The sequence below is a fragment of the Trichoderma ghanense genome, assembly GCF_004382785.1.
Source record: "Trichoderma ghanense strain CCMA-1212 chromosome Unknown scaffold_0, whole genome shotgun sequence".
Classification (NCBI taxonomy): Eukaryota; Fungi; Ascomycota; class Sordariomycetes; order Hypocreales; family Hypocreaceae; genus Trichoderma; species Trichoderma ghanense.
The window spans coordinates 2,857,012-2,990,207 of record NW_027395663.1 but is presented as its reverse complement, the minus strand read 5'-3'; the positions used below and the strand labels follow the sequence as shown (position 1 = coordinate 2,990,207).

The 133,196-nt window shown below is 55.1% G+C and overlaps 40 protein-coding genes across 40 annotated transcripts in view; 15 read left to right on the top strand and 25 right to left on the bottom strand.

The window, feature by feature from the left end:
• Positions 1 to 534: 534 nt before the first annotated feature.
• CCMA1212_001020 (Meiotic expression up-regulated protein 10) lies at positions 535 to 1,856 on the bottom strand (the record flags this gene model as incomplete). Its single annotated transcript, XM_073698460.1, has 3 exons — positions 535 to 832; positions 903 to 1,740; positions 1,796 to 1,856. The coding sequence occupies 3 exons, from the start codon at positions 1,854 to 1,856 to the stop codon at positions 535 to 537; spliced, it is 1,197 nt and encodes a 398-aa protein (XP_073563638.1).
• A 2,683-nt stretch (positions 1,857 to 4,539) lies between these two features.
• CCMA1212_001019 (uncharacterized protein) lies at positions 4,540 to 5,010 on the bottom strand (the record flags this gene model as incomplete). Its single annotated transcript, XM_073698459.1, has 1 exon — positions 4,540 to 5,010. A coding segment is annotated over one exon (471 nt), but the record flags the coding sequence as incomplete, so codon positions are not given.
• A 1,223-nt stretch (positions 5,011 to 6,233) lies between these two features.
• On the bottom strand, positions 6,234 to 7,478 carry CCMA1212_001018 (DNA-3-methyladenine glycosylase; the record flags this gene model as incomplete). Its single annotated transcript, XM_073698458.1, has 1 exon — positions 6,234 to 7,478. The coding sequence occupies one exon, from the start codon at positions 7,476 to 7,478 to the stop codon at positions 6,234 to 6,236; it is 1,245 nt and encodes a 414-aa protein (XP_073563621.1).
• Positions 7,479 to 8,861: 1,383 nt separating this feature from the next.
• On the top strand, positions 8,862 to 10,369 carry CCMA1212_001017 (Mannan polymerase II complex ANP1 subunit; the record flags this gene model as incomplete). The annotated part of the gene is made up of 6 exons (XM_073698457.1): positions 8,862 to 9,042; positions 9,098 to 9,726; positions 9,781 to 9,828; positions 9,889 to 9,969; positions 10,022 to 10,156; positions 10,221 to 10,369. Exons 1-6 carry the CDS (start codon positions 8,870 to 8,872, stop codon positions 10,367 to 10,369), a joined length of 1,215 nt encoding a protein of 404 aa, XP_073562777.1. The 5' UTR covers positions 8,862 to 8,869.
• Positions 10,370 to 11,667: 1,298 nt separating this feature from the next.
• Positions 11,668 to 12,565, top strand: CCMA1212_001016 (Vacuolar-sorting protein SNF7; the record flags this gene model as incomplete). Its single annotated transcript, XM_073698456.1, has 3 exons — positions 11,668 to 11,845; positions 11,928 to 12,132; positions 12,211 to 12,565. 3 exons carry the CDS (start codon positions 11,668 to 11,670, stop codon positions 12,563 to 12,565), a joined length of 738 nt encoding a protein of 245 aa, XP_073563020.1.
• Positions 12,566 to 14,828: 2,263 nt separating this feature from the next.
• Positions 14,829 to 18,451, top strand: CCMA1212_001015 (uncharacterized protein; the record flags this gene model as incomplete). Its single annotated transcript, XM_073698455.1, has 2 exons — positions 14,829 to 15,132; positions 15,189 to 18,451. The coding sequence occupies 2 exons, from the start codon at positions 14,829 to 14,831 to the stop codon at positions 18,449 to 18,451; spliced, it is 3,567 nt and encodes a 1,188-aa protein (XP_073563018.1).
• A 516-nt stretch (positions 18,452 to 18,967) lies between these two features.
• CCMA1212_001014 (uncharacterized protein) lies at positions 18,968 to 23,422 on the bottom strand (the record flags this gene model as incomplete). Its single annotated transcript, XM_073698454.1, has 2 exons — positions 18,968 to 22,052; positions 22,110 to 23,422. The coding sequence occupies 2 exons, from the start codon at positions 23,420 to 23,422 to the stop codon at positions 18,968 to 18,970; spliced, it is 4,398 nt and encodes a 1,465-aa protein (XP_073563017.1).
• Positions 23,423 to 30,542: 7,120 nt separating this feature from the next.
• CCMA1212_001013 (uncharacterized protein) lies at positions 30,543 to 30,776 on the bottom strand (the record flags this gene model as incomplete). Its single annotated transcript, XM_073698453.1, has 1 exon — positions 30,543 to 30,776. One exon carries the CDS (start codon positions 30,774 to 30,776, stop codon positions 30,543 to 30,545), a length of 234 nt encoding a protein of 77 aa, XP_073563032.1.
• A 454-nt stretch (positions 30,777 to 31,230) lies between these two features.
• CCMA1212_001012 (uncharacterized protein) lies at positions 31,231 to 31,756 on the bottom strand (the record flags this gene model as incomplete). Its single annotated transcript, XM_073698452.1, is given in 2 exon segments — positions 31,231 to 31,518; positions 31,529 to 31,756. The coding sequence occupies 2 exon segments, from the start codon at positions 31,754 to 31,756 to the stop codon at positions 31,231 to 31,233; spliced, it is 516 nt and encodes a 171-aa protein (XP_073563031.1).
• Positions 31,757 to 37,212: 5,456 nt separating this feature from the next.
• Positions 37,213 to 37,410, bottom strand: CCMA1212_001011 (uncharacterized protein; the record flags this gene model as incomplete). Its single annotated transcript, XM_073698451.1, has 1 exon — positions 37,213 to 37,410. The coding sequence occupies one exon, from the start codon at positions 37,408 to 37,410 to the stop codon at positions 37,213 to 37,215; it is 198 nt and encodes a 65-aa protein (XP_073563030.1).
• Positions 37,411 to 38,090: 680 nt separating this feature from the next.
• Positions 38,091 to 38,357, bottom strand: CCMA1212_001010 (uncharacterized protein; the record flags this gene model as incomplete). Its single annotated transcript, XM_073698450.1, has 1 exon — positions 38,091 to 38,357. One exon carries the CDS (start codon positions 38,355 to 38,357, stop codon positions 38,091 to 38,093), a length of 267 nt encoding a protein of 88 aa, XP_073562780.1.
• Positions 38,358 to 41,752: 3,395 nt separating this feature from the next.
• CCMA1212_001009 (Dual specificity protein kinase pom1) lies at positions 41,753 to 46,234 on the bottom strand (the record flags this gene model as incomplete). The annotated part of the gene is made up of 3 exons (XM_073698449.1): positions 41,753 to 42,847; positions 42,916 to 45,976; positions 46,176 to 46,234. 3 exons carry the CDS (start codon positions 46,232 to 46,234, stop codon positions 41,753 to 41,755), a joined length of 4,215 nt encoding a protein of 1,404 aa, XP_073563543.1.
• A 3,729-nt stretch (positions 46,235 to 49,963) lies between these two features.
• CCMA1212_001008 (Peroxisomal membrane protein PEX29) lies at positions 49,964 to 51,499 on the top strand (the record flags this gene model as incomplete). Its single annotated transcript, XM_073698448.1, has 1 exon — positions 49,964 to 51,499. The coding sequence occupies one exon, from the start codon at positions 49,964 to 49,966 to the stop codon at positions 51,497 to 51,499; it is 1,536 nt and encodes a 511-aa protein (XP_073563545.1).
• Positions 51,500 to 51,966: 467 nt separating this feature from the next.
• Positions 51,967 to 53,388, bottom strand: CCMA1212_001007 (Geranylgeranyl pyrophosphate synthase; the record flags this gene model as incomplete). Its single annotated transcript, XM_073698447.1, has 1 exon — positions 51,967 to 53,388. The coding sequence occupies one exon, from the start codon at positions 53,386 to 53,388 to the stop codon at positions 51,967 to 51,969; it is 1,422 nt and encodes a 473-aa protein (XP_073563689.1).
• A 2,234-nt stretch (positions 53,389 to 55,622) lies between these two features.
• CCMA1212_001006 (Cell division control protein 14) lies at positions 55,623 to 56,586 on the top strand (the record flags this gene model as incomplete). Its single annotated transcript, XM_073698446.1, has 2 exons — positions 55,623 to 56,093; positions 56,131 to 56,586. The coding sequence occupies 2 exons, from the start codon at positions 55,623 to 55,625 to the stop codon at positions 56,584 to 56,586; spliced, it is 927 nt and encodes a 308-aa protein (XP_073563690.1).
• Positions 56,587 to 57,051: 465 nt separating this feature from the next.
• Positions 57,052 to 58,485, bottom strand: CCMA1212_001005 (uncharacterized protein; the record flags this gene model as incomplete). The annotated part of the gene is made up of 2 exons (XM_073698445.1): positions 57,052 to 58,169; positions 58,305 to 58,485. The coding sequence occupies 2 exons, from the start codon at positions 58,483 to 58,485 to the stop codon at positions 57,052 to 57,054; spliced, it is 1,299 nt and encodes a 432-aa protein (XP_073562968.1).
• A 1,054-nt stretch (positions 58,486 to 59,539) lies between these two features.
• On the bottom strand, positions 59,540 to 61,394 carry CCMA1212_001004 (Indoleamine 2,3-dioxygenase 1; the record flags this gene model as incomplete). Its single annotated transcript, XM_073698444.1, has 3 exons — positions 59,540 to 60,566; positions 60,631 to 61,163; positions 61,359 to 61,394. Coding segments are annotated over 3 exons (1,596 nt in total), but the record flags the coding sequence as incomplete, so codon positions are not given.
• A 992-nt stretch (positions 61,395 to 62,386) lies between these two features.
• Positions 62,387 to 63,299, bottom strand: CCMA1212_001003 (uncharacterized protein; the record flags this gene model as incomplete). Its single annotated transcript, XM_073698443.1, has 2 exons — positions 62,387 to 62,850; positions 62,918 to 63,299. 2 exons carry the CDS (start codon positions 63,297 to 63,299, stop codon positions 62,387 to 62,389), a joined length of 846 nt encoding a protein of 281 aa, XP_073562970.1.
• Positions 63,300 to 66,006: 2,707 nt separating this feature from the next.
• Positions 66,007 to 66,923, top strand: CCMA1212_001002 (INO80 complex subunit 4; the record flags this gene model as incomplete). The annotated part of the gene is made up of 2 exons (XM_073698442.1): positions 66,007 to 66,422; positions 66,503 to 66,923. 2 exons carry the CDS (start codon positions 66,007 to 66,009, stop codon positions 66,921 to 66,923), a joined length of 837 nt encoding a protein of 278 aa, XP_073562971.1.
• Positions 66,924 to 69,529: 2,606 nt separating this feature from the next.
• On the top strand, positions 69,530 to 71,890 carry CCMA1212_001001 (Ran-binding protein 9; the record flags this gene model as incomplete). Its single annotated transcript, XM_073698441.1, has 6 exons — positions 69,530 to 70,326; positions 70,407 to 70,630; positions 70,701 to 70,828; positions 70,897 to 71,143; positions 71,207 to 71,689; positions 71,748 to 71,890. The coding sequence occupies 6 exons, from the start codon at positions 69,530 to 69,532 to the stop codon at positions 71,888 to 71,890; spliced, it is 2,022 nt and encodes a 673-aa protein (XP_073562972.1).
• Positions 71,891 to 72,475: 585 nt separating this feature from the next.
• Positions 72,476 to 72,859, bottom strand: CCMA1212_001000 (uncharacterized protein; the record flags this gene model as incomplete). Its single annotated transcript, XM_073698440.1, has 1 exon — positions 72,476 to 72,859. The coding sequence occupies one exon, from the start codon at positions 72,857 to 72,859 to the stop codon at positions 72,476 to 72,478; it is 384 nt and encodes a 127-aa protein (XP_073562973.1).
• A 2-nt stretch (positions 72,860 to 72,861) lies between these two features.
• Positions 72,862 to 74,242, bottom strand: CCMA1212_000999 (putative GTP-binding protein EngB; the record flags this gene model as incomplete). The annotated part of the gene is made up of 2 exons (XM_073698439.1): positions 72,862 to 73,661; positions 74,236 to 74,242. 2 exons carry the CDS (start codon positions 74,240 to 74,242, stop codon positions 72,862 to 72,864), a joined length of 807 nt encoding a protein of 268 aa, XP_073563255.1.
• Positions 74,243 to 76,318: 2,076 nt separating this feature from the next.
• CCMA1212_000998 (uncharacterized protein) lies at positions 76,319 to 76,549 on the top strand (the record flags this gene model as incomplete). The annotated part of the gene is made up of 1 exon (XM_073698438.1): positions 76,319 to 76,549. One exon carries the CDS (start codon positions 76,319 to 76,321, stop codon positions 76,547 to 76,549), a length of 231 nt encoding a protein of 76 aa, XP_073563254.1.
• Positions 76,550 to 77,090: 541 nt separating this feature from the next.
• Positions 77,091 to 78,089, bottom strand: CCMA1212_000997 (Rhamnolipids biosynthesis 3-oxoacyl reductase; the record flags this gene model as incomplete). The annotated part of the gene is made up of 3 exons (XM_073698437.1): positions 77,091 to 77,154; positions 77,224 to 77,999; positions 78,060 to 78,089. 3 exons carry the CDS (start codon positions 78,087 to 78,089, stop codon positions 77,091 to 77,093), a joined length of 870 nt encoding a protein of 289 aa, XP_073563500.1.
• An 848-nt stretch (positions 78,090 to 78,937) lies between these two features.
• On the top strand, positions 78,938 to 79,873 carry CCMA1212_000996 (putative thiol methyltransferase 2; the record flags this gene model as incomplete). The annotated part of the gene is made up of 2 exons (XM_073698436.1): positions 78,938 to 79,444; positions 79,523 to 79,873. The coding sequence occupies 2 exons, from the start codon at positions 78,938 to 78,940 to the stop codon at positions 79,871 to 79,873; spliced, it is 858 nt and encodes a 285-aa protein (XP_073563499.1).
• Positions 79,874 to 80,098: 225 nt separating this feature from the next.
• Positions 80,099 to 81,097, bottom strand: CCMA1212_000995 (OTU domain-containing protein 2; the record flags this gene model as incomplete). The annotated part of the gene is made up of 1 exon (XM_073698435.1): positions 80,099 to 81,097. One exon carries the CDS (start codon positions 81,095 to 81,097, stop codon positions 80,099 to 80,101), a length of 999 nt encoding a protein of 332 aa, XP_073563502.1.
• A 923-nt stretch (positions 81,098 to 82,020) lies between these two features.
• On the bottom strand, positions 82,021 to 86,431 carry CCMA1212_000994 (Anucleate primary sterigmata protein A; the record flags this gene model as incomplete). The annotated part of the gene is made up of 2 exons (XM_073698434.1): positions 82,021 to 83,042; positions 83,098 to 86,431. The coding sequence occupies 2 exons, from the start codon at positions 86,429 to 86,431 to the stop codon at positions 82,021 to 82,023; spliced, it is 4,356 nt and encodes a 1,451-aa protein (XP_073563501.1).
• Positions 86,432 to 93,625: 7,194 nt separating this feature from the next.
• Positions 93,626 to 94,450, top strand: CCMA1212_000992 (uncharacterized protein; the record flags this gene model as incomplete). Its single annotated transcript, XM_073698433.1, has 1 exon — positions 93,626 to 94,450. The coding sequence occupies one exon, from the start codon at positions 93,626 to 93,628 to the stop codon at positions 94,448 to 94,450; it is 825 nt and encodes a 274-aa protein (XP_073563496.1).
• A 1,245-nt stretch (positions 94,451 to 95,695) lies between these two features.
• On the bottom strand, positions 95,696 to 96,163 carry CCMA1212_000991 (uncharacterized protein; the record flags this gene model as incomplete). The annotated part of the gene is made up of 1 exon (XM_073698432.1): positions 95,696 to 96,163. The coding sequence occupies one exon, from the start codon at positions 96,161 to 96,163 to the stop codon at positions 95,696 to 95,698; it is 468 nt and encodes a 155-aa protein (XP_073563498.1).
• A 991-nt stretch (positions 96,164 to 97,154) lies between these two features.
• CCMA1212_000990 (uncharacterized protein) lies at positions 97,155 to 98,004 on the bottom strand (the record flags this gene model as incomplete). Its single annotated transcript, XM_073698431.1, has 3 exons — positions 97,155 to 97,478; positions 97,535 to 97,544; positions 97,589 to 98,004. 3 exons carry the CDS (start codon positions 98,002 to 98,004, stop codon positions 97,155 to 97,157), a joined length of 750 nt encoding a protein of 249 aa, XP_073563497.1.
• A 2,343-nt stretch (positions 98,005 to 100,347) lies between these two features.
• On the top strand, positions 100,348 to 102,155 carry CCMA1212_000989 (uncharacterized protein; the record flags this gene model as incomplete). Its single annotated transcript, XM_073698430.1, has 3 exons — positions 100,348 to 100,356; positions 101,123 to 101,278; positions 101,547 to 102,155. 3 exons carry the CDS (start codon positions 100,348 to 100,350, stop codon positions 102,153 to 102,155), a joined length of 774 nt encoding a protein of 257 aa, XP_073563365.1.
• A 4,203-nt stretch (positions 102,156 to 106,358) lies between these two features.
• Positions 106,359 to 107,672, bottom strand: CCMA1212_000988 (uncharacterized protein; the record flags this gene model as incomplete). Its single annotated transcript, XM_073698429.1, has 2 exons — positions 106,359 to 107,563; positions 107,621 to 107,672. 2 exons carry the CDS (start codon positions 107,670 to 107,672, stop codon positions 106,359 to 106,361), a joined length of 1,257 nt encoding a protein of 418 aa, XP_073563366.1.
• Positions 107,673 to 108,757: 1,085 nt separating this feature from the next.
• Positions 108,758 to 109,012, bottom strand: CCMA1212_000987 (uncharacterized protein; the record flags this gene model as incomplete). The annotated part of the gene is made up of 1 exon (XM_073698428.1): positions 108,758 to 109,012. The coding sequence occupies one exon, from the start codon at positions 109,010 to 109,012 to the stop codon at positions 108,758 to 108,760; it is 255 nt and encodes an 84-aa protein (XP_073563906.1).
• A 2,009-nt stretch (positions 109,013 to 111,021) lies between these two features.
• Positions 111,022 to 112,686, bottom strand: CCMA1212_000986 (GDP-mannose transporter; the record flags this gene model as incomplete). Its single annotated transcript, XM_073698427.1, has 5 exons — positions 111,022 to 111,464; positions 111,522 to 111,890; positions 111,944 to 112,034; positions 112,109 to 112,519; positions 112,678 to 112,686. 5 exons carry the CDS (start codon positions 112,684 to 112,686, stop codon positions 111,022 to 111,024), a joined length of 1,323 nt encoding a protein of 440 aa, XP_073563907.1.
• Positions 112,687 to 114,964: 2,278 nt separating this feature from the next.
• CCMA1212_000985 (uncharacterized protein) lies at positions 114,965 to 115,204 on the top strand (the record flags this gene model as incomplete). Its single annotated transcript, XM_073698426.1, has 1 exon — positions 114,965 to 115,204. A coding segment is annotated over one exon (240 nt), but the record flags the coding sequence as incomplete, so codon positions are not given.
• Positions 115,205 to 115,403: 199 nt separating this feature from the next.
• Positions 115,404 to 119,970, top strand: CCMA1212_000984 (uncharacterized protein; the record flags this gene model as incomplete). Its single annotated transcript, XM_073698425.1, has 5 exons — positions 115,404 to 115,475; positions 115,584 to 118,094; positions 118,154 to 118,287; positions 119,338 to 119,692; positions 119,818 to 119,970. 5 exons carry the CDS (start codon positions 115,404 to 115,406, stop codon positions 119,968 to 119,970), a joined length of 3,225 nt encoding a protein of 1,074 aa, XP_073563356.1.
• Positions 119,971 to 122,048: 2,078 nt separating this feature from the next.
• On the top strand, positions 122,049 to 123,613 carry CCMA1212_000983 (uncharacterized protein; the record flags this gene model as incomplete). The annotated part of the gene is made up of 5 exons (XM_073698424.1): positions 122,049 to 122,256; positions 122,315 to 122,346; positions 122,500 to 122,778; positions 122,852 to 123,519; positions 123,586 to 123,613. The coding sequence occupies 5 exons, from the start codon at positions 122,049 to 122,051 to the stop codon at positions 123,611 to 123,613; spliced, it is 1,215 nt and encodes a 404-aa protein (XP_073563910.1).
• Positions 123,614 to 125,987: 2,374 nt separating this feature from the next.
• CCMA1212_000982 (Protease KEX1) lies at positions 125,988 to 128,680 on the top strand (the record flags this gene model as incomplete). The annotated part of the gene is made up of 3 exons (XM_073698423.1): positions 125,988 to 127,133; positions 127,191 to 127,768; positions 127,834 to 128,680. 3 exons carry the CDS (start codon positions 125,988 to 125,990, stop codon positions 128,678 to 128,680), a joined length of 2,571 nt encoding a protein of 856 aa, XP_073563911.1.
• Positions 128,681 to 129,123: 443 nt separating this feature from the next.
• On the bottom strand, positions 129,124 to 130,713 carry CCMA1212_000981 (uncharacterized protein; the record flags this gene model as incomplete). Its single annotated transcript, XM_073698422.1, has 2 exons — positions 129,124 to 130,263; positions 130,465 to 130,713. The coding sequence occupies 2 exons, from the start codon at positions 130,711 to 130,713 to the stop codon at positions 129,124 to 129,126; spliced, it is 1,389 nt and encodes a 462-aa protein (XP_073563908.1).
• An 898-nt stretch (positions 130,714 to 131,611) lies between these two features.
• Positions 131,612 to 133,196, bottom strand: part of CCMA1212_000980 (LETM1 domain-containing protein mdm28) — a gene marked incomplete at both ends in the record, with an annotated part of 1,701 nt that continues 116 nt past the window's right edge. Inside the window, one exon of the mRNA XM_073698421.1 lies at positions 131,612 to 133,191. Within this exon, the coding sequence (XP_073563909.1) occupies positions 131,612 to 133,191 (1,580 nt within the window). The remainder of the gene's footprint in view (positions 133,192 to 133,196) is intronic.

Here is a 133,196-nt window from a genome sequence, read left to right as displayed (position 1 = left end):
TAGGCATGCAGCAGGGTATCACCAGATAGGCACGGTCATTGGTTGAACAAGAGGCAAAAAGTGGTATAAAATACCCCAAGTCTAACATACACCAACACCGATAAAGAAAGTCTAAAAGGTGCAAATCGTGATAGAATGATCACCAATAACCGTACACACGTAAAGTCCTGTTTTCCATCTCCAGCTCGACAGCGCTAGCCAACTCGTCACCGGCATACACCCATGACGCAACACACAGCAGATGGTTGCCTGAATTTATCCACCAGCACTGTTGCGGACGCGAAGCCGTCACTCAGCCGTGCATTATGTCGAGCGTGTCGATAGGAAAAAGGGGGAGCGTGGCGACATTGTGAAGTACATTTCCATTATTAAGTCTAGCGTTAGTGCCGCGAACACACAAAAGGGGGGCGGTCACAGCCAAGGCGTGGGAGAGGTTGACGAAACCACGATGTGTTGGCTAAAAAGAAAACAGAAAACAGCTGGGAGAACAGAGATTGACGCCAAATTCCGACCCATCGTCCCTCCGAAAGGTTTTTACCACAGCTGGGCCATACCAGCGAGAACGGACGCGCCGAGGAGCATGTTGTTGACGCTGAGGGCAGCGACGGCGCTGTCAGTGTTGTTACCGCTGCTGCCGTTTCCGCTAGAAGTGCTGGAGTCACCATCGCTACCTCCCTCATTGGCGGCCTTGACGTTGCTCTTGCAGGACTCCTGACCCTGAATAATCTTCTTAGACTTAGCATTGTTGAAGAAGCCGCAAAAAGCAGAAATGTCGGTGGTAGAGTAGACAGTGACACCGCCCTTGACATCCTTGAGGCTGGGAAGCTCGACGCTGTAAAGAAGATGCATTGTTAGCAATAGGCAAAGAAAAAGCCAAGTCCGAAGGGTGGACAGCTACTCACGAGTCAAAGTTGCCGCGGAGGATAACACCACCGGCAACAGTCTCCAGCTTGGGGAAACCCTCGACGGCATCCAGAGCAGTGTTGTTCTGGATGGTTAGGTCACCAACGGACGTCAGCAGAGGGAAAGAGACGTTGGTGAGTTTGTTGTTGTTGATGAAGGTGACACTGTCGCCGATTGTGGTGACGTTCTTGGCGCTGAAGGTCTTGAGCGACGGGTTGGTATCAAACTTGAGAGACTGGCTGATGGTCTTGAGGCTGGGGACGAGGAAGCTCTTGACGTTAGAAAGCTGGATCTCGGCAGCAGACTGAAGCTTGGTCATGTTGATCTCCATGTTGTTTCCGTTGCTGGAAACACTCAGAAGCTTGGTGATGTTGACCAGGTCGGAGTTGAAGGCCGTCAGCTTGTTGTTGTTGGTAATGGTCAGGGTGTCGACACTGTTAATGTTGAGACCGCTCAGATCACTGAGGAAGGTATCGGTGACCTGGATGGACGAGGCCTTGGTAACACCAGAAGTGCCAAAAACCAGGGAGTTGAGCTGAGGCAGCTTGACCATGTTGAGCTCGTTCAAGGTCTTGAGCGCCTGCATGTTAACGGAGCTCAGGAGCTCCAGGCTGTCAAGCTGGAACTTGCCGGTGATGGCGGTGATTGAAGTACTCTGGATGGAAATGAGCTGGGTGGCGTTGTTGACGATCAAGTCACCCTTGATCTGCTTGGGTCCGTTGAGGATCAGGTCACCGGCAACCGACTCATCGACGACAATGTTGGCATTGACGGTCTCGCAGGAGATGACGGGGTTGGGCGTGGTGACCTTGATGTCCTTGGAGCAGGAATCGGCAGCTGTAGTCGGGTCAGCAGGTTGTCATCGCCTTAGGCATGGTGAGAAGGGCCTTACCAGAGACCAGACCGGCAGCACCAGCGGCCAAGACGGCCGAGAAAAGCTTGGAGGAATGCATTCTGATCTGGACAAGAAACGTCAGCAACAGTATGTCAAAAACGCGTCAAACGTAAGCGAAAATGTGAAGGCGACTGTGTGCTGCGATCCTGGGCTCGGTGCTCTGCTTGCTTCAATAAGGGGGGAATCTGACTGTGGCGTTTAAACTATAGTATGCAGCTGGTCCAAAAGGCACGAGTCGAGGCAAAAAAAAATGTTGACGGATTCAGATCTCGGTCGCTCAAAAGATGGCCCAGGTGTGTCAAGATCCCCCCTCGGGTCTGCGACTGGCGAGTCCGGGAAGGAATGGCGTCGATTGTAGCTCGAGAGTGAGAGCGCGTTTTGAGACTGAAAGAGCAGAGAAGAGGGAGAGCGCAGTGCCAACCAGAGGACCAGCAGCAAGCTTGCTTTAGGCGGGCGCAAATCGAAGCTGGAGGCTGGAGCCGGCGATGCAGATTCGTGCGTGGGAAGCAGCAGAGCAAGAGCAGTTGAAAGTTTGCAGCGTGCCCAGGTGAAGCGGAGGGCGAGGGAGAAGCGGCGAGGCAAGGTGCGCACGCCACAAGCGAAACCAGGAGAACTCACACACCTTGTAGCTGAGTCGATCTTCTTCCTTGACGCGAGAAAAAATATGGAAACGTTCCTTGGGTAACGGGCTAGAGATGTCTCGAAATGATGGTGGTCAAAATAGTGGCTATTGGCTGGCCGCGAGTCTGGAGTTGGACGGAATGGATGAAGGGGGGGGGGGAGAGGAAAATAAAGAAGCTATAGCGCAAACTTGCTTTGGCCTGATAACGAGTGGCAGGAAGTGAAGAAGGAGGACGACGACGACGACGACGAGACGACGGCAACAGTAAACGAGAGGAGGAGGGCAGAATGCGAGGAAGAAGGACGGGAGGAGAGAAAAGGGAAGAAGAATCCTGTTCCTGGGACGAAACCAGGCGGCACCCCCTGCTGCGCGACAGCTGCCGCGTGCACCAATCGCAGGCCGCAGGCAGGGCCGGCCAGGGGGACGCAGGCCCCAAGGCTCCCCTGGGAATGGAGCTCTAGGGGGTGTGGGTGGGACGGGCGACCGCTGCAAAGGGCACGCCGCCCCACCGGGCCTCGACTCGATAATTTGCCCTTTGATGAGGCCTGTGCCGTGACATGCGGCGAGGATAATTATTGCTGTGTCTCTCGGTTTGATGAGGCACGAAAACAACCAAACAATTGACGGAGACGAGGTGGCAGAGCGATGGCTCAACGTGGCGCACGACTTGTCTGGGGAAAGGCGTACGCAAACAGGTAGCTGAGAGGGCCGTGCCTGATATTGCCGTCCTCGTGCTTGTCCGTCTTTCGCTCTGTCTGTCCCTTACGGTAGCTGTACTCCGTGCACGGGCGTGCGCGGCATACGGAGCTTGGAGCAGTGCATCACGATTCCCATTTGTGCTCAGCTTTTAGTAGCCTGACGAGGCGATGCAGATACCTGGTAGTCCAGTAGTATATCCCACGAGAAGAATCCTCTGCTTCGGACTCAATTGCTTCAGGTTCTCTCACAATTGCTCCGTCCGAGTACCTCTACATAGGTAGTATAGCACCCCCGTTGACTCGCAGCGTCGCTCCCCTGCATGCCTCCGAGCTGCGCGCAGCTTCACTAAACAGGTCGGGCAGGTCCAAGTGATTGATGTCAATTACAATCCAAGCACAGAAACGGACTCGTTGCCCTGCCCTTTCCGCCAGGTACTACGGATACCGGTGCCTGTACGGGGAACTCCACGGCCGTGGATGCGATACCAGCTCCGCGTGCTAATGTAGGTACGGCGTTCCCGCATGCGTCCAAGTACTGGCGGCGACTCCCAAAGTACCCGGAACCTCGAACAATGACGCCCCGGCAATAATAAGATTCTCACCTCGGGAGGCCTGGCTGAGCCGTCTTGGCCTTGACCGTGGAATCGAACAATCGTGGGCCAGCTGTACTTGCAATTTGGCGGTACGATACCTAAGGTAAGGTAGGCGTCGGTACCTGTACTTTCTTTTTTTTCTTTTTTTTTCTGTGACCTCGTGTTGCAGCGTCAAACTCACACCATCACAATCCAAACATCCGCTGCACGAACTTTGCATCACAACGGCATCACGCCGGCATTCACACTGTCCAGCGCATCGCTGATCCCGTCCTGCGCGTTGATGCCGTCAATCCCATCACAACGACGTCGCCATGCAGATCGTATCGCGCGCGCCACTCCAACCTCGCGTCCGAGCTAGACAGCTAGAGCAAGCCACTAGCAGAGCTGGGACAAGATTTGCTGCTCCTCGGCACCGTCATGGAAGCCATGCGCAAGCTAACAGCAATTGAATTTGCTTAGCTCCAGGGAATGACTGCTTTCTTCGCTGGAGCCGGTCCGTTCGTTGCAAGTTAAGGTATTACGAAGCGCGCATTTCACGGGGAGCTTCCATGTGCAAGTACCAGTTACAGTACGAAAAAAAATCACGAGAACAAGTCAAGTCGGGGAGAATATCTGGCCCCCTGCCTGGCTGGCCTCAGGTTGTCCTACGTACCTGGCCACTCGTTGCTGCAGCCGGATTCTCGGCCGCGCATTGCCTTGGATAACCCAGGTTTGCCGCCTCCTTTTTTTCTGATGCTATTCCCTTGGACATTAATTAGCAAGATGAGCTGGAGCGCCAGTACGAGGGTTCTCAAACACTGCCGAGGAGTCACGCAGGGAGTCCCGTCAGCCTGGCAGCATTCGCTTCGGGCCCAGTACGATAGTTTCGACCCGTCGGCGGCCAATTTGCTCTCCATAATAATTGAGCCGGATCGCAGACGCCGAGCACTGGACGATAATACTTGAGTGCACCGCCGATGGCATCCAGCCCGACTCCTTTTTCTTCGTTACGGGGCGCATCTGGCCAGTCTGTTTCAGCGTTCCGCGATCCATCTGCCGCCTCTTTGTTTCCCTCGACAGCGGCCCCACGGCAACGCCGGCCGGTTGACGATGCCGACCATGACGAGCACGATTCAATGCTCTCGCATTGACGCATTGGCCCCGTCGGACGTCTCTTGAATCGTCGTGGCCGCTTGGCGCGCTGGGTGTGCCACACCTCTTCTGCCGACGCTCCAATAGTGTCCGATCCGAATCACACAAATGCGATACGAGAAGTTTAAACCTGTCGACGACATGCGCATTGGGCCCATAGTCGACATCAAGAGTGCGATGAAGATCTCGATGGCCAAGTTGACGACGACTTATAATTAGAACATGCCCATCAACGTCAGTTGACCTCGCGTCGAGGTGGGATGCGATCTATCCTGACCATGAGCGAGAGCAATCCTAAGGTATGGACGAAGCAAGAATGGACCTGCCCGTACCCGTAGAACGTACAAAAATGCAGCAGTGACGATACCTAAGTATGACACGGCGAGCCAAGCACACTGCTGCAGGTAACCCTGACGAGCGATTGTGCTACCGAACGATGAAGCCAAGCTTGCATTCAGTGTTATTACCTCCTTGTTACACTGCTGGTCTCAGACGGCAACATTTACAAACGACTCGATAAGGGCAAACAATCTCTTGACTCTGCACCAATCAATCGCATCAGATGCACTGTGCTCCATACTGACGCTCTTCATTCTACCATTTTCGATACGAAGAATGGAAATCCTTTGGTTGAAGAATCAGCCCCTTCACTGACAAGAAGAGAAAGGAGGCAGGCCAACGCGGATGCCCCGTCCGGCCGTACAACGGGAAGAATACGAGTGCGTGCAATTCTCCTTGCAAAGGCTCAAGCAAGAACCATGGCCCGTAATACAGCTCCCGTGTCGGTCACCGCTTGACACGGCTCTATTTGAATCTCAACAGTATCCACGGAGAATTAGATTCTGCCGCTATCCCTCGTTGCCCTCATTCGCCGCCGTTCTTGATGACCCTTTCGGTCAAGATCTTAGACGCCCTCCCTGCCTAATGCCGCGGCGCAACATCACTGACATTATCCAATTTTCCAAACCCTCGTACTTCGTGCAATCACTTGTTCGCGTTTGTTGACCTGCCGTAACATGCACGATTCAACAGTCCCCTGCCTCTGGAGAAGCTGAGATGCGGTCCCCTTAAGCTCTTTGTCTTCATGTGAGACGGCTGCACGTGTCATCCGCGCCGAGCCGTGACGCTCCAGCTTGAAAACAAACTTTTTGGCCTGCGGATAGAAGAATTAGAGTTCCTTTTCTTGTGGCATCCGTAAAGAAGGTCATTTGCACGACGGGTGACGCACGTTACGGGTGAGACGAACATGGACGTACCTGTGTAGTTGTATGTCGGATATGCTGCATGGAGAGAACGAGGTTGCACGTTGAGAACTCAACTCATTCAATGACATTACATGATCATATACACGATAAAGCATCTAGAAATACAAATACACCCAGCACCCACTACTCCAAGGTGCTGATATCCGTCTCCTCCACCCTCCACATGTACCACATAAACAAACTCCGGTACGGGCTGAACTTGTCCGACAGTTCCACCATGTCCTGCTCCGACATGTACTTCCACTTGCCTCCCTTGTTCTTGAGCTTGGCCACGTCCCGGCCGACAAAGGCGGCCATGCCCCTCTGCACGCCCAGGTCGCCCAGCGAAAAGACGTCCATGCGCTTGAGCGCGAAGCAGGCAAACATCTCGACGGACCACTTGCCCAGCCCGCGCACCGCAATGAGCCTCTCCATGAGCTCCTCGTCTGGCGCGTCGTGCAGCATCTGCGCCGTGATCTCCCCGCTGGCGAACTTCTCGGCCAGGCCCTGCACGTACTCGGCCTTGCGCTGCGAAAGACCCGCGGTGCGCAGCCGCTCGATGGAGCATGCGGCGACTTCGGACGGCGTGGGGAAGATGCGCTCGGCGGGAGAGTCGCCGCCGTTGACGGGCGGCACAGCCACGGGCACGGTCTGACCCTCTGGGAAGAAGAGGCCGATAAACTTGTTCTTGATGGACTTGGCCGCCGCCCCGGAGACTTGCTGCGATATGATGCTGCTTACCAGGCTCTCGAACGGGTCAATCTTCTCCGCCAGCCCCTCGGCAGAAAAGACGTGGCAATGGTGCCTCTCGATCAGCGGCCGCATGCGCTCGTCTACTTTGATGAGATAATCGCACGCCTCCTTCAGGATTGTTGCTGTCGTCGTCGTCCTGACGCCAATGGACGGCGCTTTCGAAGGCGACACCGCCTCCACATTGCGCGACGCAATCACCCGCGAGGTCTCGGGCGACAGCAACGTGGCATTGGAGAATTTGGGATCCGCGAGGCGGGTGACGGACTTGTGAGCGGTGCCTTTGATGCCGTTGAGCGGCACGGCGCTGGTGGTGGGCGTCAAGGGGGGAGCAACTGGGCGCTGCTTCTTGGTCGGCGTTCTGGGCGCCGAGGGCTCGGGTTCCGGAACTGCTTTTCTCTTCCGCGCATTCTCCTTGGTTGGGGGAGGAGCTGCGGGGACAGCATCGCCATCTTCGCCGTCTGGGGCAGTGACATTTGCCGTTTTTGTAGAAGTCTTTGTCGTCTTTGTCGCCTCTACAGTTTTCGCGCTTTTTGCAGTGGTCTTCGTAACAGGCTTTGTAGCAGCCTTTGCAGCCTCGACGGCTTCCTGGGTGCTCGCTCTGCTGCTGATACGCGCAGATCGCCGTGTGGCTGCCATGGCTGTGTATGTGCTGAAGTATGGTGTTGAGGCCGGCGAAGATGCCCCCAATATCAGTGGTCTGTATGCGGCAGCCAGGGATCTCGCGTGGCTGGTGAGATGTCGCATGCGCTGCTTCGTCTACCTCGTAGATGCGATTAAGAGGCTGATTGAACACTGACTATCGCAGAAAAGAATAAGTCTAAAATCTTTCTATGCTGTGAATGAATGGATGGAGATGCAGAGGAATCCGGCCAGTTGCGTCTTGTTGGTCTTGCGATCTGCGGTCGGTTTGTCATCACAGGTTAAGCACCAAGTACCGGCATGCAAAGCAACACGGCAATTGCGTGTCGAGAATCACGGAGTGACTTGCAAGGTGAGAGGAGTCGGTCGGTGAAGGCACTGCGACCAAAAATCTTTCTATCGTCAAGAAGGAGAGATGGCACAACGTCCAACTAAAGTTGATAGACTTCTCAACAGGGTAAGATGTTCATGAACAAAGTTGCCATCTGGGTCTTTGACCCCCGTTCTTGATCTGTCGCGAGATCTGATTTGCTCCCCGTCATCTTGCGGAGCGGGATTCCGCAGGCTTATTCATGCTGTGATGGATACTACCTTATCCAGGCTTTATTCTCACCACTGATTCGAACGTCAATCTGATGGTTGAAGTTGAATTACCCAGTCGACTAGCCTGAGGCAACTGATTCAAAACAGCCACAGAGATACCTAGCAAAATCCATCGAGATTTGACTGCGTTTGGTCCGTAATCTCATGTCTCTGCAGGGTAGCATCTAGCATGGTCTGGACTCTGGACTTTGTCTTCACCTCCTGATTAGCGCGTCTCGATTGACACAAGGATCCAGCGCCTCGACTCGGGTGTCGCTAACGCGCAACATCTTGGGTACCAGCGGCAGCCACTTTCATGCCGGCTGCAGCCACCAGATCAAGGTATCGCACATGTATCCGTAGGGTCTGCACTGCCCAATTGGAACGGTTAGACTTTTCATCAGGAACAGCAAATCTGGTCTGGGACGCTAAGATACGGGACGGAGCACCCTATCTCCAGTCTCCAGTCTCCTGCCGACTGGCCCCCCTACTTTGTTCTGTTCTGTGTCCTGTCCTGTCCAGCAGCCTCTCATTGATACAACGCTGGCTCCGTATCGTGCTGGGCTGCTACCGTATTGTTTGGCTAGACCCCAGGTGTCGCCTCCACTCTCTTTTACAGGCCCTCGTCTTCTTTTCTTGGTTTCCTCTTGGCTCAGCCTCCGTCACCCCGTCTACCGTCTCGAATCCTTCCGTGTCATCCCCGAAGACTGCGATCGATCAAACGACATACAAACGACGAATCCCGCCCTTGAGCGCCAATTGCGACGGTAACTCGAGGGAACCGAGGCGCGCGTCAAGACGCCATCATGCTGCTCCCAAAGGGCGGATTGGACTGGAAGTCGGCGAGGGCGCAAATCCCTCCGACGAGAGCACTATGGAACGCCGTGACGCGGACACGATTCCTACTGCTGGTTGGGATTACAGGACTCATCCTGCTGCTGTGGCGTGGCGTGTCCACTTCCGCATCAGAGATGCAGAGGTAAGCGGCCGAATGCTGATATCGCTGGATGCGCGCAGCAACTGATGCCACATAGCTTCTACTGCTGGGGCCCGGCCAAGCCACCCATGGAAATGTCACCGAACGAGCACAACCGATGGAACGGACACCTGCAGACACCAGTCATCTTCAACCACCACGCCCCCGTCGAAGTCAATTCTAGCACAATCGAGCACGTCGACCTCAACCCCATCAACTCGACCAAGCAGGCCGTCACCAAGGAGGAGAGGATACTTATCCTGACGCCGCTGAAGGATGCCGCGCCGTACCTGTCAAAATACTTTGAGCTCCTCGCTGAACTGACGTATCCCCATCGATTGATTGACCTTGCGTTCCTCGTCTCGGATTCCACAGACGACACCCTCGCCGTCCTCGCCTCCGAACTCGATCGCATCCAGAAGCGACCCGACCAGATCCCCTTCCACAGCGCAACGGTCATTGAGAAGGACTTTGGATTCAAGCTCAGCCAGAATGTCGAAGAGAGACACTCATTCGAGGCCCAGGGACCCCGCCGAAAGGCCATGGGCAGAGCCAGGAACTACCTCCTCTACACTGCCCTGAAGCCTGAGCACTCCTGGGTCTACTGGCGCGATGTGGACATTGTGGACAGCGATCCCGGCATTCTCGAGGACTTTATCGCCCACGATCGAGACATTCTGGTTCCGAGTAAGCATTCTCAACTCTGGAAGACGAGAGGCTGCTGCTAACTTCGACGCCAAGACATTTGGTTCCACCGTTACCGTGACGGTGTGGATATTGAGGGCCGATGTAAGTGATGCCAGGCGCATGAGACAACATTTGAAAAGGCGGTCGCTTACATGGATATAGTCGATTATAACTCCTGGGTTGAGTCTGACAAAGGCCGCAAGCTGGCGAACAGTCTGGACAAGGACGTTGTCCTTGCCGAGGGTATGCAGCCTATTTGTGATGTTGATGTGCAGAGCGCTGACCATGACGGCAGGTTACAAGCAGTACGACACTGGCCGAACGTACATGGCGAAAATGGGTGACTGGCGCGAGAACAAGGATGTGGAGCTTGAGCTTGACGGCATCGGCGGCGTCAACATTCTGGTCAAGGCAGACGTGCACCGCTCTGGTATGCCCCTGGAGCCTGCTCTACTGATGACGCAGGTGACGGCTAACGAATACGTTTCCTCCAGGCATCAACTTTCCCTGCTATGCTTTCGAGAACCAAGCCGAAACAGAAGGATTCGCCAAAATGGCCAAGCGTGCCGGCTACGAAGTCTATGGTCTTCCCAATTACGTTGTTTGGCATATCGACACCGAAGAAAAGGGCGGCAATGCGTAAAGCCAACACACGCTTCTTTTGTTCGACGGAACAACTTTTCGCTTCACCTGTCTCATATTTCGCGAACGGATTCGAATAATCGGGGTTGACATATCCGCAACGAGGCAACACTTATACGAAGACTAATGATGTTACACTTTCTTGCGTGTCGGTTCACGCTTTAGACACGGCCGGCCTACGATATAGATATGTCGACAGTGGAAGGATGCCGAGACCATCCTCTTGCAGGCTGTTGGTGCAGATTGCCTGCTTGTTCGCACTCTTGGTCATGATGGAATTTATCTGGGGGCGCCTTGGGCATGTCTGGTCAAGCTAGGGAAAGCCACTGGCCAACATGCCTTTCCTTGTTGTCTTCTTCATCCGCCGTAGTCTTATATTCTGGCTACTTGCGTTGCGTATAGGGAGCATACCAGGACGGAGATTGCTTGTGTAAGGGCGGGAGCGATTGGCAAGGCGGGCTGGGACGGTTTTGTATGTAAAGTTTCGTTTTGTTTCTTGTTTTGGGAGTTGAGAGTACCCAGGCATGGCATCGACATTGTTGACACGGCCGAGCGTCTTTGTATTTGCCCTGCACAGCTATACCCAGTGCCTTAATTATGAACTATCTTAGGCAGATTCTCGAGGAGAACGGCTATAATCAAATGGATTGATAAGAACGTTGGGAGCCCCTGTGATGGTATCGATGGCGTACGTCGCCCTCTTTCATTGGCCCTGTATCATGATCATTTTCAACCAGGGGATCACTCACATGGATCGCTCACTCTCAGCCCAGTCAGCCGACCAACACCAGGCGACGAACTTTGCACTTCGCACTGCTTCCATGCCTTTCCGAGATAAGGAAGAAAGGCATCGCACATGACGCGGCAGAGATTCGGCTAAACTGGCGGCCCCCAGGGTACGGCGAGTTACTAAGGTGCCGTCATAGCAGGATTGGCGGCACACGTACAACCTGGACGAGTGCAATCACATCAGCCGCCTGCGACTGGCTGCGCATCCCCGACGCTTCAGAGCTCATTTCAAGTCCCAACTTTCCGCGAAGGTACGTGAAGCCGGAACAACGCCGAGGCTGGATGACTGCTGCCTAGCTGTTATTTGCGCTTCTTTGGCTAACCTGGATGATGCGGCGACTCTAGACTAACCCCGCCGTTCAAAGAGGCTGCTGCTGCTCTGCCTGCGGCACCAACTCACACCGTCATTCTGAATCCGGATCAACGCTCATCGAACCCATCAAAACCTCCGTCGCTGCCGCATCCCTCACTCTAACCCGGACGTCTTCTGTTCAGCTTCATCCATCCATCATGTGGGGCTGGTTCGGAGGCGGCGCCGCCGCTCAGAAGAAGAAGGACTCGGCCAAGAATGCCATCCTCGGCCTGCGGTCGCAGCTCGACATGCTGCAGAAGCGAGAGCGACACATCCAGAATCAGATAGAGGAGCAGGAGGCAGTCGCCAGGAAGAACGTCAACACAAACAAGACGGGTACGTTGAGTCACGTGGAGGGCATCTGCGAAGAAAAGTGATTGAAAGCAGCAGTTTTGTTGACGCGATGAATCCAAAACAGTGGCCAAAGCTGCCCTGCGGCGCAAGAAGATGGCAGAGGGCACGCTGGATAAGACGATTGCGCAGATTGCGACGCTCGAGCAGCAGATTAACGCGATCGAGTCGGCGAATATCAACCGCGAGACGCTGGCCGTGATGGAGAAGTCATCGCAGGCTATCCAGAGCATCCACCAGGGCCTGACACCGGAGAAGGTGGAGGAGATTATGTACGTGGCTTACCTGTGGCCCTTCATCGTCGAGGCCTTGTTGTTTTCTTAGGGATAAATGAACTGACGGACACGTAGGGATAAAATCAGCGAACAGAATGCGCTCAGCGATGAAATCGTCAACGCGATTACGTCGAACACGATTGGCGAACAGATTGACGATGCGGCACTGGACGCTGAGCTGGCCGATTTGCAGCAGGAGCAGCTTGACGAGCAGATGCTGAGCGCAGGCAACGTCCCGGTAGCGGACGCCGTTCACAAGATGCCGTCACCATCGCGTGCGGAACGTAAGTTTAGCCTGGCAGAGGTTGGAGGCCATGTTGCAATGGATGGTGCTGACGTTATGATAGCCATATCTAGCAAGAAGGTGGCCATTGAGGAGGACGATGAGGAAGCCGAGCTTCGGAAACTGCAAGCCGAGATGGCCATGTGATTGTTCTGCCGTCAGATGGGATGAGTTCGTGCGGTCCGGGCATTTGGCGGACCGCTTGAAGTTGTGATGTGTTGATGAGCTTCGGACATGGCTTCATTCCACACCGATGAGCAGATCAGCCACAACGTCTGCAACCTTTTTTTTTCTGTTTTTCTTTACCCCTTCCCTCTTATTCTAACCTCTCTTTGAAACTGACTGGTGTTTCTTTGGCGTTGGCGTCTTTGAGGGTCTATTTATTCTTGCCTTGTTTTGTGTAGCTGGGAGCCCGAACACAAGAGGAGGGATGCATTTGATGCTGCCTGGCCTGTGCGAGCTTCACTCACGTCAGACAACTATAAGCTCGACTTTTGGCTGTCTTGTGCGTTGGCTTCTTGTGCAACGGAAGTGCTGCTCCCAGGTCAGTTGACGTTTTTTTTTTTTTTTTTTTTTTAGCTAGGGGTTTGGTAGAGAATTAGATGTCGAGCCAAAGATGGAATCTAAAGAGAATAATATCCTGTTTGCGTCAGCGCGTGGGCCCTTTCCTGATGATGCTCAGTGTACACCTGCGTGAGTCGTTCTCTATCAGGGACTCTTTACCCCTATGTCATAGGCATATGGTCCTGTAGGAGAGGCAACCAGCATATTTCAGTTGGCGCCGAGGTACCCCGTATCTGCGATATCACATGGTCGTGGCGGTTAACGCCGTGAGACGGGATGTTAGATTCGTTGAAATAGGAAGATGGACCGATGCCTTCATGCAGGCGTCTGTTAATAAGACAAACGAAGCGGAAATGACGTTGTGGATTCAGCTCAGCTGGTGAGATGCAGCTGAAGTTTGCCTTGCTGTGTCGATGACTCCATCGTAGAGGTGCTGGGATGATTAGAGTGCATTTACATGAAGATAGCAGCTCATCCCATGATGTACCCGACAACATGAAGGAAGGATAGGTACTTGCATCCAGAACCAATTGAAGCTCATCCTTTCTCTCCGAAACACCAGAAGCAGCAACGGCGATAAACTGGACTATTCCCATCTCCAAAGCCATTGCGCCGCATGTCTACACGTGACTTTCCGCCTCGAGACAAATCTCCAAGCGCCAACAGAAGACATGGATGCACCTATCGATTCTTCCCTGTGGCTGCTGCTCCCGCGCTTATGACATTGTACCTTGAATCTGTTCAACCTACCAAGTGCCTTGCGAGGCCGTACCCAGCATTAGCCGCCCAACCATGTAATACAACCTCTTTTTGGCTGGGATCCCTGCTCTCCGGCGCTTCATTGGATGGCGAGGGCTGGAAGCGGGATGCAGTGCAGGTGCAGGCAAGCGCCCGGTCTATCGTGTACTTTTACGGACGGGCTGGAGTCTGTTGCGATTACGTGCAGCGAGATGGTTGAGCTGGAAAGATCTGGTCCGGGGGGGGAGGACAAGCAATCAAGGTTATTTTCTGTTCAATTTTCCTTCTTCTTGGGGGCTGACAAAGGGCGGGAGCATGGGTTTGCGTCTGCATGAAGGAGGGCGGGCGGCTGTGATGGCGGTTTGATTTGCCTTGGGAGATGCGGCTGGTTTGTTTTCTCGACAAGGGCGAGATGATGCATGCATGCATGCAGGCCTTATTGCCAGCGAGCAGTGGCTCGGTCTCTTCGATGGGCGCGTGTTTTGTTTCCTGCGGGTTAGATGTGTATCGACAGTAGTTCAAGGATGGGTTGTCCTCCTGAAAACGTTCCTCTCTCTTGTTTCCCTTCTCTTCTTCTTCTCCTTCTTCTCTTCTCTGGCAGACCGATACCTCTCCCTCGTTTCTACTAACAACCATTTCCCTTTTCATCTTTTCCTTTTTTTCCTTTTCTTCAATTTCCTTTTCATCTTCCCTTTCTGTGTTTTTTTTTTTTTTTTTGTTTCTCTCGTCTATTCATTTGGGTCGTTTCGTCTTCGTTTCCTTCTTGTACGACGTCTCTGTTTCTAGGACGAGAAAACACACCTTCGTTATAGCCTTTGTCTTCTTTGCATCTTGTTTCGAATCATGCTGAGATGCTGGTCGTCTCTTTCATAATACCGGGTCTTTCTTTAGGTCAGTTCACTCCCAACGCAACCGATATCATATGCCACGATGTTGTTGTCGATATACTTGGACTCGATTACACGGACCTGTTTGCTTGTTACCGTGGTGTTGCTCATGACAATCATCTTCTGCGGAGCATACAAATGCTTCACCCAAAATAGCAAGCCCAGTCTATCAGGCAACATATAAATAGACCATATCTCGTTCTGATGCTAATGCTGACTAGATGTTTCTCGATAGAATGTCTAAAAGGCTCTCCTCTTACATGCTGCTCTCATTCTTCATCACGCTCATTTCCACCGCCACAGCAGCGCCTCTCAACTCAGGAGGCATAGACTCATTCGTTCCGAGCTGCGCGATCCAGTGCTTCGATTCGTTTCTCAAAATCAGTTATGCAGACCGGCCCCCGAGGACATTGGCGGCGCTCTGCCCGCGCTTGGGAGCAAATGGGTTTACGATTGGGGAGGCGGCCGTCCAGTGCCTTGTCGCGGAGAGAGCGGCAGGGGCCTGCTCCCAGCAGGTCGCAAGCGGTAGGGTGGATGAATTGCAAAGGCAAGCTTGAGATCTACACTAACATGCTCGTCAGACGCCGTGATTGACAGGGCCTTTTTCATGTGCTTTGGCCAGCCGGGTGCCGTCTCGCCTACTCACTCCGTCATCACGGCCACCCTTGCCGTGCCGGTCTTTGGCACAGGCCCGATTACGTTTCCGCCGGCATCGAAGACGAGGAGTTCTACGATTCCTACGGCCATTCCCAGGCAGACACGGTCATCAGTCTCTCTCCCGTCAACGCTTGTCACGGACCCGACGTCGTTATCCAGCCTCAGGCCCTCTGCAACTAGGTCTACCAGTGTGCCTGCAACCAAGTCCGCGAGTAGAACGAGGCAAACATCGTCAAGCCCATCCAAGTCATCAACAACGTCTTCCCCCGAGGTGCTCACAACCGATCCAGTGGCACCAACCTTCACCGTCACAAGCACCTCCGCTACTGAAAGCAGCACCGGCACAGACGTTCCCGACGGCGTACTGGGCGGACAAGGAAAGAAGGAGACTTCGAAACCCCTCAGCACAGGACAAATCGCCGGAATCGCAATCGGCTGCATAGCAGGCGTCGGGCTCATCGGTTTCGGCATCGCAGTCTTCATCCGATGCCTCCGCAGGAGGAGGTCTCGCTTCGGCAGGAAGTGGAGGAAAGGCGGACGGCCCCTGAGGGACTCGGGCAGCTTTGGCGTGGAAAAGGGCCCTCACGGCGGCGGCGGAGGCACCGACTCTTGGATCACGAACCAGCTCCGGGCGCCGCTCGACCCGGGGCCTGTGCCGGCGCCGACGAGATCGTGGTACAACAGGGCGAGCTGGAGGCCGAGTGCCATCGGGCTTGCGATATCGCCCTCTCATACGCGGGACGTGACTCGGGCGCCGACACCGACGTCTGCGCGGCCCTTGTCGAAGCTGCTTCCGGCCAAGCCCGTCATGGATCGGGGGCCTCCGAAGCTCGAGGTGTCGCTGCCTAGCCGAGACGGAGACTCGCATTTCGGTGCTGCGGCAATCATGGGAGCGGCAGCTGGAGCAGCTTCAGGGGCAGCCATGAGCGGAGCCATCGCCGCGTCTTCGTCAAACATGAAGCCCACACAGCCAAAAGCCGATCCGAAACCCCGGCCATTGCCTCAATCCCAGATCCATCCCGCGTTACGCGAGCCGGCGATGGCTGAGCCATCCATCAGACCGCGAAACCTCACCCCCCAAAGCAAGCCTCAATCACCCCTACCGCTGAAGCTGCTCATCCCCAAGACGGGCAACTTCAAGCCTTTCGTCCCCGTCATCACCAGGCACGACAGCTCCACCACCGAGTTTGAAGAGGACGGCAGGATCTCCGTCTCGCCCGTAGGTCAAGTCTGGCGACCGCCCTCGGCCGATCCGCAATCGTCGGCGGCGGCCCCTTACTACGTCGCGGACCGGAGCGGCAACTGGAGGCTCGGCGACCCGGCACGGGCGCAGGAGATTGCGGAGCTCGAGGCGTCCGTCAGCCCGCTGACCGCAGCTCCCAAGTCGGCGGCCCCCAAGCTGGTCGCCGGACTGGGACTGGCCACGGAGGCGGCTGGCGCTCTGGCGCTGGTCAAGGCCGCGAGCCAGCGAAGAGACAACGCCCGAGCAGCCGAAGCATCCAGGGCCGCTCAGCAAAAGAGACAAAGCGCCCTAGGCATCAACATGGCTCCCGAGAAGACCATCCGTGCCGTCGAGCCATCGCTATCTTCAGACGAGGAGATCCATGAGCAGGACCAGCAGCCACATGCCCCTCGACCCCTTTTCTCCGCCGCCGGCAACAACAACAACAACAACAGCAGCAACTTCCCCCGCCGTTCATCCACTCATCGCCGGTCCTTGACGCGCTCACTGACTCGCCCAAGAATCACCTCGACGGACAGCGGCGTGACAACCATCTCGACGTCCACGGACGACACCGACCTGCGATCCCCTCCCCCGCTGGAGCAGCCGGGCAGTCTCTCCCCCGTGGTGGAATCCCCGCAGGCTCTTTCACGACCGGGAAGAGGCCGCTCGCCGGCGCAGTACCCCAAGATCCCGGCCAGCCTGCAGGTCGCCGCTGTCCCTCCATCAGCAGGCAATGCGACTGCTGCTGCTGCTGCGAGAGGCGACCGTCCCGCGCAAGCAAGCCCCAGCTTTGGCGCGCCGCTCGCCGCCGGCACCATGTCCTCTGCAGACGGTAACATGCCCAGGCAGCAGCAGCAAGGCAAGAAGCTCATGAGCCCCCGTCAAGCTCCCGACGCGATCCGCACCGGCTCCCCCATGATGCGTTCAGAAAGCGCGCCCTCTCGCCCGGAGAAGAACACCAAGCGATACATGCGGCAGCCCCCACGCAGCAATACGCTCCCCCAACAAGAACAGCAACAGCAACAACAACAGCAACAGCAAGTCATTCCATCATCGTCCCAGCCCGGGTCCACCTATCCCCCCCAGCAACAGCAACAGCAACAGCAACAGCAACGATATTATCCCGCGCAGCCTTCGCAGAGGCCCCCCTCAAACAACTACTCCATGCCCTATCGTCTCCCTCCCCATCCCACAGCCTACAGACCCAACATTGATTCCTCGGGGTATCCCTATCAGACTCGTCTGCCGGACTTTGACCAAGCCCCCATGACGTATAATCTCCCTTATCCCCCCCAGACAAACAGATACCCGCATCACCACCCGCGGAATCACCAGCCCCCTTTTACCCAGCAGCGAACTCAACCATCTCAACCACAACCTCAACCTCAACGCCAGCAGCCACAGCCACAGCAACAGCAACAGCAACAACTCCAACTACAACAACGCCGCCAACAACAACAACAACAACAATCACACCCCCAACAACAGCAAAACCTCTCCATCCACCCCTCAACCCAAACATCCTTCCCACCCCCCCTCCTAACAACCACCTCCGCAACATCAACATCAACATCAACCTCCTCAACATCATCCTCCCTCCTCGCAAAGCGCCTCGGCCCCTCCCGCGCCGCAACCCTCACCATCCCCGTCCCCGGCGCCCCCTCCGCCTCCTCATCCATCTACTCCACCGCCACCACCACCACCACCACCGCCAACAACAACAACGCAGCAGCCGGTACTACTGCTACTGCGAGAAGCAAATGGCTCCGCCACAACTCCATCACCTTTCCCGCTGCTCTAGGCGAAGGACAAGCACAAGCACAAATCGGCTTGTCATCGTCGTCACCGAAAATGTTCCCGCCTCCCCCGCAGGAACCGGCCGAGTTGCCTGCTACGCCCGTCTGGAAGCCGAGGCTTACGCCTACGAGGAGGGGAGACGACTTGTTCCTCATTGCGCAGTGATTAATCCTCAAATTATCTTATACAACTATACTATCCTAGAAGGAAGGTAGTTGTATTTGTGTGTATATACGACGAAGGGAGATGAGAATCCAAGGGGAGAGAGAAGAGGAAGAAAGACTGCAACCCCTTGTTGTGCCGGGGCATATAAAGTAAACGCTCGATGGGCTTATGCATTCCTGTTGTTTTTGGGTTTCCCATGATAATCATCCTCTATTATGTTCTGTTATGACATCTTTGTACGATATACTCCCGTTTGCGGTTATCTAATATTTCCTTTTCTACAAATAGTTGCTCCAATCGAGCATCATGTACGTTAAGCAGACTGCAACGCGAGGAACTGGGCTCATTTCAACTGATTGGCAACACGGCTAATTAAGTATACCACTTGCGCACCAGGAAAGACTGTGATTCGTATTCGAAAAAGGTTGTCTAGGTAATCCATGGTTCGCAAGCTCCTCTCTCAACCCATGACTCCAACCTGAGATCAGCGCTGCCGTCGATAATCGTTCCAAGCCCTCATTCTTCTGCCACCGTCTGGCTCATGACGCATTCCCTCTCCACGAAACGCTTCGACGATGGCCTTGGTCCAGACGTCTGGTTCCCCATAGGCGTCATTTCAAGTTCCAGGGCCGAATCGCTGGTTTCGTCCGAGGGTCGCATACGCCTCGAGTTTCGCTTCTTTACACTCCCGATCCCAAGAAAGTCCTCGACATCACTCTGGATATCACTCAGCTTGTCATCCAGTGCCTCCAGCCCCTGATTCCACGCCGCTTGATTCAGATGGGCATTCTCATCGACCAACTTGTTCTTCTTGCGGATCTCTTGCCACCGTGACTTGCTTCCCAACTCAAAGACGTTCATTCTTCGCTTTTTGCCAATGGGATTCCCGAGCATCGCAGGTCGCCATGCCTTTTCCTCCTCCACCGCCGCTTGCCGGTCGTCAGGCATGGAGGCGCGCCGAATGGTCGATCTGCGACGGGCCTCGATCAGCCGGTCCATTTCCTCCATCTTGGAGTTCGGTATGATTTGCACGTCGGTAAACCGAGCCAAGATTAAGAGCAGCATGATGGTGAGGATGAACAGGATGCCCGCCACAACTCCGGTAGCTACTTGCTGGCCCAGTGTCCTCGTAACCAGACCACCGAGGGCGCTGGCGCCAGCCGCAAAGATGAAAGCCAGAGTATGGATGGCCGCGAAGCCAGCGGTGACTCTTGGGAATGAAGAGTAGTTGGTTCGCTTTTCAGCCTTTCCCGATTTGCTGCGTTGGCGCCCCGTCATCCCGGGTGAAAGATCAGAAGTGTCGAAACACTCCATCACCAGACCGTTGCATTCCGCAATAGCGAGGCATGAAAGGAGTCCTATGCAAAAGGCAAATATGGCCGGCACGCCCACGTGCATTGGGGGCCCGGAAGATACCGCCGCATAGCAGATGCCCGCCATTGGCAGCAGAATGGTGAAGATGGTGCGCCGGACAAGGTGGGATGACCATGCAATCTTTCTCTCCATGGTTGCCTTGTTGGTGTTGAGCTGCGCCTGGCGGGATCTGGAGAAGAAACTGGCCTTTTGAAAAGGAATAGCCAGTATGGCTCCAAGAGCAACGCTTCCAACGAGCAGCCCGACATTCGGAGATCGTAGTTTGTAAAACTTGGATGTCAACGACCCCAGCAATACAATGGTCAACACCACTTGTGCGTAGATCCAAGCGGAATAGAGGGCAAGGATTAAGAAGCCGGGCTGGCGAAGCATTTCCAGGGTGAGGAGAATGCCATGATAGACCTCTTGTCCCCACCACTTCGGACCTGTCTTGACCCGGTGCATCATGATCTCGCCTCGAGCTACACGCCGTGAGATGTCGCCGCCCGTTCTGACTTCCGCCACCGATCTCCTGTAGGCAGACCGGCGAACCTCGGGGCAGAGGACGTTGAGGATGAGAACAACGGCAATCATCATGATGCTGATGTAGAAACCCCATGTCGGGGGATACTGGTCAATGACACAGGCGCCGACTAGAAAGCCGATGCCTAGAGATCCGACCCAGCACCATGTCCATACGCCCAACCAGACTCCCATGCCGCCGCCATGCCGCCTTGCATCGTAATGGTCCACTACTTCTTGGTGGGGGTTTGCACTCATGAGCGAGGCCCCGAATAGATCCATTAGGATCGAATGGAAATTCATGCTGGCAAAGCCAAGCGAGCCTCCCATGAGCGTTCGGGATGCAAGAAGCATGGCTCTCCATGTCCCCGTGTTGGCTAGTCTCTGCGTGTTGACTGCGAGAGCTTGGGGGAAGAGGAGAGGCATGGCGAGCACAAGACTCGTCATGATGTATGGCTTCCGCCCATGTAGCAAAGGCAGCGGCCACAGGAAGAAGGTTGGTATTGCCAAGCCCAAGAAGCAGCCCGTGTTTCCATGAACAGTGGCGTGAGACTGGTCAATGATGTAGTACTGAATCGAGGGGACCAAACCTGCGTAGATGCCCAGTATGATACCGATCAGGGCAGTGCTGATGCAGGCTACAGTAGCGACAAATCTCTTGCGGACCGGTGACCAGTCTCTGGCGGTTGGTTGTCGTTTGCGTGAGCCGGCCAGGCTGAACCCTTGTGCACCCCTGAGACTGACATGAGACCGACGCCGAAGGCTGATTCCGCGATCGGCATACCTTCGACGGCCGGCAGCTTCACGGGGAGCATCGTCTGAACCAGACTCATGTGAAGCATGCCTTGCATGTGAGTTCCTTGGTGCCGCTTTGCTCTGACGGGGCTTGGCTTGCACAACGGGAGGATCCCTTTTCGCCCTTGTGAGGTCGTCGTATTGTCTCTTGCGGTTCAGCTTGTGCGTTTGGGCCGAGGCTGTTTGAGAGGACGGCGCGAACTGCCCCTCCTCTTTGATGCTTGATCGCCTGCCCGGGACAATGAGGGACGCCTCAGCTGCAGTCTGAGGCGGTGTTCCCGCCTGCACGGGATATCCTCTTGTAGTCAAATCATCATATACACCAGAATAATTATGCAGAATCTCGTTCAGCCGTGGACGTTCAGGAGCACCGGTATAAGTGGCTGCATGGTGGTACAGAGGCCTTTTTTGCTGGGCCTCCTGGTGGATGTCGGCATCATGGGTTTTGCCAGGGCTCTCGCGAGTGCAGCCCGATGTATCATCCTGAGAGGCCCCGTCCTGGCCACCAGGTACACTGTCACGGCGACTATGCAGATTGACGCACGGTTGATGAACCTCGGGGCATGAAGGAGTGCCAGGTCGTTGCACTACCTCGGAAGCCAGTGCAATGGCCTCGTTCATCAGCTTTTCGAGATCATTGACCGCACGCTGAAATATGAATGGATCAATCTTTGGCTCGGACCTCCCAGAATAAGATGACTGACCCGTCACACGGCGGGACGGAAGCATGCTAGACGACGCTGCCTCAGAATGCCGCCGGTGCTCTGCCGAAGGAGATCTTCGGGCCTTTTGTCGTGAGGGTAGCTCTGTATATTTGGTCGTATATGTCTCTGGATACTTGAGAATGTCACGAAGCCACTGTGCAGTGCGCTTATAATCAAGCGTCGAGCCGAGAGATTGCGTTCGCGCTGACAAACCATCGGATGCCTGTCTCTTCGGGTTTCCGTCCTATGAATGAAGAGACTGGCCCGATCTCCCCGAGAAGAACGGCTTGTCCTGAGTAGCCGTAGCACTGGGCGCATCCCCAACGGGCCAACCCTTGGAAGCCGAAGCATGGCTCTCATGTCCACTCGTTGACGAGGGCTGAGCTGTGAAGACGGGGCGCACCTTTGAAACGGGAATAGGGGAGTGAATGACGTGACGTTGAGAAGGAGTGGAATCTCTGCGTTCGTAAGAGATCGAGCCTCCATAGCTTTGCTGCTCAACCTTGTGATGTATAAGCAACGCTTGACTGTCATTGGTTTGCATCAATCCAGACTCTCCCGCATCATGAGTTCCTGGCTCGCCATCTTCGGGAGGATACGAGATGTTTGCATCAGAACGATGATCGTGTATAACACCCTCACCCATTGTTCTGGTAAACGGCCCGACCTTTGCGTTGTAACCGTGAGGCTGATGGACGTCCTCCTGAGGCAATTCGGGCGGAAAGGCACGGATCTTCGACGTCGGAAACGATAGCCTCCGGCCACTATCCCCTCCGTGGCCACAGCCACGACCATCTGCCTCCAAGACCACAGCGTCTAGACCATCGACTGTATCATAGTCATCTTCCTGGTTCTTTCCAAGCTCGATGTCGTCAGCCCCTGGATTGAACGGCCGAGCTTTGTTGGTAGAACGTCGATAGTCGAGCCCGCGCTGATCTCCCGAAACCACCGGATGATGATGAGTGGGATGGTAGGAAAAGGCAGGGCGAACCTTGACGGCAATGCTGTGGCCCTTGTGCCGATGGATAGGCACCGTCACCTCGGTGACGGATATTTCACCACTGGACATGACGCGATGCACTTCACCGCTTATCATGGAGATATCGGACACTGGGGACGAGGGATGCGTCGACGAAGTGAAAGTACGAGATCCCGGTGATTGAATCCCATTATCGCAGAAATCGGCACTCTCCAACAACCCGGGATAGTGTACGTCGGCATGCACATCGTCGGGATGTAGAAAGGGGTTGACACGGTCCCGGTCGATGAGGCGTATCGGCGATGAGTAGGCTGTCTTTTCCGAATTGCGGGCAGGGTACGTTTGTTGGGGAGGCATGGCAGCCGTCTGCCGGGGGACAGAGTCGTGACTGTCAAGCTCTGACTTGGACGGCTGGGATGGCGTCTTGATAGGAGGGGTCCGGCTGACAACGGGCGGCGCGGGCAAGTCTCTGTCGACAAGGGTCGGGCCGCTTGCCGATGTCTTGAGCAGATGGTGTTTGAGCGCAGCAGCCCGGCTAGCAGCAGCCCGGCTAGCGGAGGTTCCGGCTGCGCCAGTCGTCAAGTCGTCTTGCTCAGGCCTGAGCCTGGTAGTGTCCATATCGGTTTGGTAACAGGGCTGCTAGACCTGGGTGCTGTGGGACAGAGCCAAGAGCATCACCTCCTGATGGTGTCTACCCCGTGCCCTCGGGACGTGCGAGTACACAGGCCGGACAAGAGGCGTGTCTCGAGTACAGGAACGGTATGCAGGAGTGCAGAGCGAAAAGGGGGGCTTCTGGTTGGGGTACCCCTTCTCCAGGTAGACTCGGCCCCAGCAGACCAACGAGTGATCGATATCGGTGTCTGAAGTAAACAGTGAAAGCGGTGGCTAGATAGAGTGCTGGATGATGCAGGGAGGAAGACGGCCTTCTGGCGTCGCGGGATGAGAGGGCAGAGGAGGCTGCGAAACCATGCAGTTCCCGGTGAGCATGCAGGTATATGTCGATACTTTGCGAGTAGAAAAATACAGTGAAAGACAGGTAGAAGGGACGATAGGGATGTCGTGAGGGGAGCGGAAGCGGACGAGGTTGGTGATGGATGGATAGAGTATGGTGGTGAGGCTTGGCTGAGGTGTTGTGAGGCAGTTGTTGATTCCCGCTTATCGGCCTTTGTTGACGTCTGGCCTTTGCTTGGCGAGAGTTGGCAAGGCGTGGGAGGCTCCTTCCCAGATTCCTAGATTCCATGATTCACAGATACTTACCGGGACGAGTGTGGAAGTACATCGAGGTACATGTGCCTCGGCTCCCCCCAAGGTACCCCCCAAGGTATCTCTGTCAAACCACCAACTCCGACACTCACTCACTCATATTACACCTCCCATCTCTTGTCCCTCACTCTCTCATACCCCCTTTGCCTCCTATCTTTCCACAGCTGGTGAAGGAGTCGGAACCCGGAATCAAGTCTGGTCAGCTACTAGCTCGTTCAGGCACGCACACACGGGAGAGACGGTAGGGGGGAAAAGGGGACCACTCAGCGTCGGAGCGGCAGAGGCAGAGTAGCAGCGGCCAGTCGTGTGCCCTGCAGATGTGCGGGTCGTCAATAATCACAACAAATACTACTGCATCGATGCTGAAAGCTGTGTGGTTGATGTCTTTGGACCAGCAGGGAGGGTGTGTATGAAAACATAATATGCCCGTTTGGGGCAACGGCCTCATAAGTCACCGTTTGTAATATCAGAGTCGGCGTCGATAATGAGACGGAAGACACAAGTTCTATGCTTTAATTTCCCTTAATGTACCTTATCTTATTGTCATCTAGGTATTGCCGAGAGTCAATGCTGCAGCACATGTGCTATGTTCAATAAGCGTGGACCAGGCATCACCGAAGCGTCTCCAATCAATGAGTATCTTCAAAGAGGTTTGTCTCTTCCGATAAGCCGCCATATTGGGTACTTTCTAGGAAAAACTGCAAGGTCACTCATCTCACTGGCATTTAAGCAGCGCTCACCGGAGCCTCTTCACTCACCTTGTCGTCTCGGTCCTCAAGCCATCATCCACTCCCTGATAGCGTAACATCCAGTCGCAACTCCTTGCTCTCGAACTACCCATTCACGCGGAACGATCCATAAACCCCCAGGACACCCAGAAGCTCTAGGCAATCCTTACGCCGGATGTTGCCAGAATCGCTTTCGCGCCCATATGTCATGCCTCACCTCGTCTGCTGTATGCACCGCCGGAGTCCTATTCCAAGCGCAACCTGAATCCAGCATCTGCATCCATGTCGTGTGAATACTTGACACTGCAGTCGGCTCAGACACGTTCCACAGCCACTGCGCACACCCTCGTACAAAAGAAACGCTGCCGTACCAACACATGTACGTAGGGTGGCAGTGGCACAAAAGGACCATCCCTCAGCCTTATCGTTATTAGCGGGTTGACACCTCAGGTAACGGTCCTGCAAAGGCCCTGCGCTGTCTGCTTGTGTTCCTGAGCCAGAAGCCTCGTCCAATGCAGGCCACTTCAGCTGAGATTTTGTGCCGTCCCCCATTTCACCGCTTGATAGCACAACGCCCCCCTCCTCCCTCCGCATCCTCCCCCTCGTATTGTCCCGTACGATACGACGAGATCGGGTTGCTTCCTCGGAAGCGTTACACCATCAACGCCAGAAGCTGCCTATTCTCCAAGATCTTCTGAGCACCGCCTTTTTTAGCCGTCATAGTCTGACGCAAGAGGAGTGTGGCTTCGGGGTCGCTCGGCGCAAGAGGAAGAAGGATACGGAGTACTCATAATGGCGGCGATGATGATGGAAATGCCTTCGTCGGCACGGCAGGGAGACAGCCAGTAGTAATCATTCATTGGCCTCTTGCAGAAGCCTTAACAGGCACCAAAGTCCGCTCAACGGTACATCTGCCCACATCGAGACACTGCCGAGAAGCGTCTCTGACTCCTCCCCATGCAGCCCACCCACCGAGCCAGAATCCTCCCGGCGACACTGCCGAATGCTGTCACCACTCCTCGGCACGTAGGATGCCTGCATCCCCAGTAGAATCAAACAGAAAGGAAGAAAAAGAAGGACATAGAGAGGTATGGAAGTATCTGGAACAATCCTCCCGAAGCATGACTAGAATGCACCGGATGATGCTACGATGCTCGAGTCCTGCGCCTTGTGAACCTGCAGAATATAGCAACGGTTTCTGCCTAGAGCACCAGGCTTCAAGTCCTTATGAGACATACAGCGATGACTACCTTAGTAACTGGGCCACAAACCACTTGCTGTACCTTGCGTCCTAAGCCCTGCGTTCGAAGGACAAGGTAGGACACACCCAATCTCACTCCCACCGGGTACCGTACCCAATGGATTTCCCAGCAACCAGCGTGTCAACCGTCAACTTCCCCCAAACGGCGGCGACGCGGCTAAAGTACTTGCAAACTGAAGAGAAGCACTGCCAGGTTGCATAAGGTACCTAATGACTGACTCCACGTCCACCATCTCTGCTCTGCTCTACTGCATTAGAATCTCCCCTTTCTCCCGTCTGTCCGTAAAAAGAGCCTCACGCGGCAGGCAGCACGCCTTACATGCAACCCAATGCTCGGGGCCATCGGTACTCTGTACATGCACTGCGACGCTGCACCAGGCAACGGCACAGGGTAGCCGGTACCTGTCCTAGAGCCTCGACAGTTCCAACCGCAGAATAGGGCGAATAGAACCCAAAAACCCCCAGCAGAAATGGAGGGCCAATGCTGCAAGGTTCCCCGTCCCGGTCCAGGGCCTCCGGGTCATGTGTGCGGCTTCAGCCCAGCCAGTGGAGCTCATGCTGTCCCTGTTTACCTTGCGTCCTGTTAGGCCTGATCAAGTTTAAGTTCCGATTCATCATGTTCATGCTCGGTTGCCCATTTCGGCTCAGCCCACCAAAGTTTCATGCTTACACGCTGCCTCGTCTCGTCTCGTCCATCTTCTCTTTCGCTAAAACAAAACAGATGCTAAAGGGAAAAATGATCGCTGTTTCAACCCCGTCGCCCATCAGATAAAATTAGGAACCAGGCTGAAGCCGTTGTCACTAGAACCGCCCTACGGAGCACCAGACCACAAGAGAAGGGCGCGCCCGCGCATGAGTTTGACAAGCAATGACGGCGCAAATCTTGAACTTTGTCATCGCCCCCAAATCTCTTAGCACGCAGACGCGCTTGCGATTCCGCCCTGACCTGTTGATCGCTTGACAGGGAGGTATGACTTTGTATGACCTTGATATGCCTTGTGCCACGGGAGAAAAGGGCCGGAAAGCGTGATGCCATCTCATCTCATCTGTGCTGTATGTACATGTGTGTACATGTATGCACACGCAGGTATAGAGAAACAACCGTCAACAATGTACGGAACCATGTATCAACCATGTGCATACAAACCACCACCACAAGCACCACCATCATCATGCATCTCCCATGCGTGTCTCGCCTGTCCGCCCCTCCCCCTCCGGCTATTTTCCATCCATCCAGAAAAGACCAGCTGCTGCACTGCACTGCACACCTTCACGCCTACCCTCCCTATCCCAGCTCGCCGGAACCAATCAGGGGCGCAAGACGCAGCGAAAAGCGATCACCGCAACCAAACCACGCGGATGGAGGCCCCCCAAAATGATGGAAATTTCCCGTGCATACAGTACCTTACCTTGCTTGTGCCAACACAATATCTTTTTGGGGGGGGGCGTTCAAAGACGGCAGGTAACAATCACCTATTTCGACCTCGTTTTCGCTCTCTGATTCAACCACCATCCATCCATCATCTCTGCCAAGTCATTATCATCATCTTGGGTAGGTAGTATCAGCATCAACCCACAGCGCGCGGAAAATCTAGGCGCAAGAACAATTAGACGCGATGCGGAACAGGCCCGATGCCGTGAGATGCAAGTCTCAGCAAGCAGGTTTTTCTAAAATAAGCAACCCTAACCTCACTTTTCAAACGAATAAGCTCAATCTCTCTCCCCTTTGCCCGGTAGAGCGCACGCCTTCAAACACTTCCTTCTTACAAACAACCTTCTTCTTCTTGTGCGACTGACTCCAGAATTCTTCTACACCCCTTCTAAGAACCTACATGAATTCAATATCCGCCCCAGCCTTCGTTCCACACTATCAAGCGCGCAGCCGCAGCCGCAGCCGCAGCCGCCGCTTCGTCTTCCCCTTCTTCTTTTTTTTTTTTTTTTTTTTTTCAAAATAATTCCTACCCTGGCCAACCACACATGTCACGCCTCTCCCGATTAGGCAAAACATCTCGCCAAACGGTGCTCTCTTCTTTCATGTCTTCCCTCTTTGTCTTTGGCTTTGGTATTTTTTTGCGGGTTCGGCTTCGGCAGCAAAAGCCACTCACTCACCCACACCCAGTTTCTGTCTAGGGAGGGAGGGTATCTAAAAATAGCTCAGCCCACACCTTTACCCGTTCTCCAGTCAGTTCCAGCCTCACCTTTCCCTCCCCCCTGCCCCTGTTGTTTTGTCTTGCCGTATGTCTTTGTGTCATTGTTTTCCCTCTTCCTTGATGACTGAAAGCCCAGTGATTAAGAAACAAAAAGTACGATTTTTTGGTTCTGGGATCAACACTGCCCCTCCGACGTTCCCATCGCCCAGGGCTGGTTCCATCAACCCCCATTCCCGTCCGGGATAATTCTCCCCCCATACACGTTTCTGATGCTAAGGTAAGGAAACACCGTAGTCTACTACTGTAGACATTTAGTGTCTTCCGTAAAAGTGCCGTGTAAGAGGGGAGGAGGGCCATCATATCGGCCATTCTTCCGCTCCCCCATGGCGGAACCCACCCCGCGCTTTTTTAAGCCTCACGGGCGTGCGAGCGCGGCCTCAACCCATCGTCATCCCCCCCATCCACCTCGCTTAAATGCAGAAAGAAGTACTATTGCTGAGGAAAAAGAGGCCAGCGAGATCTCGGGCTTACGTTCTTGACAAGGAAAATCCACCACTGTTATCGACACGTCCCCTGGGAGACCAGAACACAAGACGAGGACTCAAGGTACAGAGGGAGCTTGATGTATTAGCGAAGAACTTGTCAGATTTACTCAGACCGACTCAAGGCCGTACATTATAAGCAAAGAAAGATGTACGGACAGCTACTGTTTTGGCAATCTAGCACGGAGTAGGTAGAATTGCATCTAATAAATGCCAAGTTGCTGTACTTCGTACTGTGTGTAAGCCCGGAGATAGTAGGAAACGAGTTGACAGATTGCGTGGGAGCTTTTCCGTTTTGACAGCTCCAGCATGACAGCATACCTTATGTAAACAATTCGCAAAGCATCGGCACATACCTCGGTCTGCATTACCCCGTTGGTTCGCGGGAGCCGTTGCATCCAGTATACGATGCAATAGCCGTCCGACGAAACAGAGATAGTCACCTGCAAGATACACATCACAGAGGCAACGGCAGAAGTATGATCTAGTCTGAAGCTTTTTGCTCTATTGATTGGCAGCATCCTGATGCCGCATATGATATAGCTAAGAAAACTGACTGGTGGTGCCCGCCACCGTTGTCACTGAGACGCTGCCCGCAGCGCAACCCATCTAATCAACTGCAATGGTGGTAGTACAAGAGCAGGACGACTTGTTCGAAAAGAAAGACAAAGCGAAGAAAACAAAACAGAGAAAAATAACAGAAAGACAATGAATGTTTGAGCGGAGATCAGATCTGTCCACTGCAGTGCACGCACCGCAGGCCAAACGCTGAACCCATAGGAAGAGCACCCCCCAAATAAGACATTACCGATTGGCAACGTATGCAACAACCAGGCGCATAACGTGGCCCTTCTCGCAAACCAAAATCTCCCCAAGCCCAGTGTATGCCGTCCCGAAAGCGTCCCATATTCCCAGTGTTGAAGGGAACGAAGAAAATAAGGAAAACAGGAGAAAAACGAGAAAAAAGACAAAGAAAAAGCAAAGACAAACAAAGGCTGTAAATCAGCGCGAGAGATGAGGTAGTCTAATGCCATGCCATGCCGTGTATTCCAAGGCCAATCCAGTTGGCCTTGAGACCTAAGAAAATTGGACCACAATGGTCAAGGTTGCCTTGCGGCTGTCCGAGAAATCAGAAACCGGAGAAGAGAAAAAGAAGGAAATGAAGAGGGGAACTTTGACAAGAGAGGAAAAAGCAGAAGGACGCAATCGCTCGCCCAGAAGCAGCCGTGTCTCTCGTTATCGTACCCAAGCCCAAAATCAACAACAGGACAAAAGAAAGGTCCAAATCCAGATGCTATGCAAATCGAAACTCTAAACAATGGAGAAGATCGCCATCAAAACAGAAACAGGGACGTCGAATGTCGTAGGTAAGAAAGTGATGTACTCGGCGCTTCATATCGCATCAGTCGCTTATGCCCAACCCAAGGTATGACGCCGGGAGGCAAGTGGAGTCGTCGCTGTGGCGCATCATAAAATCGTCAAGGGACGGGAACCGTCAAGGAACGGGCTCCGATGAGGGTGGAAGGTCGTCATTGTCTCATTCTTTTCCGTGTCTTCAGTAACGTCGTGATGGTAGGTCAAGGTGGTGAGGAGAGAGGTTGTCGACATGTTGAGTCAACATGGAGTCGCGTGAGCGCGATCTGACAAGGCACTTTGGCGGCCGTGGCGGACGAGCATGGGGAGAATGGACGACGGATTGGCAGAGTATAGAAACGAGATCCAGTCGTCCAGCTCGAAGCGAACAAGCCGCGGGAAGTGCCATGCCAGAGGGCCCGCTACCGAAGACAACACCCATCATCGGTAGCTTTTGCGGCTGGAGTGGCCACTACCGTAACCCGAGTCTGAGTAGGTGAAGTCGTGTGCGTGATGGGCACTGTGGCCTGTGTGCGCACTGCAGGCATAGCCGACGTAGATTGTGCGCTGCTCGATGTTGTGGCCCGGCCTTCCGTATGCCGCGCAGCGGTCAATGGCGTGTTGGTAGTAGAGGCAGCGGCAAGCAGAGTAGAGCTCAACAAGTTGGTAGCACATGATGACTCAAGGTTGTAAAGAAACGCTGGAATAGAGTGTTGGCCGACGAGTTGGCGATGGCTGCATGCGAAAGGAGGTGGTAGAAGAGTAGCCGGCGAAAAGGTCCCCGGGTCTATATCGTGGGCCAACAAGTGTCGTTGGAACAAAGCAGTTGAAGACAGAGGCAGGGGTGCTCTTTTGTTGGTCGAAGGGGGAGAAGTGGCTTGTTTGATGGTCTGTTTGTGTAGATGGAAGTTGATGCCTTGACAAGGAGGAGACTATGGTCTTGAGGTTGGCGGGTATAGCTCTTTATAAGACGGGCAATGCTAAAGAGGAGGGAGCAAGACAGACAAATGGCACAGACAAGGGAAAATAGGAATAAGAAATTAGGCAAGGAAACCGATCTCTAAAGGAAACTGCCGGATGGCTATGGAGATGAGAGTGATGGGAGTGCGACTGTGGATGCAAGGTAGGGTCAAGAGCGACGAGGCATCGCAGCCTTATAGCCATCGTAGCCTAGAGTCGACAACGAGCGGGAGCCGGGACCGGGACCAGGTCCAGGTGCTCGAGGTACCAGAATGATCGGTAGTCTGCGGTAGAGCATTACTGGTACCGCTAGGTACTCACAGTAGGTAGCATGTCCAGGACGGAGGCGTGTGCAGGACAAGGGCTCTCCGTTGTACGACTTGTCTTGTCGACTCCCAGAAAGGAACAGGACAAGGCCGGGAGGCGTGCATGGCTTGGACGCACAGAGCGGACTATGCTACAAGCACGCCCCCGCCCCTAGGCAAGGTAAGGCCATCGGACGCTTCTGGGGAGCATGGGTAGATGGGCCGGTACCAAACCCTCGTCCTTGGAGCGCGTGGGTTGCGGGAGGGCTGGCTGGTGGAGCGCGAGGCAAGGCGGACAAAACAGACGAAGAAACAAGACGGAGAGTGCTTTGTGTGTGCATGTAGTGCGTGTGCGCGGGCAAGTATCGTATGTATGTAAGCGCGAGGCATGCAGGACCCCCAAGTCAGCACCAGAAACAGGGTTCTTGCAAGTAGACTGAGTCGTGGTGCTGCTGTTCTTATGGCTGCCCGGTTGCTAAGAAGAACCAGCAGCCCATGGACGCAAAACGCCGGCAGATACTTGCTGCCACAAGGCCCGAGGCCGACTTGCTATGTAGCGGAGTTGACTGTATCTTGAATGATTAATTGCTGCCAGTGAGGGAGTCATTGTCGACAGAGTCCATTGTGCGGAGCTCATCAAGTGCAGGCAGGCTGCCAGCCCGGCGGATCAGGCAGTTGGCGGACGAACCGTGGCGCCCCGAGACCAAACCGCAAGAAGTCCCGCGAACGGTCGAGAATGTTCAACCGGCTGTTCTGGCTCTGCGAACACTTACAGCACAAGTCTTTGGCAAGGTGACTTGCAAAAGGCCTTTGCTAGAGCACAACACGGGAACCTGCTGCTAGCACTAGCTGGTAAGGCCTAAGGCGTCGTGGCTGCAAGATGGCGGGCAGGGTCCGCTGCGGACAAGGGAGTGTGGCGGTTCTCGGAGTAGTTCCCACCGGCGGCGACCTATGGCTCCCAAGGGGATCCGGAGACGCTCAAGGCGCAGCACATCCGTCGCCAGAGGGTACTCGCGCGCGCAGCGAGTCCGGTACGGCGTCCGAGGTACTGTCCACGTACGAACGTCCTGGGCAGGGAGGGCCAGGTTTAGCACGCACGAAGTAGCACGGGCAGGGCTTCGGGGCCTGGGAAGAGTCACCCAGCTCACGGGTCATTGGCCTTTGACCGGGGGCGTGGGAAGAAGCCCTTTGGGGGCCTCAAAGTTGACCTGCAGCAAGGCTGAACTGGGGGGGAGGGGGAGGGGGAGGTGTGAGGTGAGGTGTGCAGCATGTCAGCTCGTTGTGTCTCCATGAGCGACTTTGACTGACTGCGGAGTCGTGCCTGTTCTGGCGTCGTCGACACGACCGGTATTGCCATGTATTGCCCGCTAATTAGATGCTGCAGAGCTGCAAGGGGCCACGAGCAGCACAGCACAGCTCAGCACGGCGCGCATCATCCGCATCATCAGCATCATCCAAGAGGTAACCGGCAGCGGCAGCGACAATCAGCATCACAGCCAAGCAGCAGAGTGTTAGGCTTTGCGCCATCAGGCGGCTGTTGCTGCATTGGGACAAAATAGTCGAGCAGCAGACGGCGCGATGAGGCGAAAAGAGTCGAATTACTCAGAGGGACGGAAGGGCGAAGAAGCAGACACGTACGACGAGGCTCCATTCGTGTATCGCAAATTCCAAATCGCGGCCCGGGCTTCTCGGTGTGGAATTCGATGCAGGACGGTCAGGCCAGCAATTCGGAGTGCGTGACAGTACAGACAGTCGCGGGCGGGCGGGGGGCCGGAGAGAAGAGAAGAGGGGCGGTTGACCTGTATTGAGCAATCTTTGGGGTTCAGTTCGCTTCGGCAGCGGCTGCCTGACTGCCTTTTTGGTGCTCTGATGTCACGATTCCACACCAGACGGGCTGTGTGAAACGGCGCTGCAAAGCGCATCAAGTCAATCGCTCCCTGTAGGATTATGTTAGTTTGGACCGGCACATGCCATGGTTTTCGCAGCCGTCGACGAGCCGAAATCCAAACACTTTCTTTCTTGGGAATGAGGACGACGAATACGCGTCACTCCGCGAGACTTGACCTACCTCAGCATACAGCAGCTCACACTGCATGTTGCTTGCTGGATGGTTGGCCGAGAATTGGCTCTGCTGATTCGGTGACTTGGTGATGACCAAACGTCCTAGGTGGTGACACGGCCAATGCAAGACATGGAGCCTCAGATCACATACCTTAGACACTCGCAGGTTCAGAGCATCACTATGATGCATCAGCTATCCCAACAACTGTGCAGAGTCCAAGAGGGTTCTAAGGCTATTCGCACCACTGCTCGCCGTATTGTCTGGGGTTCAAGGCGGTATTACAGACAGCACTACTACTTAGGTATTCACTCTTGGTAAGCTCATATTGGAGTGGCACCTTCCCGCAACAGCAGCGTCGACAAGACGCTTGTTCCATTGTTCTTGCCGAATGAACACCTTCACTCGGACTAAAGGCGTTCGTGATTTTCCCTTCCTGGAAGGCACGATTCGCTCTCCAAAATCCCACCTGCAAAAATAACTAGGTACCTACTACCTACCTACTAGGTAGCAGGGCAGTCCTTTCCCACTCCGTACCCTCGCTTACCGCTTCGCACAATATCGGCCTCAGACCGCACAACTCGCGAGCTTTCTCAATCACGTCCCTGATTCTCTCTGTATCATCGCCGTCATTTCCACCAAGCGGCGGATTCATCTCCATCCATTGATTCATGCGTCCCCCCCCACCGTCGAGTCGGTCCCTGCGATGGAATTGCGGCCCCGCCATGCGGCCGCAGTCGTCGGCGCCGTCAGCATCAGCAGACGGAGGTGCGCTTCCCGTGCAGGCTCGGTCGTTGCGAATCAGGCGGCAATGACAAGAGACGATTCCGGTCTCACAGAATCCCTGCGGCCGGCTCTGCGCGATAGGTTTTCCTGGTGCATGAGATGCATCTGAAGTCGGGATATTCTCATCTCTCAAAGCCCCCGGTCTCAAGCAGCAGCCGTCTCTCCCAGGCCGGCCAAGTCTCTATCCGGATGGGAGTGTCAGATGACGCCAGGATCGGATGCGCCAGGACGCTAGGACGCACGTAGCTTTCGAGGCAGCACGTCATACCTTTGTTGATGTTTCCCGGGCGGGGGGCTCATCCATGGACGAGGATCTACGAGTTCGCCTGGCGAATAAGGGATTGCCGCGATGCGATCGAGTTGACGCTCCGCGGTCAACGCCCACCAAATTCAAAAGGGCAGGAAAGTCTCGTTGACAGACGCCTGGAGCCATACAGAGATACTTGTTAGCTTTCCTGCCTGCTTCTACGAAGTTCGCTGTACGCATTGTGTGGACGACCAAAGCGAGTGCGACGGTGCAGGGAACTGGGTGCTACATACATACGCCATAGTAATACTTCATACGATGGGACCAACCACAAGAGCCGAGCGAACTGTGGACCACAAGCAGCACGGAGCCACAAAACAAGCCCAGCCTCTCTGTGCCGGTGCTGAGCCACAAGGGTCATCGCCGGCTCAACAGCGCTCCTATTCTCGAGAATCTCACTCGGCTCCACGCAGGCTGTGACGAGGGACCATCTACATTCTATCGCCCTACTACTTTGTTAGCCGCCATCCGTCACGAGGCGATGTTGTTATGATGCACTCATATCTCACTGATCTGGTCCGTCAGCATCGTCATTCACTGCTCTCCCCGTGGCCGATGGCGGTGTCCGCTGAAGTTGCACAGGTTGCTCACCACCTGCAAGCGGAATTCATGAGTACAGGGGGCTTTTACTGTCTCCTTTCAGCTTCCAACGTTTAGAGGGCGAAGATCGCAGGGCCGACGTCTTCTTGCGCTTGAATGAATCTGAACAAGCACCGGTTCACCCGGGCGTTGGGCCAATGCCGATCAACTCCTCAACTGGATGGCATGCCCTATCGAGCGGTGGCTGTCCGTCGAGAAATGTCATGTTCCACATTGGATGCAGTGAAACCACTGGGAAGCTTCTATTTCTTCTCTCCCGAGATGGGCGTTGCATGACTCCCAATTGGGACGGGATACAGAGAACAGCCTCAGCCTTACGGCCCGTTTAGGCAATGGAATGCAGGGTGCTGCGAGACACCAGAAAGTAGGTGGCCAGGTGCCAAGTGTATGTGTATCTTCTCACAAGGTATCTACGGAGTGGCCTGCACTGCAATGGCTTACACATTCACCACGGAGTGGACATGTTTCAGGAAAATGGGCATCGTGGGGACTCGACGCTGCACGTCTCCAGAAACACCCGCCTCGCGACTGGTCACCCTGGCGGCCGCATGCCTTGGTTGCATGAATGGCGCTTCCTGGAGAAAGCTTTAGGTATTGAACTGCAGCCGGACGTGCAGAAGAAGCCTGGTCTCTGGTCCGGACCGTTGTCGCTGCACTTCGGGTTGGAGCACAATTTAGCCGGCAACCGTGAACGCTTGAATCCGGGTCCCAACGCATCTCTGCATCCCGTCTTGTCATGTCTCCATAAGCCACGAGGCGGCCGACTTGTGAGGCCGCCCCTGGCAGCGAGTTGGTAGCTTCTTGCCCCGTCTTGCGCTTCAGAGATGCGGCTACCAGGGCCGTGCCGAAGAGACGGTTGAGGACAGGTGTCTGCGCCGAGTCAAGATGCGGAGGCAGCCGGCCTCAGGAATCTCACGTTTTGGCCATGTCTAGCCAGCAGCCCACAAGCCCAACTGGGACTCATGGGTGCCAGGCTCTCCGTCATCCGTGCTCAATTGCTACCTTCCGCAATGTTCCGTGGCATGTGCAATTGGCGCACATGTGGACGAGAAAAGCCTTGTGTCTTTTCAAACCAATCATTGTACACCTCGAAATCCAAGGGTCCCTTCGTGCTACCAGGTACCTGAGATGCGACTTATACTTACACCACACCCCACGGCCGCAATGAGGGAGTTAGTCTGCGGACACCACCACCACCTTGTCCAGGACGGTGATGCTCTGGCTGAGAATAGCACACACACTCGCGGGTTTGATGCCTTGTCTAAGACATGCGTCTTGGGGGCCACGGGAGGCGATGATACGGTCGACTCAAGACTCATACATCACACGCGAGGCATATGAGCAATCGCCGTTTCGGTCACCTGCGAATGAGGCAAGCCTTGATGGTCGGTGGTGTCAAGGACGATACCCTTACCATGAGAGCCGCCACGCTTGCATTTCGAAGTACGGCCTGGGTCGCTCGGTGTAATTGCACGGTACGCTCTACACCCTGTAAAACAACGAAGTTGAGATCTATCGTATCACTGCTGACAAGCGATCGTACAACGGTCGCACGGGTGACGAGGTTGGCTCTGAGTTGATTCCAGGGTCCCCCGTAAGGTTGATGCCAAATATAGGAACCGTACTACTGTAGATCGCCTGCTGGGTTCAACCCAAGGCCTTGGTATCGCTACCCTCCCTTCCGTCTCATCTCCCACTCTGGCTCCTACCTTAATCTTTGCTCCCAGTCCCGGTTTGCTGGGGCCTGTCCTCTACTCGAAACGCGCCTCTCCTTACATGGTCTCCCATCTGATACTGCCTCTGACGCTCTCACACTGTCCGCTTGGTGTAGCTCCCTGCAAACCGGCACGTTCTAATGCTGCTAGCGGGCAATAGAGGGTAAAAATAGGTATCTGTCTGCTTGACAATGCATGAAAGAAAAAGGTGATACTAACGACGTCGACTAGGAGAAGACGAGCTTTGCAGTGACGAGTGAATTGAGTAACTGAAGGCAACTTGATTATGGATTGGAGAAGGGGGGGGGGAAGGGTGAGGAAAGCAGCTTGAGAACCGCTCTGAGCTCATGGTACGCTGTGAGGTACGCTATCGCCGCTCTTAACAGCTCCTGGTTCTCCTGGCGGCCATCATCTCTGCACTAGAATTCATGTCTCGGGAACGAATTTTAGGGTCGATGGAGTGGAACCAGCCAGGCCGGATGAGCTGGGGCCCGATAACTGTCAGCCAGCCACAGCTGCTGCCATACCGTTGATCAGACCAGGCGTTTAAGCGACAGACGCGCTCCCGGCTGTCCATTGGCGGGGAAGTCGGAGGGAGCTTGACTCGTTCAAGGCCTGGACGGCCGAATTCTGTCGGGCAAGGCAGTATGCTCAAGCGTCGGCGCAAGCATCAACCGGGACGCGGGCCGCCCAGACAGATGGAGCATAGAGCCAGAAGGTGAGCCGCTGAGACTGACCGTGTCCGGCTCTGGCCATGGCCCTCATGGTACGAATATCGATGCTCGACGTCTGTGGGTTTCACCGGGGGGTGTTCACCGCCGTCTTGGCCCTACAGCGAGCATCACCTGTTTTCAGCCGCTGCACGATGCTCGCCGTGACAAGGACAAGACGGCCATCTGCCTCCAGCGCCGTTTGGATTCACGTTGACCTCTCAAAAAAGAAGCGCATATGACCTCACGGAATCCATCACCCGTCACCTTGCTATTCGCACTTATCGGTGACTAACCCTGCTCCCGGAGCTGTCCGCGCGTGACCGGTGTCAACTGGGGTTAGTGGTGCGGCGTCATCACCTTGATGCCCGCTTCGTTGCGCCCCCTGCCGTGCTACCAGAGACCCTACGGAGAGGTATCCAAGCGCGGTTCTATCATATTCTGCGCGTTGCCATAATACCTTATGGTGAGGACTGCTGCACACGCCTCTCATGAATCAATCGTCCTCTTTGACGAGCGCAGCAGCATTAGCGAGCATCAGCGGTGACTAGCAAATCCGGCCGTCGACGCCCCATATTCGCTGCGCCTCTCTCTGTGGCTTGCTGGATATGGTTCCGCTTCTGCAACCACCCCGGTCGCCGTCCATGTCCGTATCCGGTATCCGCACCGGAGACGCCGGACACGCCAAAGCAGAACGGCGACGAAACAGAACGGCGGGATCGTCGAGTCGTTCGTGACGTCTCTCGCGGGCTCCGGGGCTGGTGAGCACAGAGGATGAATGACTCGATGCTTCCAGCTGGAGGATGGATTCCATGACGCCGTCCGTCTGTGCAGTCTTCGCCGAGAGAGCTCGCGAATCGTCACATGAGCCCAGGACGAAGCAGAATGGCCCAGTTTCCAAAGCATCACCTTCGCTCGGCATGATATTACTGCGGGATTCGCTTGCATTAGAAACTTGATGCTCCCCAACCTCAAGGCGCTAGGCAGCCGTTGGTCTCCGCATCCACCGAGGGCGCTGACAATTCCTCCCACACCGAGTTGCAGTCCGCTGAGGAAGATTCGACGCCATTGAGCATTTGTAACATGGAGTTCGACTTCCGCCGTCATCGTTTGTCAGCAATCTGCTCGCCATCCCTGCCCACCGGCAGCCTGCTGCTCCTCCGGCTCTCGACATCCATCTGGGTTCGATACCTTGGCCTCTCGCGCCTGAAGCTTGCGGTACGGAGGAGTATGTGCATACATACAGCTCTACGTGCTCATTGCCGGCGCTCACGCCCCGGCGGTCCCCTGCAGCAGCAGCAGACCACGACCCGCTATCCCGCATCACTGGATTTCTTCTACACACCCCCCATGGCTTCTCCTACTCATCCCATGTCGATGCCCTAGCAGATCCATGGCTTTTTTAGGGACGAATGAGCCTCATGCTGTCACGAAAGTTAGCCCCCAATCTGGCTTGGGCTCAGTTTTGTCCTGTTCTTGCTGTTGTCATGCTGGCCATGTTCCCAGTCAAGCGACCCAAGTGCCGCCCTTGCTAAACCCGCGGCTGAGCTTCCGCAGCCCAGCATCGAGCAATGATGCCTGCAACGGTGGTGCATCAGTCTGTATCGAGTCCCAGATGATGGAATTTGGGATTTTAGCTCCCGGGCTCGATCATTCTCTCAACTGGCATTATTCTTCCGGGCGCCTAACCTGGCCAAACAGGCAGCGTCCCGTCACACACCACACGCCCCCCTCCCCCCATGTTTGCGGGTTTGTTTTACGCCTTACACAAGGACGTTTGAAACATTCTATTCTCTGCATACGTCGAAGCCATCTCCACCGTCTCGACCGAGTCACCAGAGGCCATTCCCCAAGACGGCGATAACTTGGCCAGACCTTTTTTTTAGGCCCTCGATTCTCGTCGCCCAAAGTGGCCCGCCGGCGCGCCGTTCCTTGAGCTAGATCGGCCATATGCAAAGCTTGGCTTGGTCTTATTACAAACTTCCGCGATCCATCGTCTTGCATTTGCTGCACGCATGCAGCTCTGGCGGGAAAGGGAAGGGGGGAGGCCTCATACCGAGCGCACACAACGATTGTCTAGACTCCATTCAGACTCACGATGCCCTCAGCTGCAGTTCAGCTTGTTAGAGATTGCGCGCCTGACTTTGCATCTGCACATGTCTACTCGTCAACGCACAACTAGGCACGAACCCTCCAATTACTTGTTTCCCCACCAATTGTCATCTTCGCTAAAGCATGCAACTTCTACAGAAGTGCTTTGGCTTGCTAGACACACGATGATTGCAACCCGGTGCTACGCTGCTGCTTATCACGTCCCATGCTCGGGTGCGCGCATCACATACGGCATACACCCTTTCCCCATATTGTTTCTCCATGCCCGTTTCCCCCCTTGTTTGGAAGCTATCCTCACCATTCTAGGCTGTCGCATTGTAAACACTCCACACCTGATGTTTGCCTTGCGGAACTGCTTCTCCCCGGTTCTAGGCTTCTCCCAAGGGACCTTGGCTTTAGAGCCTTGGGCACGTCTGATTGGCCTTCTTTGGTGTATGCATGTAATCCTATACTCAACAAGCAACCAGAAAGAGTCATACGGCGAGTTTCACGTTGGTTACCTATTCGCAGGTGACTACTTGTCCTTTGATCTCTGAACCTTTTCAAATGGCATCTTTTTTTCTCCTGCCAGCATGCAGACATGGGATTGATTTACTATGATGGAGAGCAATTGAAGATCAGGCAAGGTAAACTAAATTGACAGCATTCTCGGATTCCAGCTTTTTTCGAAGAAGGAAGATTGAATGATGGCGACGGTTCTGTCGTAGGCGAGGTAGCCTATCCGAATCAGCAAATGGACCAACTCGGACGTGAAATGTAGTTTGCTTTGACAAGCCTTGAGGGGGAGACTTCTTCTTCTTCTCTATCTCTTCTTCCGTCTGTTTCAAGCGTTCTGTCTCGATACACGATACATGTAAAACGTCGCAACATCATGTCGTAGCTCAAGAAAGAAAAAAAACTTCGAAACGTAAAAGTACCAGGGCGCAACCTAGACAAAAAGCACCAAGACACCCAGATAAAGAAAGAAACAGAACTCAACAAAGAACGGGAGTGTGAGCGCAAAAACATATAAACACGCAAACACACAGCCACACACACAAAGAGAGAGAGAGAGAGAGAGAGAGAGAGAGAGAGAGAGAGAGAGAGACAGAAGCAGATCTTCAAAAGAAAAAAGCGAACAAAAAAAGAATCGCGCTACAAAGGAACAAAAGACCAGAGTAAAATAAAATATCCAGCCGATATCACATAAACATACAATCAATGTTTGTAATACTACCAAATTTTACGCCCCGAGCGAAAAAACACACACACACACACACACACACACCTTCTCAGTTGGCCTTGGATTCTTTCAGTCGTTTCGTCTTGTTATTTAAGGGAGAAAAAAAAAGGTCGGGTGCAAGTGTATAACAATGCCACCTCCTTTCAAAATGTAGTTGAACAAGGAAAGAAGGAGAAAGAAGAAAACAAGTAGAACTAAAAAGAAGTATCGTCAAAAAGGACAGAATAAGAAGCCACAACGGGTAACATGAAAATTCGGGAGAAACCTTTTTGAAACATCTCGCAAAGAGAGGCAACCAAGATTCCTTGAACAAGAAGAAAGAGAAAGGCAGAGACGGAGAAATGGAAAGAAAAAAAAGACTATACATGTGTAAACGATGATCGCTAGTCTAGACAGGGACATGCTTTCTCTTCTTCTTCTTTCTTCACCCCCCTTCTTCCTCTCCATCTTGCTAATACACTTTCCTCAACCGAATCTAGTGAGCCACCAAAGCCCCAACAGTCCTCTCCCATCTCCAGCGTGTGTCATCAATCCCCGGTTCTCCCCTCTCCTTCGTTTCGTAATGTGAAGAAAAAGCAAAAAAACACAACTCCTAGCATGGGAAGCTTCAAGACCGGGACTTGTGGCTCGTCTGCTTGACCGGAAGACCAGTGGAATGTGCGTCTCGTCTCGTCCAACCCCGACGCAAAGAAACACGAAAATAGAAGATAGAAGAAAATGAAAAATAGTAAGAAAAAAATCAAGCCGGCGAATAACCAATGAGTCATGGTGATCATCAAAGTAAAATGCGAATGACCCTCTTAAACTCCCAATATGTTGTTGTTCGTACACACGCGTTTTATATGTCCTTCCCTCGAGTCTCTTGAAACGCTGTCCTAAGCTCGTCGACTCATGGCTGCGGTGGCGCCCGCGGCAGCGATATCCCGGGTTCCGCTCACGATCCGGCCCGCAGCCCGCGGCAGGCTGCTGGTGCTTGATGGGCCAGCCAAGCCCGTGAACCCCTGGTGCATGGCCCCGGCACTCGTGCGCCTGTTCAAGCTTGCTGTCGTGGCGCCCGTGGCTCCAGACGCTCTACGCATGGAGCCAGAGGCTGCCTTGCCGGGGCTGGCGCCCAAGCCGGGCTTGGTCGAGGTGCCGGGCGGATCAGGCAGAGGACGAGACACTGATATCGTGTTGTGGCGCTTCACGGGGGATGACTCCCGCATCGGCAAGCGGGGAATAGGGGTTGGCGTCTTGACTCCCGTGATGAATTCGTGCCGGACGGCCTCCTCAGGTTTCAGTCGCCGGTCAGGGTCCCATCTGAGACACCGCGCGACGAAATCGAGGAACGCCTCGTCATCACACTTCAACACCTGCTGCAGAGTCTTGGACGAGGGGCGCCGTCTGCGGCCCTTGGACGAGACTGTCAGTCGTGGCTTGCCCATGGAGTCGAAGAAGAGCTTCTTCCTCGTGCTCTTCTCGATGAGGTGCTTCTCAGGGGGGCCGAAAACCTCCATGATGCAGGCTAACTGTTCCTGCTCGTTTTCACCAGGGAAGATGGGGACACCGGTGTACAGCTCGGCGAGAATGCAGCCCACACTCCACATGTCAATCGGCAGGCCATAGGTCATGCCCAAAATCACCTCGGGTGACCGGTAGAATCGCGACTGGATGTAGGTGTAGACCTTTTCGCTCTCGAAACAGCTGGAACCGAAGTCGATGACCTTGATTTCGGCGTGAAGCGGGTGGCGTAGCAGAATGTTCTCTGGCTTAAGATCGCAGTGGATGACCTTCTTCTGCTTGAGGATGATCAGAGAACTGAGAATCTGCTTGGTGAAGCGCCGGATGATTCGCAGAGAGAATCCCCTGAAGGAGTGGGCCTTGATGAACTCGTAGAGGTTCATGTCCAATAGTTCCGTAGAGATGCAAAGGTGGCCACGGAAGTAGAAGCTCTGGGTGAAATTGACCATGCTGTGTTTGTTATGAGGATCCTGTGAAATGTCAGTTAGCCAAGGCGATGCGTAGTCGAGGTGCGTAGTCGAGAATTCCATTTACTCACCCACTCGCGCAGCTTTTGAAGGATATTAACCTCAACCAGAGCTTGCTGATGAAATCGTTTCTTGTTTCTGATAATCTTGACGGCAACGAGAACCCCGAGCTTGTGGTCGATGCATCGAACGACCTGGCCAAAGCTTCCTTTTCCAAGAACATCAATGACTTCGTACCGATACGCAAGGTGATCGCCAATGACAATCGAATAGTCTCCGCGCTCATCATCATAGCCAAAGTTCGGAGCGTCCGACGACAGGTCGCCCACAACCTTGTTGGCGTTCTGCGTGCCGCAGAAGTAGATGTCGTTGTAGTCAATAATTTCACCACGTTCGTAAATGTTGAGCATGGCGATCCGAATTGCCTCGTGGGGCCCAACTCTCTCCTTGGGCGAAGCCCTCTTCTTCAGGGCGTCGAGAGTCCTGGCTGCGATTTCCGTTTCCTTACGCCGAGAACCCAATTTGCGCATTTCTTCTTCCGCAATGAGATCGTCCTTGTCCATATCAGCGACGTACGAGCTTGAACTGGGCACACTTGAGGACGTCTTCGGCCTCATGAGCTTGGCCATGACCGACGGGTTGCGAGCTCCTGGCATCGTAGCAGGGTCAGCAACGGTGGCGTCCTTCTTGGCGGTCCACGGATCACTCTTGGTCCGATCGTGCGAAACGTAAGCGCTGTTCATGTTGCCAACGGAGCTCTTCCTTCTCTTGGATTCCGAGCGCCCCTGGGGGACAGCTGCGCTGGGGCCGGAAAGCTTCGCGGTCGGGAGAGAGTTCGTCGTGGCGGATGCGGGTATGCGAGGAGGCCCGGTGCTATCCTGATTACCCTGCGCTCTGTCTACGACATCCTGCGGGGGGACAATGGCTCCCTTCGAGTTGCCCTTCTTCCAAGACAAGCTAAGCTTCCTTCGCAAATTACTCATCGAAGAAGGTGTTTGTGGCTGATCAGCAGGTTGAGCCGGCGGAGGAGACTTGGGCACAGGCTTGTCTGTATTGGGAGGCCGGGGGCCAGCAGGCTTTTGGTGAACCTTGTCTTCGAACAGTGATCGGTTGACATTGGTGGTGTGCTCGGAGCCGGTCTTGGAACGCTTCAAGTATCCTTGCGCGCCGTTGTCCTTCTTCGGGAAAGAAGACGATCCGAAGGGCGACATGCTTGGCTTTGGTATCAGATCCTTAAAGACCAGCGAGGAATCCGAGGATGAGCTCGTCGCGTCCGGCGGGCTCGGGGTTCTGCGGTGAGTTCGGTGCGTCGAAGTGCTGCTTCTGATGGGCGGCAACGGCTCCAAGGTCTCGTCATAGCGCGTCTTTGCAAAGAAGGAACTCTTCGAGGCAGTCATGGGCGTTGTCGGTGTTTTGGGAAGCTGTCGCGAGGCGGGCGGGCTCATGGGTCGCTCCGCGGTACGGTTCTCCTGCAGCGCGGCCACTTTGGCTGCAGTCGGTATGCTCAAGGGACCAAGATTCAGCGGCGGCAATCGCAGGGGCTCCAGACTCTTCTTGACCTGCGTGTTCTTCTTCTCTTCCGTCCTTGCCACGGGAGGCGCGTGTGTCGTTGACTTGAGACTCGATTTACGCTGCAGTTTAACGGTTTCCACAGCAGTCGGCGCCTGCGCGCTCGCGGTAGGGTTGTGGCTGTTCAGGTTGATCGTGATGCTGTCGAGAGCGCCGAGGCTGGATTTCTTCTTGGCCATGGAGTACATGTCGGTCGGGGCGTCCTTTGGCGATTCGTATGCTTTGGGAATTGCTGGAACGGGAGGGACATCTTCCTCGTCGCCCGAGGGCACTGAGCCGTGAGCAGTGGTATGTTTTGGCGCGGGTAGTCGAGATGTAGAGGATGACTGAGGCAGGCGCGGTTGTAGGGAGCCAGTCGACGTTCTGACAGTGTTGAAGCTGATGGTAGAGCCGACGGAAAGACCAGAGCTGTACGATTTCCTGCTGATATCTGGCGTCGTCCGAGACGACGATGGCGTGGCCGAGGCCTTCCTCGGAATCATCGATGGCGATCTTGAGGCGGCTCGCGTCTCTGATGACACAGGAGGGCCAGACGCAGCACTTGAAACTTGGTTTAAGCTCATGGATTGCGGCATCATGGACATGCGCTTCATTCGTCTGGTGTCGGTAGGACTGATGGTTCTTGCGCCAAGTCCGGTTGCGTGAGAGGCATGCCCCGTAGGCATGGCGGATGCGCGTCGTTGAGAGGAGGAAGGCGTCAATCCCTTGCTTGCTAGACGTGGTGATTTGGGAGCAGCCTGGTGATGCTCCGAGGCGAGAGAGGAAGTAGAGGAACCGGCCAGAATGTTTGCCTGGCTCAGCATAGGGGTGGGCTGCACCGATTTCGCCTTGACGCTCCTGGCACTGGTGGCAAACGTGCGGTTGGTGTCCGAGCCTATATCGAGGGAGGTCCTGGTCACATCGCTGGACCTCTCTGAGAAGAGGCTCGGGCGTCGTTTCGAGGAGCTCCGCGTCAGCGTTTCCGCGTCGGCGACGACGCCAGGGCCAATCGATTTGCGAGGGGGCTTCGCGGAAAGGTTGGAGCCAGAGACGGGAGGATACTGGCTCTGTCGGCGAGTGCGCAGTCCAATAGTGGCCGTGGAGGCGTCGATGGAGCCGGACGTTGTCGAGATGGACGAGGCACTGTTCTGTCTCGACGCGCTTGGCCTGTGGAGGATGGATCCCGATCTCGAGGTTCGCGTGGAGGCCGAGACGCCCACGCGTGTGGCACCGCCATTGGCGGCCGGCTTGTCGGACAGCCTCCTGTCGGACATGCTTAACGAGGATTCAACGTCACTCGCTGACGCTGCTGGAGATGGATACTTGTTCCGCCGCGGCTCACTGTTGCCAGAAGCCGCGGACTCGATGCTGGTGTGGAGGTCGTCGAAGCTCACAGAGGGTAGAAAATCGTAAGAGCCGGTGGTGTTGATTGCTTGTTCTGTCTGGCTCGCCTGTCCATTTCGGCCGTAGGAAAAATGCGAGCGGTTGTTGGATGATGTGGTGCTGAGCATTGGAGAGTTGGAGACCGAGCTGTTGCTCCTCGAGGATGCCGTCGGTACGCGGCTGGATGATCTGGTGTAGGTTCTGCGTTGCCGGGGCATCAGGTTAGCACCACTTCTTCTCTGCCTCTTCTTCGTCCAGCCCTTTCGTAACCTCCCCAAATGAGGCTGATTGGGATGGTATTCAACAGAGCCCTCCTCCTTCTTTCTCTTGTTTCTCTTTCTCTTTTTCTTTCCTTTTTTTTTTTCGTCTCTTGGCCTTCGACGGGAGTTCGAAATCTTACAGGCGAGGGGACGTGTTTGCTGGTCGAGGCCCAGCAGGCGCCTTGTGCTTGAGGGTCATAGAGAGCGAAGCGTCGCGAGGTTGAAGCGGACGATGGAGGTGCGCGGCAGCGGCTTGCGTCTGGCACGCAGATTTCGCACACGCTCACGCACACGATGAGGGTCGAGGTCGCTGGAAGCGTCACAGCCTCAGTCCGGTCAGGGAGCTGAGAGCGTCTGAACGGCTACCTCATTCCGACCCGGCACTTGGTCTGCGGTGAAGGCGGTGGGCTGCGAGGCGAGCGCGGGTCTGGTTGAAGCTTGCGCTGGGCTGTCGAGACGCCGACGGCAGCCTGCCTCGAGGGACTGTCTTGGATTGCCGACGATGCGTGAGGCGAGAGGGTTGGTTCGAGGTTGGAAAAAAACGAAAGGGGCGGCTTGAGGAGCAACAAGCGTCCAGGTTCGTTGTTTTGCGAGCATCGGGGGTTGCACGCTTTCGGTCCAGGTCGTCCAGCGGGCTTTGAGGCGCCGGGGCCAGCCTGACCTGGGCCAGCTTGGGGGGGTGCTTGGGGCTGCTACGGCACTGGCCACAGCACCTTCTGGCACCTAGGAACGCTCGAGCTACTGCCGCACTAGCCCCGAGGGCCGCTGGTTGCTGGTTGCTGGCTGCCGCTAGAAGGTCGGTCAGGCCCATGGGGGGGGCGCCCTGAGTCGCGGCACCTTGGGCTGGTGGCCACTTGGCGGCTGGTGCTGGCGAGGTTGCGGTACCTGGTGGTGTGGAGCACGCGTGAGGACTTGGGCGGCAACGGGGCTGCAGCGGGAGGGGAAGAGGCGGGCGGCGAGGTACCGGTACCTGCTTTTTTACACGAGGACGGTTCAATGTTGTCTTCGTTTCGATGACCAGATCATGCCAGCTGGGATCACATCTGCCTGGAGGTACCTTGGGCGCATGTATCGTGGCAAGGCGGCGCAGGCCCAAGTGCTTCCGTACAGCCGTACTCATGACGAGGTGCCCATCGATGGGTGTACATTGGCTTGTCGTACATGTCTTCACGGCTTCGTCCATCATTCTGATCTTCAATTCTTGTTTCGCTCAATGTCCGAGACACAACAGACCGATATGACGAGACTGCGCGGGTTGATTGATGCATGTCTCGATTAATTAGACGCTGATTTATACGGGGGATTGCCTACTTCAGGTCCATCCATGCCAAATGCTACATACCGGGAAGTCGAGCATCAACAACTCCATTCTGTAAAATGAGGAGTATGAAACATCAAATCTTTTTTGTCAATTTCAGCTCCTATCCCTCTCACTCCCGTCTGCCATACATGCTTGGCCAATGCCTGACTAATCGTTCCCTTGTCCCGATTGTTTTGACTCTTCAATTGGTGTTACCCCGTCAATTTCTTTGCACCATGAACTGGTCGCCCTAAGCTTGTCAAGGTTCGAGAACAAGCAAAGGTTAAACGAACGATCCAATCACGACCGTTGCTCCCACTAATTGCCCTATTCCAGGCCATGTCTTTTCTGAGACTTCTTTCCTTCTTTCTTCTTTTGTTGTTCTTTCAGCCCCCTTGACCTTCTTGATTGTATGCGAATGATGAACGAAAGCGGATACAGCCTCAATCCGGCATCCAACTTGCTTAAGCGCCCGCCTTACGGATCCATATCAAGAACACATACAATCAGAAGGCAACAAAACAAGCCCATGGACGAGCGTCATCCCTCGGTGGCGTTGAATATAGACCACACACAAGAAGAGAGAAACAAAAGGAGAGTGTCCGGTTTCTTCCTCCTTCATCCTGCTCGCCTTTTATCTCGCCTATCATTTACCCATTCCCCACACTCCAACCCCTCCATGTAAAAGCAGATTCTGCCACCAAGAAATTCATACAGCTATTATTACGCCTATCGTGAGATCGAAGAGTCAATGCTAATGTGAGATAATAGACAGAAAAGCCATGCCTCGCAGGCTGTATGTGCCATCTCGCTTCTGCTCTGTTTCTGCACCTCGGCTCCCGTTTGTCTGCTGTCCGCATCATCACGCGCAGGTCATGCGGTTCACCACCGTGGTCCGTTACCTATTTGTCACTGTCCTCCTGCAGAATGGCGCACATCCGTCTGGCCGACTCAGGTGCGTCCACGTATTGCCATGCATTTTGAAGAAGCGGTTCAGCGCCTATTGCATGTTGGACAGGCAACATTGACGACCTTCGCTTATGCCCATGCGTACTTCGTACATGATGCGAATGTCACTGATGCGATGCTTGCGACCTGCTTGCAGCAGCGCCCTGGGATGAAACAGTGCGGTACCTCGTCACCAACAGAATAGGGTACGGCCATCCTCATCCCATCCTATCACTCTGCAGTTGCCGCTGCATGGATCAAGCTCTAGATGTTTGTTGATGCGCCGTGCGTCCCGTTCTGGAAAATGGCCTCAGCCCGGGTCTCCGTTTTCTCTCTGCCCGCCCTCTGGCTTCTCAGCGTGCCAATGGGACCGCTCTGCTGCTTGCAGAATGGCGCCACGGGTTGGCTGTCAATGTCAGATCTTGCAAGGGCTCTTTCAGCACGTGTCTTGGTGGTGCAGCTGTTGAGGTGCTCCGTTCCCAGCACGGAAGCTCTCGTGTTATGGCATCTCCATTGTTGGGTATTGCTTGGGTGCCGTATGGGCCGTGTTGGGTTGCGACCGTCATTCTCTAACGGACGGTTCGTCTTGATGGAGAGGCTAAGTAAGTGTTGGTCCTTGGACCTTCAAGGTATCGTTTGATATTCTGCTCTTGGTCTGGTGGTTCTCATCACGACGGTACAGGTTAGGCCCTCGTGATGATAGCACCCGTACGATATAAACGTAACTCGACGGCACGCAAGGAACAAAGGAGGTGAACAACCCATCTGCAACAAGCCAAGCATTCGAGCTTCTCGGACTTGACAAGTGCGGAGCACAACCGACATGGTCGGAGAGGGACGGGCAGATCCCCAAGATTGATTGCTGCTCCATCCGCATCCACCCAAGCCGTCGCCAGCGTTTCTGCACAGTTGTGTCATCGGTCCGCCACGTATGTCTGGAGATGGAGCCGCAGCAGCCGTCGACTCGTTTATCCGCCAGGCCTAAAGCCGTCTCTGTGCATATTCTTCTCGTGCTACTGCTGCTGGACGTAAATAGCCCAGATCCTTTGCGGTGAGGAGGCCCACGCAGAACCGCTTTTGGGGCCCTGTCGACTTCAATGTTGTTTAGATCAGCTCCATAATTGTCACAGCCCTCTTTGGAGCTGAGTGATGGGGAATATGGTTGATTCTGACTGTCATGTGTTGGTTCGTGCCGCCTGGTATGGATGCCAATGGGATGACTGCCATATTCTCTCTCCCGAGTCGTTGAATCATACAGTCAGCCGCTCAATATTCGACCAAGGATGGAATCTGGTGGTGCGGCGACCCTTCCATTGCACCCTTCTTCTTCTAGCTGCCGCCGGCTAGCGGCTCTCGACGTTTCCCCCCCAGAAACAGAACGGGCGAATCAGCGAAATTTCACAGCGTTAAGAGTGTGTGCGAGGTTTTCGTGTGTGACTGGCAGCGATTTGCTGCAAGATTCAAAGTGTGGCGCGCCGCACCCTTACCAGCCACAAAAAGTGAGATCATCGCCTGGCCTCGCGTCACATGCCAGCTCAACGTCCCTCATTGCTATCGCTATCCATCTACCCATCTGCCAATCTACAACCACCGTCATCGAACCCTATCGCAGCATCATCCCGCGAACCATGAGATAGAGCCGAAAAACGTCCTGCGGCGCTGGCTCTCTCACCACATGCCATGGACGACTTCGCCGCAGAGTTAATGGCAGCCGGCCGCGACGGCTCGCCAGAGCGACCGCCTGAGCGAAAGGTGCAAGTGCCCTCGGAACTCGACCCGTCCACGGCGTCGCCGCAGCGCATCGGTCTGCGATCCGGTCTCGCGGCTCTCCGAGAGAAGGCGAACATACAGGATCGCCTGGTAGAAAAGTCAGTATACACACAGGATACAGGCGAAGAAACTCAAACGCTAATGGAGGGTTGTTGCGTATGTCGCAGGCTTCTTCAACAAGTCATCCCCGCCGAGGACCGCCATGGCCCAGAGGTCACCATATCATCGGCCGACGATGCGGCGTTCCCGCAGCGGCCGGGCTTCAACCTGACGACCATGTCCAACAACTTCCGCCGCTTCAACGCCCGCATCGGCGTCGTCTTCAAGTTCCAGGCGCGCATGACGCGCATCCTCTCCTGGCGCAAGCCCACGCACACGCTCTCCCTGCTCGCCACGTACACCTTCGTCTGCCTCGACCCCTACCTGCTCTGCGTCCTCCCCATCGTGGGCATCCTCCTGGGCGCCTTCATCCCGGGGTTCCTCGCGCGGCACCCGGCGCCGCCAAAGGGCACCCTGTCGAGCGAGCAGAGCATGGGCTACTCCCCGCGGGGCCCCCCGCTGGCGCCGGCGGCGACGGTCCGGCCGGCCAAGGAGCTGAGCAAGGACTTCTTCCGCAACATGGGCGACCTGCAGAACTGCATGGACGACTTCACCCAGGGACACGACATGGTGGTGGCGCTGCTCGTGCCCATTAGCAATTTCAGCAACGAGGCGCTCTCGTCGGCCGTCTTCCTCTCCCTCTTCGCCGCGGGCGTCTTCATGACCATTGCCGCGCACATGATCCCCTGGCGCCTCGTCTTCCTCGTCGGCGGCTGGGCGGCCGTCGGGTCCGGGCACCCGGCCGTCGCGCGCCTGCTGGCCGCCACGCGCGAGTCGCACATCCAGCCGCGCGAGCAGGAGGCCAAGTCCTGGCTCGACGCCTGGATCGCGACCGACGTCATCCTTGACTCGGCGCCCGAGACGCGCGAGGTGGAGATCTTTGAGCTGCAGCGGCAGTCGGCCGCCGGCGAGTGGGAGCCGTGGCTGTTCTGCCCGTCGCCGTACGACCCGCTGTCGCAGCCGCGCATCGCAGGGGAGCGGCCCCGCGGGACGCGCTTCTTCGAGGACGTGATGCCGCCCGACGGGTGGGAGTGGAGCGAGAAGAAGTGGGCGCTGGACCTCTGGAGCAGGGACTGGGTCGAGGAGCGCATCATCACGGGCGTCGAGGTCGAGACGGAGGGGGAGCGGTGGGTGTATGACATTTACAACGAGCGCGAGGGGCGCACTGGCATGGTGGACGATCATAGTGATCATCAGTCTGAAGGTAAGCCGAGCGGCCGATCTGGCGGGATGCCGCACGTGAGTTGGGAAGAGGGCGAGGACGGGACGGGGAAGAAGGGGGAATGGAGGAGACGGAGGTGGGTGCGGTTGGTCAAGAGGAGGGTTGCTGTGGCTGGGGCACAATAGCCTTTATGGGGGATGGAGAGGAGCATCTTCTCTCTTTTCGCTTTGTTCCAGTATTATCATTGTTCTTCGTATATTAGCGTTGCCATTGGAAGGTCTTGATATTGATCTGTGTTGATGTGATGAGTTGTCATTTGACATGACATGTGACGAATATCTGCTGCATGCGTGATGATGATGATGCTACTAGGTATTCTACTGTAGAGACTGATACTGCCGCTTTACAATGCCGGGATATAAGATCGAGAGCTGATTGATGTGCAATCCGTTGCCCTCAAAGCATAGAACCAGGGTGGTAACAGGTGAAAGCAAGAGGTGAGCAATGATGGAATGAAGGATGCAAGGAAATCATTAACCATGCTGAAATATCAGTCGCTCTGGCGCCAAAAAAGTGTCCCAGAAACCAATTACGTAGAAAGCGTGAAGCACTCCCCTCAACTGCTTCCATCCGAGGCAGCAAACCCCCAATCTCAAGACGAAATAACCATCTTATCCAGAATCTTGTAGATGCCAGCAGCCCTGCCAGACGCATCGTCCAGCTCGGCAACCATCTTGCGGGCCCTGTCGATGAGCGTGGCAACCACCTGGCGGGTGTACTCAAAGCTCCCCTTGGAGTCCATGTACGAGACGGCGTAGCGCTTGACCTGCACGTCCGTCGTCTTCTGCTTGAGAATGTTGATGAGCTGCAGGTCGACGGGGTCGGCGCGGATGGCGTGGATGACGGGGAAGGAGAACTTGCCCTCCGTCAGGTCCTCGCACATGCCCTTATTGTGGCTGTACTCGCTCGACGAGAGGTTCATGTAGTCGTCGCGGATCTGGAAGATGAGCCCGATGATGTCGACGAGGGGCACGCAGTCGACGGCCGAGGTGGACTCTGCCTGCATCAGCTTGATGCCGAGGCGGAACAGGCCGCCCGTCTTGTTGCCCACCATCTCGAGGTAGTCGTCCTCGGTCGGGCAGGTCAGCGTGTCGCGCCAGAAGAGGTCCATGCCCTGGCCGCGGTGCAGGTTGATGAGCTCCTCGGCGAAGAGGGCAACGGCGTGCTTGTTGCCGAGCTTGACGAGCTCCTGCAGAGCCGCAAAGTAGATGTAGTTGGCCGAGTTGATGGTCTGCGCGACGCCAAAGATGTTGTGGGCGACGGGGAAGCCGCGGCGCAGCTCGGACGAGTCCTGGACGTCGTCGACGAGCAGCGACGCCTCGTGCAGCATGCCCACGACCTTTGTGACGATGGCGAGGCTCTCGGGCGGCACGTCGAGGAAGGCGTTGAAGGCGGCGATGATCTGGGAGCGGAAGTCCTTGCCCGGGTGGCTGACGACGTACTCGAAAGGGCCCCGGACAATGTGCTCCTTTTCGTCGGTCCACGTGCCGCGGCTGCGGAAGTCAAAGTCCTCGTGCGCGAAGCGGTCGACGCTGGGCGGCGCCGAGGGATTGACCTGGTGCTGCATGTCGAGGGCGGCGAGGTCGACGTCGCCGTAGTGTATTCTCTTGCTGCCTCTCCGAGGTGGAGGTTGAGGGTACAGGGGCCGCTTCGACATGTGTTCCGGGCGCTTGCCAGCTAGCTTGGAGCGCGGGGCCAGCCACTGAGCTTCGCTCTCGAGCTCGAGTAGCGGTTCGGGCTCGGGGGCGACGGTGGAGGCGGAGGTGGCGGCAGCGGCAGCGGCAGCGGGAGCCTCGAGGCGTGGCAGCGACGAGGCGGAGGCGCGGGCCCAGGTGAAGCTGTGGCGCTGAGCCGGCGATCGAGGCTGTAACGGCTGCGATTGAGACTGAAGCTGCGCTTGGAATTGAGCGTGGGATTGGGCGCGAGAATGAGGCTGGGAGCGCAGCAGACGCCTGCTCGAGGTCCGGGGAGGAATGACAACGGGTGAGACGGTCAACTCGGATTGGGGGCGCATCGTTTCCCGTCAAACGAGGCGTCTCGCCTGGTCTTATACTGCCGTTGTGGCGCCAGCTGCGATGGAGAAGCGGCGGGGTGTTGAAGAAAGAACTGGAGGTGCGGAGCACAGAGTACAGCGTACATGGCATGACCTGGCATTGGATGGTGCATGCCTACATCCAGACCTTACCGCATTTTGGCTTCGCCTGGTGGTGAGGGAGCTGGACGGACATGGACGGACAGACAGAATCGGCGGGGCTTGCAGGTGATTAGGAGCGGCATCTCGTCCGTGGCCCTATCAGGCGAAGGGCTCGCGGTGGATTGTCCAGGGCGGCAGATGCATGTTGGCTGCAGCCTTGGGGACTGAAGAAGCAGCTGCCTGTCTGGCCGCCGGCTTCCCGGATGTTGGCTGGATGCCGTGGAGCGTGTATGTACGCGTCGGCGATGCTGAGAGGCTGGGGAGAGAGAGGAGCTCGTGAGGATTGGGAGTGCGCGGCAGGAGACTCGTCAGATGGGCGGAGAGGATTGTTGGTGCAACTGACTGCTGACGGGCTGTTGGGGGTTTCACGAGTGTTGCGTGGATGGATGATGCTGATGAAGGCTTTGGCGATGTCGAACGGGTGATGGTACCAGAAGGGGAATGCCGAGAGCTGTTGGCCCTGTTTGATAGGACTCATCCAAGTGGCACTGACATCCAGCCTCACTCATCCAAGCATCAAAGCGCCGAAGATGATGCTGACATTCTGCGACTCACGACGACTGAGGTGATTCAATCCCATGCAGAGTCGGACGCTATCGCCAATTGAACTGCCGCGAGGCATCATGTGGCAATTGAGGCAGAGACTAGATCGCCATCGTGGACCGGGATTGCGAAGCGAGCGGCAGGAATCAAGTCGATGTAACATGTCAAATGCAGCTCGAGTCCGTTTGAGCCCGAGCACCGGCCGGTATGAGCATGGTTTCGTCGGTTCAATTGCTTTATTCCCATTATGCCGTTCCAGCGTCTCGAAGATAAGGACTTGTACAGTACTTGCCTTACATAATGCAGTCGGCCATTACATGTAATCACCAGTGCCGGGGGTGAAACATGAACGCTGGATAAGCTGGGGCAGTGATTGATGCTGGAACTTGGGAACTTCATGCACATGCAGCTTCATGTCATCCAAGTCTGTACCGTACCTCAGCTTGGATGTATCCGTATGGGTGCATGAGCTGAGCGTGTACCACAGCCTGTGCCTGTTGCTCCGCAGGCATCCATTGGCACATGCGTCTCCAAACCAGCATCTGCGTCTTTATAAGTCAATTAGTCGCAAGTGCACCGTCCACCAGTCAAGCAAGCACCCTGCGGGATATCGACGTCAACAGCAATCTCGACGTCTGTCAAATCAAGGCACAAGGTCCAGGATCGTCATCGCGCACTTGCTCGCAAAACGCTACTAATGAATGGCGTGCAGCCGTCCGCGCTGCAAGCACTCAGCAGAACTGCCCAGTTTCAGGGCCTGGCCGGTCCCCGTTCGGCCCTCCCGCCAGGCGCTAGCAGCTGTCCCGTGGCCGCCGCGGTGGAGCTCAATCAACTGTCACCCCGCCCACAGGCCCCAAGCTGCCCATGTACGGCGCGCCAGTGGCCTGTAGGCTCCCTGTAGGCTCCCGAGGTCCACTGTATCCTGTCCGTTCCTCAAGCTCCAAGCTGCGTCTCCCTTCTCGAGCCCGCCGTTGCCGGGGAAATGAAGCCCAGCCGCAACGACTGGCCCGAACTTGATCTGATGGGCTGAACCGGCGCTCTGGAAGCTTCCCACGCAAAACACACACATACACACACTCACTTGGTTATTGATTTGACGCAGTGGCTTTTTCTTCTTCTCGTCTCCCTGCGTATTGTTTCTCTCTCTCACTCTCACTCACTCTTTACATGTCTTTTTCTTTAAGCTGTCAACCTTCATCTTGATACGCCCAATGCCTTGTGTCTTTCTCCTTTTCCTCTTGTATTAACAGCTTTGCGTCTCACTGGCACTGCATCTTCACCCAACCACTTCCGCTCGTTATCAAACAACCACACAAGACGTCATCCCACATCCCCACCATAAACAAAGAAAACAAAGAAACAAGGAAAAAGGAAACAGTGGAAGACTCTCATCTTGGTTTCTGCCCCAATCTTCTTTGTCCCTTTCTTTGTTGCTTCTCCTGTCCATCATTTCGAGATCAGCCTTCCTGCCCAACACAGCGTACCCGCCGCTATCGATTACCGAGATCACCATGGAAGCTCTCTTGTCACTCGCTTTCGATAACCTGTCCTCCTATGACGGACCCAAGATCCGCAAGGGGCTGCGCCAGGTCGAAGGCCTCCTCGCGCAGATTTGCCTGTCCAACAGCTCCTCCGGACGGACTCGATCCTCTTCCCTCTCCTCGCCTGCGGCTCCCCATGACGACGACGATGCCTCGGGTGATGCCCCTCGCAAGGACCTCGCCCAGCTCACCCAGGACCCGGCCTTTCGGGAGTTCTTTAAGCTGCAGGAGGGCTTCGAGTGGAATGTCGCCATGCGCCTGACGAGCACGCTGGATCGACTCATGGCAAAGGGCAGCGACGGCCAGAACGACCTGCTCATCCTCAGTGCGCTGGATCTCATCCAGGGCGTCATGCTGCTGCACCCCCCAAGCAAGGCTCTTTTTGCGCGGGAGCAGAATATGAATGCAAGTCATGGACCAGACCTCAGGGACCCCCCCCCTGTCACGAATGCTACCCACGCTAACCGTACCTCAATAGCTCTTACTCGATCTTCTCGAGCCCTACAACTGCCCGGCGATCCAGTCTGCGACTCTCCTGACCCTCGTCGTCGCCCTCATCGACACGCCCAACAACACGCGCACCTTTGAAGGCCTCGACGGCCTCCTGACGGTCACATCCCTCTTCAAGTCGCGGTCCACCTCCCGCGAGGTCAAGCTCAAGCTGGTCGAGTTCCTCTACTTCTATCTCATGCCGGAGACGCCCTCGAGCCCGCGCGCCGACCAGCGCGGGTCTGTCTTTCAGCGCAGCCCCTCGAAGCTTTCCGGCGCATTTGGCGCAGACGGTAGAAGCGGCCGCAAGCGTGCCAACAGCAACGGGGTCATGACGCTGACCACGGCGGAGAAGCAGCAGCTCCTGAGTCGCCATCTTAGCAGCGTGGAAGACTTGGTCAAGGACTTGCGAACTTGCGCGCCCTTTGGCGGCATTGTATGCTGAGCTGGGATCGGCATATAGAAGGATTGCATGGGGGCAAAAGGAACCTCGGCATTCCTTCTCTTCTTCTCTTCTTCTCTTCTCTTTCTTTTCCTTCTTCACTTCTTCTGCCCTCCTTCTTCTAATTTCACTACGTCGTTTGCAGGACTTCTTTTCTTTATACCCCCTCGAGCTAGCCTCTTTATTGGGTGTCGGAATCTTGGTGGCGTTGGGTCGGATTTGCAGCCACTTGCTTCCCAGTGACTGATAGCATGTAAAAGAAATAAACGAAAAAGACATGCTAGATTCTTGTGATTTTGTTTCCTGGCTTATTCCGTCCGAGGAATTGAAGCCTCCATTTCCGAGTCTGAAATCGGACGGTATCATGTATTACAGACTAGGTGTTTGACTCAATAGATGGGCACCTTGAAGCCCCCAATGTCCTACTCTTCACGAATGATATCTACTTGTCTTCCTTCACGCTATCAGTCAAGGCTTATTCTCCTTGAAACCCGGATCCTCATCCCGCAACGGCGGACTAGGCAACGGATTCCCGCCCTGCAAAGGGGGGCTAGGCAACGGGCTCGCCGGCGAAGGCATCGGCCAATTCCCCTCGGAACCATGCAACTCGAACCTCCCATCCAGCGTCTCCGGTGTCCGCAGCTCCGTGAACGCCATGCTGCTCACGCCCGATCTCGGCGAGAGCGCGCCCGACCCGGGGACCTCGCTGAGGAGCTCCCGGTCGGTGCCCAGCTCCACGGGGTCCGGGGCCGAGGACGGAGAGCGGAGGGTCCCCGCGTCGGTGACGGCGGCGCCGGAGGGCGTCACGGAGGAGACCATTTCCCAGCGCTGGGCTGCTGCCGCCGCAGAAGAGTCGGGCGAAGTCGGTGCGATGGCCATGGGCGCGTCGCCTGCTGCGTTCATGTCGTTGTTGGTATTGTTGTAGGGGCTCGATTGTCGGGCCCTGCGGCGGGTGAGGTAGAGCCATGCCGCTGCGGCGACGAGGAGGCCGCCGCCTACGACTGCGCCGACGGCAATGCCTGCTTCTGCGCCGGGCGAGAGGCCCCCTCCTCCAGACGAGGAAGAGTCGTCGTCACCGCCTGCTGCTGCTGCGAGGGTGCTCGTCGGCCCGCCCGTCGCGGTGGAGCAGTACCCCGAGCCTCCAAACGAGGTGCACGCCTGGCCGTTGTCGCAGCAGCCGTTGCCGTCGGGGCACCGGAACTGGCTGGTGGTGCATCCGCCGTCGGCGACGGGCGTGAGGCCCGGCGGCGGGCTGGTCCTCGTGGAGACGCAGTGGCCGCCGGCCTGGCAGCTTGCGTCGTAGGGGCAGCAGTTGCCGCCGAGGGAGGGGGCGCAGAGGTAGAAGCTTGTTTGCGGACAGGCGCGGCCGCAGCAGCCTGTGAGGACGGTTGTTATTCTGGAGGGCTTCTGAGAGGATGAGGTGAGGGTGATTGTTCGTGTGACGGAGCAGCGGACGGCGGTGGCAGGGCAGGGGTTGTCGGAGGTGCAGGGCTGGCCGATTGCGCAGCATTTGGGCTGGTTGGAGGAGTTGACGTAGCAGTAGCTGTTGTTGTCGCAGCAGCGGTCGCCGTGGCCGATGTCGAGGCCTGGTTTGGCGGTGTTGTCAGCCTTGCGGTGTTATGTACCTAGGCATGGTGGTGAGGAGGAGGGGAGACGAAGGGGTTACTAGTAGGAGAGGATACGAAGGAGGAGGAAGGAAGCAGCAATTTTCGGCGTCTTACAGCTGTGTGCGTCGTCGCCGCACGATCCCTCGCGCTTGAACAGCGGATGCGACCTGTCAACGAAGTACCGCGGCGTCAGGCCTTCCGGGACGAGTTGCGCAGCGGCGTATCTGTCCCGGGCGGCGCTGGCGGAGGCGAGGCCCGTGAGCGGGAGGAGGAGAACGAGGAGGAGGAGCCTCATCGTGTGTTGGGCGGCAAGGGCATCCTTCTTTTCTTTCTAACCTCGATTGACGTGCTTGCTTCGAGGTCAGCAAAGCGGTTCTTCACTGGAGACGCGACGAGATTTGAAAGAGAAAAAAATAAATGCGAGAAAAGAAAAACAAGAGAGGGATGCAGTGCTACCCTGATGTTGGGAAAGCCTTTGCAGCCTCGTGTGTGGTCTGTCGGGACAAGGATCTGCTTGACGATGACGGGTGTTAGTGATGCAGCTAGAGGGCTCCATGATCCATGCATGCTGCGACGCCGTTTTCCGGGTCTGCATCCTCTTCCAGAGAGGCACCCTGTCGATAGGATGGGAGATGGCAGTCAGACGGAAAAGATGAGCTGCAGACGGAGTCGATCCGTTGTCCACTCATCCTCATTCGTGTGAGTATCTTGGAAGAAACACCATCTAATTACTGGTTCATGATGCCGTGTTAGAATCAGCCCTCTCAAGACTGTTGGTCCGCTGTTTCAACTCCACGTCTGCTTGTAGGCAGTCAGAATTCTGCAATCCTCGAATTGACGGGGCTCTGGCCGTATTTGCTTCCTCCATACCAACAGATACATAAGGTAGTAGGTACTTGTGTGGATGCTCTCTTTGTGGATGCGACTTCATTTATCCTGCATGAACGGGCGCCTTGCCCTGCCTCACCCCGCTCCGAGGGCTCACCCGTTGCGTTAAAGTGGTTGAGTTTGTGTCGAGCGAGAGAGCTTTTTGTGTCCGTTTTGGGGTCCTTGGCAACGAGGCATCGAGCTGCCACGGAGGAATAGGATGCGGGTTAGGCGATTTAGAGCAAGTGCTTATTACACCACGCAAAGGGTCTTCGTGAGTTCATGGCCAAAAGTAAGGGTTCACCATCTCACAGGTTACCGTCTATTTTTGACTACATACCAGCTTACAGACATGACGTGACTCGATCTTCAACAGGATGCAAATAAACAAGGACAAAACTTTACAAATTTTTCAACACTATCCAATACATGGGATCAAGAAACACTATCCAGCTCGGTATAATTCAACCCTCATCCCATACCTACTCCCTCTTAACACCCCGCTCAGCGCAAAACTTGTCCACCTCCTTCCGCAGGGTATCCCTCTGCCGCAGCGCCGCCTCCATAATGTCCTCGGCCACGCTGCCCAAGCCGTTCTCGTGCTTGACCTTGGTTTGCTCATGCACGTCCACCATCTCCTTGAGCACCGCCTCCAGCTGGTTGGGCAGCCAGGTGACAATGGGGCTGCCGCCGGTGGCCGTTGGGTGAGACGTCTGCTTGAGGATGTACTCCCTGGCAAAGCACCAGTGGCGCCAGCGGAAGTCTCGCACCTCGTTGAGGATCTGGATCCACAGGCTGCGAGACTGCCGCAGGAGCTCCTCGTGCTCCTCCGACTCGGGCTCGCCCTTGTAGCCCAGGGCATACGCCTTGAGATCCAGATCCAGAGAGCGACCCTTGACGTACTGCAAAAAGGTCTTGTGGTTGCTGGGCCTGTATTCACGGAAGTCGTTGAGGATGGCCGTCAGGGGCGTGTCAGGCATGGGCAGCTGCAGGAAGTTGTCCATCAGAGGCACCATGGAGTCGTTGGCGCCAGACTCGCCTCGGAACGACATGGGCTTGTTGTCATAGAGGCCCTCATATACGACGCCGTTGGGGAACATGGACTGCGCCGTGATGCCAAAGATGAAGGTGCGGAAGCTGGTGTAGTCTCGCGGACGAGACTTCCCCCACATGGTCTCCATGACGGCGTTGATCTTCTTCATGGCAGTGACGATGTCGCTGAGCCCTTCGTTGAAAGACCTGCGCTCCTCAATGCCACCGAGGCCAGAGCTTGCCTTGGAAGCTTCTTCCAGACAGCGCATGGTGGCCGCAACGAGGGGGCCCGAGTTCTTGACCATGTCGATGTGGACGAGAACGAAGCCGGCCTCGGAGGAGGTGGGATCGAGGCCATGCTCAAAGGCACGAATGAGGCGGATATTGTCATACTCCAAGCCCTTAGAGGGGTCCTCAAGGCGGTAGTTGTAGAGGGCATAAGAGCCAGCGTACTCCATAAAGGGCATGAAGCCAGTGCTGTGACGACAGGTTAGCTTGTTGACCCTTGAATCGTAACCCTAACCCTGAGGACATGACTTACAGTTCGGCACATCGAGCAATAGGACGGGCAACGTTCTTGGGAAGAGTCTGGCGTCCCAAGCCATAGCTCTCCCCTCTGAGGAAGCGCTCATGGCAAGGCTCGAGGAGATACGCCGAGGCCAGGAACGAGTAGTCCCGGTACAGGGCGTTCATCAGGGGCAGGTTGTCCTTGTACTTCTCCATCTCATCAGTGAGATCCGGGAACTTGGTGTCGACCTCATCGCCAAGTTTGCCGTGGGCAAGGAGGCCGGGCTCGCCAGACAGAGTCTTGACGGGCATGCACTGCAGGATGGACTCGAGCGGCTCAAACTCCTTGGGCAGGGTGGCGATGGGATCTGCACGGGGGAGGAAGCCCCTGGTGGTGGACACCAGGAAGGCGGGGAGGGAGTTGTCGTCGGGACGGGCATCTGTGAGGACCTCGAAGGGAGGCGTGCTTGTTGCAAGGGAGCCCATTGTGTAGGAGTGAGGTGAAGGGGGTGATGTGATGTGATGTGATGTGAGATGCGTGTAAGTGGTGATGGTGTGATATAAAAGCTATTCAAGAGCTGACTTGAAAGATTCAGTAACAGAGCACTGAGTCGAGATGGGTGGCAAACACTCAATCTGGCTCTGCTGAAGCTGAGAACTGTCGGACAACCCCCATCACCACTTCCGGGTCCGCGGCGCCGCCTAAGTACCCGGTGGCCGGAATGGATTCCGGCCACGGGTGGGGATGAGGTCACGACGCACGGCGGCGCGAAGCGGGTCGAGACCGCCCTTGTATTGCCTGTTGGCGGCTGATAGAGGAAGGTGTCGGAGGAGGGGAGGGCTAAGGGCGTTGCTTCACGTAACAGAAACATGGCCCGACGCCGTTATCGTCTGTCTGGCGGTTTGGAAAGGGGGGAGCATGACCATGCGGTACCGTGTGTGGTGGAGATGCCGCATACTGTTGGTGTTTTGTAAGTCGTCGTTATCCAGTACCATCCATCTGGACATGCGCGTGTAACTGTGCTTGCTAGCAGTAGATGGATAATATGAGACCAGCATACATCCGTACCTAGTATGTCAGTATCACGAGTTGATGCCTCTCTCCGCGCTTCCTCCTTTGCCTCCCCTGATAAGGACTGATGTAAGACAGACAAAAGAAGGCTCAGACTCGCTCCAGCCCTTTTGTGGGGGAGGGGCCGGACGCTCCAGCAGGCCTCGCCCCACAGGCTACCGATTCTGCCCGGCCCTTTGACTGGACCATTGGCCGGAATGATTCCGGCCACAGCGACGAGATCGGACCCGGCCCCCTTGCTTGGGCTGATCAGGCCAGGTACGCGCTGTTTCGCGGGAGCTGCCGCACAAAGGACAAGTACCTCTTACGAGGTCGGCGGCTTCCGTGCAACCCCCGGCGCGCCCTCCGGCTCGTACAGGATTGACACGCTAGGTAGGACGACGTTTCTGATAAATAGAAACTGTGTGATTCGTTGACTTGGGAGAGTTGGGGGATAAGAGAGACGGTTAATTTCGTGTGCGGGAGAGGGCTTTGGATATCCCACGGATGTACACAAATGTAAGCTTGACAAAGAGAGACAGAGGAGGGAAACAGTAAGGAAGAAGGCAAGGAAGAGAAAGAAGGCAGCATTCCATTCGTTATATTATGTAGACACAGGATCGTTACTCCAAGCCCCAGTTTTTTTTCATGTTCCTCTCCTCCCCTTGACCGTGTGTTCCCAGCTCATTTCCCATATCCGTCTTCCGTCCATATATCCGTCCATCCTTCACGATACAGATCAAGCACCCCTCCGAAGAGTCAAGAATCCACTCGAAGCAGCAGAGAGCGACACACGATGGAACGTCGCCGAAGCGTTGAAGCTGGGGCCAAGCGGTGTGATCTCAGGCCGCTTCTGTTCAGCACCAACGTCCGTTGACAGCGGACCCAAGGGCTGAGCTTCAAGATGATGGCTGTCGCTCGAGGTGGTGGCCATTGGTGGGTTTGCGCTGGCGAGCACATTGAAAAATGGTATCATTGCCTTTGATTTGCTTTGCTGGTATGTTTCCGCATCGATAGTTCTGTCGACATTGGACGTCGGACTCGCTTCTGCGAAAAACGTTGGGAACGCCGTCAGTGTGACTACGCTTGTGGGCATCATGGTGAGTGTTTGCGTAATCAGTGTCGTCAAGGTAACTATTGTCGTCGATTTCGTGGGAACATCCAGATCAGCCGGATCCTCCATGAACAAGCCACCGACAACAGCTGCTATATGGTGAGCCCAGTGTCGGGAATGTTGAGCGAGAGTAGTTGTGCTAAGCTATAGACTTACTTGCCGGAGCAGCTGTTGGCTCACGTGTCGTCACGACAAGCGTTTCAGGCTTCGAAGTCGTCAAAGGTTCGGACTTGGTTTCTACCGAAGAGTCAGCTTTGGACAACATCATGTTAAAAATTTCTTCCTCAAGAGACTTGATCCTATTGAGGATGGTCTGCAGTTGGTGCTGGGGAACTTGGATAGTGGTCTCATGGCTCTCCTCTTCTGCACGCGCGGCGATCAACTTTGGGGCCCGGTCAAACGGGGACATGTCGGCAGAGAGTTGGTGAACGTGTCTGTGGTTCGGGAGAGTGGAATGGCTGTGAGATGCCCTTCCGCTGTGGTGGTGGGCGAAGCCCAGGGCGAGGCCGATGAGGGGGAGGTGCTCGAGAAGGACCATGGTGAGTGATGCTGTCAAGGTTATTGCGATGGGAATGTGAAGGTTGATCGGATAGTAAAGCGGTTGGTTGGTATGACTTGACGAAGCAGTCTCTGGACCAGAGAGACCTGATGACCATGATATATCATCTGGGGGTAGTGGGCCGTTGCGAGGAGCAACACATTCCAGCTGCTGCGATGGCGACGGACCCTTGATGAGCATTGTCTGGATTCCAGTCATTGACAGCTCTGCTCTGCACGGGATGAGACAATGTCTTGGTGAAGCATCTTGAATAATCACTCTTGGACACAAAGGACGAAATGATGACTTTGTTTCAGCATTTGCACAATGAGCCGCGCTTCTCATCTGGATCTTCAGGTATAGAATCTGCTGCATCTAGATCACACACTCAGCAATGTTGGTGTTGAAAAGTTTCGTCACACGCTGCAGGGTTCGCAGCAGGTCCATTGTGATGCGGCAGCTCGCGCTGCTCCCCAAAGGACGTGGCGTAGTTTATCGCATGACCTACTCTGTATACAATCTCCAGAGCTACTCCTTCAATCGCAACCGAAGGCCATTTGAAAGAGCGTTGAGATTGAAGTCGTCGAACCTTTGGCTCAAGAACACTGTTGGGGCCAGATAAGGTAGGCGATTGTTCCTTGAGAGAGGGAGCATGAATATGTCCTATTGAGTGGACGGATCGTAATGATGGGCTCAAGGCGTCATGGCAAAGCTTTTGATGGATATCAATTGAGACGTTATCGGTCGGCCTATTGTTGGCTAAGGTCACAGTTCCTATGCATCGTTGCTGCAGCGGCTTCTAGAGGCATTCATCAAAAGAATAGAAGATACATGTACAAGATTACTCATCGCACGGATGACGTCGATGCCTCTCGTGATTCAACATCGTCAAGACGTGGTGAGATCTCGTCGGTAACTTCGGCTGCGCTCTAGAATCCAGTGGAATAGATGAAGTCATCAAGGCAAACCGGTTTGCGTGTGCTCAAGGCGGTACGCGGCAACGATCAAATGCTTCCGAAATAACCCCAGCCTGCGTGAAAAGCCACTGTATGGAGAGGCAAAACGGGTCTCTGCTTGATCAATGAGGAGCATCTCACTAGTGAGAATAGAGTAGGCGATTTGGGGGTTGTGGCTTCGATCAAATGTAGAGGGGAAAATGGAATAAAGCCTCATGGCGCTGCGACGGTTGGCAAACTGTTGGCGCCATAGAGATGATAGCTGGTATGGTGTTACGGAACGAAAGCCAGTTTGGTTCTCGTCTTCTTCGGATGAAACTCCTGATTCCTTGCACCTCGGAGTGCATGGAGCAGGGCGACGTAACCAGAACCTGACGGGTCAACGAGAGTAATCAAAGTGCCAGTATAACCTTGTTGCTCTGTGAGATGTTTTGCTTGCTGCTGGAACCCCAACTATCGAGTGACGATTGATTGATCGAAATTGATTAATGAAATGATTGCCAGTCCGGTGGGACGCGCCGGCTTCGGTTAACTGGAGATGGCTGCGAATAAGCCCAGCCCGGTTTTGATTCATGGCGGTTGGTGAGAAAGACGGGCGGAAAACGACTGACTGGTTGGAGCCCAGGCCCGAGGCAAAAGCTGCAACGTTCTCGCTCGAGCTACCATCACGATGAGACCAAGTACTCCGCACTATAGATTCAGTGGCGCGGTACCTGATACACAGGAACCCATCTCATGCCACGGGCTTATCTAATCCCAAATGGCTCAAACAGACCAATCAGAGCAGCCTGAGCCCAACCTTTTCCTTGTCCGGCGCAGGGCTAGTCAGCCTGGCGCGCTGTTGATTGGCTTGTCGGAGGCTGATATAATGCGGGTAAAGGAGAAAGGCAAAAAAAGAGAAAAAAGCCAATATTTTGCTCACAACGCCGTCGAAAAATTCCAAATTATCGCCCCTTGCGGACTGGCGGTTACCACACACTAGTCCTCTTCGGGCGCGGCCACTAAGCGCGGCACCTGAATCTTCCACCCCTCGCTCTTTGTGTTGGAGCGTCACGGTCCTGACGAACAAGAAACCTCTGGGCTGCCCGATTTTTTGCGTTGTGCGCCGCCGCCCTTCTGGCCCGAAAAAAAAAAAAAAAATAACGAGGATGAGACCAAAAGCCCCCGAACCTTACGAGACAAGACCCCAGAAAATGAAAATCCCTCCGCCGCCCGCCGCTTTTCCCCCCTTCGCCTCTCTGTCCACGGCCGCGATGCACCAGCGCTCATTCGTGACATGACACTATCACCGCCGGCCTGCTAATATAGTCCAAGAGTCTCCCAGAGTCGCCTCGCCGCCGCCGCTGCTGCTGCTCTGCTGCTGCTCCACGCAAGGCCCCCAGACCCCCTGACCACCACGCCGGATCACCACCAGCCTTAGGTATTAGCCCATCGCCCGTTCGTCCAGAGCACCGCCCAAAAACCTGCGCCGCCCTCCCCGTCATCCTCCGTATTTTTGCCTCTGCCATCATCACCAGCCCCTCTGCTTCTGCCTCTGCCTCTGCCATCAGCCAGCACGTCGCACCGTCAGCACCGCTCCACCGTGTCATTGCCCACGCAAAAATCTTTCGGCGCCGCCGGCCTTTGAGAAATACTATTGTTGGGAAACCCTCAGAACGGAAGCCTCTGCGTCGCTCGCTCGCTCGTTGCTCTTGGAACGGGACAAAGAAAAAAAAACCTCCAAAGAAATAATCATCGTCAGCCCAGGCGCGATGGCTCCCTCCGCCAAGGCAGCCGACGCCCGACGCAAATCGGCGACCAAACACGGTTTGCTCGTCACCCTCAGCGTGCCGCCCGCCCTGCTACGCGACATCTTTCCCTCCTCGGACTCCGTCAAGGAAGGCTCTCAGTCCCCGGCGTCCAAGAGCTCCAAGGCCGACTCGGAACTCAAAGAGTCGCCCGCCAGCCCCAACGCGCTGGCCGTGTCTGCGGCTCCCTCGAATGCCGACGCCGCCTCCGACTCGAATGCTGCCACTCCGGCCGCCGAGGGCACGCCCTCTTCAACACCAATGCCACCCCCGACTACGAAGAAGGGCGTCAAGCGATCTGCCGCTGCCGTCAACGGCACCAACAACGACGGCATCCCCAAGCCCAGAGGCAAGCCGGGCCCCAAGAAGAAGCCCCGACTGTAAGTTTCTGCCATCTGTCGCGCTGTACAACACACTTTACATGTCGATTACAAGTATACTAACTGCATTGTCTATACAGGGAGGACGGTACTATCGACCACAGTGGTGCGGCGGCCCGCCCGTCTGCCCATAAGCTTGGTCCCAAGGCTAACCAGGGAGCCATCAACGCGGGCCTCCGTGCCCTCGATCGGTCTGGCAAGCCCTGCCGGAGATGGGCCAAGGGCGGCTTCAAGCTCAAGAGTTTCACCGGAGTCGTCTGGGAAATCCCACGATGGACTGCTCCTCCGCGGACCGTCCCCGAATCCGGCGCCGAGGACTCTACCGCCCCTTCCGCCGAGGGCAGCAACAAGGAGAACAAGGAGAACGAAAACGGAAACGAAAACGGCAATGAAGTCAACAGCGTTTCCAACAGCAACAGCGGTGCGGATGTCGAGATGCAGAGCGCGCCCAGCGTCCAAGCGTCGTCACCAGCACCCGTTCCTGTGGTGGCGGCCTCATAATGCTGCGTTTTCCGAGCTTCCTTTCTCACTTTGGTCTTCCACGACACCCACTTCTTCTGCTTCTTTTATTTCTACTGTTCTTTGCCTCATCCCTTTTGACTCCAGATACCTGCTTGATGGGGCACCCTTTCCCCCAAACTTAGAAAAAAAAAATCGGGCTCGGCTTTCGTTTCTTGTTTCATTGGCCCCGAGGAATGGGACACTGGGGATAATCCTTTAATATTGTGCCTTTTTAAAAAGCGACAGTACCCAGCTTGTCGCTGGCGTTGGATGGCGGAGCATCTGGCAGTCCTCGAGGGATCTGCGCAGACTGGAGTATCAGGATCATTTTGTCGGCGTAATTGCATGTATTCAACGGTTTGGCACAAGGTTTCAAGAGTAGATAGGGTCGGTATTGTTTAGCTGGCTGCGGCAATACAGTTCTTTGCTTTCGCGGTTTACGCCGTCGGTGCCTTTCTGTCACGGTTCCTGCTGAGACACGGTGAATGCATCTCTGCTTCTGAAGTAGCTACACACGAGAAAGGTCATGCTATCCATTATCGCACATGGCTACAGATTGGCGATGTGCGATATTTGTCGTTTCGAGGTTTATCATTTTTCTGACCTAGGACATATCCAAGCGACGATGAATGGCATTGCGCAGGATCAGCGAGGCGAATAAGGGTAACAGGCGAGAAGCTGCGCTGTCCTTCAGCTACCAATCTCGGCTCCTCCTCATCATTTTTGCCTGATTTGTTGCTCAGCTTACCTGCACTGGCAGGAATGGTGAGCCATTTTTTCTCTGTTCAGGTCTGGACTCTCCTTGGCTCAGCTTTCTCTCGCAAATGGTCATGGTGTGTGGCGTCGCCGTGGGCCAAGCTTAAGTGAAGGGAGCCGAAATTTCTGTGACTTTTCCCTTACTGTGTTCAATTTAAGCGTGAGGCAGGTTTTGTTCTCCTCTTCCTCACTTTGGGTCGCAGGTCACGTATTCATCTACTCAGTGATTTGTTGGGAGGTTTTTGGGATTTGTTTCAAGGCGTCTTATACGTTGCATCGGCGGTTGCTCATCTTTCGCAGCTCGCTTTATGGTGCTTCGCTTACAAATTGCGGCATCATGTAGCATATTCATTTGATCTGACTGTGAGATTGCTTGGATTTGAGTTTTGACGGAAATGGACTGCTCACTCTCTGGTTTCGGGCAGAGATTTTTGCCTCGTTTTTCGTGTCATTGTTGCGCTGCCGATGGAAGTCGGGACATCGCGTGCTTCATGCGGCTTAGTCATCGATCTTGGGACGCGGGACTAGGCCGCGTTTGGATGGCGGAGAAAGTTGGTGGCAGGCGGGTTTCGGACAAGCAGCTGAAACCTTGAGCTTACTAAGGCGGCTACCAAGGTGCTCGTCTGGTGTCTGACAGCCGTTGACTCGATCTGGAAGTACAGTACTTCTCGTCTTGCTTGAGAGTTGGTTGCAGGAGCGTGGTTCAGCATGTGCTGCTTTTTATAATCGATAGAGTGCCATCGCCCCCAATAATGTACGTTATTCACTGCGGGTGTAAATCGGTGTTCAATGCGCTTTGGTTGTTAATATGGAGTTCTGCCGGTAAAGTGCACTCAGATGCCGGCTCGGATACGGCCTTGAGCAACAGACATGCATGTACAGTACGAGTACAGGTATATCGAGAAAACAAGGAACTCCCCTACAGACGCAGCATTGGCTGGAAATGGCATCATCATGCAGTCTCAGAGCAGCAGAGCACTCAAGTTATTCCACCTCCTCATCCATCCATCAACGGCTGGTCCCCGTGACAAACTGCCTGAGAGCGTTCATGTTGAAAGCCACCATTTTGCCTGCGCTGATGTAAACGCGTTGGATCTGATCAGCACCGCTCCAACCAAGGCTTAAGCGCTGCCCGGCGGCTCCACCCCCTACAAGAACAGTGCTAGCAGTGCTAGAGCGTGCATGACAGCGACTCGGCTCATCATCGCCTTTTGGTCCAGCAGCGAGAACGAACGTCGACCTGCCTGCACCTCCACCCCGATCGATGCCAGCGACGCTCCCGCCCAACAGCAGGTCTGCCAGCTTGTCGAGTCGTTCCCAGCCGTCTGCCGCCCATTGCTGCCCTGTGGCATCTGTATCTTGCGCAGCTGCAGCGCCCAAGACCGTCGGAAGGCGGGCTGCTATCAGCTTGTCGGCCCGCTTCGCCGCTCCCCCTCCCTCGATCCGCCGTACCGCATCTTGAACCGGCTCTTCTCACTCCATCGCTCCATCTCCTCTCTGCTCTCCTCGCAATTTTCCTCTTTTTCCCTTTCCTAATACTACCTTGCTACACGTCACCCGCCGGAAATCCTTCTACTCCCTTGCGTGGCCACGTCCCGTGATTGCGCATTCAAACCCCCCTCCCGCGTCATTGCATCCCTCCAGCGATTCTTTGCTGTATACGGCCTGTATACGGACGCCGGACCTGGAACGAGCGGCGCGTTTGACTGAAGCTTGTTCGAAGCTGCTTCAGTAGCTGAGCTGCTCGCTAGCCAGGCACGACCCCCCCCCTCAATCCCCCTTGTCTTCCACCCCAAAGCTTTGCCCTTTCCTTCTTCATCCGCTCTCCCCTTCTTGGCCTTTGCCTCGTCATGTCTAGTCCGGAACCGCATGGCTCATCTGGCTTCACAGACTCGGAGTCGTCTGCTGAATCCCCCGACTACCAACAGCATCAATATACGCCCGCCCACGATCCGGCCCCCCGCGGCGATAGAGGCAGCTACAACTTCTACACGCATCCCGCCCGAACGTCGGTGCTAGACGCCAACGGAGAATTGCTCCTCGATCCCACGCTCCGTCTTGGGCCTGCGGCGGCCGCGAACTCGACCGACATGGAACGCCAGACGCCCCACGGGGATATGAGGAACATGTGGAGGCCCGTGGGCAGCCTACCCTCCTTTTCTCGAGCATTCGACTTCCTGGCCACAGACTCCAAGGAGGTCGTAGCAGACGTCGAGCCGTTCTTCGTGCCGTCGTATCTCAGGGGGTCGGCATACCTGCAAAAGCTGGAAGAGGCGCACAACGCCAAGCTAGAAGCTCAGAAGGAGGGCAAGCGAAGCAAGGAGGACGGACAGGATCTCGGCTCGTCTGCCCTCGACGTGTCGCCGCTACCTCCCGGGGGACACAGAGGCATACTTCACACCGTCCTCGAGCGGACGCCATTCGACGGCGAGGACAACTTGGCGCCGCTGCCGACGCGGTTGAACACGGGGGACATGTGGACGTCGCTGGAAGTGACTCCAGACATGCTGGGCGTCAAGTATGCCGGACCCAAGGGTCACCACGACCGCGATCACGAAGCTAGTGCCATTCGGGCGAACCACTACATCCCTCCCCAATGTGGGATATACTATTTCGAGGTGCAGATCATTTCGGGCAGACGAGACGAGTATGTAAAATGGAGCTTCTGTTCGGGGAGCCGGGCGGGCCCTGCCGTCGACGAGCATCTCGCTAACCGTGATACTCTAGCACTACCGTTGCCGTTGGTTTCTCTACCAGGAATGCGGCCCTGTCACGGCCAGTTGGCTGGGAGCCGGAATCTTGGGGGTACCACGGCGACGATGGCCGGTGTTTTACGGGTCAAAATATCGGCAGACCTTTTGGCCCAGTCTTTAATACTAGTGACGTGATCGGGTGCGGAGTGAACTTCAAAGACCACACGGCCTTCTTCACTAAAAACGGGCAGATGATTGGTGCGTGGTTTGCGACATGTCCATGGTGACACCCGGACTGTACTAACAGCGCGTGCTTGCAAACAAACAGGGGTCGCGTTCCACGACGTCACAAAGAGCAATTTATACCCAGCCATCAGCTTGAAGAAGCAATACGAGCAAGTGAGGGTCAACTTTGGACAGGCACCGTTTGTCTTTAACATTGACGACCTGATGAAGGTGCGTTTTCCCTCGATATGCCTCGGTGGTTTGCAGAGGAGAGCAACTGACGCGAGGGCCTCCAACAGGAACAACGACTGCAGATTCAGAGGGCTATCTCGGGGACGGACACCTCGCAGCTCGAGCCCGGCATGTCCGAGACGGATCTCATTCAGGCGCTGGTGCTGCAGTTTCTTCAGCATGACGGCTACGTGGAGACGGCCCGCGCCTTTGCAGAGGATCTGAAGCTCCAAAAGGAGGCACTCAACATGAACCCCGACGTGACGGTAGACGGCGTCAGCATAAAGGACGATGAGGACGCCAACAACCGACAGCGTAAGTTGCCGCGACTCGAAGCGCGCGTCGCCCATCATGAGGTGCTGACCCTCGCTTGATTAGGAATCCGGCGAGCGATACTAGACGGAGAGATAGACTTGGCGCTCAAGTACACCAACACGTATTACCCGCAAGTCCTCCGCGACAACGAGCAAGTGTACTTCAAGCTCCGGTGCCGCAAATTCATCGAGATGGTGCGCAAGGCTGCCGAGCTGGCCATGAAGTACGACGGCAAAGGGGGTAACGACCTCGGCCAAGAGATGGACCTGGATGTCAACAGCAGCCACGGATGGGGAGGCAGCATGGAGACGGACGGAGGGGATGCTTTGGCGGAGCTGACAAAGTTGGAAAATAAGATGCTGAGTTATGGTCAGGTCCTGCAGGCGGAGTACGCCGGCGACCCTAGGAAGGAGATTAACAAGGCGCTGAACGAGATCTGGGCGTTGGTGGCATACAAGAATCCGCTTAAGGAGCCTCAAGTGAGCCACCTGCTGGATGGGAAAGGGAGGGTGACTGTTGCGGAGGAGTTGAATTCTGCTATCCTCTGTGAGTCCCTTGGTGTCCTTTCATCTCTTGCCATGGCTGCTAACACGCCTGCTTTTAGCGTCCCTTGGAAAGTCATCACGGGCAGCGTTGGAGACGCTATATGCGCAGACTAGCGTGCTGCTGGAAGAGCTGCGCAAGGATGGCGGCTCAGGAGCGTTTATCTCGTTGCGGGATGTGGTAGATAGCATTCAGCAGGGTTGACAGATGTGAAGAAACGACGCCAGCGATTTTGTCCGTCATCTGAGCGGTTTCGACTCTTCTGATTCCAGCCTTTTCTTCTCTCGGCTGGCCTTTGGGTCTCCCCGTGTCTTTGGAGTTTTTGGTGCTGGGTATCTCCTCTCCATACTGTGCCTCGGCCTTTTTCCTCATGTCTTTTCTTACGTTGACTCATCATTTATATCATTCATTCTTTGTGGGTTGCTTTCGGCGTTGATAGTTGGGATATGGGTATTCGGTAGCAAGTGGACACATCCGCCGTTTGGAGGAATACGAGTAGGGATGGGTCACTACCTAATATAACCTCACTGATACGTGGATACTGTCCGTACCTTGAGAAAGTATGTAGGGGATGTCTCCTGTTGGTGATTTATTCTTTCTTTTGTTCTTTTTTTTTTCATCCTTCTTTGCTTTCTACTTTGACATGGGAGATTTGCAGGGGGAGGAATTTTTGACTCCCTCGCTCTATGTGATTACTTTACGTACCAAGGTATATAGACAGTCCCCATCGATTTCATCTTTTACCAAGACCCGTCACGATGCCATCAATCGACTGCTCTAGTCTGGTGCTCAGACCGCTTCAGGCCAACACCGCTCATACAACCTCCTCCGATGGCTCACCAAATTCTCCAACCCAGCCAAGCACCCCTCGAGCGCGAGCGCGAAGTCCCCCGCCCAGCCGAACCCTTGATCCAGAATCAGCCACGTGTACGCAAACACCTCTGCGTCGAACAACCCCGGATCAGGACGGCCAAAGAACCATTCGTCGCCGGCGAGGAGGGTGGAGAGGGCGCGCAGGGCGTCTGTCGCGTCGGCGAGGAGCTGCGGCGGGGAGATGTTGGCGTGGCAGCGGGTGGTCTTTAGGATCTCGGCGGTGGCGGCGTCGCGGAGGGCGTGGAGGGCGGGGAGGTGGAGGATCGGGGAGGGGGGGAGGTAGAATCCATAGTCGTACATAATCACCCCGTCTTCCACTTGATATCATCAAACGAAACCACCGGCCCACCATACGTGACCGTCTCATCCTTCTTCTTCACCTCCTTCTCCTGCAGGTCAAAGCCCGCCATCTCCAAGATGCTCATCCTGACGCCTCCCACGCCGCCTCCGCTCCCCAGCCGGGGTACGTGATCCATCCCCGCCGCCGTGACGTGAATATCCGGGTTCCAGCCCGATCCTTCCCCCCATCCATTGCCCACGGATCGAGAAATCTTCTTGAGCTCGTCCCGCAGCAGCGTGGCCATGTCGCCGCACCGCTGCGTCCACGAGCCGCCCCCCTTGTCGGCCTTTGTCAGGACAACCATCGTCCGGGTATTCGCCTCGGCGAGGGTCCTCAGAATCCACCTATCCTGCTCCATGAGCCTCTTCTCCGACGAAAGCAGCACCACGGCGCCGCGCAGCATCTTGCGCGCTTTGATGTACTTCCACACCGAGTCCCCCCAGCTCGCCTGGCTCCTGAACCCGTAACCGGGGGTATCCACGAGGACGAGACTGTACCGCGGCATCTTGTCGCCCGCCTTGAGGGTTCCCTTGGGAATGTTTGGCGGGGGCCCCACGGCAAAGGCGTTCATGAGGGTTGTTTTGCCGGGGCGGGCGCTGACGCGTGCGGCGTCGGGCTTGTTGACGAGGGCGTTGAGGAAGGATGACTTGCCGACGTTGGAGGCGCCGAGGATGATGATTTCGGGGACGTGGAGGTTCTTCGGGTGGTGCTTTAGGGATTCGGCGGAGTAGAGGAATTGGAAGCCTGTTGTGAAGAAGGATGCTGCGGANGGGGAGGGAGGGGAGTGTGGGGGAGGGTAATTGGATGTTGGATGACCCCGATCTCGGAATGTTGCTTTACGCAATGAATCGTTGTGAGGCGAGGCAATGGGCGATACAATAGAGTGGACGATGGGAAGAAGAGGCACTAAGGCTTCTAGAAGGGCGTTGCTCGGGAAAAATCTCGGAGTTGGAAAAGAAAGGGCTTGACAAGTGACGTGTGTGTGTGTGTGTTTGAAGGAGAGTTTTGGGCTGCCGAACTGGGGAGCGGGGCGGCATGGCGGGCGCCGAGTGGGGGCCAAGGGTCTGTTATTACCGAGTTTGTATGTTGTTCGCTTCCGATGAAGATACAAGAAGGCATTTGATCATGAATTCAGCATTAGATTGTATAGTTAATCTTCTGATTATGAAGTGATTCAGGGTGTCAGTTGACAGACTTTGGAGGGGTGGTGGTGGTGGTGTGCAAAGACGAGCATCTCTCACGCAACACATCGTGATGGACGAACAAGCACAGCATCAGAATCAGCTCATTGTCCACATTGCCCGTCCAGTCGCCAACCCACGGCGCTGCAGCCCACCCGGCATCGTATCATGCAAGTCCAACAAGCAAGAGAGTGGGGGGAACAAAGGAAAAGAGGAAGAAAAAGATTTTTTTTTTCTTTTTCTTTTTTGGCACAGAAAGTGGTTCTCTCAGCTGGAAAATAGTCTAGATAGTCGACGATCCGAAAAGCGCGCGAGTCGTGGCTTGTCTTTGCATTCGGGCCTTATTAGAAGGAGTGAAAACCCCAGCATCCTTCTCGCACAATGGGGAGCGTATTGTGGTTGGCTCGCCGTCTGTTTTTTCTCCTCGTTTTTTTTGTCTCTTCCCCAGTCTTCCCCCCATATCTGTTGTGATGATTTTTGGAGATCCGGGCTCACCGCTCCTTGGGACGTGCGAGAGGGAGGACAAGGAACAATGAAATGGATGTTCGTTGGTCCGCCTTGATGTTGTATGAATTAGATCCTCTCAGTGTTTTCTGCTTGTAGAAGTTGGAGGTGGTGGTAAGGTGTCAATGCCTTACCGCCCACAGCGTGTATGGACATGGGCGCGCATGTCAAAAGCCAGCGCAGACCCTGACACCATTGTCGACATGGTCTGAGATGCAGGGACTGGAGGACCCTGAATTGCCCAGGGCTTTGAACCCGACGCCCGACGATTTACTTCTGCTAGTGGTAATCCGTGGTAGCCTCGCTGTCGCTTATATATCCCAGGTCTTTACTACTAGAACGTTGCATGGTCGATTTAATGGAAGCCAAGGCGAGATTGAGCAGCAAAATGCTTCTGCCTAGAGCTTGGCTTGTGTCGTCCCGTCTTGGCTGTTTTTTTTTTTTTTTTTTTTTTTCCTTGCTCCGCAATTCGGGTCGGTTCATCCGATTTCTAGCCCAGCCTTTTTCTTCATCTCAGCGGTACCTTGTTGGCTGGTACAGTACTTGAATCACACCAGGTATGTATCATCGCATTGTCTAGAACAGCATGCAAGAAACAGAACTGAAGATGTGGCTGCGTCTCATTCGGTGCTGAGGCGCGGCGTGTAACGGCTGTTGGAGTATAATTATAGCGCTGAATGTTGGTTGTATTGCAGAATTGCAGCTGTGGACAAGTGCGTCTTGCTTCTTGTAGACATTGGATCTACCCCCACTCTCGAGCAGGTACCACTTCTCGATACATGGACAAACTCTGAAGTACTAGGTACCTAGGTAGTCGGACTTTTGTCTTCATTTCCACCGTCAAGTCTCGGTAGTTTCTCGAAAGATCAAATGCTCTCGATGGCCTGCTCTTGATGTGAATGGCCGAGTACCTGGGCCCTAGTGAAGAAAGACAGTACTATCACAGTACTTTCCGTCTCCCAGCTTCACCCTCATCCGCATCCCGAACCTGTCAAGTATCTTAGAATGCCGAGGCAAACCCGGCCTAATCCCCTGGCTCTCCCCCCCAAAGTCCCTTTTCCCCGTAAAAGCCAAAGCTGAAGGTACTCCGCGTTAGCGTATCACTCATTGGCTCTACTGTACGCACCTGTCGTCATATGTAAGAGATGAAATAAGAGCCAAAGAGAAACCGTTCTCTTCCCCCCCACACACAGCCGGAGATGCAGAACATCAAATGACAAGCCCGTTTTGCTAGTATTACTGCCGATGCTAGTGATAATAGTTGCCTAGATAAAAAGGAGTGCGCATCCTCTTTTTTTTTTTTCGTTCTGGCTCTATCCACCTGACAGACTTCTTATCCACACCTTCATCTCCTTTTCTCTTCGATACTATTCTTTTCCATCTCAGTGTTTCATATCCATAGAAGACGAGAAGAAGACGGAAGAAGAAAGACGTTGTTGCTACACGACTTTGCTTGCAGCGATCCACGACTCAAGAGACTCACTGTCAACTTGCTTCGACCACGCGAGACATTCTCCGGCTGAATCCGTCCAAAAGAGTTGACCCGATTGGGATAGAAAGAACCCCGTCGCTTACCACCTCCGGAATCGTCCACCTTTTGGAACACAGCTCCAGTCATTCCTCAACCTTCTCAACATCTCACGACTATTCTCGTCCTTTTCGCCGGTCATCAGCACCACCGGCATCGTGTCACCACCATCGAATAATCTCTTCTTCATTCAAACGACTTTGAAAATGGACGCCTCCTCCTCCTCCGCCGCCTCCTCCTCCTCATTCTCCTCAACATCCTCCTCCTCCACCAGACAGTCGCCCAGCACCTCCGCCGCCGTCATGGCTCCCGCCCCCGTCCAGGCAAAGGTCCCCTCGACCGAGCCCTTCCTCAAGGACTTCACCCTCGTCGCCGAGGCCGCCAAGCGCGCGCAGGCCGCCGTCATGGTGCGCGACTTTGCCGACATGGATCTCTGAAGGCTTCACGGCGTCTTTTTGACTTGAAAGAGTACAGCGCCGAGAACAAGGCTGCTTTTGTCTCTTGCTTTCTCCTTGGGATGTTTCCTCCAGAGGCTGCTGATAGACTCGATTCTATCTCTTTTTTTTTTTTTTTATCTACGTTACTTCATACAATACACGGGGTTCTGGCGTTGGGATTGCGACAAACACTCAAAGTCTGCTATTTCTTCTTCTCAGGTGGGCAGGGGGTTCCTGCAGATGGATGGGGAACGGTATCGGTCTGCTAGGAAGTCAGGGCATTGGATACGCAGACCGTCTGTCACGCTGATTTTGGTTCTTGATTTCTTGGGTTTTTGCTTTTTCCCCGATTTTTTCGCATTGCACATATAGCCAGCTATACATACCCGCACTTTTTGCTAATTAATGGAATTGTACGAGGCCGTCATGGACGCCTCATTAATCAGTCCTTCAGCTCCCGCTCCGTTCTGCGTGACATCACAAGACGATGTGCCCTGAATCAAAGCACCGCAGATGACGCCGAGTCTCCGCAGGACACGCTTCACAGCTTCGATACGTGAGACGCACCCCCGTCCACCCGGATGATGGCTCCATTGCAAAACGCCCTGTATTCACATCAGTCAGCCTCTATTCCGCCTCACAAGCAGATGAAGCATCACCCAAGATTCACTCACCCAGCCCGGCTCGCAAGAAACAAGCTCGCCCCCGCCACGTCCTGCGGCGTCCCGATCCTCCCCCTCGGCATCTCCTCCATGAGCGCCTCCCCCGCCGCCTCGAGCGTCGCCCGCATCATCTTGGTCGCAAACGGCCCGCACGCGAGCACGTTGCTCGTGACGTGCCGCGGCCCCAGCTCCTTGGCCATGACCCGCGACATGTGGTGCAGCCCAGCCTTGCTGGCGGCGTACGCGACGTTGGACACGGCCGGCACGCGCAAGCCGTCGATGCTGCCAATGTGAATCACCCGCGCCGGGTCCTCGCGCGTGGCGGCGCGCTCGAGCAGCGGCAGGCACAGCTGCGTGAGGGTGAAGACGCGGTGCAGGTTGAGCGTCAGCACCTTGCTCCACGCGTGGTCCGGGTACGAGTCCATGTCGGCGCCCCAGGTCGCGCCCGCGTTGTTGACCAGGACGTGCAGCCCTTTCGGCTCGAGCTCCGTCAGGCGCCTGACGAGGGCCTCGCACTGGGCGAGCTCTTGGAGGTTCGCGGGCAGGGCGTGCGCGGAGCCGCCGCTTTGGCTTTGCCTGGCCAGCTTGGTGAGCTCGGCGGCGGCGGAGTCGCAGGCTGGAGCGTCGCGGCCGGTGAGGTAGACTTTTGCGCCGTTGGCGACGAAGCCCTCGGCGATCATCCGGCCGATGCCTTTGGCGCCTAGGACACAAGTTAGATTCCTATCGTTGGCGATTGGTGGAACGGGGAGTGAAGAATACGTGCCTCCTGTGACGAGGACGACTTTGCCCTGCGTTACGACGCGTTGGTGAGTTTGCTGATGGAGGGTTTTGGGGGAAGAAGAACGTACCTTGACGCTGAACAGATGGGCGATGTCCATGATGAATCTACGGCACACAACGAGATTCAAATGGTATGTTTCTTTTCAATCAGGTTAATACAAAGCGACAAGACGAAGCAGCGCATGACAGGAAAAGAAAAAGACCAGCAAAAGAAGACAATGAAAATCACAAGAGACCTTGTCTGACTTGCCCACCATGTCATTCAGAACTTGACCGTCCAAGCCGAGGCTCATCAGCGGCCGTGACGCCTCAACTTGCCGTTACCGAGCAAAGCTTACCTATCATACACTTCCGGCAGGCGGTCAGCGGCCTCTTTTTGCGTTATTCCAGCCAGCCACGTTCTCCACCTCCGCAAAAAGCCACGGGGCTTTCCTTATCGATAGGTACGCAGCTCTTACTTGCCCTTTTTGGTATGTTGGACGACGGATTGACTTCTGACTCTGACATTGTTTGCTTCTCGATAAGGTAGAAAACGCATCGACATATTCGTGAGAGTGCAATCCAAGACTCTTCTCTCGTATGCACCTTGTCATGATTGTGTGTACCCCAGAGTCAAGGTAGACGAGCCACTATTATACCGTAATATACTTTTGTGTTCGTACAGCTGCAGGCCACGGAATCCCCATGCCCCGAAATTCCGTCCCCGCCACGATCGACAGTGCATCATCAACTCCAGCTGGCACCCACAATAAGCTTCACTCATCTCTTCAGGCTGTTGTTTGAATCACAATCTCCATGTCCTAGTAGCAGTACGTCAGTGCCCTCGCCCTCACAAAAACATGACCCAGCTCCTCAATCTCAGCAGTCTCCAACATACATGCACAGCACCACCCCTCCTCGTCGCAACTACACTCACCTCCCCATCTACCCAAGACGCCAACCCACCATGACCGACAACCCAACCCGCCTCCGCGAAACCTTCGCCTCCAAGCCCGTCTCCGCCCACAACGACGCCTGGGCCGCCCTCTACGCAGAATCCTTCCACCCCTGGGACCGCGCCGGCCCCTCCCTCGCCCTCGCCGACCTGCTCGGCCAACGAACGGACCTGATCCCGCCCTCCGTCTCCTCCGCCTCCTCCTCCTCCTCCTCCTCCTCCTCTTCTGGCGCGGCTTTCGCCCGCCGCTTGGCGCTGGTCCCCGGGTGCGGCCTAGGCCACGATGTGCTCCTGCTGAGCGCGCTGGGCTACGACGTCGTCGGGCTGGATTACAGCGCTCGCGCGCTGGAGCTGGCGCGCGAGATCAAGGCCAGGGCAGATGCCGAGGGGAGGTATGCAGAGTACCACAGGGATGGCATCGGCAGCGGCAGGGTGACTTGGGTCTCGGGGGACTTCTTTGGTACCGGCTGGGAAGCCGACGCAGGCGCAAGCAAATTTGACTTGATATTCGACTACACGGTGAGCAAAAAAAAGAAAGGATACGGTGAGCAGCTCCATGATTGATTCTATACGCTGACATGCACGCCCAACGCCCAGTTCCTCTGCGCCCTGCAGCCCTCCGAGCGCCCCCGATGGGCCAAGCGCATGTCCCAGCTCCTCTGCCCCGGCGGCCAGCTCATCTGCCTCGAATTCCCCTCCGGGAAGCCCCTGTCGCTGCAGGGCCCGCCCTGGGGCGTCTGGCCCGAGGTCTACGAAGCGCTCCTCGAGCATCCTGGCGAGCCCATCGAGTACGCCGACGACGGCAACGTCAAGCCAGATTCCGTGCCCAGGCTTCCTCATCCGGACGGGCTGCACCGCGTCTGCCTCGTCAAGCCCCGGCGGACGCACAAGGCGGGCACGAATGAGGACGGGAGCGTCAGGGATTTCATATCCGTATGGTCTCGGTAGCGGCGATGGTTTGCTGGTGTTTGGAGTTGGGTTGGCGGAGCGTGCTTTGATCTGGGAATGTGGCGTCGTGGTATTCTCTGAAGAAATAAGGTGTAGCAGTAGTAGGGTTGTTGTCGAATAGAGAGACGAGGCTGGCTTCCCCCGTGAGACAAGGAAAAGTGACCCACCAGTCGAGTGGTAGGAATCGAATTCGCAACAAGACGTCCAAGCCATTCGCCCAGGCGCTCAATCCGCAGTCGCCGTCGTAGCCGTCGCCCTCCTCAGCGAATTGTAGTGCTCTCCCAGCCCATACCCATGCCGATAATACGCCAACCACAACGTCTTCGCTCCATCACCCTCTCCCTTGCCCTCCTCATCACCCCCGATCCTCTCCGTCCTCCCATCCTGAATCACCCGGATCTCAACCCCATACCGCCTCGCCACGGCCATCAACTCAAGCTGCCCACCCCACTCCGCGGTATCCCTCATCTTGCGCACATAATCCCCCAGATCCTCCTCCAAAAAGGGCGCGAAGTCGTCCGCGTGAGCCTCCATGTATCCCGTCGCCGCCTTCCGCACCGTCCTGTACGCAGGCTCCTTTTCATCGTCAGCAGCTTCCCCACCATCGTCAGCACCGAGGGGAATGCCGTTCTGCGAAAGCTGGTCCGCCAGCGCGGAAAACAGGCAGTGCCCGTCAGGCTGGATGTCCTTCTCGTGGAGCCCGTGCGCCGTAAACTCCTTCTTCATATACGCGCTCTCCTTCGCCCGGTGGTCCGTCATCGTCGAGGCTTCTTGTTCGGCGCTCAGCATCGCGGCTTCGTGTTCCGCCGCGCGTCGTGCCATGCGCTCCTTTTGTCGGTTCCGCTTCCTGCCCGGCTGCTGCTGCTGCTGCTGCTGCTGTCCTTTCGCGCCACCGCCGGCTCCGTTCGTATCCAGATTCAATTTCGACGTCGCCTCTTCCAGCTCCCGTGTTGTCGTTCCGTTCATCGTCTCGTCCTTCTGCTGTGCGTCCTCTTCCGGCTCACCGTCCTCCTCCTCCTCCTTCTCCTCCGCCTCTCCGCTCAGCGCCGCAACCTCAGCCACCTGCTTCTCCCTCAGCTGCCGCTCCATCTCCGCGCACTCGTCGTTGACGCCCTTGCGCGTCTTCTTAGTCGCGTTCTTCTTCTTGTTCGTGATCCTTCCCTGCAGGTCTTTGAGCTCGCGCCGGTGCCGCGCCTGCATCTGGTCTAATGTCTCAGCCTCCATCTTTCTTTCAGATGGTGTTTCCTCAATGTCTCGTCCGTGGCGTCTTCTTTGGAGCCTCTCGTCTTGTTCTGAGTACTCTTCGGTCCGCTATCTCTTGATTGAATGACAAATTAATGTAGAGCAGAAAGCAAAGAAAGCAGTCGTAAGTTTAGAGTGTGGAAAAGTGACGATGGCGGGGTCAAGTTTGCAGTTCCGTCCCCATTGACCTTTTTTTTCCTTTTGGCGGGGCCGTCCTGAAGAATCTAGCATCATGGAGCATCTTGGTACTATATGGCGAGTCTCCAACCCATGAGCAACACGCTTTGAATAAGAAAAGTAGAGTATAATTCTGTTGTATTACGAGCGTATTCGACTCTTTTACTATTCTGTGATTCTTTTATCAGGGAAATCTCCGTAATCCCAGAGAGGCTGCCCAATTTGCCTTATGCAAAAGAGGGCCAGCGTCCCGCCATCTCGCCCACCTCATCTCCAATCTACCGTGTCTGCAATATCCAGACCAAGACGCCTCCAACAGCGTAAGATCGTGGTGGAAATTGCTCACTCTTGCCTTGTATACACCCCTTTTGTACATGTTTCAGGGCCCCCCCGAGATCCCAACGTCCACCCCCAGAAACAGGAAACAGCTGCTAATAATACAGACATATTCAAGAAAATCAGCGCCGGGCACCGCAGGTATGAAGAATGGTAAAATCGACAAAGAAAAGCAGAAATAAGATCCGCAAGAAACTGTAGCGGCAATGACCGTAATTCATTTCAATACAAAGCACAGAAAGACAGAGAGGGAAAGAGGGTATCCCGTTGTGGTGTTGCTCGATCCACCATATGTGGATCGCTGGTATATAAGAGAAAAAACAACAAAGTGAATAGGTGTAGGTGTGTGGTTGGTGTTTGGTTGATTCCGCGATCAGTCAGTTTCGCGCACTTCAAAAGCCCTTGAAAGGATCGTCTCGGAAAAAGTCCTCCTCTCCTGCGGTCTTGCTACCGCTAAAGAACTCGTCGGATGCGCGAGTGCTCCTTGACAGCTGGGCTCGACGACGGTGTCGGCTGCTGCGCCGCCGGAACTCCTTGCTCTTCTTCCGCGCCAGTGACCTATAGTCTTCTCCCCCTTGGTATTCATTGTACTCCTGGTACGCATGAGGGCTGATGAACGCCTCCATGCGCACAGTGCCTATCGCATCAAAGAAGTTGCCTTGTTGAGACGATACCGTCGACAGCGGTGTCTGGGCTACTCCCCAGCTGGCAGCAGTGGATCCCTGGGACTGGTAAATGTCAGAAGAACCAGAGGTGTCAATGCTGGCGCCGGTCGTGCTGTTTGCATAGTGGTAATCGCTTTCACCCAGCGTCGGCCCAGCGAAGCCTCGGAAAGACAGCGGCGGGGGCGCACGGCCTCCAGTATTGCTTCGCTTGCGGCTGTGGTTGTGGTTGGGGGCCCCGCGGCCCTTCTTGTCGCTGAAGCGTGGAATCATGGGCGGCACGGCGGCGTCTACCGAGTCTTCCCTCGAGTGCCCAGGTCCAGTCACGGACTCTGCCATTCGAAACCTAGCCACATCGCCCATCCGTACGGACGGAACATCGGGGATGCTGGGCATGGTCGACAGCTCCGCCTTTGGCGCAACAGCCCGGCCCTTGGCTAATCGGATCGAATCCCGGATCCCTCCTCTCGTCAGCTTAGTAGGTCGAGGTGGCTCGAAGTTCGGCAGAGGCTGCTGCTTGACCGAGAGGTGCTGTTGAGCAGGGGCAGGTAGAACATCGGGGACAGCTTGATAAGAATGGGCCAGGAACGACAGAGCCGTCAGCCAGAGATAGTGCCTCTCTGCCGTGGGCGCCGTGAACTTGAGTGCTCGCTGGGGCGTGAGGATCAAGATGGATCGGTTGAAGATGGGCGTCGTGACACCCCTTGGTGCCGGGTTGTCATCTTTGACATCGAGGACGGATTGGATAGCAACTGTTCGTCACGTTAGCTTTCAAAGGAATTACCCACGTCAAGAGCATCAACTTACACTTGCGACCCGTCTTTCCTAACAAGGCACTGCCGGAAGACGGCTGCTTGCTGCTCCAAAGAATAGCTCGCTCATATGGCGCCACCCAGACCCATCGCTTGTGCCTGTCGTTGCTGTTCTCATCCTTGTGCGCGCCCTCTCCAACACTAAACGACTTCCTTCTACGAACATACTTGTACATCCATTCGCCGACCATGGTCTGGGCAATAGCATCCACGACGCCTGGAGTTTGCGAGCTGGCCTGGGACACAGCTTCTGATTTCGCCGTCATCACCGTGTTGTTGGATAGCTGATGACGATGCCTTCTATACGTGCTGCCTTCTGGATTCCTCCGCGTGGTGATGGCATTTTGAGGAAGGGGTGGGAGGCCGGGGCTTTCGGGGGCTTCAGTCGAAGGCGACAACGGCGGTGTTCGGCTGCCTGTCCTTTGATGGCGTTCATGGCGTTGCAGCGTGTTTGCAGAGCGGACACGACGAACGTTGTCGACGTGATAAGTGCGGCTACCGCTGCGGCGATGGCGATGCCAGCTAGTGGTCGATGGAGTGCTTCGCCCGTCACTTGTAATGCTGGTGCTGATGGATGGCTTCCGGGAGCTTGCTCGGGCTGGGATGGGGAACGGCGGGGGATTCTTAGGCTCGACGATGGTAGGATAGTTTACCATGCCAGTCTGGGCCATTGTCGCCTTTCGTATATCGCTGTTGCGGCTTGATGGAGACAGGGCAGGCGCTGGAGACAGCTCGGTGATCCTGCTCGGTCTCTCGTCTTCACCGACGCTATACAGGTCGCCGCTCCTCACCGATCGTGCAGACGTTCTACCAGAGCGCTTGGAAGGCTGGTCTGGCGAAGTCGTCACAGTGCCGAACGAACTTCGCTTGCCCGTTCGGCTCAAGTTTGAAGGAGGTCTGGGAGCCGTCAAGGCGGTGCGGTACTCGGAATCACTCAAGTCCAGATCACCAAATTCGTCAATTTCATCCGAGTCTGTGCAAAAACCGGAGAACAGGCTGCTGAAGCGGCGAGGTGGGATTATGGGAGCGCGTTGACCAGATAGAAGGAGATCGTCGTTGTAGTCGTGTAAATCATGGTCATCCATCGCGATACTGATGGGGGAAGACGGAAGCTCGGTGCTATACCGGCTACTTTCCAACCGTCGAGGGTTCCGAGGAGGCAAGCTACCAGGAATGAGATTGTCGCTCTTGTCGGGAACAGCAATGCCCGACGTATGAGGTGAGGTAGGTCGGGAAGTGATTGAAGACGGCTGAAGATGTGCTGGAAGACGAGCCAGCCTCTTATCGATTTGGATGGCCTCCGTCTGAGAGCATGAATCAACCATACCGTCTTTAACAACAATGTTGACTTGACAGCCAAAGTCCTTGAAATGCTGGGGTAGCTTCGGAGAATGCGGCGATGTAGGCTGGCTGCTCGGTGGCTGAATGCTGATGCTCGGGATGTCCAAGGGGGGTAACGGCACGGGAGGCGCCACGGGAGCTGGAGCACGAGTCTCGGTTTGCGTCGAGGAAGTCACCATCTTTGGTCCAGCCTTTGGCGCTTTCACCTCCGCTGGTGATCCACCGGGTAGATTGTACACTGAGTTTGGCGTCTTCGGGGGCGTCAATGGAACCTCGACCGTCTGGGAGGCTGACGACACCATGCGTTGGGGTGTAGCTGGAATTTCAACAGCGGGGGGTAGGTGACCTCGCTCCCGTCGTTCGGGAGATCGTGGGGGTGTCTCTGCATCAATTTCCTCTGACTCTGGGTCGTTTGCCTCCAGCGTAGGTGAGGGTGGCGGCGAGAATTGTACTCCCGTATCAGCATATGCGGGCTCAGGAGTAGGGGAGTGTTGGACTCCTGAATCAGCATATGAAAGTTCAGAGGTGAAAGAGTGCTGGGTTCCTGCATCAGCGAACGAAGGTTCGGAAACGGCAGAGTATTGGATGCCCGCATCGGAATATGAGGGCTCGGGCGTGGGGATGGGCTGAACGCCTGTATCTGTGTACGGAGGCTTTGGAACCGGAGTAGGAGGCGGGGTGAGATCCGTGGCCGGAGCCGGAGGGGGGACACACTGGGTACCCGCATCGCTGTATGTGTGCTCGACAACAGGAGAGCACTGAACTCCGGCGTTATTGTAGGCACGCTCGGAACCGGATTGGACTCCAGCGTCAGCGTAGGATGGCTTATTGGTCGGCGTACGAGTCAAGGCCCGAGCAGAGTCCTCTCCCTCGGTCTCTTCGTCTTCGCCTTCAAGAGCCTCAAGGAGGGACTGATTCATCAGGATTCTACTACCGCGTGCAACGCTGCCAGGACGCTTCATGCTATCAATGCTCTGCGTCCTCCGATGAAGTTTGCTGATGATGCTCTCACGACTGTATGTTCGCCGATGTTGCCGTGGGCTTGGTTGTCGTGGGCTGGAGAAGACGCTCTCACGCCCATCAACGTCCGTCTGGTCATCGGTGTCATCAAACTTGAGCTCGTCCGCCAGAGAATAGCTGTTGAGGGAGAGGCCGGGCCCACTGGCCAGGGAGTACCGAATGCTGCTTGTGAGGCTCATTGTCCGGACACTGCCTGCGTCGTTATCCCTACCGCTCTCTTCGGCATCGCTTTCATGGCCATGGCCTTGTTGAGCTGCTCCGTTTGCGTGATTAGCTTGATAGGCTGCCACCTCATCAAGCACCATTTGGAGGCGGCTCTCCGCCACGTGGATTCGCCGCTCATACTTGCGCTTTTCGTTTTCCCAGCTCTCCTTTTCCTCCGCCCATTGCTCATGAACTCGCTGAGAATCGTCTTCTTGGCTCCGAATCCTCCTCTGGGCTACTTCCAAGCGTTTCTTGGTCTCAGCGGCTGATTCAACAGCTTCGTCTCTCTCTCGCGAGAGATCACCCAGGGCCGAAGACGTTCCACCCTCTAGTAAAGACAGCTGTCGTTGTAATGAGCGATTCTCTTTAGTCGTAGCATTTACACTCTCTTGCAGGGCGTCCCGATCGTCCCTGCTTTCTTGGAGTGCACTCTCGAGGCTTTCGATAACTTTTGTCTTCTCTTCTTGATCTCTTCTGAGCGACAAGATCTCGGAAACCAAGTTGGCATGCAGAGTGGGTGTGAATCGTCGCGGATCGAGGATGCTTATCTGCTCGTCGGTTGTGATGTCTCTTGAGGAACGCTTAGAGGCGTTTCCATTTCTCGTTGGAGAAATCTTCTTCCTTCCCGGCGGCGTGATAGAGCGGGCCGAGCGCCTCGACTTTCTTGACTTGGTTGAAGGCGTTCTATAGGGAACATACTCTCGAGGGGGGAGCGAGACTGCCGCTTGCGCATTCATGTACTCATCGTCTGTCCAGGCACTCATGATTGTTGGAATGAATCAGACTGCATGAGGTGTCAGAAGCGAGTGAGAGCTAGAGAAGTAATATCTCAAACATGCGTAGATGTCTCGCACAAACACCGTTGAGTGCCACGTTTTCAAGCTATATTGAGCTTGGTTGTTGCAGGCAGCGGCTGATACCCAGCCCCTTTCATGGGGATTATGGCACTCCCTGCAGAAAAGCAATGCCAAGCTGGGTAAAGATACTCTCACCCGGCCTCAGATTACCCTGAGTACAGCAGACAATATTTGTTTTCACCGCACACACCACAAGAGCCGTGGACCTGGACCAGTACCAGACACAACAATCACAAACGTAGACTGCGCCCAAGCGCTCCGACTGCAATATGACCGGCGATAGGTCTAAGTGGCGTCAACGTGCTATCGAAAGTCAAGCGAACAATGCTGAAGAGAAAATGCCGTCGAGACTTGTTGGAGAGTCTCGGTACGAGTCGAACAGAACAATGATTGCTGGCGCCGAGCGAAACAAGTGGCGACGGGTCGAATTGTCTAATCGAGGCAGATGCGGATGACGCTGAAATAGCATAAAGTCGGTTTCCAAGAGTGACAAAGGAGTCTCGCCGACGCTGTTCGTAATGAAATGCTAATGCAAGGACTGGAGGAAAATATGAAGAATAAAGAGCTGACGCAGATCCGAACAGTCAGTTGGTCTTGATCAGTTGTAGGAAAGAGGATTCGTAGAGCGCTGCCCGCTCCTGCCATGCGCAACTCACCTTAAGTCACAAGGGAAGGTGGGAAAGAGAAGGGACGGAAAGAAGCAAAGTCGCCAGAAAGGCTTTTCGTGAGCGAGGAATTTTTCGAAGCTGCTCAATCCATTGAAGCGCAGACAACGGTCGAAGGAAACCGACAAAGGGGCAAAGCGAGACCGGCTTCTGACCAAGACAAAACTCCCCTCCGCGCTGCGTGGGTGGTTGTTTGACGCTGCAGATTATCGCTCGAAGAGGCTGAAGAGCCAGCAGAAGGATGCGGCAAGAAAACAACAGAAATGACGATCACGACGAGTGCAGAACAGGAGAATGGCGAGACAGAGAGATAATGACGAGGTACGAAGCGTTCCGCCGGGGTGCCGAAGAGCAGGAGAACAGGGAGTATTAATTGTCTACATCCACTTTGCCTGGTTGGTTGACGCGCGATCGGGGTCGAGTCTGTCCATGTGGGCCTGTGATTGAGGCGATCCCAGGACGCTGGAAGCTTGGTGACAAGGGTCAGGCCTCTGGAGGGCGAGGACGGGTTGCTGTGATTCTGTTTCTGTTGTCTGCTGATCCGAGAGCTGAGCCTTCGGCGGAGCTCTTCTCCGGCACTACAGGTACGGAGACCTACGATGCGCTTCATACGCTATGCCCAAGATATGTGATATGCTGAGAACAATGCCGACGAGGTACGTCTATCTCTCTATCAAACACGCTGTCTGGCCGGCATTGGTTGCTGTACCTTGCAAGGCAGCCCCGAGACAGTGTCACCTCCCGTCTCATATCGTTCGTGGATTCAAACATTGCTTAAACAATGCAGCCTCTCAAGAGAAGACGATGCATGCTGCAGACGGCCGCATATGCACACCACTCAGCTCCCAGCTGTCTGACAGGCACGCCAAGAGCCCCTCTCAAATCTACCGCTGCGGCCATGATTGTCCCTCTTTGGAAGCCGAAGGCAAATGGCTTGCTTGTCGTCTCTTCTCTTCCACTCTGACCCCTGCTAACTCGCTCCCTCTGTAGACGAAGCGCGCCGTATCATTGGCCCTTGAAGCCTGCGTCGGTTCTATCATCCGCGATGGCCCATGCTCCTCTCCCAGCGTGCTACGGCCCAGTCTTGATTAGCGGTCCTCAGTTAACGCCAAAAAATAAAAAAAAAAAAAAAAAAAAAAAAAAAAAAAAAAAGCGCCCACTGAGCATGCTTCGTTGCGTGCTGTACTTGGTGCGAGTGGCTAATCAAGTCCTCATAACCCGGAGACCCTGTCATGGCACCCCTCCTTCAGCTCAAGAACAGCTCTGTTGGTCTGGCAGATGGCGCAGTGGCGTTCTTTCCCGGCCGCAAAGCGCAGGATCCGGCGGAGTGGCTTTTCGTCTTGTTTCACCATTCTCGCAGTGCGAGACCGAATATGATAACAGCAGGCAGCATTTGATATGCACGACTGGCTACCAACTTATTCGAATAGGTGCCAGAACGAAGACAAGAGAAATTGTCGCCAGCACGGCATTTCCGGCTCTTGCCTCGTATGGGACATCACGCCGGCCTCATTGTAGGGGAGACGACAATTTGTGCAAGTGCCAACGTCCTCGAGAAGGCATAGTAGCACAATGACATCGAAGAATGAGAATGCTACTGTTCCTTGCCGAATCCAAGGACGAATGACAAGGGAGGGCCCTCGGCTACGAGTAAAACGAGTTCGAACCAAGTACCAGCCAACGCGGCCGGCGGCACTGGAGACTTGCCCGCGTGTGGAGGCATATGGAGGCTGATGGATGCACGGCAATATCACATATGCAAGGCTACCGGTGTCACCTGGTGAAATCCCTGTCAGAACCACCTTCACGACATTACCCGAAATCGTCTGGACGATAGGAGGAGCATCCTGGCAAGCATGGCTACAGCGAATGCTTCTAGACCACCTCGTGCTATTCAAAGTACTCGTACAACTAGGGGTACTTTATTCTCAAGCTCATCCGACCCCGGAACTCGAACGCCCAGCGAGCAAAGACTGCATTGCTTCTCCAGGAGATGACGGGAGGATTGTCAAGTTTTGGTCCAAGCCTAGCTTCATCTTTCGGTCATCATCGAGGGCTGTCAACGTCACTATGTACCTTGGAGGAGTATTAGCGACCCAACGGACTACTTACCTACCTACCTTATTCGCTCCCCCTAATAAAGAAACGGATACATCTGGCCGAGTCGCCTACGCCACGGCCCGGTATTATGGTGAGACCCTATTACTGTGTCAGTTATTAATATCGCCTCAGCGCAACCAGACAGGTACTTCGGACTGTACTGGATACTCTCATCACCACGTTTATCACCTTTCAATGGAGCATGAGTGATGTCAAGCGCCAAGTTCACGGTCGGGTCTCCCAGCATTGGCGCTGCTCAGCTACTCTCATTCTGGACGTCGAGAGCGTACCTTGCATTGTCCTGCATGCAGGCTCTCATAATACCTGCGACCTCTCAATTCTTTCCAGACACGGAGCATGCAGTCTCTAGGGGGCATAACGCTGCTGGTATTACCGATCATCCACATGCCTGGCACGTAGGTATGTACTGCGCTGATACGCAGTACGGAGAGCATCACGCATCATGCACTGATATGGGGTAATACAGGTTGGCTCATTTACGCTCATTTACTTTAGCTGGCCCCCCTGGCTGCTCTGGAAATTAATCGAGACCGGGGCCGTCCTCTTGGATTTCACACGAGGCCCGACACTATACTATGCTGGCCTAGGAAGCGGGCCGAACTTGGCAAAGCTAGTCCGACCCTCGTGCTCGATTAGGGGAGCCAACCTTACGAGTACTTGGACAAGACAGGGGAGATGATTTCTGCTGACGATTTTATTTCTTTGGCCCGCCTGCCATCAGGGTCGGCATGACCGACGTCGTGGACAGCTACAACTACAGCACGAGTGCAACAGGTCAAACAACGTAGTATTACGCGGAACACCTTTTGCAATGGTCTTAATTGTCTGGAAGCCAGGCTACCCATGGCGAGGCTCGTCAGTCCATCGAAACGCCAACGGTTGTATGGATTGCGGCTCCGTGCGCACGGCATGTGTCTCTCTTCCACGGAGGCCGTCGAAACTGGCAGACGACACGGGCGTCAACGGAGTGGCCCGTATGAGTGCTCAGAGCCCCAACGACACTGTCAAGTGACCTTTTTGTGAGCGAGATCATCAGTGGCAACGGAAGGTTTTTGCTTTTTCCTGTCCTCCCTTATTACTGTATTGCCGCCGGGGATGTCGAATGACAAGCCGCTATGCAGCTCTCCAACACTCTCCCCACAGACGGCGGGCGACGATCACCAGCTGTCTGGGCCAACGTCCTTGGACCCCCCTCTGAGAACGGCTGTTGGCCAGCAGGACAATGGCCAGATTACGAGTCCAGGCTTTCTTTCCCGTCATACAAGCTTCGCCTGATCGGCCAAGCGTCTCTCCAGTCGATTAGCTATCTCGGCAATGTTAGCTCGGGCATCAAGTGCACAAGACTAACAGGTTTCTTGAAGGGGTGTAAACAGGCATCCTGATGAAATTGTCGCTGGGGAAGGCATACAGGCCTCAGCGCGGCACACTCCGCACTTTCAGCAGGCCGCTCTGTTCGTGCTAGTCCAGCTCGGTCCCTCAGGTTAGCCTAGAACATGGTAGGTGATAGGGCGATTATCATGCTCCTGCAATTTCTCCGCTTTACACTACTCCACTCCAATGATGGCACTACTTTTGGCTGCTCATCAGGTACCTTCGATGGAAGAAGAAGAAGAGGAGGAAGAGGAGGAAAGACGGAGAAGTTGGAGCTGCTGAGCGGCTGGATCTGACACCTATGTATGATCCTGCTCAACCCGAGAATGAGCCGCTTCGCCATTGCCATCGGTAGAGATGTGGTCATGGCATATTGGACCACTGTGCCATCGCTACGAAGTCAGGAATATGGGGTCCTCTAATAGGTGTTAAGCCTTGTACGAAGTACCATTTCGTACAATTCTGGAGGACAAGGATATTGATGAGGATGGTTTATGCTGCATCAGGGAGGCATCTTCTGAGAAATGTCCGACAGACAACGCCTCAGAAGGCTGCCGCGGCCCGCCAAGTACATGAGATAATGGTCTGTTCAACGCTCCGGGGCTCCAGATCACCGTCCCAGGGTTGAGATCACCGTTCCAAAGAAGCATCGGGCTACGTGTCTGCTTATGCTCAGTTATCATTCCTGGTAGACAAAGGTAAGTAGCCAATCGAAGCCGGAACTCTCTGGTACGTGTACTCAGGACTGCGTACTCCGTACCTCGTTCGGAGCCTCGCTCCGTTTCCTACATGCAATGCTACCTTTATTTCAAAGTAGCAGGCTACCACAGCCAACAATTTCCCGGGACCACCGATGAGTTTAATAGCAGATCCCCAAATGTCACTCAGTCTGGGACATGGGCATCACGGACGATAAGCTAATATCGAACAGCACCGCCGGCAGCAGTAACCGACCCCACGGATATGGCCATGGGCGTTCCATCCAACAGAGCGGACCTATCGCTTCTTTCGAAATTGGCCGTCAAAGCCACGAGCTCTATGGAGACTCAGGCCAGCTTAGACTTTGCCGGCCACCCACACAGCGACATGTTTTGCCTCCATTGTTTCGGGCCGTCCATCCGTGCCCTCCTTGGGATGCCTTCTCCTTGGTACTTGTATATCCCGCAAAGGGCCTATTGGCTGCGTCGACTAGCTACTCGGAAAAGCAATACGTGGACGGCAAGATGTCCCCGAGGGCGTCGTTACACAGAGTGCAGATACATCAACGACCTACTATGACACGAGTGCCTTGATACTCGGTTGCCCGGAGTCGACAGTCGGCTAAAGGGCCATTCGCTACTCTTCGATCGAGACGATTGATTGTATCTCTTACCTCTCCGCGACTGACAAAGTGTGCCGGCTATACTCTATGTTCCTATTGACTTTATGAAGCTCCACGTGCTGCATCATAGAGGGGGATCCATACCCCAGTCGTTGTTATCACAGTCACACAGCACTGAATGGTTGAGGGGAGCTTCCCATCTAAAGAGCAAAAAGTCCGCGAATATGCTGTGGCTCGGTCAAGATAGCAGCATGCCTTTCATTTCAGCTATCACGGCAACGTGCCGGTCACACACGAGGGTCACTTTTGTGGCTTTACTCGTCTGATTGTCACAGGGCTAGCAATAACTTCGCGTCGTGCTACAGCTTACTCAACAGCAACACGGCAACGCATGTTGGGGAGCAATGGATCACAGATGAGAACTCGTGGCATTCACATGTCAACCCTTGAGCCTCCACTGATCGAACAGGCTGTTGCTAATACTATCAGGTGACAGAGTTAGCGAGACTCAGCGTGGCTTCCATCGTCCTGTCAACAGCGTCCACGATGGGGGACGTTTTGAATCACGAGCTGGTCTTTGCGCAATGGCTTCAACTATCACTAGCATGTGCTTGCGGAGACATTTCGCACATATGTTGCCACGTAATGCATCTGTGCTTCCCCCCCTTTTTTTTCTCTCTCTTCAGGAACATTCTGTTCTATATCGGCCTCGGTGCTCGCCTTTCGATGGAGGAGCTGCGTATCATTCCTCGGCTCAAAAAGGGCGGCTTGCCGGAATACATGGGGCAGATGTGTCAGGTGAAACGGGGTGCATTCATCACAGTGGCTTGTTTGATGTAGATGAGTGGTTGGGCGGCATATTATGTTCAAGAAGGATCTCTTCTGCAGACGGGGAAACTGGGCTGTTTGCCGGCTTGAGCTATATCCTCCTGGCGGCTAGCTGGGAGCTGTTGCAATGCTGGACTGTATTGGAATTTCATACTCTACGGTAAGTGAATGCCTGCATGAGAGTATCATAATAGCTCGTTGCTGTGTGGCATGTCGTGTCGTGTCAACGTATTGCGTCTCGAGCCCACTGATGGAGGACTCCAATGGCCGGGACGTTACAACCGTGATCATCTCTTCAAGTGAGATAAGAATTTTTTTTTACAATATGATTATTGGTATAATCGCATTGAATTGACTGCGTCTCTCGACGTATCACACAAGAGGGAGGTGGGCTTGCCTCTCCTCAGAAATCCCATAGCCTGCTTACCCTACAAGAACCGCAACGGTCACCGTTAATTATCGCATGCTTCTTATATGTGAAGGCTTCAGTCTTTACCATGAACTTTCATTTGTGTATTTCGAATTATTTGTTTTGTTATGATGCCCTTTTGCCGGCTCTGAATTGATCTGGCCAAAGCCGATGGCGACATCGAATCATGTGATTTCGTAGCTTCCAGTTCAATCTCAGTAACGCTTCACCATTGACGCAATAACTCACAAACCGATCAACGTCCTCTTCATCTCATTACCTCAACGCCGCAAAAAGCACTTGGGTATTTCATTGATAGCTATTCGGAACCAGGCAGTGTTGCTTGAGGAGAGATCGTAGCAAATCAAGAAACCAAAGAGGCAACCATGCCCTCCAAAACGTCCCGCCTCGCAACCGTCAAAGCCCTCCTCTTCGACGTCTTCGGCACACTCGTCGACTGGCGCTCCTCCGTCACAGACGAGCTCTCCCTGCGCGTCTTCCGCAAGCAGCAGTCCTCCTCCTCCTCTTCCTCCGAAACTCACCTCTCCCCGGCCCTGCGAACGCGTCTGGAAGCTCTCACGCAGAGCGACTGGGACCGCTTCGTGCAGGAGTGGCGGGACTCGTACATTGCCTTTACGAGGGACTTCAATGCCGAAACGGACGAGTGGAAGAGCGTCGACGAGCATCACCGGGAGAGCCTCGTCGAGCTTCTCAAGAGGTGGGACCTCGAGGGCTTGTTCACCGAGTCGGAAGTCGAGAGCCTAAGTCTCGTCTGGCATCGTCTGGATCCCTGGCCGGATTCCGCCGAGGCCCTCGAGGAGCTGCACAAGAAATATGCCACGGCCACGCTGTCCAACGGAAACACCAGTCTCCTGCGCGACCTGGGCGACTACGGCGGCCTGACCTTTGACGAAATCTTCTCGGCCGAGACGTTCCGCGCGTACAAGCCCGATCCGAGGACGTACCTCGGCGCGGTGAGCAAGCTGGGCCTGCGGCCCGAGGAGGTTGCGCTCGTGGCGGCGCACTTGAAGGATTTGCGGGCGGCGAGGAGTTGCGGCCTGGGGACGATTTATGTCGAGAGGGAGGGCGAGGAGGAGTGGGGGAGGGAGGAGGAGAGGTATGTTGAGGCGAGGGGCTGGGTTGATTTGTGGGTTGCGGAGGGGGAGGGCGGGCTGCGAGGTGTTGCGGAGAGGTTGCGGGAGTTGGAGTGAGCTGAAATGGGGGATGTTGATGGGTTGGGGTTGTGTGCAGGAGGAGGACGGGGGGGCGGTTCGGTTTGTATTGGAAGCTTTGTCAAGGTTTGGATCTGGTTGATGTTGAGATGGTATGACTGGAGATGAGGAGCTTGATGTTTAGGAGCATGGCAGACGTGAGCTGAGTAAAGAAACAATTTGTCTATTGGATAGAAGCTTTTATCCTTGTCCATGAACACGATGTCTTGCTTGTGATAATGAGCGGATACAAGCTGAGTGACGGCAATGACTCGCCTGAACAAGGTATACAACAGGCAATGACGTGTCTTGTTTCCGCAACCTATCAAGGAAGTTTACGACTCTGCAAAGAGAATCTGAAAGTATCGATTGTTCGCCTTGAAGTGTGTGATTTTGCATAAGGCTGGCACGTGAGACTATGCACGGCTTCAGCTGAAAGGACTCACCTGCTCGCCGGCCAGCTGAATACGTACCAGACAAAACACCAGACGGAATCTGAGAAACGTAGCAACGCAAGCCATCACCAGGTACAGACGAGCGTCTGTTTACCTCGTAAAGCTGAAAAGGGGCAGCTCAGTCAGCCACAGCACGATACGAGGCATCATATATCACCAGAGTGAGCCACAGCCTTTCCATCCAGAGTAATGCCTCCCGGCATATTCCTCCCCTTCACCACGGGCCGAGTACTACGACCTCTCATTGGCAGCTGCATGATTCATCGAGAGCCGTTAGTCCTCCTAATCGAGGCCAATGGACACACATTGGGGACCATTCAAGGCAATTTAGGTACTGTGTGCCTGCGGCCCCTATTCGGGAGTACCCGAGACCACAAGATACGATTCTTGGTTCCTAGGGCCGTAAACTGGCTGGTATTTTCAGATGCCGTCGCCGACACAGCTGAGTCAAAGCAGACGCCAAGGTCACGGGCACAACCGAACACTTGCAAGGGCAAGGAGATTCCTGATGGCTCATCTCATGAAGCTCTTTCCCCATATAGGCCCGCGATACTTCGTATGAGGCTGCCAGGCGTCTGACGCCTACGAGCGGCTCTTCTGCTCCAATGATGGCCCAGCTGCGATAACCACCATTTGTGATACATGTACTTTGCAGCAAGTACCAGTACAGTCAATCAGCGACAGCCACAAACAGGAGAGAACGTGACCACCACCGCCAAACTTTTCCGTCTTGAATGAGGTGGTACAGACGACGTTGAAGGAACACTGAGGACATCTCAGTTTAGCCGAGTCACAGCGAGTGGTCGTGGTGGTGTGAAGAGAAGCGGCAGTACGGAGTAGTAATGAGCCGGTTCGGTGAATGAATCTGGGGCTCGGGATCGACTATTGTCCGCGGGTAAGCATCGCCCGCGTGCCGATATGCAGGCAAGGCGCGGGATGGGAGGGCGGTTGGCCCAAGATGACGCCGGATAAGCTCGGTTGCCAGGCCGGGAAAGGGAACCATGGCCACAAACGACATGCTTCCCCGCGCTGACACAGTGCTACAGTAATCAGAGGAAAGTCTGCAAGCTTCCTGTGAGTGGTGAGAATATCGCGTATGGATGTATGTAGTCAGAGTCAGAGTCAGAGTCAGAGTATGAGTACTCGTACTCGTCCTCGTGGTCTCGTGGTAGCACGTTCTTGGGCGAATATCAAGCAGCCAATGGGTCAGCGACATTGAGAGCTGCCAACTCAAAGAGGCGAATATCGCGCTGCTCATAAGCGACAGACGCAAGATAATCCCCGGCGGGCGTGCCTGTTTGGCTGCTGATTTGGAAACGTATCGTGACATGAGGCTGTGCAAGTCCGACGACCAGCTTGAGCACGCTACTACATGTCTGCATAAGTTGAGATGGAGGAGCAAAAGAGCAGGTCGGAAGGGGGATTGATAGCATCGACGTCCTGCATTTGCTCGTACTCACAAATAGCCGCAAACGCAAGGTTACCGTGTAAATGATAGGTAGTCGTGCTTGAAAGAGGTATTGTTGCTTGCAAAAGCTGCTGGAGCTTGTCCTTCATACCAAGACTGTAGTCTAGCTGTTGTACGAAGTAAGGAGTATGGAGCAGTCGACCAGGGTGTCATCCGCCAATCCTCTCTGCCATTGCTTTCATCGGGGTCGTCGGCCGCGTGTTGAGCGGATGCAGTTTGTAGTCTGCCGTTGCGGGTCGTTGCTCCACGTCCTCAGCGAGGCTAGGCTAGGCTCCCACGAGTGGTTGGGGGCATACGGAGTACAGATAGTGTAGATGTTGAATGCCGTTGCCGCCCTCGGAGACAAGGGATCAGCTTGCCTTCCTCCTGGCTGAGGCGACGGACCGCTGCCCGTCTTTGTCCTGGACCGTCCGGTACGGTCAAGTTGTGGCGTCTCTGGTCTCAACCGAACATCAGTGTTCGTACTCTGCAGAATACATCTCTGCCGAAAACAGCGGTCTGTGGTGACATGGCGGACATCGTACTTCGTACAAGCGGTACAAGGTGCTCGTCGACGGACGTGAGCCCTTTGGCCTCCGACTTGAACGGGGGAATACCAACAATTCAGATGCCGTGTAGAGAGTACTATCGACATTGCGCCTTCGTGGTGCGTGTAAGAAGCCGACCAATTGATAGGCGGGCATTTTCAGAACAAGGGACATGGCAGCTGTCATCTCACACGAAGAGGCAGGCCACATAATACCGACTCTGGCAGCATGAAAGAGGAGACTGCATCCACAGCTTACTCTGCGGTGGGTTCGTCCTTGTTGGCCCCCCTGGTTCGCGCACGGCCACATGCAGTGATGGGCGATGCGAACGCGAGCGACTGGATGTTCTCCAAACGGAAAGTTGGGCACTTGGGCAGAATCGTCAGGTCTGGGACGGGATTGGTTCCGAAACGAGATGCCGAGGTGGCAAAAACGACATCCCTCTTGCCCGTATGTACGTATGCACATGCAAACGTGGGCTTGCCGCTGCCTCCACGTCTGCTGCTGATACTCCATACGAGGGACATGGACAAGTGGTCCATTGTAAGCGGCCCTCTCTTGATTCCCGCCGCCTCGGCCTTTCGTCGAGTTTTGCGAGTCGATGCCGGCCATGGGCGACGTGGTGCTGCAGTACATACGAATTCCTGTCATGGGGGCCAGCAGCAGAGAATCAGACCATTGAGCTCACGGTCCCTGTCCGCACGTTCTGGTAGCGGCATTGCTGGGCTCTCGCGAAGGCAGTATGGCCAAGTCTGGAGTGCGCGACAAAGGCCGGCTGATAGAGCATCCAGCGTCGCGCTGCGTACGACTAGCATCCAATAGTAGGACTGCTGCTCGCAGAAGTAGGCGCTCGGCTGTCCGTTGAGCGTCTGAAGCTGCGGTTCCGACCGCTAGCTCAGCCGGCGGTGCAGATCGACGGCTTCTGAGAGGCTCGCTGCTGAAGCTGCAGCCATGCTTCCGGCTCTGCAGGCATGGGAGCACGTCGCTTCCGCCATGGCACCGCGCTACGGCTGCAGCAGCGCTCTCGCCGGCGGCCGTGGTCGTATTACTCGATAGACCTGGGCGACGCTGAACTTGTGCGAGGACAGCGCTGCTTTTCCACATGTCTTGCTTGGTCGAGCACGCTCTAGCGAGCAGCAGCAACAAGGGGAGGCAGCAGCAATGATAGCACGTTCAGCTTGGACAAGCGCAGCTTCGTGGTTTGAATGGTGTGTACTTTGAGGCACGGCGGGCCATTGGGCGCTTTGGGCGGCGGAGGCTCGCGGGCATCGGGTCGCCCCGGCAAAGGGCAGAGGGCGGAGGGCAGAGCGTCATGTCAGGATGCTCGCCAGACTTGCAGAATTGCAGCCAGGCTTGCGAGGGCGAGCTGAGCGAAGGCCTGGGACTGGGCAGGCTGGGGTTTCGGGCCCCGCAGGTTGGCACATGTCGTGCTCGTGTGATGGCAGCAGAGGGCGGCCTTGCTGCTGCATCTATCCCATCCCACGAGGAGCTTCCGACTGGTTCGGCTGAGTCGAGTCGGGGGGGATGGAGGCGTTCGACGGCGGTTGGCTAACATGGGACGGGGCGAGTGATGTCAATGCCATCGGCTGGGCCAGAGCCAGCCGGGCAGGGCATGGAGGAGGAGAGAGGATGAAGAAGAGCTGAAGAGCTGCCCAACAGGCGATGTGGCTGAACGGTTCAATGCTCAACGAAGTAGGCAAGAGAGACTCGGAGGTCTGGTGGCAGGTGGTGATGCGAATTGCCGTAACTGGTGCTTTGTACGAGGTACATGCAGAGCAGGCGGTTGAGCAGGGCATTATGGCTGGGCAGGTAAGTGCTGGGAACATCGATGGTAGTAGGTACCTTAGCGAAAGGATATCGATCCTGCGGCCTGGATAGAGTGCCATGCTGCGCAATGGAGCCGGCGCTCGGTGTGATTCCGCTCCTCGGAGGATTATGGAACCAGCCTGGACTCCAGATGGCACTGCTGGACCTCCATTGCGTTGAGATTCCAGCTGCAATCGCCTTGTATGAGGCATCCGTCACGCTCTAGAGCTGGCCTGTTGGGTTCATGTAGCACCGCTGCTGGTTGAAGCCTCAACTCTGATACGGCCGGTACAGGTAAGGTGTTGCCAAAAAGGGCACAAAACGGCCTCGACCGTGCGTTTTGTTTCCGGCTCGGACTTTATCTTGATGCCCCGCAGGCTGTTTGACGTTGATCCTCAAACGACGGAGTTTCATGGACGTTCTTTATTTAGGCGCGAATCCAAGGTGTCAATGGCTTTGTTCAGTGCAGTCCCTTGTTGTCGCATTCTGACATAAACCGAGCGTAACGGCAACCGGATCTATGCAAGGACTCTGCTCGCATTCGCAGCGATTCCGTAATCTCTTGAATCGCTGGCTGTAGTCCTGGTACCTGTACTTGTACGTGGTTGCGTAGATATCGCGGTTCGAATCCATCCGACTCGCTTCAACTCCCTCGCTCCTCACAGCAATCCCCTCGTCTCTCACTCCAGCGTCCCCAGCGGCTCCTCTCCTCTCCTCTCCTCTGCTCTGCTGCCCCAAAAGCTGCAGCTGCAAGCTACCATGTACTAGTACTGCTGGGGCGCCCTTCTTTGTTAGCGTCCGCAGCAGCCAGCCAGACAAAGAGCGAGAACAAGAACAAGCCCCCAAAGAGCCGCCCCAGACGCTTTGGCCGCTTGGCTGTCGGGGCTGCAGAAAGAAGAAAGCTCAATCCATGTCCCGCCAACGGCGTGCGAGAATTAAAAGAGAAAAAGAGAAAAAATCCCATCCTGAACCCTGGTGCTCTGCAGGAGTGTGATACGATACCGGCGGACGCAGGCTGCAGACGGACAGCCAGCCTCCTTGCCTGGGGCGATGGATGAAAATAGGGGATCATTGGGTACATGTACATTGCATGCCTGCGCCTGTACCCTGCAGAAGAAGGACGACGGGGAATCATCACATGGCGCTTCGTAGCGGTACCTTGACTGTCATGATGGTCAAACGAATTGATTTGATTGATAAAGCATTTGATATGGATTGTCGCTTGCCAAGTAGAAACCTAGCAGGGAGAAAGGCCTTTTTGCTGGTCCTACATTGATGCCTGCAGCGATGCTCAAACTGCGTCCTTTTAGCATGGAAGTGCTCAGCGCATTTTGCTGCTCCAGCTGTGCGTCCAGCTTGGCGCTGTTTGCTGAACTTGCAAGGAAGTAAGGTACCTTACCTAGTATAGCAAGTACCTCTACTTGTGCTCCTCAACAAGTTGAAGCGCAGTTAAGCTCCAATCAATCAACAAACGGCACCAGCTTGAGTTCAAGTTCAGATTTTAGCCTCTCCGCAAATGGTATTACAGTACTTGTAGGTACCTCCTTTGGCCATGCCGACTGCAACGAGAGCTGCGTCTCTGCTGCTTGCTCGCTCTGCAACTGGATTCCGCTCCGTCCATGCATCAGCGAACCTCCATCCATGCCCCCCGTACCTACTGCTTGCACACTGCATTGCATGGCATTACATGCCACTTTACCGCCCTGATATTGGATCCAATAACTAACCTCATCATACATGCACGGGCTGTCTGGCCTCTCTCCATGTCAACCCTGGGCCCAAACCCTGCCCGTCCTCTCCGTTCATGTTAGCACGCACCAGCTGCAGCTAATAAGGTCCCGTCCCTACGGGCTAGTCCTACAGCGGCCAGCCCTTCAACGCACCGCTGCTCCGGCCCTCACAGAGCCCCCCTATCAGCAATCAAACGCCCTGTGGCCAAGCTCGACGCCTGCTGTCCAATCCCAAATCCAGAGCCGGGACCCGCCACAGCCCACACCTGCTGCTCCACCCAAAAAAGTCCACTGGACCAGCTCCAGAGACGCCCAAAGCATTTGATCTCCACGGGCAGTCCAGTCGTCTTTAGTTCCTGCTATCCAATGCTCCAACTCGAACTGGTCTGCAACTAGACTAGAGCTGCCACAAACATCCATCCCTCCCTCCGGTCCCCCAGACAAAACCGCCATTCCGTCTGCTCCAGATTCCCCAATTGCACCGCTTCGCGCAGCTTCCCGTCGCCGCCCATTGCTCGCCTCCGTCGCTGCGCCCTTTGGCCTCTCTTCCAGCGGTCTCGCCAGTTGCCTCTTGCTTGTGACTCTTGCTGCAGCTTCAGATCATATTCCCCCCTCCCTCTTCTTCCCTCCTTCTGCAGCGCCGCTTGCGGGCTCTTGGATTCGCCGGCCATCAACGCCTACCTTAGGATTACCTGTCTGAGCTCGGTCGCTCAACCGCTGAACTCTTTGCGCCCATCATGGCGGGCAGAATGGTGCTGTACAAGCTGGTGGTGTTGGGAGACGGTGGTGTTGGCAAGACGGCCTTGACCATCCAGCTGTGTCTGCAGCATTTCGTCGAGACGGTAAGCATTCGCTCCTCCCGGATCAAAGCAGCATTTCTCCGGGAAAGAAAAGGGACAAGGAAGGAACAAGGAGAAGCAGAGGGAGAATCGCGGGAGATGAACAGGGAGGGAGACATCACCGACACTTCTTCCCCTCTCCTGACCGATTGGGCGGACAGCCTCGGCGGCGGTAGCGCATGAGGGGCAGAGCAACAAGGAGCTCCCATCCGCCCAGCGCTGAGCGGTGCATTGGACGGATGAATGAATAGCTAACGCCCGATGTCTACAGTACGACCCGACAATTGAGGATTCGTACCGCAAGCAGGTCGTCATCGACGGCCAGCCCTGCATGCTCGAAGTTCTCGACACGGCCGGCCAGGAGGAATACACAGCGCTGCGAGACCAATGGATCCGAGACGGCGAGGGCTTCGTCCTCGTCTACAGCATCGCATCCCGCTCGTCCTTTACCCGCATCAAGCGCTTCCACCACCAGATCCAGCGCGTCAAGGAGTCGGTAGCCTCCTCGCCCTCATATCCGGGCTCTCCTCTGTCCGCCGCCAGCCCGCAGCTGCCCGTGCCCATCATGCTGGTCGGCAACAAGAGCGACAGGGTCACCGAGCGCGAGGTATCGACCCAGGAGGGGCACGCCCTGGCTCGCGAGCTTGGCTGCGAGTTTGTCGAGGCCTCGGCCAAGAACTGCATCAATGTCGAAAAGGCCTTCTACGACGTCGTCAGGATCCTGCGCCGGCAGCGCCAGCAGGCCTCGCGACCCGCTGCGGGCGCCAGTGGCCGAGCCCGAACCAGCAACGGCGACGCGGGCGGAGGAAACCGAGACACGCACCGGTACCGGCGCGGCAAGGACGGCGAGAAGGGCAAGTCCAAGTGCATTGTCTTATGAGCGGCTCTCTTACTCGTTCACGATCCAACTCGCGACAACAGAGATCCCTTTGAGGAGTGGGTTCTGTTGGATGAGGCGCGCCTGGTCACGCATGCTTCGCTCACTTCATTTGTTTTCCTCTCTTTGTGCTTCTCCTCTTCGAACCCAGCATCCTTGTCTACTGGGCATCGTCCTCCACGAACGGAATAGACCGGGTCCTGGTATATGTCATATGTTGGCAGCAGACGAGCTGGCGCTCTGCTTCTGCCCCTCTTCCGGCTGCTCGGTGGGCTTGCCGTATTGCTACATGATGACGACGACATTCGGCAAACAAGATATACACACAGAAAAAAGCATCTTTATTATGTTACAACCTCACGGCTCCTCGATTGGCGCAAGGCGTACGAACCACCCACGGACGCACACACCCGCACAAGTCATATTCATATACACATCCGAACCCCCGGAGAGAAAAAATAAAAGAAAAAGAAGAAAAGAGGTGGCATCATCTGGGCTGATCCTTACCAGTGTTTATGCTGCTGCTCATTGATGATAATCTGGAGGGCGACAGTCTTAGTCTGTTTCTTTCTGGCTTCTACCCGACGATACCTAATATGCACCGGCCGATGCCAAATTGCTGCCCTCATTCATTCAATGCCTGTAGCGCCTCTCCCTGTCACCCCTGCGTCGTTACCATTTCTTACTCTCTCTCGCGTTCGTTCAACCCCCCCTTGCAGATATGGAATGGATGGTCGCGGGTGTTTCAGGAGTCCCTTTTGGTTCGACTTTTGCTTTTTTCCCCCTTCTTCTCGTTACTACCATCTCTTCCCGACCATCGACAATTTCATCTCTACCTACTTGGTCCCTGTTCTTTTTGGGTTTTAAAAAGTAAATCACCGTACACGTCTTGGCACATGTCATGGATGGGTGTCTGATAGCGATATCTTGTTGGATCTCTTTGTCGAATCTGTTTACATCTTTATTTATCCTCCCACAATGTGTGCTTGTTTCTACTTTTGTTTCTCTTTTTCCTTTGTTTCTCGGAGAAAGCTTTTGGTTTCTAGACGACATGGTATGGAAGAGGAGGATGTTGAAGGCTAGATGCTACTACTACCTAGCTTGTCTCCTTGATCATTAAAGAAGTTTCATCTCTTCCCTTATCTCTTCTCTCTCCCTTTGTCTTGTTTCCTTTGCATAAGTGAGAGTGAGGATGGCACATTGCCTGTGCTGCCTTTGACCTGTGGGAACAACAAACAACATGAGGACACACATAGAGAGCAAAAGAAAAGCAAAAAGTACAAGTTGAGATGGCATTGACGTTTTAGAGACGGTGACCTACCCATCGAGATATGGCGTTGAGCTTTTCGACTTTGACAGCTCTACTTTGGTAGAAAGAATCTAGAAGGCGTCCGTACTCGGGATATCTCCGAAAATGGACGTATAATAATCCTTGTCCCTTCTCATCTGAGCATCATGTTCTCTGAATGCTGACAATACAACGCATGCGAACTTTGCAATGATGTAATAATGCTGTCGGTGCAGCTTCTCAAAAGGCTGAAGCTCCGACGATCGACCGTCCCCTTCTTTTCCACATGACGAAAGGTGGCAGCATCACACACGCACGCGCACACACACACATTTGCATGTGCTTTTGCGGATATGACTCGGTGTTGATCAGGAGAAAGAAGCAATTTACATGGTAGGGAGCTTTGAAACCGTGATCTACATTTCCATACGCAGGGCTGTAGAGATTCGCACATGCTGTACGGATGCATGAATAACGCGTGATGATACCAATGGATGGACGCCTAGCCTAGCCTACCTAGTAAGTCTGCCATGCTATGGAAGTTGTGGTGTGTATATCGTATCGAACTTTTTGGAAGAGCAGAAGGAGACGGGGGGGTGGGCTGCCTATCTATCCCCCGGTGGAGTAGGGATGTGCAACGGAAGGGTCTTCCGGAGGGGAAGTTTTTGGGTGTTGGTTTGTGGAGGTTTTTTTTTTTTTTTTTTTNGACCGCGCAGAAGGACTGCGGGCATTGCGTACAATCGAGCGGAACGGTGAACTGGCAGCTCTCGTTGGAGCCGCAAGACGGGCATTGGAGCTTGGACGTGTCGTCGCATTTAACGCACCCGCCAGCTCGGGGGACCAGTCTCATCACTGCCATTGACACTTTGATTAGCTATCACGGCGAGACACGGCGCTCATCTCTCTCACCTTCGTGCAGTTCCGTCAGGTCCCTCGCAACGAGGAACGATGAAGTATCCATCTTTGGCGACGGATGTTTGTGGCGATATTCGGTGGACAGTAACGGTAGGCAATGGAGAATCGGTGATTGACGCTGATGGATTCGATCCTGTCAAAACGTATTGATAATTCGACTCGGCGACAGAGAGTTGACCAAGGATGCGACGGACGATGGCGGATCGATGATACCGCGGCCTCGGAATGTCAAAAGAATCGTGCTCGTCGGACTATGTCGATCCTTTCTTCTTTTCCTCCTCGTGTATCCTCCCAAGCTGATGACGATTTGAATGGTTCGAGTTGTCGGCAAAAAAAACGAATGAACTGAAAGCCACTTGTCTCGTCGTGCAGCGATTCAAAGACAAGCGGGAATACTGAGAAAAGAGTGGACTGAGTCTAGCTCAGGAAAACAACCAAAAAAAATACCAAAGAAGAACAAAAATCAGAGACAATATGGTAGGAAAAAAGAGCGTGGGTGGTGAACAACAAAGATGCTAGATCGTGGACGAATAGAAGGGGGGGGGGGGTGTATAAGCAGGTAAGAAGGTAGTCCTCCGTGTTGGGGGTTTTGGTTTGAGGGTGTCATGTTTGATACCACGTGGATGAGAATGCCTGAACAGTCGACATCCGATTCGAATCTTCTGCTAAAGATCATTTTACTCTCACCATGCAAAATCTGATAACGATGAATACGAAGCGAGAGAAGGAAAGAAGAATAAGATGATTCCACGCAAATTAGCCAAATCTACTTTTCCATCCAACCCCCCCCTGTTCCGTCTCGTCCAAAATAGCAGTCATCCCATGAACCCGGCATTACTCTATCTAATCCCGCCTGGAAATAGGAGAAAAAGCTACCTCCTTTCAGTACCAAAGTAATAGCAGTAGGCAAAATACCCGTCTGATTTTTCAGCATCTTAGATGGATCGTTTCCAATTCAGATAACCGATACTAATAGACCAAAACAAGACCCAAGCCGAAATTGAAAACGACTGCTCTTTGGTTCCTGCAACGACAAAAGGGGGGAAGCAGTCCTCGTCGAGTTTCACATGTCTCCTCCCGCAACCCGGCAAGAATTGCCAAAAATAACTCCTAGCAGGAAATTGCTTGCAGAAATGGTCAATTGAGAAAGGCAACTGGTAATTTACCCTCTACACGTGGTTAGATGAATGCTATATGAACAATCGAGTCAAGATGGGTCATGAGATGACCGCACATGGAAATAATCGTCATCTCAATTTCTCAAGGGCCCATCTGGCATCGTCGACAATCACAAAACTTTTCTCTTTATATACAGCGACTGACTTGCCTTCTTGGCTTCAAAATCCGTTAAACTCTCCTGGTGCTGTTGCTCATGTTGTCTACAGCTTCAACAAGGACTCGTTCTCCGTCTACGTCCTTCTCATGATACGTCACGCAAGGGAGTTGGAATGGTTGACACGCGGCCACTGTCTCAGTCATTCTTCCCTACACGAGATGCAAAACCCCTTGGTACAGCTCATGAGACAGCGGGCTTGGACACCAAGTCGTCCGGTAATGGCGGCACATCGTCTGCCATGCTCTTGACATGGAGGCCAGGCATCTGAATCAGCTCACCAGCCATCATCGTTATTGGACTTCATCCACTTCATCCTCATGCGTCAGACTCAGCGTCACAACATCAGATCGAGTGCCAGTAATCATCTCTATTCAAGATTGTCAAAATCGAGCCACACAATAAATGTCGGCATTTTGCTGTGCTTCAAGCCGTGCCGCCATCTGTCATATCAATCCCTGCGACAATTGTCCCGATCAAAGACGCCATAACCCGTAATGTGAAGATCTTCTCTCATCGCTCAAGAAAGCAGGGGGTCTCCAAGAATATAGTGCGAAAAGTAGAAATCAGATGTAGAGAAATCGGAGGAGAAAAACAAAGAAAATAGGTCCACACGTCATTCACCCATGCGTATGAATGTGGAAATAAAAAGCCATCAAAATGTGATCCCTCAGTCCTTGGTCTCGTGCTCATCGCCAAACGGGCTAGATTCACGCTTTTGAGAACCGGATCTGGGGTCCTTCTCCTTGGTAGAGGCCCTCTCCCGGCTGGGCGATGGAGCCTCGATGGAGATTGAAGGGGTTGGCGGAGGGTCGGAGAATGGCCCCTGATCGGCTGTCGATGTGTCTCCCGAGCTCGTGGGAGGGGTTGGGTTGCTCGCTGAGCTTGGTGATTTTGAGATGGAGCTTCCATCCGGCTTGGAGGCAATCTCCACCATTCTCAGCCCTGAGCCTCCCAGCTTGACGACCTGAGCACGAGCCGGGGTGACGGTATTGGCATTGTTGAGGAACGTCGAGCCGACGCTAAAGTTGCTCGCCGCGCTTTGGGGTCGCAGGTGCTGGGAAGAGGTGAACTTGTCCAGGTCGAGGCTGGGAACGGGAGGCGTGTTGGGCGAGCTCGAGCCGGACTTGACGCTGACCATGGTGGGCTTGGCCCGCATACCAGTCTGGGCCGGAGTCAGGACCTGCTGCTTGCCACCCCCAAAGATGGTGGACGCAATGCTAGAGCGAGGCGGAGCAAACGAGGTGCGGTCTGAGAAGGCGGAGATGCCGGAGTAGGTCGAGTCTCGCAGGTTGCCGGGTACGAAGAAATGGGGGTTGTCAGCCGACGAGTCGCGGTAGCCTTCGGTGTGGTGCATGGGGATCGGCGGAACAGGAGGGACAAGGACGTTGGGTGACGCAGGCGTGGCTCGGTTGGTGACACCGGGAATGTAGGCGATCTGGATGATGTTGGAGGCGCGCGTGAGGACGGTCGAGGCGATGGAATGGACGGTGTGCGTAGATCCGCGGCGAGTGACCCGGTTGCCGTTCTTCTCGCCGCCCGGGATGGCGCTCTCTTCGACTCCGTACACCGACTGGGAGAGCCGCCTCTTGGGCTTGATGAGGAATCTCCAGACAAGATAGGTGATGATGGCAATGGCAGCAATGCCGCCGACGACGCCGCCGGCAATGGGCCCTGCGCTGGGCCCGCTGCTGCCTTTATCTCCGCCGCCGTCGTTGGGCGAGTCGTTGACCGCGCAGAAGGACTGCGGGCATTGCGTACAATCGAGCGGAACGGTGAACTGGCAGCTCTCGTTGGAGCCGCAAGACGGGCATTGGAGCTTGGACGTGTCGTCGCATTTAACGCACCCGCCAGCTCGGGGGACCAGTCTCATCACTGCCATTGACACTTTGATTAGCTATCACGGCGAGACACGGCGCTCATCTCTCTCACCTTCGTGCAGTTCCGTCAGGTCCCTCGCAACGAGGAACGATGAAGTATCCATCTTTGGCGACGGATGTTTGTGGCGATATTCGGTGGACAGTAACGGTAGGCAATGGAGAATCGGTGATTGACGCTGATGGATTCGATCCTGTCAAAACGTATTGATAATTCGACTCGGCGACAGAGAGTTGACCAAGGATGCGACGGACGATGGCGGATCGATGATACCGCGGCCTCGGAATGTCAAAAGAATCGTGCTCGTCGGACTATGTCGATCCTTTCTTCTTTTCCTCCTCGTGTATCCTCCCAAGCTGATGACGATTTGAATGGTTCGAGTTGTCGGCAAAAAAAACGAATGAACTGAAAGCCACTTGTCTCGTCGTGCAGCGATTCAAAGACAAGCGGGAATACTGAGAAAAGAGTGGACTGAGTCTAGCTCAGGAAAACAACCAAAAAAAATACCAAAGAAGAACAAAAATCAGAGACAATATGGTAGGAAAAAAGAGCGTGGGTGGTGAACAACAAAGATGCTAGATCGTGGACGAATAGAAAGACATCATCGGCCTAGGCGACAGTCGAGGTTGGAAAAGAAGGAAGAAAGAAACGAACGGACGGGAAGAGCTGGTTCCTGCTGTTTCGCTCGAAACGCTTGAAATGTCGTTTTCTCTCTCTCCTCTTTTTTCTTTCGTTCTGGCTGGCTGGGTGCTGATTGATTGTCGCTCGAACAGACCAGGAAGAGAGGAGAAAAAAAGAGGGCGAAGCAACGGGGTGGTGAGGAAGCGAAAGAGCGAACTGCGCTTGTTTGGGGGGGGCTGCGGCAGAGCGACATGAGCCCACTGGACGCTAAGCAGGACCGCTGCAAATTGAAGTCGAGTACTGTAGGTACCTCAGTGCTACGCCGTGCATGCGAGCGCCGCCAAAGTACCTGCCCAGCCCAGACCAGACCAAGACCTTCCAGGTAATTACAGGCATCAGCAGCGCCAAGCTTGGCCTTCCATGCAAGCAAAAAAAAAAAAAAAAAAAAAAAAAAAAAAAAACGGCCGACTGTCTGCTGCAAAGAACGCAGAAAGATGGAACCGCAGTTGACGATGGGGCCCGCGTTTCTGGCGCCAGGGGCAGCACCAGGGCACTAGAGCCGCTTGCAGCCTAGCCGCCCTCGTCTCGCACCAGGGCTGCGCACAGTGCATGTTGTCGCGCGCCCCACCCGCTGTTTTGGGCTGTTTTGGGCCAGGCCGGGGGGACGCTGTCGGGTGCCGCCGGGCGTTGCGAGGCGCTGAGTGGCCGCGGCGCGGGAGGCGGGCGGGGCGCTGCGTTGGCTGACAGACGGTACGGACACTGTACGCCGACACTGTAGCCGCCTGCGCCCTCCATTGATATTGGATTGGAATTCAGCCATGCCATGGTCGCTTGCTGCCGGCTCCAGCAGTGAATCCAGGCACCAAAAGCCCTCGGCCCTTGTTTGGCGTTTGGGAGCGTGTTGCAGCAATGTGGATTCGCGTGGGATCGGAATGGGCTCGAGATTCCCATGGACAATGCACCGCAAATGATCCTGCTTCTCTTTCCCTTTTCCTTGCCTTTCTTTGAAGCCTTGGTGGGAATCCCATCTGACGCTTGTTGATCCGCCGCTCCCGCGTGTGCACAGGGACAATAAGCCTGGGCTCTAAAAACCTACAGCATCTCCATCCGGCCCTCGAATGCACGGGAGCAGTGCGGCTGCAAGGGTTCAGGTACGAAGCGCTAAGTAAAGGTATGGGCAAAGCACATGAAAGACACGAAGCTGCCCGGCGTGGTCAAACTCCGATCCGTTCCAGCGCTTCGTAATCAAGTTATCAGATGCGCTGCCAGTCGTTCCGGGGGGCACGCAATGCAATCCGGCCAAGCTGACCCTCTGCATCACCGAGTCGCCGGCCATCGCTACGATGCTTCTGAATGAAAACACCCCACCGAGAAGAAACACGAAAATGCTGAAGCGATAAATAGCAGAAGAAGAGACGCGGACACCAAAAATAGTCGGCGCCAAGGACGCGTTGTCTCGCGTGTCACTGAGTGGCCAAACGACCCGGTGCGACTTTGGCCCAGATAAGACTCATATAACTCGGCGCCGCCTCGCAGCCCGCGTGGGACGACGACGTTCCCACTGATTCAGCCCAGCCTGCTGGATCCAATTAGTTCTCGTTGTGAAGAAGAGGACGGCTCTGCGGGAGGGTTTTTTCCAATTGCCAGCTTCTAGGTAGTATGTACTGTAGCAGTGACACTGTACCACAACATGGTAAATGGACACACAGAGAGTGCAGGGGGGTGAAGAACATTTCCATTGGCGAGCAAAGTGGCTCATTGATTGCACTCGAGATTCGTTGAAATGAACCGGCTTGCCACCAGCACCAATGGAACACGGTGTGGAAAAGGAAAAGAATAGATAGGCGGCCGTCGGTCTTTGGGGCTTCTTCTCTCCTCCCTTGCTTGCGCATCCCGGCCTCAGTTTTTGCTGCTGCGTACTTATTACTGTAAGAAAGAAGAAGAACTGCACACGCACACACACACACACACACACACCTGCAAACACACACACTCACCCGCAGCTTATCAAGTTCTCCCAGTAAATTGAACAAATTTGCCAATGCAGCAAATCAGCACTCACTCCTCCGCCATCTGACATGGCAAATGAATGTGTTGCCTTGAATAAAGGGATCCAAAGACACGCGGTTCGCACGTGCAAGTATCAACCAGCCACTTTTCCCATTCTCCGGACCAAGACAGTCTATGTAGCAGCTGGTGTTTTACTGGCAAGCAAGATAACTCTTGGATGGAGGAGAGTAGGAAATGTCATCTGAAAAGAGGCTTCTCACCGCAATGTCACCTGTACCTCGCCCTAATCCCACGCCTGTTGGTTTAGTGATGCTACGTGAGGTTGAATCCCGCAATATCCGCGGGCCACCAACTCATCGACATACGAAGAATTGCGACTCTAAAATATCACCAGCCGGTATCGCGCCGATCCTTCGTTCTGGAACATGGCCGCCCTTGGATTTTCCCTCATGGGCGGAGAATGAGCGTTTTGGGACAAGTCCGTTACAGATATACAAGAGGTTCACCGGCCATGTTTATCCAGTCTCGACGGACACTCACACAGGATGCCACGACCAGTATTGTATGTCTCGATGCTGAAAATAGATCATTCGAATGCTTCTGAAACGTCGTAATCATCGTGACAAGATGCTGCCATCCTTTATCCCTAACCTTCCCGACCTTTTCACGCACAGGCTCAAGCAATTCTAGAGTACAATCCCACAAAGATCTATAGCTTTCCCAATAGTAGCATAAATACTCAAACTCCCAACATGCCTCTCGTCCCGTCCCGGCTGCCCATCGCTCATCATTCTCTTCTCGTTTTTGGCCCGAGCTCAGCGACTTTACGCATTCGATGCGTCGTTGTTGCTCTGGGAGCTGGCGCTCATGACGGGCTTGTTGGTCACCGGCAGCGACATCTTGGCCTTTTCGCCCTGGCGGACCTTGCCCCAGGCATACACGAGACCGCTGACGAAGCCGATCAGGATGGCGGAGACGCTGCCAAAGGTAACGGGCGCGTCGAAGAAGATGAGACCGCTGACAGCGATGGGCAGCTTGTTCAGGGCGCCGACCATGGAGTAGGTCGTCGAGGACGTGACGCGGATGCACCAGGCAGACGAGTAGGAGATGAAAATGGCACACAGACCAGAGTACACCATGCCGATGATGAGCTTGGTTCGTGTCTCCTCGGGAAAGTTTCGGGCCAGGTTATCGGCAGACCAATCCTCGACGAGAAGAGAGCCAACGATCAGGACAGGGATGGTCAGGAAGTTGTTGTAGAACATGGCTAAGGGAGGATGTTAGCGTCTAATGCATCTCATCGCGTATAAAGCACATCACTCACTGTCCCAGTCTTTGAAGCCCATCTTCTTGATGACCTTGCGCATGCCCAGGACGAAGGCAGCCTGGCAGATGACGTTCAAGGCCATCCAGGTGTATCCCACTTGCAGAGTGCTGAACTCCTGAGACGCCTTTGACGAACGCCCTGCGGCATCGGCATCGGCCCACGCAGCAACAATGGAGCTGAAAATCATCAGGCCAAAGGATAGCAGGATGGTCGGGGTGACGCTTCCCCCAAACCAAAGCACCTCTCCATAGGCAATGACGATGATGGTCAAGTTCTTAAAGATGGTATACACGGGCACGGAGATGTACTGGAGCGCCTTGGCGCCAGTATAAATCATGCCAACCAGAAGAACAGACACAGGGAACCCTGGACAGAATGAGCAACTCTGCTTGTCGACAGACTGGGTGGTAAGTGCTCACATTTCTTTCCCTTCTCCGGATCAAAGGGAGACAGGTTGGTAATCAGACCAGCCTGTTTGCATGCTTGAATGGCAGCTACACAGACAATAGACTATGTTGCACGTTGGTTAGCAACCATGCTTGAGGGGACAGAGATAAGATAGACGATGAGGGGATAAGCCTTACTTGAATAGCCAGATAGAGAAAGTTCATGTTCCATGAGGAACCAGAGACGACGTATTTGTTGACGACGGTCATGCTGATGGACGACAGGCAGTAACCCAGCACTGAGGCTCCGGGGCTGTTGTCGATCTTGGACCAGTCGAAGCCGCCAGAGTGGCCGCGCGGCGACGGTGAGCGCGAGTACGCCGTCCGGACCTTGCCGTCACCACTCTCCGGGTCCCGGCCCAGGTCTCTCAGTTGGACGCCGTAGTCGTCATTCTTCTTGTCCGACATGATGAGCAGCTCACCGAGATGGACGCTCAGACAGCTGAGGTAAAACAAAAAGAAGAGGCTGAGAGCGAGCGTGAGGGTGAGTGCGTCGCTAGAGGGCTGCGGCTCCACGCGAAAGGGACTCGTAGCCAACGATGGCGCGATCTGCGTTCCGAAGGGAGGAAAAGGGAAGAGGAGGGCAATCAAACGAGAGGCTTCTTCTGGAACAACGCAAGAGATGAAGGCTATGCAAGAATCGCAGCGTTGTGAAGGACCGCTCTTTGCCGGAACACGTACGAGGACTCCCTAATACTACTCCTAACTCCGTACATACAGATTTCAGGAGAACAGAATCCTCCAAGGGTTGGGAAATTTCATCTCGATCCCTTTGTGGGGCGGACTGCCGAAAGGGGATTAGCGAGATGGGCGCACCGCCTTCGCACATTCGCACATGTGCTCCGTATCAGGTACGGAATCACTAGTGGTAATATCTAAGGTAGTTAATAGGCCTTTCAACGGGAGGTGGCAATTGCCTCGATAAATTATCACTTGTATCTATCTAAGTTTGGAGAAGAGGCAAAGACGGGGAAGGTGTGGGCGTGTTTGGTGCGAGTGCGCGTACATACGCGCGTGTGTGTCTGTCCAGACAAGCACGTATCACAAGAGTACGTAGCACACAAACCAACCGGCAGCATCTGGCGGAAGAGTCGAGGTACGGATTCGTGGTTTGGCACCGCAATCGCCATCAAACGACGACTCTTTCTGCAGAATCGTTGGCGGGGCTGCTGCAAATACAGCCATTTCAACTGTCGAGATTGGTAGTTGTGGTATGCCTGTATCTGATATAGGTACATACTGCAAATACCTAGACAATGCCGGCAGCGTGGGATCTCGGCCGTCCCGCAGCACTGGCCTTGTTCACTGTGGCCCCTCGTCGAGCAGGACATACTTTTTAGAGGTTCCTGGAACAACTGCCGGGCATCGATGCCTCTGAGATGTGGCATCACTGCATGCGTGGTTGCGCGGAAACCAGGTAGCCTGCCGTTTTCTCTAGTTGGACACGACGGATGCTCAAAAAGATGCGGAGTACGGGAGCAGCCTCGTAGATCAATGGATAGCTGCTGGTATTCTGGACACCTGCAAGTCGGATTCTACAAGGCGATCTGTCGAACAAGTCCCTGGGGTCCAAGTCGGTTGTGTCCCGAAAAAAAAAAAAAAAAAAAAAAAAAAAAGATGCTGGGCCAAGGCAAATCGACTGCTGTGCACGGACACTTCGCACTGTAAACACTGTGTAAAACCACCCTCTGGACTGCTCAGGGTCCTTACCAGGTAGTAGCCGTGAGATCAGCGGAAGGCCTTACCACTGCGGCGTAGCTTCACGCAAGGCAGCAAATATTTCTGCGAGGAAGCATACGAAGTACATACGAGGAGAGGCAGAGGGAGGCAAGCAATGCAGGATCTGCTACTTTGGCGCATGTGAGGGTACCTGGATTGTGGCTGCACCGCCTCCACAGTGCTGCGGGCGCCGATCCCTCATTGGCGGCGGCTCTAGCTGGTGCTATTTTTGGTTCGCATCAAAAGGGCTGATGAGATGAGGAGGACCCTGTGGCTGCGCTGGCGGTGCTGTTTGCTTCCGGGGCAGCATTTTTGCCTTCTTTAGACATGGGGATGGGTGGAAAATAAGCAGAAATGAAGAATATCGCTAGGGGAAATAGTAATATGCAGCAGCAGCTGTCGATATCAGGCCAGATATAGACGGATTCCATCAACAATAAGCATGCACCGCTGTGGCTGGAATCAGGAGCTTCCCGTTTCTTAAGGTACCTGTAAATAGGTACCAACGTATTTACAGCCAGCCAGTGAGCCTGCGCCGGGGAGCACACCTCCAGGTACAAGTATACAGTGCCGCCGACTGTGCTTCTCTCCCTCAGTGGGACGCAGTCAGCCGCGATCTCAAGGATTGGCCGTCAGCATCTGGTGCAATTGCAGGGCTGGGCTCCAAAGCGGAGACGGCCATGGCTATTTGCCTTCTTTTTTGTTTCCTTTGTGTCCACAGCCATACGAGATTTCGGACGTGCCAACAAAGGGGACCACCTCCAAAGAGCCCGCCGTATAGCATGGAGTTGGTACACAGTTATACTGTAGAGCCCTCGCATCGCCAGCCGGCCTCCCCTCTGACACGCCCATGACTTGGAATGCGGGCTGCCACGAGCAGCAGAAGGCAGCCAACCAGCACCTATCAACACTGTACAAACGTCTCAAGGCAACACGGGAGCTGTTGGGACCATCCTGCACAAGGGAGGGGCAACGTGATGACGACAGGTGATGCCCTTCTGCCTCCAGCCTCTGTCCAGTCACTGGTCCTGTCCTGCAGCGCCGCGACAAGAAGCACCATCGGCGCAGCCTTGGTTCAACTACGGCTGTCTCACCGCAGACGCTAAGTCGGGCTGATAAGGCGCCCTAACCCAAACGTTGCCCAGCGGACGCTTTAGAGGCTGCCCGCACACAGTGCCGGTGAGGTGGCTCAGCGTCCCCCTCAAGCCCCCCTTAGCGCAGTCCCCTATTCTGGGCCACTGTCCACTGCACTGTCCGCTGCCGCGCACTGTGCGCCCGTCCTCGTACTGTTCGAAACAAGATCCCAGGAAAAGCAAGCTGCACTTGGGGCATCTCCTGAATCGTTCGCGAGAGCCTTTTCCCTCCCCTTATTATTCTTTTGAGCCCGCTAAGCTTCGCCGTCAACCTTCACTCCTCCATCTTTCCCCAACCTTCAGTCCTACAGTCCGAGGCTGGTGCCTCATTGCTCGCATCGTTAGGGGTCGGGTTGCTTTCCGCAAACAAAGCTGGCATTGAAGCTCAATAGATTTTTTTTCTCACTTCTCAAGGGGTCCCCTTTTTTTCCTTCTTCCTACCTACATAACGTTGGCACCTATTGGGAACCTAGGCGAGAGAGCCCCATCTAGACACGAATTACGACCACAGACGCTCTTTAGCATTACGACTTCAGCAGCCATCGTCTTGATATCATTTTAGAAAAAAACAACGGACCATCATGGCTTTCAACGGTCCCGGCGGCGGCCAAGGCGGGGGACATCCGCTACAGGATCTCCCCTCGGGCAGTAGCGTGAGTAAACTACCATTATCGAGNGGGGGGGGGGGGGGGGGGGGAAGGGGGGGGACAGGGCAGGTCGGACGAGCTTGGCTAACGCTGCTTTTGTTTTCCATCGTCTAGTATCACCTGCCCCCTCACGAACAGGAGGAAGAGGCCGGACGATATCTTCTGAACGAGCCTGGCTCGCATGGCTACGAGCATGATCGACTCGGTGCCGGGACTCCTCCCGACCGCCCAGTCTCGGCTTACAGTCTCACCGAGTCCTATGCTCCAGGAGCCTCGCCCATCGGCACTCCTGGTCTGGGCAGCGACAGCGGATACGGCCAGTACGGACAGGGAGCTGGATACGACTTCCCCCGCCCCGCCTCCACTGTCCACGACAACGACGATGACAGCTGGGTGCAGAGACAGCAGCAGCCCGCCGGCGGCGGTCTGAAGCGTTACAACACCCGAAAGGTCAAGCTTGTCCAGGGCTCCGTCCTGTCCATCGACTACCCCGTGCCCAGCGCCATCAAGAACGCAGTCCAGCCTCATTACCGCGATGTCGAGGGCGGCAACGAGGAGTTCGTCAAGATGCGGTACACCGCCGCCACCTGTGACCCCAACGACTTCACCCTGAAGAACGGCTACGACTTGCGGCCGCGCATGTACAACCGTCACACCGAGCTCCTGATTGCCATTACATACTACAACGAAGACAAGGTCCTGCTTGCCAGAACTCTGCACGGTGTGATGCAGAACATCCGAGACATTGTCAACCTCAAGAAGTCGACCTTCTGGAACAAGGGAGGTCCTGCCTGGCAGAAGATTGTCGTGTGCTTCGTCTTTGACGGTATCGAAAAGGCCGACAAGAACACCCTCGACGTGCTCGCCACCATCGGCGTGTACCAGGACGGTGTCGTCAAGAAGGATGTCGACGGCAAGGAGACCGTCGCTCACATCTTCGAGTACACCAGTCAGCTCTCCGTCACGCCCAACCAGCAGCTCATCCGACCTTCTGGTGACAGCCCGCAGAATCTGCCTCCCGTGCAGTTCATCTTCTGCTTGAAGCAGCAAAACACCAAGAAGATCAACTCCCACCGTTGGCTGTTCAACGCCTTTGGCCGAATCCTGAACCCCGAAGTCTGCATTCTTCTTGACGCCGGTACCAAGCCCAGCCCCCGCTCGCTGCTGGCTCTGTGGGAGGGCTTCTACAACGACAAGGACCTTGGTGGTGCTTGTGGTGAGATTCACGCCATGTTGGGCAAGGGCGGCAAGAAGCTGCTCAACCCCCTGGTCGCTGTGCAGAACTTTGAGTACAAGATCTCAAACATCCTCGACAAGCCCCTGGAGTCTTCGTTCGGCTACGTCTCTGTGTTGCCCGGTGCCTTCTCGGCCTACCGATTCCGCGCCATCATGGGACGTCCTCTGGAGCAGTATTTCCACGGTGATCACACCCTGTCCAAGATCCTCGGCAAGAAGGGTATCGACGGCATGAACATCTTCAAGAAGAACATGTTCTTGGCCGAAGATCGTATTCTCTGTTTCGAGCTAGTCGCCAAGGCTGGCCAGAAATGGCATCTGACCTACATCAAGGCCGCCAAGGGCGAGACAGACGTTCCCGAAGGTGCTGCCGAATTCATCAGCCAGCGTCGTCGTTGGCTCAACGGTTCGTTCGCCGCCTCTCTGTATGCCCTGATGCACTTCGGCCGCATGTACAAGAGTGGACACAACATCATCCGCATGTTCTTCTTGCACATCCAGCTCATCTACAACTTCCTCAACGTCATCTTCTCCTGGTTCTCTCTGGCTTCCTACTACCTGACCACCACGGTCATCATGGACCTTGTCGGCACCCCGGTTATCGCTTCATCCAACTCGTCCGAGCACCACGGCTGGCCCTTTGGAGACGAGGCGACGCCCATCATCAACACGCTGCTCAAGTATCTCTATCTCGCGTTCGTTATCCTGCAGTTCATCCTTGCTCTGGGTAACAGACCGAAGGGTTCCAAGTTCACCTACATTGCCTCCTTCATGGTCTTTGCGCTGATCCAGGGCTACATCTTGGTTCTTTCCGTCTTCCTGGTCGTGCAAGCGTTCAACACACCCATCCAGGATCAGATCAACTTTGACTCGGGAGAAGATTTCGTCAAGAGTTTCTTCTTTGGAGCGGGCGCTGCCGGTGTCATCATCATCGCCCTCATCACCATTTACGGCCTCTACTTCATCGCCTCTTTCCTCTACCTGGACCCCTGGCACATGTTCCACTCTTTCCCCCACTACCTGTTGCTCATGTCGACCTACATCAACATTCTCATGGTCTACGCGTTCAACAACTGGCACGACGTGTCCTGGGGTACCAAGGGTTCCGACAAGGCCGAGGCTCTGCCGTCTGCCAACGTGCAGAAGGGCGAGAAGAACGAAGTAGTTGTCGAGGAAATCGAGAAGGAACAGGAGGATATCGACAGCCAGTTCGAGCAGACTGTGCGACGAGCCCTGGCTCCCTTCAAGGAGGAGGAGGAGATTGAGAAGAAGGATGTGGAAGATGGTTACAAGTCCTTCCGTACCGGTCTGGTCGTCTCCTGGTTGTTTTCCAACATCATCCTCATTATTGGTGTCACCACCGACGACTTTGCCCAGTCCGGTTTCGTGGTAAGTAGCATCTCTCGGTCGGCCTCTTCACGTAGCTTGATAACTAACCACCGCAACAGGGAACTGCCTCCAGCCGCACTGCCAACTTCTTCAAGTTCCTTCTGTACGCTACCGCCGTGCTGTCTCTGATCCGCTTCATCGGTTTCCTCTGGTTCCTGGGCAAGACGGGTCTTATGTGCTGCTTCGCCAGAAGGTAAATTCGGAACGCAAACGGGTGCGGCCCCGGGTCAGGAGAGTAGGTGAGGGTGAGGGTGAGCGCAAGCGCGATGGTTCCCCAAGAATATTACGGGCCTGCCCCAGTAGACAAATTCTTTCATATACAGATACCTTGGCTTGTAACGTTATTAAGGCATTAATGTTTTTAGCATGTTTCTTTGTTCACGGGATGGATAGGCGACTTGAGACCACCAAAAAAAGTTTTGCAGATAGCTTTGGAAGAATGTTTGTGGTGTACCAACCGAATACATGTAGAGAATGCAAGGAAGGATAGAGGGAACAAAGGGAACATATTCGAAACAATTGATGATTTATATTTTGCTCTATAAACGGGGATATATGGTGAAGATGAAGTACCAGTAGGATGTACTAGTACCTTGATAGATACTATCGGTGCGATGATTCGAAGGTTCCGCCTCGTTCTCCAGCCGCCGCATAAACTCCGGCCGCTGGCCCAGAATAATACGGAGCATTCCGTACCCCAGACGCTTACCTTAGCTTATCTTCTTATCGTCGCTGTGTGACAGCATTCAGGTCAACAAGCACCGAATCGCTCCCCGCGAATGACGGCTCTCATGGTTCCGTAAACGAAACCTCGACGATCCGAAAAAGAGCAGCTCTCCGAACACTCCTCCCTTGTGACCTGGCGGTCCAGTCGTTGCTCCTCTATTCCGTCTGATATATATCCTATCCACTCCCATCCCTCTCCATCTCTTTGCGAAACCAGGATACCGCTTCTTCTCACGTTTCTTCTTTGCCGGCAAGAACCCTCGTACCAGCAGCCGAGATGTTGAACATATGGTCTATGGTATTTCTTGGACATCATGGCCTCTGCGGCTTACCAGAGCGATTCCTAACGAGGGTTTCTACAGAAAAAGAAGCAAAAGGAGGCTGAGAATGCCGAGGGGCAGGCAGCCGGAGGCAAGCGGAAGAAGGTGACGGCGGCACAGCTGCGAGTACAAAAAGGTTGCCTTTCTCTCTCTCTCTCTCTCTCTCTCTCTTACTGCCTCTTCTCCCCCCCCCCCAGAATCTCCACCCCTTCCGGTGTAGTGCTGCGATGGCTAACGTTCTACCGCATGGCAAACGTAACAGACTTGTCAGAGCTGTCCCTCGGTTCAACGATGAAGACGGAATTCCCCGACCCGGACAACATCCTCAACTTTATCCTGTCGATCGAGCCGGACGAGGGCATGTATCGGGGGGGCCGGTTCACGTTCGACTTCGCCATCAATCAAAACTTCCCGCACGAGCCGCCCAAGGTGCTGTGCAGGGAGAAGATTTACCACCCAAACATTGACCTCGAGGGTAAAGTGTGCTTGAACATTCTACGGGAGGACTGGAAGCCCGTGTTGAACTTGAATGCGGTCATTGTGGGGTTGCAGGTATGAGAAGCTTCAGCACGTGCTCTTTTTCTTTTGCTTGAGAGGAGTTATGCGGAGATGGGGGTTTCCGAGAAAGGGTTGATGGACGTATGTGGGCTTGATTGAAGCTGACTTGAAGGATATAGTTTCTGTTCTTGGAGCCTAACGCTTCGGATCCTCTGAACAAGGAGGCGGCTGATGATCTGAGAAGCAATCGGGAAGGCTTCAAGAGGAATGTCCGGACGGCGATGAGTGGAGGCTCTGTCAAGGGTACGGTATACGACCGTGTTCTCAAATGAGTTGGGAGGGGTTGAGGAGAAAAGACACCGAGTGCTCCGTCAAGTGCAAAGGCTTGTCTCGCAGTTTGAAGAGCTTGGTATGGCGGAGAGGAGAGGAGAGAAGATGCGGCAATGGACGACGAGCAACCGACATACGCATAGAAACTTGTACCTCGTGTACATTACCCGACATCTGACACTATCCTTCGCGGAGGAGACCGTGTCTCGTCAGGACCCTTGACTAGTCTCTTGGACCAGAGGATGGATATGCCGCCGTTTCTTTCCCTGCCTGGAGGGCTGGTCGTGGGGGTTGACCTATCTATATACTACTTACTACCTTTCATTAAGTCGACAGTACAGCATAGAAATACATGGCGTTCATTCCAAGATGGTGAAGATGTTGAGTAAGGTATCGTAGAATTGTACCGAACCTCTGCTGCTGCTGCTGCTGTTCGGGGCAAAACTCCCATATTACGTACTTGCCGTCACTATGAAGATGCTCTCTCTGTATCCTACCTCCCTCTCTACCATCACTTACCGTGGGAATGATGCCGCGTCAAAACACACAACGATGATAGCCTTACCTCTTTGCATGAATGCGTCCCAGAATGACCCGATCGACGTACTCTGCCTCTGCGTTAGCGTACAACAGCCCTGCGTATGACTGCTCTGCAGCTGTAATATGAAACCTGAGCAATTCTGTTGACACACGAGGACCTGCATCTAGCCAAGACATTGGTCCTCGCATATCAGATTCAGGGAGAGACACGGAGCATGCATGGGGTAGTGACGCTTTGAAGGGTCGTGAGATGTGAAGGATTAGGGTTAGTTGCTTAGTATATGCATGTTGTCGAGTATGTAGGGGAGTAGGAGGGCAGTAAGAAGAGTAATAATGTAGGTTAGTGAGCAGAGGGTAAGCTCGCTGGCTGCGTAATAGGTCGGTTTGACTACCTAGTGGGCTTCCTCGCAGAGTCCGGTGGACTGGTAACGTTGAAGTCGTCTGTTCAAGGAGACTTGAGAGGTACGGTTGTAAATACGGAGGAGACGGAATTGATATTGTACGGTGTGATGTGTACGTGTCTACATGGAGCAATTTGTGATATTCTCCGTTCGGTTACATGCAATCAATCACGTAAGGTACACGTATATATACAGATATTTAGGTACTTATATGACATGGGGAATTTGCGAATGATGGTAATTGGAAACGTTCCATTGGATACCTAGGTAGACGGAGTCGCCAAAGCTGATGCTTGTCATGAAGCCAGATTTTATCACGGCAAATACTAGGTAGTTCGTGGAGTTGGTGGGGGGCGCTTGAGCCCGGCGGTTCTTGTTAGTGCAGGCCAGAGGCAACGAAGGCGAGGCGGATGCGTCATCTCACGGCCCACGGGGCAAGAAGAGCAGCTTCGTCGTGATGATGATGGTGAGGGCAGCTGGACGAGTCTTGGGAGCTGCGGCATACAGGATAGACGGGACGAATGAAATTCTCGCTCCGTATCCGTCTAGCAGGGGATTGACTGCTGTTCTTTACCGATATATCTGGAAAATGAGGTGGACTTCAATGTCAAATAGCAGTAATACCGTGCTTGCTGGTACAGTCAGCCGAAGCCATCACCGGCCGGACGCAACAATGCCAAACAAGGGCCCAACGCACCCCAGAAGGTACACATGCACATCTAATAGCACCGCCAACGTAAGGCTGGGCCAAGTCTCTGTTACTCATCGCACTGACTGTATTTTTGCGATAAACCCGCTATTACAGGCCAGACTAAGAATCCGGAATCATAGTTGCAAGGGACAGGCAGCCTTTTTTCACATGCAGTGGGAACCAGGGGGGGTCCAAGAAGTCGCTGGGACAGGCAAAACAGGCACAAGAGCTGCCACCGATCTCGGGGACCTCGACAGCTGAGGCTTTCCCCCCACCCACACTTCAAAACGGACCAAGTTTCTTGTTGCTCATCTTTCCCCCAAAAAGGCTCGCAACTCTTCTTCTTCCTCTTCTTCTATCCTCCTCCAAACTTTTTGTTACGCTTGCCTTCTTCTCCCTCTTCCTCCTCACTCTCCCCTCTTCACCACCATCCACATCATCACGCACAATGGCCTCAAGAGCTTTCTCCAAGACCCTGCGGGCGCCCGCTGCCCGCCAGCTGATTGCGCCCCGCGTGGCCCAGCGCTCCTACTCGGTCGCCCGCAGCGCCACTCGTGCCGTTGCTGCTGCTCGTCCGGCTCTGGCTGGTCTGTCCCAGCAGCAGGCTCGTGGCCTCAAGACCGTCGACTTTGCCGGTGTCAAGGAGGAGGTCCATGGTACGTGCAATTGCTTCGCGAGCGTCGACTTTCCGATCTGACAATGGTGTCTGTATAGAGCGTGCCGACTGGCCCCAGGAGAAGCTTCTGGTGAGTAGCTGGCGAGTCCCTCAAGAGTCATCCGCGGGCCCCAATAAAGAGAGGAAGACCCGGATCTGATTCCAATTCATCCTGCGTTGCCTGGAACAGTGCCATGGATGGCCAATTGGCGGTGGTATGCGTGACTGACACAGTTGCCTGCAGGAGTACTTCAAGGACGACACCCTCGCCCTCATCGGCTACGGCTCCCAGGGCCACGGCCAGGGCCTCAACCTGCGCGACAACGGCCTCAACGTCATTGTCGGTGTCCGAAAGAACGGCAAGTCATGGAACGACGCCATCCAGGACGGCTGGGTTCCCGGCAAGAACCTGTTCGAGGTTGACGATGCCATTTCCCGTGGCACCATTGTCATGAACCTCCTCAGCGATGCCGCCCAGTCTGAGACTTGGCCCTCCATCAAGCCCCAGCTGACCGAGGGCAAGGTGAGTTAGCCTCTTTGCATTGTGGCGCAATTGTATCTCGAATGGGCGACTAACATGGCGCTTCCGCTGCCAGACCCTGTACTTCTCCCACGGCTTCTCCCCCGTCTTCAAGGACCTCACCAAGGTTGATGTCCCCGAGAACATCGACGTCATCCTTTGCGCTCCCAAGGGCTCTGGCCGAACCGTGCGCTCCCTCTTCCGCGAGGGCCGTGGCATCAACTCCTCCTTCGCCGTCTACCAGGACGTGACGGGCAAGGCCGAGGAGAAGGCCGTCGCCCTGGGCGTCGCCATCGGCTCCGGCTACCTGTACAAGACCACCTTTGAGAAGGAGGTCTACTCCGACCTGTACGGTGAGCGTGGCTGCCTGATGGGCGGCATCCACGGCATGTTCCTCGCCCAGTACGAGGTCCTCCGTGAGCGCGGCCACAGCCCCAGCGAGGCCTTCAACGAGACCGTCGAGGAGGCCACCCAGTCCCTGTACCCTCTGATCGGCGCCAACGGCATGGACTGGATGTTCGAGGCCTGCTCCACCACCGCCCGCCGTGGCGCCATTGACTGGACCCCCAAGTTCAAGGACGCCCTCAAGCCCGTCTTCAACAGCCTGTACGACAGCGTCAAGGATGGCTCCGAGACCAAGCGATCGCTCGAGTACAACAGCCAGCCCGACTACCGCCAGAAGTACGAGGCCGAGCTGGAGGAGATTCGCAACCTGGAGATCTGGAGAGCCGGCAAGGCCGTTCGGTGAGTCACATGCTCAATGACACTTCTTTCTACGTGCATCTAGCTAACAGCGTCATCTCTTTGTAGCTCCCTGCGACCCGAGAACCAGAAATAAGCCCGTCTTGAGCTGAAGCTGATGGGTGGTGTTGAGAGGGTGATTCCTCCGGGATGAGAGGGTTGTTTTCTTTTATTTTCTTAATTGTACTTTGCATATGGACACTCGGCAAAAAAAGGATCATGGCGATCTGGGTTGACGAGGGCATACTGTTGTGTGTTGAGTTGTTTCAAAAAAAAAGTTTGGGCCTTTTTTAACGATACCGCGCATGGGGAGACAATGAATTCTCGTTTGACACACACGCACACACACACACACACAGACTGCTTGCTACCGTGACTTCTCGCCAACCCGTAAACTTGACCATGACTCTCGCCCTACCCCTACATCTTGAATGCTTGACACAAGCAAACTTGTAAAATGTCCGTGTTCTCCCGTCATCGGGCTTTCTGAATGAATGTCGTTACGTTCATGAGTCGAGAGAAAGATCCAGAGCGGGTCGCCTTGGCACTGACAGCCTCCGGCTTCGGCCATTTTGCAAGTCGTCTGGGATATGGAGAACGGGAGGAGCTCCCAGAGGCAAGAGAGACTGGGGAGTCTGAAGCATTCCAATTACTGGACGAGTGCTCCGTAGCAATCCATACGTACTACAGTACTAGCAGAAGCGTATGGATCCATCCGGTCCATATCCCGTGGGCCCGGATGTCGCCATGCTGTTTTTGTTTTGTGTATCCGGGCCGGTTGGAGTTTGCGCCCGGCCGGAGGCTTTTGGGAGATTGGGGGATGTGGGAATGCTGTGGCTTGTGTGGGAAGAGGTTGGGAGGGGAGAGGTGGGGGACGTCGGTTTCTATAAGTGGCTACGATATATCCTATGCGGATTCTCGTAGTCTTGGTATGGATTTCATCTTTGGATCTTTTAGTTTCTCTTATAGTGATGTTGTTGTGTATGAATGGACTGGCGGGGACGAAGAGTCTTTCGTTGCTTGCCGTGGGAAGATGCTCTAATAGTTGTGTCTATTGGGAAGCTAGCGTTCTCTCCGTCTATTGTCGCTTTGATGAGGCGCTTGAGTTGGGGTTGACTCAGCGCCTCCTGAGGAGGGCTCTGCAGGTGGACTTGAGCTTTTGTTGAACTCAAGTGCAATGACAAGGGATTGTTTTCAATCAATCTTGTAACTGATGCCGTATGTATGCATGCTGGCACTTGCTTAAAGAGGCGCTGACAGAAGAGCCCTGAAATACCTGCAGAACGACTACTGACAAGGCTAAAGCAAAACCTGCTGCAACGACCAGCAGTAATCGCTTTTTTTTTTTTTTTTTTTTTTTGGTTGTCAGAATGAACATCACGTAAGTAGGTGCAAGAAAGTATTGGGATCCAGAGAGGTTAAAGAAGTGATTGTGATGGCAGAGAAGAGCATCAACTGCGGCAACGTGTCATTACTACGCAGCGAAAAAGTATCAATCAATAGACTTGCCCGGTTGAGTCGTCAATTGAGCCCCCAAAACCGGGGTCCCGCGGCCAAAGACCCTGAAGATGGAAGGGATCTAGTAATCGTTTCGTAAAATGGATGCATCGATGCCAAAGTACAGTCTACAGATCTCCGAAGCGACACGGATGGCCGCAACTGAGGTACACGATACTTGCGCAATGTTCCCTTTGCCGACCTGCAGCTTTCAACTGAGGACGTGCCCAGACCTTCTAAAAGCTGCGTTAGTGGCGCGGCTTCCAGCCTCTAGCGTCGCCCCCTACCTAGCGCCGGTAGCAGTACAAGACTCCGTGGCCGCCTGATGGCGTGGCCACGGCGGCAAGAGGATGGACTGCAGGTACCTGTACAATAACGAGGAGGATTGACATCTCTTATTCAAGGCGGTTTCGACGGAGGGCCACGACAGCAGCCTGCATCTCAGTCTTGCCCATCTTTTTGTTTTGATTATTCTGCCTCTTCTCTGCTTCTTGTCGTTGCACATACATTCTTATTGCCTTCCGCTGGTCCGTCTTTTTGGACAGCCTGAGGAAGAAGGAGAGAGGCAGGCAATTTTGCTGCACTGCGGGACCAGTCATCTGTTTATATCTGGGTGAGTTCGACTTCCAGGCTTCTCCTGAGTGATTGGCGGCGGATGGCGCAGCCTTGCCTTTGCGTTCGGGGGGCGCCGCAGCTGTGGCGAGTTGCGACGGCTTCTCAACTCCTGTACCTCTGCACCTGCAGATCAAACACGGCACTCGATTCTCGACCTCTTACCATCTGCTAACAGTGTTCTGAAGACGGCAACTTCTGGACCATCGCTCGACTCGATTTGTAGGGGGAACAACGAAGACACCGAGCTCCATGTGCCGGTAGCTGCACTCGCTCGCCTCCAACGCACGTCTGTCCCTTTCCTGCGCCGCTCCCCCCCGTGGGCGCTCTGCCCTTCTCTATTCCGTTTGCTTTCCGCCGCCATGAAGATTCTCTCAGTCCTTGGGCTCGCCGGCTTGGTGGCCGTGTCATCGGCTGCCAGAATTGCCAGAGACTACGACAAAAACGATTACTACGTCCTGCATCTCGACCGCTCAGTACAGCCTGCCGACGTCGCCTCGCGCCTGGGCCTGACGCACGAGGGCCAGCTCGGAGAGCTCACCGACCACCACGTCTTCCGCGCTGAGAAGCATGAGCGAGACATCGTGAGGGACGAGGTTCGGGAGCGCAAGAGGAGGAAGCGAGATCTTGGCGGGTTTGACGTTCTCGATGGCGTCCTTTTGACAACCAAGCAGAAGGCTCGCAACCATTTGCAGAAGAGAATCATCCCGCCGCGTCCGCCCAGCGATCTGCTCCCCCGTCTGCCGGAGTCGCCCGACGCTTCTGCGGTCCAGTTGCAAGAGAGCGTCATGGCGGAGCTGGAGATTGCCGACCCGATATTCAAGGAGCAATGGCACCTGCTCAACACGGTGCAGGTTGGCCACGACGTCAACGTTACGGGGCTCTGGCTCGAGGGCATTACAGGCAAGAACGCGACTGTCGCTATGGTCGACGACGGCTTGGACATGTACAGCCGGGATCTCAAGGACAATTACTTCGCCGAAGGCTCGTGGGACTTCAACGACAACGACCCGGAGCCCAAGCCGGAGCTGTCCGACGACAGGCACGGGACCAGATGCGCTGGCGAGATCTCTGCTGTCCGCAACGATGCGTGTGGCGTTGGCGTCGCCTACGACTCCAAGATTGCCGGCATCCGCATCCTTAGTAGCGCCATCAGCGATGCGGATGAGGCCGAGGCCATGATTTACAAGTTCCAGGACAACCAGATCTACTCCTGCTCCTGGGGCCCCCCGGACGATGGCCGATCCATGGAAGCCCCCGACGTCCTGATCCGACGAGCCATGCTCAAGGGCATCCAGGAGGGCCGAGGAGGCCTCGGCTCCATCTACGTCTTTGCTAGTGGTAACGGTGCCGCTAGCGGCGACAACTGCAACTTTGACGGATACACCAACTCCATCTACAGTATTACGGTCGGCGCCGTTGATCGTGCCGGCCAGCACCCGTATTATTCGGAGCACTGCTCTGCCCTGCTCGTGGTCACCTACAGCAGCGGTGGCGGTGATGGTATAGTAAGTTGTACTCCCCCCCCCTTTACGAGTCTTCTTATCGGTAGCTGACCATGACAGCACACTACTGATGTTGGAGAAAACTCCTGTTACGGCATGCACGGTGGTACATCGGCTGCGGCACCCCTTGCGGCGGGTATCTTTGCCTTGGTCATGCAAGTTCGCCCGGATCTGACGTGGAGAGATCTCCAGTACCTTGCCATGGACACTGCCGTCAAACTGGAGGACCAGACAGATGCTGAATGGCAGACGACTGCTGCTGGGAGACAGTTCAGCCATACCTTTGGATATGGCAAGATTGATTCTTACTCTCTGGTTGAAAAGGCCAAGACGTGGCAGAAAGTGAAGCCCCAGGCCTGGTTCTTTTCCCCTTGGCTGCACATCAAAAAGGACATTCCGCAAGGCAACGACGGCTTGGTCGTGAGCTTTGACGTGACCGCCGACATGCTCAGGCAGGCCAACCTGGCTCGGGTGGAGCACGTCACCGTCACCATGAATGTTGAGCATACTCGACGGGGCGACTTGAGCGTGGATCTTATCAGCCCCGAGAACGTCATTAGCCATATAGCAGTGACGCGCAAATCGGACGACCACAAGGGCGGCTACGATGACTGGACCTTTATGACTGTAGCTCACTGGTAGGCTCTTTCCTTCCCGCCCCTTTTCGAAGAAGACGACTTGATGCTGATACTACTTTTACCAGGGGCGAGACTGGCGTTGGAAAGTGGACGCTTGTGGTGCGAGACACGGAGGTGAACAAGGAAAAGGGCAAATTCATCGACTGGCACCTCAAGCTCTGGGGCGAGAGCATCGACGCCAGCCAGGCCCAGATCCTGCCCATGCCTTCGGAGGATGACGATGCCGACCACGACTTGATCGTATCCACTGTATCGGGTGCGGCTTCGACCAAGTCTCTCTCCATAGCAAGCTCAACCAAGACCGGTCCGGCGACCGTTCCCACCGATCACCCCGTGCGCCCGACGAAGCCCGGAGCCAAGCCTACGGAGACAAACAAGCCTCAAGAGGGCACTGCGGACGCGAAGCCAACCGACACCGAGCACGAGGCCGCCCCTGGCACTCCCACCGCGCCGGCATCCAGCACCACCAGCGCATCCTCGTGGGTGTCGTGGCTTCCCACGTTTGGAACCAAGGCCAAGATCTGGATCTACGGCGCCATGGGCTTGATCGCCGCCTTCTGCTGCGGCCTGGGCATCTACCTGTGGATCGCCCGCCGGCGCCGCCTGCGCAACAACCCGCGCAACAACTACGAATTCGAGCTCCTCGACGAGGAGGAGACGGAAGGCCTCAACAGCGCGGAGAAGGGACCCGGCGCGGGCAAGAAGTCTCGCCGGACCCGCGGCGGGGAGCTGTACGATGCGTTTGCGGGCGGGAGCGACGACGACGACGAGTTTGACGAGTACAGGGATCGGGCGGCCGATCGGCTGGCTGGGCATAACCCCGACGACGACCCGGAGCATTACGTCGTGGGGGAGGAGGACGAGAGCGATGATGATGAGGAGGAGGCGGAGAAGCAGAGGTTACGGCGTTGATGATGATTATAGATGCATACATTTGCTTTTGTCTTGTTTCCTCTTCAGCTTTCGGGGTCTCCCTTTTTTTTCTTTTGGCTTGTGTGCTTGAAGAAAGAGGGATGATGATGCTTGGCATTGTTTAGACGGAGTAAGTCTATGGTTTGGCTTTTGTTTATAATGTTATCATCATGGATAGGCATTATTCATTATAGCAAGTCTCTTTCTGTTCTTACTTGAACAGGATTGCATTCGACCATCCTATCATGATTGTAGTCGGTCTGATCAACGCATAAGAAACATCCCATTCGATTCTGATATTCACAAGCCACAAGTTTATGAACAAACGCCACCATAGGTAAAGTACCTAGTGGTATCATCCCAAACGCCCGAAAATCGTATACACCACGCTCTTTGCCTTTTTTTTCCCTCCCCCGTTCTTCATGAATACAAGACGCAGCTCTTCACGCCACGGGAACAACGCCCTCCTTCTCCATCTCCATGACATACGTCTCCCACAGCTCGGCAACCTCGCCGTAGAACTTGACGTGCGCATCGGCCAGGCCGCCCAGCTGGGCCTTCATCTCGATGCGCTTGATGCGCTCAAAGTCGGCCACCTCGCGAATCACCTCGTCGTCGAACCGATCGCTCGTCAAGCGCGCGTTTTCGACCTCGGTGCTCAGCTCCTCGACCCTCAGCTCCAGCTTCCTGATGCGCTCCCGCCTGGCCTGCTCGTGGTCCACGCCCCGGACGTCCTCGATCTTGGCGCGGATAAAGCCGCCCGGCCCGCTGGGGGCGCCGTGGCCAGAGCGCAGAGCGTCCCTTTCGGCTGTGGACTTGTTCAGGTACTCTGTCAGCTGCTCGTAATCGAGCTGCTTCTGCTCCCGGGCCTTGAGTAGGTTCTTGAGGGCGAGAGAGTAAGCCTGCATGTCACGGAGCGAGCCGAGATAGTCCTGGTCTGTGACGTCCTTGAGCTGGTGCAGGTGGGTTGCCGTATCCTCGATGGAGGCGGCAAAGGCGTGGACGGCGGACTCGATGCCGGGTTCGAGGGTGATGAGCTTCTGGAACTGCTCCGCCAGGTCTCGAAGATCGGTTTCCAGATCGCCCTCTCTGCGGGCCACGCGCGCGATGACCTTTTCAATGTGGCCCAGATCCTCGTCGAGCTTGTCGCTCTTCTCCTTGACCTCGATGAAGCGCCTGTCGGGCTGATGGACTTTTGTAAAGGCGTTGATAAAGGTATCCGCAAAGTTGTCAAAGACGCCGCTGGAGCCGCCGGGGTCGCTCGCTATGCTGCCGCGCGCCGTGCGGCTCTTGACCGTCGCGTTCCAGTCGGGGCTCTCGAGGAAGCTATGCAGGATGGTGCTCCGGCGCAGGACGGGGTGCAGCGACAGGCGGTTGAGGAAGCGCTGCAGCGAGTGGGCGCGGCGCGCGGTGAAGTCGCCGCCGAAGCGGTCGCCGCGGACGTACTCCATGCGCTGCTTGTCCGGGATGGGCGGGACGGCGCAGGCCGGGTAGTCTCGCATCAGCTGCTTGAAGAGGAAGGCGAAGTCTGTGAAGCGCCGCCTTACGGTGGTGACTTCTTTCTGGAAGGACGGGAACGTGGACTGGAGGCCATGCTGTCAGCTTCAAGGTGTTCTGCTGGGTATGGTTGCTCTAGTTTGGAGTTGTTGCGACGGCATCGGGACGAGGAGAGGCGGGGTAACAACAACAAAGGGAGAGCAAGCCATGTCAAACAGAGAGAGATAAAGAAACAGAGACGCCGGCAGTCGCATCTCTGGCCCTGCGGCTGGAGAGAGACGACATACGTGAGTAGTGACGAGATACGACACAAACGCGTCCTTGGTGCCGTCATTCTCCTTGATCGGCGACCCGACGGTGCACTCGAGCTTCTCGCGGCCGATGGCCGTCGTCGAGCTGTTGCCGGCCTCCTCCACGGCGCGCGCGGGGGCCTCGGCGGCGGCGGCGGCGGCCGAGCGCTGCGCCTGGTCGTGGACGTGGTCGCTCCATGTGACGTTGGAGAAGTCGTCGTGGTCGTTGTCGTGGTGCGTCGTCATGGTGGGAGCATCTGCGGTTGTTTGAGGGCGAGAAGAGGAGACGGTGGCTGTCTGTTTGTTGCGACGATTGGAGTCAGAGGCTCTTTTGGAAGTTGTCTGAGCTTGTGAAGAGGAGGGAATGCGGTCGAAGTGATGGGACAAGGAAAAGAGAGGGGATGTCGAGGATTAAACGGGTGGCGTATGTGTGAGGCCAAGTTGGAGAGGCAGTTGGAGAGGCAGTTGCAGCAGACGAGCTTCGAGCGTTTGCGAGGCAGTTTTGGATGCTAACAGGCCAAGGTACCGCGCAGGTACACGCTGTGGTGCAGCCCCTCCCAGAGGCACAAGGGCAGCACCTTCATGGTACCTGCGGGCGACATGATGACGCAACAGCTTGGCCGCATCGAGACAGCGGTTTTTACCTTGATGCACTCCAGCCAAAACAATCCTGGAAACTGCTGCAGAATGGGACAAGATGCAAAACATCGGTGACAGCTCATCTGCATGCAATCAGTATCTAAGAGGCACAAATACGGACATGCTGCATCAGACGGAGCATCACGGAGACTTTCGGTTGGAATGAAATAGCAGAGCTGGTGCCTAAACCAACAATGAGAATGGCAGTTCAAGTTTGATACTGCATTGTGGTGATATGCGTCGTCTATTTGTGATTTGCTGTGTCGAGATGTCTATATACCTTCCATGCTTCCCTCATCCGCAATTGCTAACAACATGATTCCCTTATCCTTTCCGGGTATGCGGCACCCACTGTACATATGAAATGGTAAGAATAAACAAGTCGTTGGACTGCCGGCGCTTGCGTGTACGCCGTGATTTGCTTCCTTTATAACCTTTTTTTTTTTTGGTGGTTGTCTTTCATTGTTCCCGCCTTTTCCATATTTATACAATTCTTCATCAGTCATCATTTCTGCTCCTTGGCAGCGGCCTTGTGCTCGGCCTTGTGCTCGGCCTCAACAGCCTGGATCTGCTCCAGCTCAGCGTCAACCATCTCGCCGGCGGGCTTCTGCTCGAGGCCGCTCTCGGCAGCGGACATCTGCCGCTCCTCCTTCTCGTCAATGTCGTCGACATCGCGAGGAGTGGCAAAGCCAGTTGTCTGGCTCTCCTTGTTCTGCAGCTCCTCTTCCTCAATGAGCTCCTGCTGCTCCTTGAGAACCTCGAGACGCTGCTTGTTGGTGGCGGCGCCCTCGGCGTTGTGCACCTCGAGCTCAATCTCGTGGAACAGCTCCTCGGGGATGGAGGACAAGACGCCAACAAGAGCATCAATCTGGCTCGAGCCCTCGCCCGATCCCTGGCCGTACATGTAGGCGTTGCTCAGGACCAGCAGGGTAGAGGGAATGCCCTCCTTGAGACGCAGGTCGAGCCATGTCTGCAAGTCGGCCCTCATCTTGGCCGGGGACACGCTGTGAGTGCGAATACCGCGGGCTGCACATGCGAGCTGCAGCTCAGCGACGGTCAAGCTGTCCACGCCCTCAAAGGCGATTGCCTTGTCGTCGCGCTTGATCTGGCGCATGCGGTGGCGGATCTGGTATCGCAGCATCGAGTCGGTGCCAAAGGTGTTGAGGCCCATGTATCGGCACATGGACACCAGCTGAGGGCGCGACAGGTTGTCCAGGGTCATGTCGTCTCGGAAGATCTTGCACACCTTGATGACGTCTTGTTCGGTGGGCGCCTCGCCGGTCGATCTCACCTTGCGGAAGAAGTTGGCAAACTCCTCCTTCTGCGCCGTCGCCTGGCTCAGGGGAAGGCCAGTCTCCTTGAGCGTCTGCTGGATAAAGGCGCTGACCTCCTTCCTGGTGGAGCGCAAGAGAGTGGCCTTGGCCTCCTTGGACTTTTGCCCCTCAAACGTGCTGGGGAGCATGTTGGGGAAGAGCTTCAGGGCCAGGGGAAGCAGAGCCTCGCCAAGGGGGACGATGATGAAGATGGAGAAGGGGACGAGTCGGCCGAGATCCTGGACAGTGCGCCGGAGCTGCTTGCTCTCTCTGCGAGTGAGCTCGTAGCCGGCGGCCATCTTGAGGGCTAGCCTCCAGCTGATGCGGATCTCTGTAGCCAGCAGCTTGGTTCCATCCCAGTAGTGCTGAGCCTCCTTCTTGACCTTTTGCCAAAGTGTCAGTTTGGTCTCCTCCTCCTTCTTCTTGGCAAGCTCCTTCTGGCTCGAGACGCCGTCCTTCTTGGCGGCGAGTTCGGTCAGCGAGGCATCGTCGGCGGCCTTGTCGGATTGCGCAGCGGCAGCATTGGCCGAACCGTCCTTCGCAGCTGCATCTGCATCCGACTTCTTCGTAGCGCTCGAGGGATCCTTTGGTAGCGCCTTCTTAGCCTGCTCGGCGTTGAATCCGGGGGGCGGTCCAGACGGCGCATCCGGTCGATGAGGCTCGGTTCCCAGCTGGCGCAGAGGGACCAGCAGGGCCAAGGCGGGGATCTGAGTCTGTCGGGCAATATGCCTGGTCATGAGAGCCGGCGAGACACCTCGGGATAGGTTTCTGGCTGCG